This window comes from Nesoenas mayeri (genome assembly GCF_963082525.1).
Source record: "Nesoenas mayeri genome assembly, chromosome: 4".
Lineage (NCBI taxonomy): Eukaryota > Metazoa > Chordata > Aves > Columbiformes > Columbidae > Nesoenas > Nesoenas mayeri.
Window position 1 is genome coordinate 71,676,511 of NC_137540.1, and position 143,143 is coordinate 71,819,653.

A 143,143-nucleotide genomic window follows, 5' to 3' on the forward strand; every position below is an offset into this window, starting at 1 on the left:
GAAAGGAGTCTGGTCCATCCTCTTGACACCCATCCTGGAGATATTTATAAACATTGATGAGATCCCCTCTCAGCTTCTCTTCTCCAGGCTGAACAGCCCCTGCTTTCTCAGTCTCTCCTCATAAGAAAGATGCTTCGGAGTCCTCATCATCTTTGTAGCCCACCACATGACTCCAGTCTGTAAGTCAACACAAAACTCAAGAGGAAGTTTATTAACCGCGTTAACAGCCTAATGACAGGCTAAATGTTCTGTTTCCGGCACACCAGGCTTCTTAACGCAGCCCTGACTCTGTTTAAAGTCACTCTTCGGTATGTACTTGTGACATGTTTGAGGAGGCTGCGAGATGCGTTCCTCACTGCCCAACTGGCAGCGAGCCCCGCTCCCCCTCAGGTGCCACAGCGCTGAGCCCCCGCGGCCCCTTCCCGCCGCCGGGGGTTTCACCTCAGCGCTCACGCACACCCACCCCAGTGTCCCCCCCGCAAGAGGAGCCGTCCCGGCGCTCCGGTGCCTCCAGCGGGGCCGGGGCAGCCCGGGAGCCTCCAGGCCCGACCCGGGCGCCTCCACGTCGCCATGGCAACAGCGCTCCCTCTCAGGCCCCCGTCCCTTAGCTGCCTACCTTCCTGCCTGAGCCGCAACACATCAATATCCCCTCGCCCCTAGCTGATCTCCCTACCGCCGGCCCCATGGGCCACCTAACCGAAAAGCCCAAAGCCCAGCGCTACCCGGGACCGCCGCCGCCGCCAGCACCCCGGGACGGCAGGGAACCGGTAGAAATAACCCGCCCACCGGTAGGCGAGAGCTGTCCGCTGCGCTGCCTGACTAATAATCACTGCCCCTCCCTTCGCGGGCTGCGGTGAGGTCCTTGGCTAAGGTGTCCCCTACGCCGCCTGTCCCGAGCGCTTCTGAGGTCCCCGGCTGGCCGCGGCGCTGCCTGTGCACAACTGCCGTCAGCCTGAGGAGCCGGGGAAGTTGGGGGCGAGCGGCGCTCGGGCCGGGCCGGGCTGGGCCGCGCCGGCGGGACGGTGCTGGCGGAGCGCGGAGAGGGGGGCCCGGGCAGAGAGGGGGGCCCGGTGGCGGAGGAGGAGGTGGAGGACGAGGAGCGCGGCCCGGTGCCGGCCGCTATGGACCAGTGCGTGACGGTGGAGCGGGAGCTGGAGAAGGTGCTGCAGAAGTTCTCGGGCTACGGGCAGCTCTGCGAGCGCAGCCTGGAGGAGCTGATCCAGTACGCGGGGGGGCTGCGCCGGGAGATCCTCCAGACAGAGAGTACGTGGAGACCCCTCCGACCCCCCTACCCCTCCCCGGGGGGGCCGGCTCCTTCCTCCGGGGTTAAAAGGCCCAAAACCTTGGACCTTTGTGGGCTGGGGGTCCCCTCTGGGGAGACCTCCCCTTCCAGCCCTGCTGTGGTGGATCCGGGAGGGTCCCTCTGCTTGGGGGGCTTAGCTGGGGCTCTGCTTCCCTCACACCCTGCTTGGAGCTTTGTTTGTGTTTCTGACAGGGAAAAGTTAAAGGTGGGAAGAGATCTCGGGCCTCCCCTGCCCTCTGTGCATTGCTGAGGAGTGTGACCCGGTCCAGAAGGACTTTATGTTGAAGTTACAGCCTTTATGTTGAAGTTACAGCCTTTATGTTGAAGTTACAGCCTTTATGTTGAAGTTACAGCCTTTATGTTGGTCTCTTCTCCCAAGTAGTAAGTCATAGGACGAGAGCAGATAGTCTCAAGTTGCACCAGGGGAGGTTTAGATGGGATATTGGGAAACATTTCTTCATGGAAAGGGTTGTCAGGCATTGGAACAGGCTGCCCAGGGAAGTGGTGGAGTCACCATCCCTGAAGTGGTTTAAAAGGCATTTAGTTGAGGTTCTTAAAGTGAGGTTGGAGATGGCACTTAGTGCCATGATCTAGTAAACAGACTAGAGTTGGACCAAGGGTTGGACTCGATGATCTCTGAGGTCTTTTCCAACCCAGTCGATTCTGTGATTCTGTGTGATTCTGTGGTTTAGTGCCAGAGTCCAGTTATGGCTGAACTCGATGATCCTGAGGGTCTCTTCCAACTGAAATGATTCTATGATTCTGTGTTGAGCTACAGCCTTTATGTTTAGTGACAGTGGGGTTAGACACCCCCAGGAGAAACAAACAGCAGGGCTACCCTGTTTTCTTATTTTGCCCCTCTTATTTATTTTCCTCTTTTTTTCCTGCTTAAGCCACTGAGTTGTTTTCTTTTGCTGTGGGTGGGTTTGGAAGTGTTGAGGGTAAAGCCACCCTTCAGCAGCAGGTAAACACAGGCTCCTGAGTCCTGCCTATGTTTCACAGCACTATAAACACGAGACATTTAAACCTTGCGAAATCGCCGAGATGGAGGTGATGTGGTGTTTGTTGACAGGGTGGGAGGGGACGATGAGACAGCTGAAGGGATTTACCCAAGGCCACGCAGGGAGGGACGGCTCAGGGACTGAAATTGGGAACTTGCCGGCTCCTGAGGCCAAACTGGGGACCAAACTGTGCGTTTGTGGAAACTGCATTTGTTTGTTTCAGGGAAAAAATGTGTTTGCTGTAGTGTTGTACAAATACAGGTGCAAAGCTCACTTACAAGTGCATATAATTCCAGGAACGTAAACACGAGTATATTAGAGCTGCTGTGTGTACATGGCAATTTCCATAGAGAGCAAACACACAACTCTGAGGCATTTATTTGGGGTGAAATAACATTTGGCCGTTTTGACATTGTTTTGATCTGTGTTTCAATAAATGTATTTTGTGCTGTTGGAAACAATATGGGCTTGTGCATTCAAGCCAGTTGATAAAATGCGTGTCTTCACAAACAGAGATGTTGCCCTTGCCTGGAAAGCTGTGTGGCATCACCCTTATGCTTCTGTTGGTCTTCATAGGACTCTGTGGGGCTGTAAAGATTTGTCTGGGAGACAGATCTTGCAGGTCCAGAGCTTTTACTGTCTTTGTAATGAAATCAAAAGGTTCCACTGTGCAGTTCCTTCAGGGTCCTCATTGGATTTTCTATCCAGATTTGGATTTAGAGTTTTTGGGGCTGTCCTGTGAAGGCCATGGACATATTTTCATTACTTAGCAAGTAAGTGGTGATGCTGTGCCAGCAAAGTGCATCCCAAATTGAGCTTTCTTTTAGGAACTACTCCAGAATGAAGCCGATATGTTATTAGTGCATCTCAAACACGTGAGGACTGTGTTCAATTTTGGCATCCGAGGGTAAGCTGGCCTCATAGGTGGTGATATCCTTATTTTTTTCTTCAACATGTTACTTATAACTTTCTAGTAAGAGCAGGTGTTTGGAACTTTTCTATACTGTATCCTGAGTATCTTTGAAAGTTGATGGAAGTGGAAGCAGCCAGACTTGTTAATGTGGAGCTCTGTAACTCAGGGGTCTGAACTGAATAAACATGCTTGTGTATATAATGTAAAAGGATAAAGGAAAAGAAAACCCTCACTACTGAAGAAGAAATTAATGCTGTAGTAGAAGATTGGAGAGCAAAGATCTCGTGAAAAGCCCTTAAATAGGCAGTGGAGACAAAAAGGAAGTGGGTGGAGAAAAGTAAATTCTAGAAGCTGCTTCAACCCTTAAACTGGTTTTCTTTTCCCCATTTGTACACTCTCCTAAAATTTCTTGAGCCTAAGTACAGCCTAGCCTAAAAGCCTAAGTACAGACCAGCCCCGTGCTAAGGCTTGTGAATAGGAAGAAAAGTTTGGTTTTCTGTTCTCATCCCCTAATATATTTCACCTCCTGGAGCAGCCAAAGCAGGATTATGTATTCTTGGGTGGTATAAATATGTCTGGCTGAGTAAATGTGGCTTTGGACTCTACTCTGTGCCTTGCGTCTGTTCTCTAATGTATTTTTTTTCTTAATTTGGCTGTACTCACACAATACATAGAAAAGCTGTTGGTCTCTAGTGTTCTGTGAACGCTGAATAACTGGCACGACTGGCTGCAGGTTTTCTGCTGCTGATTATTAGAAGCAGCTCATCCTTTAATTAAAGGTGGAAGAGATGGTTGCAGGGAGATCCTTTCTCTGATGGCCTCTCCTGTGAAGGCATTTTCATCGCTTTGCTCTGCTTGGTTTCTGCTGCAGTAAGTGCTTGGGGCTAGTAATTCACTTATTTGCTTGGGGTAAAAACAATTACCCATGTAAGTTGTTTAGGTTTTAGCTTAATGGCTTTTCTTGCAAAAAATGGCTATGAAGAGAGTGCACTTTAACCTCTCTGTTTACTTTAGAAGGAGTATTTCAATTTGGTTGCTGCATAATCTTTGATCATTTTGGCAAAAGTCATGAGAGAGTTATTTAAGAACCTTCGTGTGCGTGTTTCGTTTTCTTGTTTGTTTTAATATGTGTCTATCACAAAAAGTAAATAGCAACCAGGAAATAATGGTTATTTTTGAAATAAATTTAGGTGGCAAACTTTATGTGACAGCTGAGCGAAATGTTAGTTTTTATTTTAGGATGCATAGAGTCGAATTAGCGAGTGTTCACTGAAGAGTCCTGTTACTCCTCACTCATTCACTTGGAAAACTATAGAACCCTGTTCACCCGGGAGGTCGATCATCAGCTTCATGGGACTGGAGGGAGAAGCAGTGGTGGCTGTTGCAAAAATGCTATTAAAGCTTCCTCAGCTGGGGCTTGCGGGGGTGAACAGGAGCTATTTGCTTTTCTGGAGATGAGTTTTAGTGTGGAACAACAGGTTGTTTTTGCTGCTGGTGGCAGCAGCAGGGCTGGGAGTTGGGATGCATGAAGTATCTAGAACAACCGGCTGGTAAACTATTACCTGCTCCCTGTGATTACAGCTCTTTTCTGGATTCCTTTTGCTCTCCTCAGAGGTGTAGGAATTACAGTTTGTTTCTGTTGCTCCTGTGTTTTGCTCTCCTGTGAAACACCCGAAACTGGGCTCTAAAGTGCTGCTGAAACCAAAAACGTGTTAAAATACAAAATGAGAAAGGAGCAAACTTTATGGAAGACATAGTTGCTTTGAAAATCTTCTAAAGACATATTTTAGGGATTTAATTCTTTCACATTAAGGTTTTGGATCTGGAATGTTAGGGAAGCCCTTTTGGGTTGCTCTGCTGCTTCAATGAGCCTTCCCGTGAACTTTGAGGAAGGAGAGACCTTCAGAGGTGAGCCTGGAAAACAGGTTGTCCTTATATTTCGAAATCAAAAGCTGGGAGAAAGGACTGCAGCACAAAAGAATTATTATTTTGTTTTAATTTTTATTTTTTTCCCCAGCTAAAGCTGCTGAGTGATGTTGAAATACAATGGGTGTAAACTATTAAGTGGGATGGTGTGGTCAGGGTCTTGTAAACCTTTCATATTTATTATTTTGTCCACAGAATGGATCATACAGCATTGAACTTGTTGGCTGGACATCAGTTTAAAAATGTCAGAGTTTCTAGAGAATAGATTTTATAACAAGAAAAAGTGGGTCTGATGTTCACAGTCCTTTAGGAGCTGTTTCTTGTCCATCAAGGAAAATTGGACACAGGTTGACTGAACCATTTCCACAAGTTGAAAAGCAAAAGTTTCACACAGCTCAAATGCAAACAGGGTGCAAATAAGTGGATATAGTGGGGAAAGAGTGAATTGGGTCCTCATTAATCCAAATTTTGCTTGCACTTTGTTGAAGTTAAACCTGATGTTCTGGGGTGTCTTTAGGGAACTGTCTAGAACAAAACTGATCCTGTAGTAGGTTCAGTAGCTTCCCCTTATATCCTGTGAGATTGATGGTTGGGGTGGTTCTTTGAGATGTGTTTATTAATCTGCTGTGACTGAGACATGGGAGAACTTGATATTCATTTTTTAAACTGTTGCATTATTTTTTTAAACTGTTCCAGTGCACCTGACTGGATTCGTAATTCCATGGATGAGCTGTGCCCTGTACGTTTTAGTTCATTGAAGCTGATCTTGCTTTGTAAATACTCTCTAGTTTGCGTTTCCTTCTTTTAATATGATTTCTTCTCTTTATGTATTGTGCACATTAAGAGATTTAATGTTATTGCTTGTACCAAAGTTAGTAATTTTCCTCTCCTTATGTCTAGATCAAGATGGAGACTTGTCGGGGACAATCTCACTCGTTATGACACAGTGTTGTAAAAGAATAAAAGACACAGTTCAAAAACTGGCCTCGGATCATAAAGACATTCACAGCAGTGTATCCCGAGTTGGAAAAGCCATTGATAAGGTATTTATACTGTGGTTTCATTTATATTTATGTTACGTATATTCTGTGGTGTGTACTCTTACAAAATTTGGATTTATTCTACAATTAATCTTCATTAAGTCTTCCTGTCAGCTACAGAAGCACAGGGTTGGGGTAGAGACAAGATGGTGGATTGTACAGTATTTGCTTTCAAAACTTGTGCACAGAATATTCCTTCTGGGGCAGCTCAAATATCTTAATTTCCAAGAGAACATGCCCTATAGATATTACTAGTCTTAGTAATAATGTGTGTTATATGAGCTTAACAAAATGTTTGTTCCAATATGTGTCTCAATCAGAAATATTGGTTTTAATACATATATATTGCATTTCTAGTTAATCATCAGTAACAAATACCACAAAAGTGGTGTTTTGTTTTAGGAGGCAGTATAAAACCAGATATTTTTTTGAGAAAGATGCTTTGTATGTATTTCAGATGTGTTGTCAGTTCTTAGGGCTTAATTTTATAACACTTGGTATTCTTAATGTGAGCAGATTCAGCTTCTCACAGTATCTGTGTCTATGCTGTACCAAATAGTAAGGTAGGGCAGCTTATCTTCAAAGCTTTGCATATGAGACATTCATATATGAATTCCAGGTTCAAGAATAACTGGGATCTGAAGGTGTTTTTGTACGTAGATATTAACAATGTTTTTGAAAGGATACTAAGACTCTTTTTTGCCGTACTTGGTGGTGTATGTGTACTTTCAGGTCATGCTTTTCTCCGTCTGTGTGTTCTTTCATATAAAGTAGTTCTGTATGTAAGGAGTCTGGGACTCGTTATTTTGGACATTCTTAAATGATAGTTTCATATCAGAACATGCTTATGTCGATAAGGTCTAAATGGTTGGTTTGAGATGCACTTTATTCTCTTACTAAGGAAGACACTGGTAAACGAGTCTCTTTATTTGGCTAAAGGCATTTGCAGCCTTCCAGATTATTAATTCTTCCTTTGGGAATCTCATTTAGACTTTCTTAGTAAGGATAATCTGTTAAAGCATAATTTAACAGTAGTGTGATGAAGAGACAAAGTACATAATGCTGCATTTTTGGGCAGGATATCTGTGCAACTGTTCAATTTTTTGCATCTATCTGTGCCTGCCCAGCATGGAGATCTCAAACTTCGTACTAAACGCTTTAATCCAAGCGTCACCGTTATCCAAAGCTTAAGGACGCATCTGTCTCTGATCCTCGCTGCTGTATCTAAACCAATTAACTAGAGTAAAATTCCATCCTTATTACTGGCTTGAAGCCTGAAATAAATCTATGTAATCTTGTCCTAAGTTTGAAACTTTCCTATTCTGCTGTAGTGAGTGGACTTTGGACAAATAAGCTTTCAGGTTTGGCTGGACCTTCTTCATTTAAATACCCTGAGGTAGAACAGCCCTAGGTAATGTATAAAGGGTGTAAATATTCAATGGCAATTGTTGAAAGAATTTATTAAAGCCAAAGAAAACAACACTTGCAAGCTTAATAAAGTTTAAACTTCAGTCTGATTTCCAAATAGCTGTTTCAGTTGTCATGTGCGTAGTTTTTCCAGTGTTTTTTCTGTCCTGCTGTTTTATCTCCTGTTTTTATTTGGAAAAGGATAGCTGTGTGTGCAGCCAAAGACTAGAAGCAGTGGGAACTGCGTGAGTCCCCAGTTCTGCTCGTCATGAAGGATGTATTTTTATAAAGTGCAGAGCATCAGTTGGGATTGTCTTCTTAAATATGAAGCTTGTTGGACTTTTTAAATGCAAGTAGTTTGCATTTCAGTAGTTTTCCCTGCCTGTAGTATTGTAAGGGAATTACTTTGTACCTTGAAGTCTTGGTCTGTTTGTCAGATGAATATATATAATGTTTAAATCCAGGTGGAATTTAATGCTTCCCTGGACAGTGACATCTGAAGGAAATCTGTATGTTCTTAATGTGTTTTCCTTGTGCTGCTGGAAAATGTTTGAAACCTGCCAGCAAAGTCCTATTGAAATGGCCCTTCCCACATTCCTTCCCCATAATATACTTAAGCTTAAACCAATAGAAGTAATTAAGTGTCGTTGATGTAGTGAATTGATTCTCAACACATTCTGGGCAAAATACTAGTGCTTCCTAAATAAAAATGTTTGTCCGAATTTAAAGCAGCAGAACCCTCGCCTTGATTCGTGAGACTTGTATTTTGTTTCTGTTGCATGTAAATCCTCGTTCCAGCATTTCTCCTCATTTATTTTATAGTCAGTTTAACATCTCCAGATGCTCAGGCACAGATAAATGGAACTTATTGCTTGATTCGAGACTGGGAAACGTGCTGGTGTTGGTACTGGTTGTGTGTGATGCATCCAAGTGACAGCTGTTACAGGTAGAATCACCAAACTTCCTACTAACAAACTTGGCCTTTAAAAGAACTTGCTGAATTATCTGCTCGTAGCAACTTTCAGGTTCAATTTCTTTTTTGCCAGTGTTGAGCCAGGGTTACATCTGTGTGTAAAGTTTAGTCTGGTTGGTTTTTAATTTACTGTAATCATGGCTTGTGAACTCAGATGAGACCCAGATTTGTGCGCCTGCAGAGTTTACTCTGAGAACAGAAGCTCCTGAGCATTTGAAAAATGAAGTTCAAATTTGGTGTCAAATAGGAACTATTTTAAAGTCTGAAATGCCAAAACTTTGTGTGTTGCTTTCTAGTTAGCAAAGTTTATGTGACAAAATGGACTTTTTTTTCATGTTAGTTCTACATGGATAATGTGCTCCTGAACGGTGAGGGCTTCACCTTTCTTCCATAGAGCATTTTCTCCTTTGAAAGGAAATGTTTGCATCCAGTTTTTTCTTTGTTGTACCACCATTTGCTCCGCTTCCAGAACTCGTCCTGTCACTGTTCAGCAGGTTGTTACCGGGTGGCTCACTCATCAGTCTCCCTGTAAATCAATCACTCTTCTGGAATGATTTGAATTCATCTCAAAGCGTGTTTTGGTGGGGCTAGTAAACGTTTTCGTTCTAGCAGCAATCTGGCTAAATGCCTTCATTCAGGAAAGTAAGTGGAGTAAATGGTAGCTTAATCTATTTTTTTCACTGAATTTTAGTCCTGTTTTTAAAGGACCAACACTTTGATCCAATCTTTGTTTTGGGAAAGCAAACTTGTACTTAATTTAGTGTTTGTTTCACGTTAAAACTTATTTACAGACAAACTGAAAGCCTTTCCTGAACATAACTGAGTTATGCTGTTGCGAAGAATGGGGCTGGATAAATTCAAAGTTGAACTTTACCTTGTGAACCAACAAACTGAACAGAGAAAGTAACCAAATATATTGTGATTGTATTTTGGGTCAGAATTCGGAATAAGGAAGGAATGCACAAAGTAATCTCAACTGAGAAACGAAATTGGCCTTAATCATCGTCCTTCTTCATGTTAAAATGATCCATCTTGTGTGTGTGTGTGCATAGAAGCCCTTCTCACATTTCAGCAGTTATCAGTGATGTACTTTGCATTGTATCATTGGTATATTTAGCACATAGTAGTCTGCATTTTAGCCCTAGGCTTAGTAATTAGGCTCTTAAAAAAACCAGACTTATTTCTCAGGAATATTAACTGACACTCTTCTAACCTTAAAATCTGAAAAGCAGAAAATGACCTTTATGGAGTTTGTAACTTAGGGGATTTATTTCAACTTTTGAAATCTTATTACAGCCCACGTGCTATCAGCTGTTAGCATTTAGAAAACAAAAGTGAGATGTGTAGTCACCAGCAGATGAGGCATGCGCCATGGTTATGAAATATGTAAACCAGAGGCAAACAGTAATTTGTTCTGACATGTGACAATCACTCACTGGAATACGTGCAGTCAGTCCTTGAGCTCCTCAGGACCCAGAGGAGGCAGAGCTGTAAAATCCCAGGTATAATACAGACCTCAAAAATGTTTTGTTTTGTTTGTTTGTCTTAAAAAATAGTTATTGAAATGAGAACCTGGTCAAGATTGGCTTGATTGGAGAATGGATCAGGGGGAGTCAAAAAATATGAGGTCGTCAAGTTGTATGATGTGATTTGAATCTTTCTGCACATCTCTGTTAATATGACGCATCGTTACCATCTTTTGTGGGATCTAAAAGAAATCTAATTTATGATGGGGTTTTGAATAGGTTCTGAAGGCTCATAGGTTTGTTGTTTCAGGACAAAATGTGGATTTTGCGAAGGAACTGAGGTAAGTGGCTCTGCTCTCAAGCAATGATGTTTAGGGCATTGATCCAGCTCTAATGGTTGGCAGCTGCCCAGAAGAATACAATTTCTTCTGACAGGGTTCTGTGTTCGATAGGACCTGAAATTGCTTGAAGAATATTTTTAGATCACTGATGATCCCCATACCAGAGTATGAGACTTATAACAAAAGCAAACTTGTGTGTTCTTTTTGCTGCCCCTGGTGTTTCTCTAATGCATCGTTGATGGATTTATGTGACCTGCTGGTGGTGTTTGGACACTGGTACCAGAATTGGTGATGGTGTTGAACCTTAAAGGCTTCAGAGAGTTGGCACAAATAAGAACAGTATTATTCAGTCTTCAAAATCTTTAAGTTTTTTTCAGGGTAGAGCTTAAAGATGAGCAGCATGACAAGGTGCTTACAGGTTAAGACAACCAAGTGAAAATGTTAAATGTGAGATTGCAATCAATGGCAATAACTTAAATACTCATCTTGCTCCACTATCTCCAAGAAATGGAAGACATAATTTGCTGGCCTGAGGTGGTTGTTGTCCTGAAGGTTTGCTGGGAGACCTGAAGGGAATGGTGGTTTTGAAATCACGCGTGCAGGGGTGAGAATCACAGAATCACAGACTGTCCTGAGTTGGACGGGACCCACAAGGATCATCGAGTCCAACTCCTGTCCTTGCATGTGACAACCCCACAGTTCACACCGTGTGTCTGAGGATGTTGTCCAGTCTCTTCTTGAACACTGTCAGGCTTGGGGCTGTGACACCTCCCTGGGGAGCCTGTTTAGTGTCCAGCATCTCTGGGTGAAGAACCTTTTCCTCATGTCCAACCTAAACCTCCCCTGGCACATCTTCCTGCCATTCCCTCAGGTTATATCATTGGTTTGAGGGACCTTTCTCATGATGACACTGAGCAGCATCAAAGGAGATGTGGAGGTGTCTGATGAAGGAAATTAATAATTGGTGAATAAAAGGAAGATGCAGTGTGAAGCTGAAGTGCTGTAAGGAGGAAGGAGAAGCTTTACAGATTTAAGCTGCTGTGCCCCCTTTAACTCCTCCCTTGCTGTTTAAAAGGTGGAATTGCTCACTGTTGGTGAGGTAGCTTCTGAAGGGTTGGTCCCCTCCCTGTGGCAGGTCACTGTACTTTACGTGATCACCACATGCCACTCTGGTCCTCTCTAGCCAGCCTGCAAAGACAGCAGTTTTAATCTTTGAGGCTGACATCGGAATTGTGATTAGATATGTGATACCTCCTAAGGAAAATGCGGTGAGGCGTAAGCGTGTGACAGAGACTTGTGCAATGGAAAAGTGACCCCGTGGTCTGAAAGTTTGATGTTGTTCTCCACTGCTTTTTAACTTAAGATTCTCCTTCCAACTCCATTTAATTTCTGAAACAGGTTAATAGTAGGCTTCCGAATGCTTTTGCAAATGCTTGTTTTCTGGTGTGTGTTTTGACAAAGCATATGACTCCTTGGGCTCTTACTGCAGGTCAGCGATGTCACATCCCTGGGATACATAGTGCCAATCTAACGTAAATCCCCGTTGCCTGCTTGGATTTGTTCTGAAGCTGGATATCCAGCTTTGTGTTGGCAGAGCTCACAGAATCACAGGCTGGTTGGGGTTGGAAGGGACCTCTGCAGATCATCCAGTCCAACCCACCTGCTAAAGCAGGTTCACCAGAGCAGATCACACAGGAATGTATCCAGGTGGGTTTGAATGTCTGCAGAGAAGGAGACTCCACAGCCTCTCTGGGCAGCCTGTTCCAGGGCTCTGGCACCTCAAAAGAAAGTTGTTTCTCCTTATATTCAGATGGAACCTCCTGTGCTTCAGTCTGTACCCGTTGCCCCTCATCCTGTCGTTGGGCACCACTGAAAGGAGTCTGGTCCATCTTCTTGACACTCACCCTGGAGATATTTATAAACATTGATGAGATCCCCTCTCAGCTTCTCTTCTCCAGGCTGAACATACTCAGCTCTCTCAGTCTCTCCTTATAAGAAAGGTGCTCCAGGCCCCTCAGCATCTTTGTAGCTCTCCGCTGGACTCCCTCCAATAATTACTTGTCCTTCTTAAACTGGGGAGCCCAGAACTGGACACAGTTCTCCAGATGCAGCCTCACCAGGGCAAAGCAGAAGGGGAGGAACAACCTCCCTCAACCTGCTGGTCACACTCTTGTTTATGCACCCCAGATACTGTTGGCCTTCTTGACCACAAGAACACATTGTTGGCTCATGGTCAGCCTGTTGTCAACCAGAACTCCCAAGTCGTTCTCTGCAGAGCTGCTTTCCAGCAGATCCCCCGCTAACCTGTACTGGTACCTGTGGTTGTTCCCCTCCAAGTGCAGGACCCTCCACTTGCCCTTGTTGAACTTCATCAGGTGGTTCTGTGCCTAGTCCAGCCTGTCCAGGTCTCGCTGGATGGCAGCACAGCCTCTGGTGTGTCAGCTCTTCCTCCCAGTTTGGTATCATTGGCAAACAACCGCAGGTTGTGGTGCCTGACAGGGCACTGATAATAATGTGATTGACAGACAGCTCACAGCAACTTCATGGTGTTTGCTCTGCCTGCTTTCGCAGAAATGTACGTTTGCACTAGGTAGGTGTTTCCATGTTGTTCAGGACTGTTGGTCATCACAGAGCTGAGGCTGAAGCGCTGCTGTTTTCACCAAAATTCTGATTTCTGAAAGTTGCTTCTCGGAAGAAAGTGGAGTTAGGAGGCAATTGGGTCAGGCAGCAAGCAATGCGCTGACTTCTAGACTGTTTCTTCTGCAAGAGGTTTGTTTTAGGCAATGGGTGAGGATTTGTATTCAAATTAGCCTGTCTGCCCCAATCATAAAACATGTTAGCAGTTAAAATCCTGGTTTATATCTTGGGTTACAATAAGTGTTGCTCTCCTGCTGCCAAGAGGCACGGTGCCAAGTGTTACTAAAGAGTCACCGTGGCAATATTTTTACTTATTCCTGGAATATGTCCGTAGGCCACTGGCCTAAAAATACACAGCACTAGGATCATCGGTGTTAGATGTGTAAAAGATCTTTCAGATCTTCAAAGCTCATCCTGTTGCTGGGATGTTGAGGTCTTCAGAGATTTGAATTTCAGTGTCGTTTGGGGGTGGGGAGAAGTGACATTTTCCTTTTTCAGCATTGTCTACCTCCCCAGCTATGTCAAAAATTCTTGAGTTAGAGCTTTTACTTCTAATTTGGTGTGCTGCAGTGACAGTGATGCATTGATAACGCTATTTTGATTCTAGTGTAGGCGATTTTGTTTTCTGTTCTCTATGCATTTTCAGTTTTCACATATGGAAAAAGCCTTTTCTGCAGATCCTTCAAAAATGCACCATGGTCTGAAAACTCCTTTATTAGTTAACTTAGATTTCTAATTTGCTAGCTAGACTTGTAATTTGTCGGTATAATTCCTTAGAGTGGACAATATTCAGCCTTGAAAAGAGCGAGCCGAAGGATTTCTTCTGTACACAAGAGATGATGAAGCAGCTGACGGGTTTATTTCACTTTGAACAGGAGGTAATTGAGGGCTGAGTGAGTAACAGGCAGAAAGCATCAGGGCGGAGACACAGGTATCCTGCAGAATAAAAGAGAAATGATGAGAGGCGTTTTTTTTTTTCCAGCCTATTAATGATTAATTTGTACTTTTCAGAATTTTGACTCTGACATCAGCAGCGTGGGGATAGATGGGTGCTGGCAGGCCGACAGCCAGCGGATCCTCAATGAGGTGATGGTGGAACACTTCTTCCGGCAGGGGATGTTGGATGTGGCCGAGGAGCTTTGTCAGGTAACCATCATCTGCGATGTCAAATGTTATCAACCCTGTAAAATAAAGCTTTGTGTTTGTTTGTCCTTATTTGAACGTTCCAGGTGAATATTTAAAGTGTTAGAAAAGCAGTGGTTTAATCGCATTGGTTTTTGTGCTTTAACTAAAAACTGCCCTTGTTTTGTTTTGTTTTGCAGGAATCTGGTCTATCAATAGACCAAAGTCAAAAAGAACCATTCGTGGAGTTAAATCGAATATTGGAAGCATTAAAAGTTAGAGTTTTGAGACCTGCGCTAGAGTGAGTCTGCTTCAGTGTTTTTTCTCCCCTTCCCCCCCCTTTTTTTGAATGCTTTTAACAAATCCTTACTTTTTCACTTAAAATATTATCTTTAGTGTATTTAGCTGTGTCCCTGTTTGTCCTTTGGGAGGTCTAGTTACTGAGCACACCCCTTTCTTCTTTTGTCACTCCCCTTTTGTGGCACTGAATAACTAAGAGTCTCTTTTTTAGATTGAGGATTAACTTGAACCATTTGTGATGCCAATTTAAGATTTTGGGAAGAAACATCACGTGGGGAAGCAGTTGTCTGCCATGACTGTACTTAGCCTTATAGTGAATAATTAACGCACCTTATTTTAATGGGTCTGATTACATAGAATATGGGGGCTTATTAAAGGCGTTGAGTGCCACCAAGTCTTGTTGGCATCACCCAGCCCTTGGGGTGAGCAGAACTTGACTCGAGATCGACGTTCTCACTTTCTCTCAAGTGACTTTCCCTTGCGAGACAAGGGACCCAGGGTGGGAAGAGGGAGGGAGAGGGTTGGTGGGTACTACTGAACACTGGTGACAGATGAGGTGCTGCTGGGAGCCTGGACTGATGGTGAGATCAGTCAGTGAGATTTCTTCTGAACAAAACGATTCCATTAATGCAGCTTGCAGAATCAGAGAATCATTTCAGTTGGAGGAGACCCGCAGAATCATCGAGTCCAACCATAACCTAACCTAACCCTAGCACTAAACCACGTCCCTAAGAACATTGTCTAAACGCCTTTTAAACCCCTCCAGGGATGGTGACTCCACCACTTCCCTGGGCAGCCTGATTCAATGCCTGACAACCCTTTCCGTGAAGAATTTTTTCCTAATATCCAATCTAAACTTGCCCTGGTGCAACTTGAGGCCATTTTCTCTTGTCCTGTTATTTGTTACTTGGGAGAAGAGACCAACAGTGGATAATGCTGAACACTCAGATGAAAAACAGGTCTGGGAGTATCTGAGGTCTATCAGTCAACTCTAGACCAGGATATTTTTATTGACCTTAGTAGACTTTACAACCATTAGACTTGTAATCTGGTGCTAAAAGTGACAGTGAGGAGGGCAAGGTGATCGAGTGTTTCATGGGTTGCTGTTTTCTTTAGGAAAGACATTGAAGTGCTGGAGCGGGTCCAGAGAAGAGCAACAAGACTGGGGAAGGGACTTGAGCACAAGACCTATGGGGAGAGGCTGAGGGAGCTGGGGTTGTTTAGTCTGGAGAAGAGGAGGCTCAGAGGTGACCTCATCACTCTCTATAACTACCTGAAGGGAAGTTATAGCCAGGTGGGATTGGTCTCTTCTCCCAGGCAGTCAGCAATAGGACAAGGGCGCATGGGCTTCAACTCTGCCAGGGGAAATTTAGGCTGGATATTAGAAAGCAATTCTGTGCAGAGAGAGTGGTCAGGCATTGGAATGGCTGCCCAGGGAGGTGCTGGACTCGCTCTCCCTGGAGGTTTTTAAAGTGAGGTTGGACATGGCACTTAGTGCCATGATCTAGTAAACAGACTAGAGTTGGACCAAGGGTTGGACTCGATGATCTCTGAGGTCTTTTCCAACCCAGTCGATTCTGTGATTCTGACTTACAGTGGTGGATACATAACTGTGCAATGCCATTTGAGAATAGCTGTTATTTTCAAAACAAGACAACCCCAAACAAACTCTCAACCTATGTGGGGTTTTTGTTTGTTTGTTTTTAAATTGACCAGAGCTTTGGTAAGCCCAAGTTGATCTCAGAAGTAAGAAAAACAAACACAAAACCCCCAAACAAATGAAAAACCGAAACCAACTTTGAAGTGACCTTTTAAAAATAGAAACAGCGAAACAGTGAATTAAAAATGTGTTTCATTCCAGAGCATAATTCATATACTTAAGATACCATTTTTGCATGATTGTTACGTACATTTTCATATGAACAAATGTTTTCTTTTCTCTTTAACGCAAACCAGCACAGATCTGTCAATTCAGAGCTTATTTGCATCCACACTAAGCGCCAGGATGCTCTGATACTCCATGCTGTTCATAAACTAAATCCTGGATTATGCCTCTAGGTCATGCAAAGTTTGACCTAAATAGTTGGTCTTTAAATACAGATACACAGGTGGAAAGCTCAGGTGGTTTATTGCTATCAAATTGGCTAATTGAAGGGAAACAACACTGATGTTACAGCTGAAACAGGTTTTACTGCCAGCTCCATCTTGTATTTCTTGTACTTCAAATAGTAACATGGTTGTTGTGAAGGTTACTCTCTGAGAAACAGTAACTTGCTGTTACATCCATTCAGTTAAAGTCACTAAATTCAGTTTGTTAGGCCATGTTCCTTGCTCGTTGCCACTTAATTGTGTCTTGTAGTTCCTGCAATGTGTTAATTCTTTTTTCAAATAAAGGGACAAACATTGTCGTTCTTAAAGAAGCTCTTATTCCCAGGAGAGCTGAATGGACAGACAATAGGGGGGATTGTCAGCACGGTTTGTATGCTGGTGTTCCTCCCCCACCATGTCTCATTTCTATTTATAATGTTTATTCTCTTTAAACGTCTTCTGTGCAAAAGCTTCTCTTTGCCTGCTGCTGGGCACAGAGGCTCCTTATTTATAGTGATGCTTATGTAAAAAACATGGTGGTTAGTGAGAATGATCACAATGTGACAACACTACACAGTTTAGGCGATAACTGGTGTCTTGAATGCCCGGTTATTCTGCAGAACTGTTGGTGCTAGTGAAGGCTTTTCCCATATTATTTCCCAGCAGATTTGAGTGTTCAAGAAGAGAGATAGAAACCGTTCCTGGAGGGACATTCTCTACATAAAAGGAGCTTGGAGATGTAAAAAAAAAAGCTACCAAATGGCTAAAACTGACATCAGGAAATAGAATTTTAGGGGTTCATAAGAGCAGCCCCAACCTGGCCTGTTGTAGGGTTGGGTTACCAACAGTGGTGTTGGAGCAGAAAGCAGGTGTTGCACAAGGAAAGTTAATGACAGTGTGATGAAGCAGGAAGGGCAGGACAGCAGGATTGACCTGTGCAAAGTTGTGGAAGGTTGGGATGAACAATAACCGGTCTCGCTGGCTCTGCCAGGGCTCTGCAGTTGGTGCTGGACTTAACTCAGTGCTGCAAAAACAGCGGGTGGCTCCTGGTCGCTGCCATCCAGAGGGAGTTGCCAGAGAATGGCTTCTCAAACAGCTTTTCAAAGCCCTGCTGTGGTAATAGAGAAAAGTTTGTATTTATATCTAATTTTTATTTTTTTTAAAAAAAGGCCCTAACTATAGGTAGGTTTGTTTGTTTGTTTTTTTTTTTTCAGTTTTTCTTACTAATACAAATTCCAACACTTAAAACTACTACAGTTCAGAATTTAATACAACTAGCCACAACATTTTTCTTTTCTTGTGGGGTGTGCAGCTTGACTTTGTAGATGCCCAGCCTGGCCCTGCTCCCTAAGCCGTGTAATCTCTGTGCCTCTGCAGTATCCCATTAATTTCCAGCGACTTTTCTCTCTATAATTTGGTGATAGGGGAGGGAAATCCATAGGTTCTTTGTGGGTGGATTCGGACCATTCTGAGCCCTGACTTGCAGGTTCGAAGCTTTTGAGTGTGATCTCCTGGGCATGAGATATTCTTTTCTGTCCATAAAGCAGCAAGGTGCACAGGTCCTGGTATTTGCTGGGACCTTTGGGGTATGGTTTCAACTTTAATTTAATCTCTGCAGGCTTTGTGAAGTTCATTGTAACTAAATCCCACGTAGGAGCTAGAGGAGAGCTCTGTGTACCTGTGGTTTGAATAATATCCCATAAACTTTAAAAAACTCAGATGGCTTTGAGTTTCGGAAGTGAAAACACTGCAAGTATCATTTTGAGGGCAGGTAGGAAGACTCGTGTGATTACTAATGATTTTTGGACGGTGGTAGAAACTACGTGGGTTGAATGTTTTAAACCTCACTCGTTTTTTGTCTTTCCATTAGAAATAGGAACAACGTGTCCTAGACACAACACCTCAGGCCTGGCTTCAGTGGCTGCTTTCTTCTGATACAAATCTGTGCTGCCACTCAACAAGCTAAAAATGGAAAGCCTGCCTAAAAGCTAATTTGGAACAACAGACTCGAGCTCAGCGAGATGAAGTGCCGTATCATGTGGCTGCGGATATTGGCAGGGAGAGGATGGAGGCTCTTTTGATGCCCCCCTTTTGATGCAATACAGATTAAGATCTCATTAATGGGACTGTGGACTAGCCTTATGGTTTATTGAGCCTAGTTTGTTGTCTTTGAGCTGCTTGTTGGTCTGTGGTTGTGAACTTCAGGCTCGTGTTTTCTTAGTTGGGAGTGAGCTTTGTTGCCACTGGTACTTTCACCACAACAAATTGAAAGTAGATACTTGCTCGTTAATGCTACATCTTAATGTAGAAGACTTAAGTTGCATTGAAAGCTTGACCAGTACTGCAAGAATGATTAATTTTCTTATTTTAGGATTGGTTGAAAAGAGCAGAAGCCTCACACCCCCTTTCTTTTTAAGGGACAGAAACTACCTCACTTCCTTGCTGAAAAGTGAAAAGCTCTTTTGCTTAACAGGGCCCCCACAGTGTAAATGGTGCAACTAATTAACACTAACGAGAAACAGATGTACATTGAAACTTAAAGTTCTTAAGAGAAAGATTGGATTGATTTAGGCCTGACTAAATTGAATTAGGGAAAAAACAAACCACACAAACCCAAGAAAGGGATGGGTAAAACCGAAGTAACAAAATAACATTGTACGAAATGCTTTGGAAAATCCAGTTCATTTTACTTGGTGTGTGTTTAAGAATTCTTCCGTGTTATTTGGGAGCCAAACATTAGTGTTGTCATGGTGAATGAGACCCAGAAAGTGAGACATGTTTTTATTGTCCAAGTTGAAAATAACACAGACAGCAAAGTTTAAGCTGATTTCCATACCCCCTGTTGTAAGGCCTTGATAATACTGTTTTCAAGGCCCCCACAGAGACACGTCCCCTCTCCAGGGCAACACACACACACATAAACATAGCGGCTTAGAGGAAATATTTAGTGAATTAGGAAGTTGGAAAATAAGTTCTTGAAAGGTTTGGTCAATCTTCTTCAACGTAAAGCTGAAGAGTATCTATAATTGGTAAGATTTAGTGTGGTATTAATCCAAATACAGTAGATTCTAGCTATTTCTATGTTATATTTTGCCTAATTCAGCCTTGAACTCCAGCCCGTGAGTGGTGAATTTTGCAGGTTGACCCATCCCGCAGCTCCAGAGGTGATGTCCTTCACGTGTTGTGTGCCCTGTGTCACTTGGGAAGTGTCTTGCCATTTTTTGTGCCCTCTATAGACTCGTACAAGTTCAGGGAACAGTCATATTCTCCTTGAAATGGGTGTTTGATAATTGTAATAATTTCGTATGGTGTGGGCTGACACTTTAATCACTCCTGTGCCGTGTCCCATTGTACCTCCTCGTTTCTTCCAGGTGGGCGGTATCCAACAGAGAAATGCTTATGGCACAGAATAGTTCGTTGGAATTTAAACTACACAGACTATATTTCATTAGTTTATTGATGGGTGGGACAGCAAATCAAAGAGAAGCACTTCAGTATGCGAAAAACTTCCAGCCGTTCGCCCTAAATCATCAAAAAGGTAAGTTTTCCATCACATTTAAAGGGATTTAAAGCACTTGGATGCGGCACCTTGTAGTAAAATAGAAATCAGGTTCAAAATGTATTTTACTCCATGATTTTAATTTTGTTAGAGGTTTCTTATTTTTGTATTTAATACGTATAACCTGAATGCTTACAGTCTGAATTAACTCCTCTTTATTTTTTTTGTAGAGAGGGCACAAAAATATGTTTTGTCTGCGCGTTTGTTTAAATTTAGGGGGTTTTGACTCTTCAAATAATATGTAGAGTAGACCTGCTGCCAGGATGAAGTGTTAAAAATGCACATACATGTTCTTGGAATAGTCGTCTGCTCTTTGCTGCTGCGTGGGGTAACACAAAGAGAAACAAAACTCTTGGGAAATGGGGAGTATCGTGTGAGTTAAGCGAACCATCTCAAGCTGAATCCAGTAAAGCTTAATTTTTAGGCTACTGTGTGTGTCAGAAAGCTTACAAAAAGGTAGATCGGTTTGAAGCTAATTAATAGGCAGTGTGATGTGCTTGTAGGAGGGCAGATGACCCCCAGTCTATCATCACAGAATCACAGAATGTCAGGGATTGGAAGGGACCTCAAAAGCTCATCCAGTCCAATCCCCCCATGGAGCAGGAACACCCAGATGAGGTTACACAGGAAGGTGTCCAGGCGGGTTGGAATGTCTGCAGAGAAGGAGACTCCACAACCCCCCTGGGCAGCCTGGTCCAGGCTCTGGCACCCTCACTGAGAAGAAGTTTCTTCTCAAATTTAAGTGGAACCTCTTGTGTTCCAGTTTGAACCCATTACCCCTTGTCCTATCATTGGTTGTCACCGAGAAGAGCCTGGCTCCATCCTCCTGACACTCACCCTTTATATATCTGTAAACATTAATGAGGTCACCCCTCAGTCTCCTCTTCTCCAAGCTAAACAGACCCAGCTCCCTGAGCCTTCCCTCATAAGGGAGATGCTCCACTCCCTTCAGCATGTTTGTAATCATCATAGCAGTTTGGAGCTCTTGTAGCTGTAAACATCTGTTCTGTGATGGCTGTAATTGTATTTTTTAGCTGTGAGGATACGTGTTATTAATCTGTATCTACCTGTTTTCCATGAAAAGCTAAAAGCCTAGCCGCTCCCTTTTATTTGCGGTGTAAAATAACTCTCCGTTCCCCGTCCCTCGCAGACATTCAGGTTTTGATGGGCAGCCTGGTGTACCTGCGACAGGGGATCGAGAACTCCCCGTATGTTCACCTGTTGGACGCGAACCAGTGGGCCGACATCTGCGACATCTTCACCAGAGACGCTTGCGCCCTCCTGGGCCTCTCGGTTGAGTCACCTCTCAGTGTCAGGTACGACGCTTTCCATTTGCTTTTAACACCAGCTACCTAGTGGGTTAGGTTTCTATTTTTTGCCAAGGATGCGTTTTGAGAGTAGTCTCATCCAGCTTGTATTAAATAGTGTAGTTGCAATTAGCAATGAGATTTGCAAAGATTAGAAGTCAGAGGTTCCTGTGTGCTGCGCTTTGCCCTGCAGCTTGGCAGCTCGAGGGGAAACATTCACGGATGGAATTTGGCTTCTGTAGTTGAGGCATCAGTGTGAAGGATGAGGATGGCGAGCGGCCAGTAACTCCCGCAGCAAATGTGTGAGAACTGTCCCTGCTGTTTGACTGCAGAAAACCCCCAAACTGTGGCCATGGCTCTGTCAGCATTTGATCATCTGGATTTTGAACCCCCTCATTACTTTACCTGTCTTCTCCTTAGAAAAATGCTCAAGAGTTACGTTGTGATTTCAGCTGCTAAAATTTCCAAATTGTTTGCTGGACCTCGTTTGCAAAGCAGAAAGAGGCACTTCCAAGCTCAGTAGCTGATGTGACAAAATGCAAATCTGTAGGAGGCTGCTGGAAATGTGAAGAAAAATCAATCTAATCTCCTTCTAGCTTCTCTGAAGATAAAACAGATTAGCCACTACTTAGCCTTTGGATGTCAGTTCCCCCAGTACACTCACCTGATGTTCTCATTTTCATTTCAGACAGTAAATAGAAAATAAATGATATGTGTCTTTCTGGGCTAGATGTGGTATTTAACAGAAGCTTCACTATATTTTGGTTGGTTGTTTTTTTGTTTTGTCTTTTTTTTACTGTTTGCACATTATTGTTGTTAGACTTTGGTGCTTAGTTTAGAACTCTTCAAATTGTCGACCCTTGTTTGCGCCCCTGTCACAACATACAACAGGAGCAACAAAGGGAGAACTTGCAGATTAATTGTCTGTCTACAATAAATGCTACAGGTTTCATTTGAGGGTTTTATAGATGCCTAAAATTTCTACCTCTGTTTTTTGGTTTTCGTCTTTTTCCCGTTTCAGTCAGATTAACAGCAATCAACGTTTTAATTGCTCATGTACTGACGCTGTAACGCTGTTTTCAGTGCAAATGGCCAAGAGATTTTTCAGTGAAGTGGAAAATCCCTGATATTGATGTTTGAACTGGTTGGACGCTTGTTTTGTGCCTCGTGTGAAATCGATGGCACTGAAACGTGTTTACTGTATAGGTGGTATCGATACTCTTGTCATAAACAAGACGGTTCTAAACCGACGTGACCTTTGAGTGCTGCGAATCCTTTAGAAATTAAACCAGCTTTAAGTTAAATCCCTGCTATAAAATATATTGCTTTCTAGAACACGAGTAGCAGCCGCTGCATTAAGGACTGATTGGTTTCTCCAGTACTTATTTAATCCTGCACAAGCCTCGTACTCCGAGTTACTGCGTGGAGTCAGTGGGAGAACTCTTGATGTACGAAGGAGAATGTGGTTCAGGGTCTGGAAGGACTATTGGACACCATTTGAATTTACTATTTACTTAAGTTCTTATCTCTCGGAGAGCCCTTTAACAGTATGTTTTAATACAGAACCATTGAAGTAGTAATTCTTTTATTTCTACAAATACTAAGATTACTGTCTAGGCTTCCCACAGGGTTAACACAAGTTATGCTTAGGGCTGAAAAAACCAAAAGCGAAGTGTAAGGATTAAAATGACCAGTCAGAGGTGAAGGATATGGCTGCGTATTTTCCTCCTTCCACCCCTCCTAAATAAAGTAGCCAGAATGTTCCTGCAGAAACATAAAAAGAAGTATCTGGAGTTGCAGAGCAGAGAGGAAGGTCATGACTTCTGTAGACAATAAAACTTGCACAAATAGTAAAATAATCAGCCAAAGTAATAAAGCAGACTGATACCACAGTCAAATCCTGTTTCTGTTGCTTTCCATCAAAACATCTGTTAATTTGTGGAAACTCGGTGTCGCACTTTTCTTTTGTAACACAGTGAAATATTCAAAGTAATGTGGTAAGCTCTGGTAAGGGGTGACTCCCAGAGCCAGCTGAGCTGCTGGGACACCGATCTAGGGTGGTTGTGTATAGCCATTCTCATTATGGGCTGTGGTTTCTTTCCTTCACTTGCTTTCCTGTGTTTGTTTTTTCTACATTTGTTTTCTTGATCTAAGGAGAAGGTGGAAAGACACGTTTCTTTATATGTTAATCACATATAATTAAAGGATACGTGTTGTGCGTACGTGCGGGTTATGCGGAAACTCTTAGGCTGCATCTCCTGTTGCGTAGTTGAGAGCAAGTACCTATATAAGCTGACATGATGTCTTCCTCCTCTACAGCTCAAAATCAAAGTAGGTGATATAGAAAATCAATTCATTATAAGACTTGGAGTGGGGATTGACTGTTGTTTTCAGTCCAGAATGTAGTAAGTAACACACAGGATACCTGATAACCTGCCCCAAAACTCTTGTTATATCTGAAGGGAGCTCAGAAGTGCAGACAATAATGAATGGAGTAGCACAACCCTCTTGTGTCCCAGTTAACCTTTAAAGTAGAAACATGAAAAATGCTCGTTTCTTAACAGGCACTGTATTTTAACACTTCCTTTTCCTCCAGTTTTTCAGCAGGTTGTGTAGCGTTACCGGCTCTAATTAATATCAAGGCAGTTATTGAACAAAGGCAGTGCACTGGTGTTTGGAACCAGAAGGACGAGCTACCGGTGAGTCGATGCTGAGCTATCCCAGGGCACATCTCCAATATTTAATGCTGCTTTCAGGTTGCTTTTCTGACACATGTTAAGAGATATTAAACACAGCCACCACCTCCAGCAGCTTCAGGGATTGGGGCTTCCCAAGGAATAGAGACCTGGGGTCTCCATCCCAGGCCAGTGATGGATGCAGCTGCTGTTTTCCCGTTTGTAGATTCAAGCCGTAGTGAGGCCGAGCAGGAATCGCAGCCACCACCCCCCTCACACAAAGGACACTGATCCGACCGGCTGCCGCAGACCAGGCGCTGCCTTCAGCAGCACCCACGTGCAGGACTTGCATAAAACATGAGTGTAGGCAGCCAAGATCTCTCCCTCCTCTTTGGCTGGTAAAGATGGAAATTTGCCGGTGAAAGCACACAGGCACTGCTCTAGATTCACAAGAAATGCTTGTTCAGGGACCCTCAAATATTGGCATGGCCCTTCTGACCCTGTTTATGCCCCTTTCTGTTCATTCCTCCCCAATCCCCTTCCCCTGCACGTTGCTCCTGCAGTTTGTCTAGTTCCACTGACCCCTCTCCTCCAGGACCCTCAGGTTTGTGTTCTTACCTGTTCCAAAGTCCAGTTTTGGTTGCAGTTTCTTGATCTGTCAATTCATATGACTGACAAAGTTGTTTCTTGTTGTCTCTGTTATGTTTGTCTGTCATGTTTGTATCCCTCTGTTTTCTTTGTTGCTTTACTTGTTATCCTCTTTTGTATTGAAATGGTCTTTGATTAAATGACCTTAACAATACAGGCACTCTCACCCTCTACTTAGCCTTACACTGAACATATGAGATCTTTCCATATAAATGGAAAGAAAATGGATCTTGCTGAGAAACATTAATTTCCTCTAACAGTGGTTGAGCTCTGTCCACGAGTTGCTTTGCGCTGACTCTTTACCAAGCAGTCAGGAGGTGAAAGAATTAGTCCCACATCTGGGGACATGGAACCTGAACTGGGACTCAGCGCTTTATGCTTCCAGCACAACTCATTTACACCGGTTGAAATGAAGTTCAGTTGTTACGAAACCCCAGTTTCCCTTTATAGCTCTTAGCGGGCCTGCGCAGCTCTCCAGTGGCCTGCTCCTGATTTGGAAAGAAAACCTATTTAGTGCAAGCTGGGCATGAACTGAGTGAGGCTCTTTGATTGTAGCTGGAAAAGATTCATTTATAGCGTTAAGTGTTTAACCTCCAAGTGCGACAGATTCATGCCCTGCCATCCAGACAGGAACGATTAGCTAGGGAGGATTTGGGAAAAGATCGCTGTCAGATGCAGATCAGTTAACAATATTTATGTGCCTCCTTGCAAATTCTGAACTTAAGGGTCTCTAGCGTGTACTGCTAAGGCAGTATGGGGATGGGAAGCCTTATTTTTGTTGTGCGAGATAGAGATTGAGAAGTGCGAAAAGGTTATATTGTCAGATTTTGTTGAAGGTGAAACCTGTCCGAACTGCGGGCTGGTCAGAACCAGGAGCTTCAGGTACCAAGGCTGTGATTTTTGCAGTTCTCAGTCAATTCCTGAAGTCACAGACTTGTTCTTTGTGAATGTCCCTTTCTGAAATCATTTGTTTCTGGGGGCAAGAATTGTCCTGTACCAGTGTCTTCTGTGTTGATACCGAAAAATAAGCGATTCCAACACACTTCGTTATTGCCATGACATGTAGGTGTTGAGAGCCTTTCAAGAAGCTGTAGAATGTTAACATAATCAATCCAAGGGGTTTTCTTTTTTCCCTTTAAATGAGTTCTGTCATCTAAACCACTTTGGAAATCCCTGGCTAGGAAATACAGAAAGTCTTGTTGGGTTTTCAGCTCATTTTTCCTGCCAGGGCATAGATTTGCACTAAAATATGCACTTGTCCCTTGGCAGAATACTCTGCTTTGTTGAGAATGGGGAGAAGCAACATAAATCATCATTTTAAGATCACAATCAAGTATTTTTGGCTGGGAAATTGTCAGGCATGCACACAATGGATTTTTCTCCCTTCACAACTGAGTTGTGAAATCTGTTAAGTGAGGGGCCACGACCTAAAGGGAAAATTAGCTGGAAATGTAGTTTCCCACAATAAATTGTTATATCAATTTCTTTCACAGATTGAAGTGGACCTCGGTAAAAAGTGCTGGTATCATTCAATATTTGCCTGTCCCATTCTTCGTCAGCAAACAACAGATAATAATCCACCTATGAAATTAGTCTGTGGTCATATTATATCAAGAGATGCTTTGAATAAAATGTTTAATGGCAGCAAGTAAGTACCATTCTTTCATTCTACACAATGTATAGATAAGGTCAAGTCTTAGGACTAGAATACTGTATTTTGGGAAAACGCAGTCTGTAATTACATAATTGGTGGAAGCTTGTTAATTTTAGAGAATGACTTAGAAGCCAGATAAGCATCATAAATCCTCTAATGTTGTAGAAAGTGGGATGACATGAAGGGACGCAACGAAGAGAGTAATTTTCCAAGTTGTAATTACTGTTGTGTTGTCTTAAATTCGAAACGGAGGCTTCTACACACACTGTTTTTCATGGGGAGCAAGGTTACTAATGCATGAAACATCCCTTAAGAAAGAAAATTAACCCTCAGGGGAAATATGGCTTAGGAATTGAGCAGGTAGTTGAATTATCGCTGTGGAAATACTAGTCCTTAGATATCAGCAGGGTGCCCATGGGCTTTTGGGAAGGAGGAAATTGGAGCGAGAGAACTGTACAGATTTCCTCGAGGAAAAACCAGTGGTGATTTGAATATGTGCAGCTTCTGTGGAGGCTGTCACCTTAGTTTAGAGCTGTAAGTTGTGTGAAATCCAGTGTGAAAATAAGCGAAGCTATAAATGAAAATGTTGAGTGATGTTTGCATTCTTTGCCCTGTTGGAAAACCCTGAAGATGCACCTTTGGGGGTGACTTGAACCATTTAAAGCCAGTAAACTTATGTTATTCCTGTCCCAAATCACTCATTCACAGAATCACAGAATCGACTGGGTTGGAAAAGACCTCAGAGATCATCAAGTCCAACCCTTGGTCCAACTCCAGTCCATTTACTAGATCATGGCACTAAGTGCCATGTCCAATCTCAGTTTAAAAACCTCCAGGGACGGCGAGTCCAGCACCTCCCTGGGCAGCCATTCCAATGCCTGACCACTCTCTCTGCACAGAATTGCTTTCTAATATCCAGCCTGAATTTCCCCTGGCAGAGTTGAAGCCCATGGCCCCTTGTCCTATTGCTGATGCCTGGGAGAAGAGACCAATCCCACCTGGCTAGAACTGCCCTTCAGGTAGTTCTAGAGAGTGCTGAGCTCACCTCTAAGCCTCCTCTTCTCCAGACTAAACAAGCCCAGCTCCCTCAGCCTCTCCCCATAGCTCTTGTGTTCAAGTCCCTTCACCAGTCTTGTTGCTCTTCTCTGGACCCGCTCCAGCGCTTCAATGTCTTTCCTGAACTGAGGGGCCCAGAACTGAACACAACACTCCAGGTGTGGCCTCCCCAATGCAGAGCACAGGGGAAGGATCACTGCCCTTGTCCTGCTGACCACGCTATTTTGGATACAGGACAGGATTCCATTGGCCTTCTTGGCCACCTGGGCACACTGATGGCTCATGTTGAGCTTCCTGTCAATTAGCACCCCCAGGTTCCTTTCTGCCTGACTGCTCTCCAGCCACTCTGTGCCCAGCCTGGAGCGCTGCAGGGGGTTGTTGTGACCAAAGTGCAGGACCCGCCACTTGGCCTTGTTGAACTTCATCCCATTGGAATCAGCCCATTTTTCCAGTCTATCCAGATCCCTCTGCAGAGCCCTCCTGCCTTCCAGCAGGTCGACACTCCCTCCCAACTTGGTGTCATCAGCAAATTTGCTGATGATGGTCTCAATCCCCTGATGATTGATCAGCCTTACTGACAGCACAGCTCTGACAACATTAATTCGGGGGAGGGAAGTGAAAAATAGATCAATGTTAGAAGAAATATTGTGAGCAGGTGGAATTGTGTCAGCGGAGACCTCAGCAGGGAGCCCGGGCTGACCTCTTTAATCACGGTCTGCAGCTTTTCTAAGTGGGTTGTAAAATCATGGCATTTTGGGAACCAGAGAGTAAAATGCACTGGATACTGAGGAAATTAAAGCAAAAGCTACCAGCCTCTTTAAAGTGACTAAAATGCAACACACTAATGCAGAAGTAGAAATAATAGTTTAATCATGGAGAGTAATTTCTTGGTATTTAATAATTCAGGGGTGTGTGGGTGAAAGATGAGAAAGAATCTAATTAGAAGCAGCAGCATGATAACGTCTCTCTCAGCTGAAGGTGACTTTTAATGGAGCCAAGTAAAGCATTACAGCTTCAGGAACATTTATTTCATGGTACAGGGGTAAAAAGAGGAAGGATTATCCCTGCAAACTCGATCCCTTTGTAATGGATGAAAAAGCTTAAAGCTCAGTTGTCATGTGTTGCCACAATACTAATAATTGTCTTTGTCCCCAGATTAAAATGCCCCTATTGTCCGATGGAACAGAGCCCCGGAGATGCCAAACAGATATTCTTCTGAAGAGAAGTTTCCTTATGCAGTTTGTAAGTGACACTCTGGATTTCAGGTGCATTTCAGGAGAATGAAAACCAACTCGTTCCATTTTATGCAGTAGACTGAGGACTCCTGTGTTTGCATAAGCTAATGCTACAGAAACTTTGCCAACATTTAGTATATACGTACCAAGTGGAAATGCTACAGAAATATTATTACCATAGGGCTTTACTGTACTCTTGGTCTCCATACCTGATCAAGTTACTACACCAGCAGTTGTCATTCAATGCAGGTTTTTGTACTTAATTATATGGTGACTTTTTACTTTTTAAAAGCAGAAATTGATCACCCCCATTTGTTTAATATTCTTCCTGCTATTATTCTCTCATTCTATTGATAACTGTCACCTTAGAGAATGTTTGTGGGGAAAAGGTTTTATTTCCTGTAATGTGTACATAATTAAAGGTAAATACTTCAAAAAAAAAAAAGTTTGATAAATTGAATAGTGGTTATAAAACTAATTTGTATTTTTTTTTCCTGAAAAAAGCGGTGATATATTCTGAGTTTTTCTTTTAAACATTTTTTCAACTTTTACATAGAATTCAAAGTAAATGTGCATATATATAAAGTCTATAAAGTATATAGCCCCAAGGGGCTACCTGTTAAAATCCATCACTAATTTATAAGGGTAGTGTGTGGCTAAATTACTACTGGAGCAGAGAGGGAATAGGAAATCCTCTTCCTTTGGTTTTACGATCGAGAAGTGTTTGTGTAAGAGAACATCCAATAAACTCTGAAGTGAAAATGCTTTTAGTCAATGACATTTGCTCTCTGGCCTTTGTAGTCACGTTCTTTGAACTTTGTATTCAGGATTAGGCTCTAAATGTCATGTCGCTGTATAGTTTAATAGTCATGATAGTGTGCTATTTATAAACAGTTATCAAAACCAAATAAATTGTAGAAGTATTCATTGTGAAATGGGGGATAAGCATGTTCTGATGCAACCTACTGATCACGACTGTGCTTAGCAGAACCGGGCCCTACATCATATATTAGGAGGTAGCAAGTTTTCTGTAGCTTGAGAACACTTTGCTTCTAGCCTTGTTTTTGTAGTAGACTATTACTGCCATTGCCACTTTTTCTGCTAAATCTGTCATATTGTTGACTAGCTAAATTTGTACTCATAAACGAGACGTAGATCATGGCAGTGAGATCTTTTCTAGTGTGCATATATTTGTATTTATTGCACTGTCCTATAGTAGGGCAAGCGGCCATAAGGCATGCCAAGCTACATGTAAAATTATATTTCTGTATTGTGTAGTTAAAGGAAAGCCCAAGCTTACCTGGTTGAATACTGACACACTGGTTGGATGCATTAGCACCACGCACTACAGAGAAGACCGTCCTTGAAATATCGACACTCTTTGAATTTGTTCGTCACCTAATTGGAGAGACTGAGTTGGACTCTGTTGGATCGGTGACACCGGCCATCCCTAAAGAGACAATACGAGGAGCGAGTCAAGGCACACAGATTTTAAACCTTTCAATGTGTTTGATACATGTGAAACATACAGGTGTGTGATTCTTTTTCTGCAAAACTCCAATTGTATTCACACTGAGTTCAAAACAGCCGCGTTACCAAGTGGTAAAATCAACAATAAACGGGTGAGGATGTTATTTTCCATGTAGGTTTCCTAGTCTTGCTGAAGTTGCTTTTCATCTCTTCTTTTGAGCAGAATTGCCTAATGCTTTGGGGTTATGACATGGCATATCAAGTATTTAAATTAAAAACAAAACCAAGCCTAACAAAATAACACTGATAATAACAAAACTCAAAAAAACCACCCTGATGTATAAGTGCTGCATCGCTTTCTCTGTTACACTGCTGGTATTTTGGCATTGATGTGAACACCGTGTTGATGATGCCTCTAATGCAATTGCTTAGGGTCCAAAAATGCTGAAGTTGTTAAGTGGCAAGAGGCTACAAATTCAACTTAGAGTGTTTTTAACACAGCGTGGTCCTGTTTTCCCTTTTAGATAGTGTATATTATAGATCCCTAGCTACTTCCAAAACTCAGCTGTTTTCACCATATAATTGCCATTATTTTTGCCTGGCTGTCTGCATTTTTTTACTTAAAAATAACCCCTTGCAATTGCGAAGCTCCGCCAACAGATGCTGCTCGCAGTTTGATGCTCAGTGCTGTGCGCTCGCAGCGTTTCTAAACTCGCCTGTGTTTCGCTCCTTCCAGCTCCCCGGTTTGTGAGTTGTCTCCTACTACTGCCCAATACTCTTCTGGTAACCAGAAAAGGCGCTTGGCACAGTGAATAATACACTGGGGGTTTCATATTTAAAATATAGTTAGCACCTGATACACATACTTTTTTCTCCTAACAGGGTTTGGGAGTAAGAAAGTAAGAAAGAAAGTATTGTAAGTAAGAAAGTATTGGATTTTAAAGCTACAGTGGTATCTGAAGTCTGTGTCTACGCACTTTTGGGCCAGGTTGTGAAGCCTTTAATTAGTCCCTTTGTGCCTTTTAAGGAGAGTTCTGCATAAATAAGGTTAAAGAGACTCAGCGTGTTTATATCTGTATCAGGATCACTGTGTCACTTCATCCCACGCTGGGTTTTGCAGCTGGTGCTTCCCCCCTTTGCAAAATGTGTCGGAAGAGCAGCTCGACAGCAACAAGTGCACCAGCTGGTGAAGGAGCCTCACGCTAAGAGGTTTTTGACCATGCTTATGTAAAAGGTTTAGCTTATAGGTGCTCCGAAAAGAATGCCTGGTTGTCATATGATTTCCATAGCTGTGGCTCGTTAATAGTGTTGTTTCTGTGTCTATTAATAGACATATAATGTTAAATCCATCAATAGAGTTTGAGTTTTAGTAAATGTCTAAAATAGGAAATCGGTTGTGATATGTTCTTGCGAGGTTTCTAGTTGTGGTAACAAATATAGTCACACCTTAATAACAGATGGCGGGAAATACAAATAGTCCGTAGCCGTTTTGATCTCAAAAGGTGTTGATTGTTTTGTAGTATTAATACTATGACTGTCATTAACACAAAGCTCGTGTCCTCACCCTCCATTAGTACTCAGGATGATCGGCTGCTCTGTGAAGTATTTTTGAATTAGGTCAAGTCTTTTCCTGCAGTGACTTGAGCACGTTGTGAGGAGATGTGGCTGAACAACCAATCTTCCCTCTGAAAATCAGTGTCTCCCTACTGAACTACTGGGTTGATTTCTGTAAATCAGGTTAATTAACGTGTGTGTCACAAGCCTGAGTTAGAGCTTCTGATCCCTGATAATTTACACCTGTCTCCATCCTGTTGCTTTCATTCTTCTTAACATTTTACAGGACGGCTGCTGCTAGAATTTAAGGTTGAAGTTATTCGTGAGCACTCAGACCAGCTCGCCAGGTTTAACACACTAAGTTTGGGTTAGACTTTGCTTTCAAGGTTTGTTTGCCGACTGCAAGATGCCATTTTCCTTTCTGTGCTTATCGCTGCAAAGGTTGATTTGTCTTCAAAGGGGGAAAAATTCACCCTCCTTAATTCCTTCTACCTCTTGCACTTCTGTGAACAGGAACATGCAGTGTAGGGAAAGGCACTTTGAAAACAAGGGAAAAAAAAAGAGTGGCTGCAATGATCTGTAGTGAGTAAAGCTGTGATGTGGTGTTATGTTACTATTCTGAATTAAATTCAAACCTTCGTATATATAAAGGAAGAGTGATTTACATTCTAGTGGGTTATCTTGACAGAGTCAGTGGCCTGGACTGGAGTCAGCAAAGTGTTCCTGAATTCGGCCTTTGACATGGGGATCCCTCTTCTGCATCTCCTCTGCCTCCTGTTTATTTTCAGACATAGTGACACTGCTGTTGGCTTCTTCATTCTTACTAAGCCTGGCTTTTCCTTTGGATAAAGAAACAAAGAGAGGGCGAAGATGCAAATAGCATCTCAGTTCAAGTCTTAAGCATCATCCATGAGACATTTGCATCGGCATGGGGGGAGCTAAATAGACAAACCTAGTTATTGTCTGACAGTTTTGTTCTCTTCAGAACCAAGAGTAAATTCCATTATTTTCCAGGATTTCTAAGTTACACAAGAGGTTTCCAAGAATGTGGAGCACAAGGAGATGTGATAGGTCACCCCAACAACAATCATATGTATTCAATTAATTCAGCACAGCTCAGGATGAGAATCCAGTGACGGAGGGGTCATGCTGACCCTGCATGTCAGATAAATTTGATTTCGGATGAATCAGAAGGAAAAAACCTCATTACAGGGAGGTCATGTTTCACTATTTACTGTTCTCCCAGAGATTTCTGTAATTCTTTCTTCACCTTATTCTGCTTTTCTGTTTTGGATGCTGCAGAAACAGCAGCAAGGGTTTGTTTTCTGTGGGGCAGCTTCCAAACGCTTGCCTAACATGCAGCTCAGCGTTAGTCTGAGGAGGCTGGACTAAGCTTAAGTGCCTTTGCTGTGACAGGTCATCCATCAAACAGGCTTGGACAGACAGACTGAATTTAACTGGACAGTATCTGGCTTTTCTGGGGTCATGTTGGTCATTGTATTTATCTGGAGCTTATTTAACTCATCAAAATCCTTTATCAGAAAATCATAGAATCATTTCAGTTGCAAGAGATCATCAAGTCCAACCATAACCTGACTCTAGCACTAAAGTATTTCAAAGCAAAGCACTGTGTGAGGGAGAAGCGGGTATCTAACAAATGCAACAAATTCTGGATGGTTTGTGTTGTCTCTCTCAGCTTCATAGGGCTTTCCATGACCACCTTGTGCCCTTTTTTCTCTATTAAAGTTTGGCTTAAGCTGTAAATCAGCTCTTTCTACTGTTAACTCCCAGCTTTGTCTTTAGCCCGTCAGCTCCAAGCTTCTCCACTATTAATTTTGACCAACTCCTATTAGATAACCCTCAACCTCTGAACAAATCTATTCTTTCTGCTTCTCTTTGAAAATCATCCCATATCTCAGACTCTTGTTCACTTAATATTAACCCGTAGCAGCTCCAGCCTTTGCCTTGGCACCCAGCGCTTGGTTTGCTGGGGGCAGCTCTGTACTTTTCAGCTTGATGCTGTGTTAGTCCTTCAGCTGGGCTGGAATTGCTTTCAGCTCCTTCCCATCTCACTGCTGCGCTGATATTTGCATCTGGTTATCAAGATTTTGCTGCAAAAGCTGCGGTTTGGTTTTTGCCTTCTAGCAGTATCTTATCAGTGAGGGTGCAAAGGTTTTGCAGGAAGTCTTTAAGGCTTTGCAATAGGTTGGTGCAAAAGTAATTGTGGTTTTGGACTGTGAGTTTGAAATCATTTTACCTAGGCTCAAACACATCTTTATTAATCAAAATAGGAACCATTGCAATCAATGTATTTTTGCCTACAAGAAACAAGTTTGTTTATTCCTGTAGCGTAAAAATCCGTTCTTTGGGACTCAATGAACTCTTGGAAAACATTTTCTGCATCCTGCAGGTTGTGGAAGTGCAAAACATTGTTGAGATGCTTGAGGAAGAGTGGTAGTCCATTGGCAAGAGGTCTAGCTGCAACTAAGTCAACAGAGGACTCTGGGACAAGCTAATAATAATAATAAAAATATAACTGATGCTCGTAGGAGAGAGAGAAAAGGATGAGCTTTTCACCTGCATGGTTAGACCTACCCATAGGCTGAGATCAGACTGGTTTAGGTAACCATAACTTATTAAGACAAGGCTAAAGCTGAAGTCTGCCTAGAGATGGGTTGGTGAGCAGATTTGCTTCGGCGGCTGTGAAATGCAGCTGCAGGTTGGTGCTGGGGGCGATGGGGCAGAGTCTGGTGGGACCCTCGTGTCTCCCCAGCTGAGCACCTGGGGCTTGGACTGCACCGCTCTTCATAGGTTGGACGTGTCTTGGTGTGTTGTAGTGTCTGTGAATTCATAGATATTTCAGTGTTAATGCTTTGCTGTTAAATTTTTCCTTATAGTGTGTGTAGATACATGTAGTTGTCAGCATTTGCAGGGTATTGTTCAGGTACGATTCTCTAATTTTGTTTTTATTAACCTAAGTTTAGAAGAACTTTGTTTTTCTCTGAATCTCTCTCTTTCCCAGCTCGTTTGCAGAGGAGGAGACAGCAAAGAGTTTCTTTCATTCTTTATTTTTTCCCAGGTTTTTATCAGCCCCTTGGCACGGATACCTGAGCACGTCAGCGTCTTTATCTCATCCAGCTTCACAGCACCCCAGGACGGGGGAGTGTTACAGCGCCCGTGTTGCAAGTCCCTGAGAAATACTTTTAGAGAGAGCGTTTTAGGCTGTGCTAAACTGTAAAACTGAATTTTGGCATCTTAAAGCTCCGACTGGTACATAAATCACTGCCTTTTCCCTTACCCAGGACTTTCTCAAACCTTCATTTATTATCTTCCCAAAGGATTTTAGCTATTCTGAAGAAAGAAATAAATGTCACCCAGTCCAACTAGAAACTTTTATTAATGTTTTTTTTTTCTCAGTTCTTGATTTGCAAGTGCAGCAAGGAAACATTTACATCAAATACAGAACTCATCGTAGTCAATCAACATGTCCCAGGTTGCTCAAAGTGCTGCTTAACCAAAGCAAGTGACAAATTCCTCGCTCAGGCACAACTGCAGCAATGGGTGGAGGTGGGTGAGCAGCACAATAGGGACAGAAAGAGGAAATAGTGAACTGTAGCCCCCAAGACAGTGAAAAACTAAAACATCAGGCCCTTTACTTTCTATTAACCTTCCCAGTGCAGCCTTGTGTTAGATGAAGCTCCTGGGAGATACGTGGCACCTCAGAGAGGGTGTGTTACGTGACGGTGTTCATCTCAAAGTAGTTTTGCAGCAAATTGCGATTTTTGCTGCATTTTAGAAAGAATTATTGCACACTCTTGGTCAGAGGGCTGGCTAATATCCTTCTTTCTCATCAGCTCATCACCGACACGTCACCATCGGGTCTGACCAGAAACGCAGAGCTCCGTCACTGGGAACAGAGATGGCATTTGGCCTTGGGAATTAATCTGAAACTCTCAGGTTTTAGAAGGAGTTGTGATTTAACATGCAGTTTGTTGTCTATGTGTCTCTCCTCCATCTTGTCTTTTCAAATTTGTCAGGGCAGAGGGTGTGAGAAACAGTCGTGTTATAGATAACGGAGGTGATGGGCTTACGCGGTGACAGCTCCCAGGAGATGATCCAGAAGCCATAGATGCTCATACGTGTCTCCTGGGAACGCTGGGTTTCACATGGGGCTTCCCGTTCACAGGTCTGGAGGCAAGAAAAGGTTTTTATAGAATTAAAGAGTAGTTTGGGTTGTGAGGGACCTTCAAAGCTCATCCAGTGCCCCCCCTGCCAAGAGCAGGGACATCTTCACCAGATCAGGTTGCTCAGAGCCCCGTCCAGCCTGGCCTGGGATGTCTCCAGGGATGGTTCATCCACCACCTCTCTGGGCAACCTGGGCCAGGCTCTCACCACCATCATTATAGAAAATTTCTTCTTCATGTCTGGCCTGAATCTCCCCTCTTTTAGTTTAAAACCATCACCCTTTGTCCTATCACAACAGGCCCTGCTGAAAAGTCTGTCCCCATCTTTCTTATTGTCCCCTTTTAAGCACTGAAAGGCTGCACTAAGATCTCCCTGGAGCTTCTCTTCTCCAGCTGAACACCCCAACTCTCTCAACCTGTCCTCCCAGCAGAGGTGAAGGATCTGCTGGCCTTCAGCTACTGACAGCCAGTAGCAGGACTTTAAGACACACTGCTAATGATTTGTTACAGTAATTAAAAAAAAAGGGGGAGGGGGGCTTTTAAAAATTTGCCTCTGCCTCCTGCACACTCCTGTCCTCTCATCAAGTCCTCTGTGTTCAGAAATGAATGAAGATCTCAGGGCTTTTTTGGAGTTGTGGATGCTGTTAGCCATTCATAAGGACTTTTTCTTGTTGCAGACCAGTTTCCTGCAGAGGAGTTTAAAAAGAGGCTTTCTAGACACCCGGCGTGTTCCCAAAGTGACAGATATTACTGGTCTCCAGCAACTGATAGTTTTATGCTGATTTAATGAGCTGGAGATTTGGCACCTGTTTTCACTGAAGATTAATTTGCAGTGGAAAAATGAATCCTTTAGCTGCCAGCTAGGATCCCAGGGCAGACCCTGACATGCTCTTTAATTGAGAGAATTGTGCTATTAATGTCCAAAGAGCTTCATTTCAGGGAGTGGGAACTGCTCAGAGCAGCAGGAGTTTCCTCTCTATATAGAAGTTTAAATATGCTACGGTTGCTTAAACCAGGACTCTGTCATGTTAATGCTGCTGAAGGAAAACTGTCCATAATAAGATGATTTCCTGAGGTGCTGAAGGTCTCTGTGGTGCATTTATTTTGGGGTTTTTTGTTTCTTTTTTTTAAATCCCTTAGGGACACATCATCTTTGCACAGGGCTGGCAGCAGGGATTGAGATAAGCGAAGAATGCAAGCATCCTCCTGAACAAGGCTGCAAGGAGAGCTCTTCGTTATCATTTAGCCCTTGGAAAGCCAGACGAGGGTCAGGAGACCATTTGGTGTAATAAATATCCATCATAAAAGATGACAGGCTGTTCCCTTTTTCAGACAGGTAAATGAACCTGCAGGTCTGTGAGTGCAGCTGTATTCTCATATGTCTGTAGGCAGGTTACACCCCCAGGCCAGAAGCCATTGCCACTCAGTCCCTTAAACACCGTCATTATTCAGGCAATGATTTCTGACACATTTTTCCTTTAAAAAAATAATTATAGGCATCTGTTTAATGTAGGGGGAGGTTCTTTCTGCATCATCGCATTAATTTGAGCAACTAAAAAAAACTATTAACTTTTTAACTATGAAACCCACAGATGTATAACAAGCAACACAATCTCATTTTAAAGATGCTTGATTTGCAAAGAATAAAGCTCCGGAGATGTGACAATGCTGTTCCAGACTTTCTTGCAGCCCAGGTTTTCCCAGTCCTGGCCCAGCAGGAGCGGGTTTTGGTGCTAAAGCTCTTTCTCGAGATGATGCGTGGGTTGAGGAGGCATTAAAAAAATAAGGGATACCTATCTGCCGTACAAAATAGGTGATTTCTGAAGCTGTATATATATGCATTGTTGTTTCTCAGCAAAATCATCTAAGGCTGTGTCAGCTCCTCTGCCACAATTACTTAGTGCCTGTTGGGGAAATAGAGGCATCAAGCCGTGGTGGTGATGGTCCAAATCTGCACAGAGGGGGATTCGGGATGCAATAACTTGCATGGGCACAACCTGGCGGTCCAGCAATGAAATTGAATTAACATTTTGGGGAGGGGAAAGGCTCAGGTTGGAGCAGTGCATTGGGAGCGCTCAAATGTGATGTTAACTACGGGCATTGGCGATGCACAGGGGTTTTAGGCTGCCACAAACACCTCCTGTGTTTCTGTTTAGTACCTACTACAGCGTCAGCGCTCAGTGACTTTAACTACTTAAACAAAGCAAAGCCAGAGAAGAGAATCTTATCTCTCTTTCTCGCCCTCAATTCATTACACGATCCCCTCCGCTGTATATCGGATAAAGAATTTTTAGGTTGTTTTTTGGCACCTGCTTCACCCCTTGAAGGCGAGATGCTGCCCGCTTTGAGAGAACAACGTCAACACCTGTAACTTACTGACCTTTTACATCTGCATCTTCGGCTCCTGGTTCCTAAAAGAAGCAAGAAAACGTCTCAGTTCCAAGGTAGCAAGTCACGGCTCAGTACAAAAGCGCTGCAGCAAAGCAGGGCCGCATTACATGTATTACATGTCTGTAATACTAACCAAGATAAACCAGGCTGATTTTAGAGGAAAGCCAAGAAGCGAGCGGTGCCGCAGCTCCCGTTCTCCATTATTTTCATAAATTGAATTTTAGCGTGAGTAACAGTAGTTACTTCATAGTAGTTACCCCGACAGTGATTTACTTTTGTCTCCAGTGACTCTGGCATGTTGCATACGCAGCAATTAATGCTACAACAGTAGAGCGGCGATGATGCCACACAGCGTGCAACCAAGTTGAATGATAGATACTCTTCCCCATTTCAGCACCTATGTCATTACTTCGGGATGTATTTGGCAAAATAAAATACGCAGCCATTAATTTTAGCATGAGGTTAAAAAAAAGCCCTGTCCTTGAGGGCTCGGGCTGCTTGCTGCAGAAATTAATTGCAGCTCATAGCTTTTCATTGGTAATTCACAACAGCATTAAAAAGGCAGAAATAAATCACCAATGGTGTTTGTAGGTTAATGATGTTGCAGGTCCCTGAGGAATCCAATGCATGTGGGGGAATCCTGTTGAATTCAGAGGGAATTTGGACCAACTTTGGGCTCTGCAGCATCATTGGCTATTACCCTCGAGAATAATGATTTTTTGGCTGTGGCCCATCAGTGTTTTTTCATATATTCCTATCGCTGCAGACCGTGGTTAGAAGGATTTGTCAGGGCTGAAAGATGCTGAAAATTTGTGCTTTTTTTAAAGTGGGTCAGCTGTTAAATTCATGTCACATCAGCTCCAGGCTGTGCGATCAGTGCGGGTTTAGTTGGGTTAATTCAGCAGCAAAACATTTCGGCGTTCCCGGCAAACGAGCTGAGCTGGTTTAATGACATCGGTGTAACTTCTGGGGTATCAGGGAACACCCCGAAGGGAAGTTAAACTGATTTCAGTGAGCATTAAATTGATTTAAATACATTTGCACTCACTGCTTGCTCAGGGTAATTTGAAGACATTTCAAACATGAAATTTCACCAAAGGACTTGTGCTTACCCAGAGGTTTTGCATTACTGCTTTAACCGTAGCAGCCGCTGAACCTGTGTAATTAAGTTGCTCATTTGGTTACAGCTTGAGCTGCTAATGGGAGTCTCAGCATTTGTATTTGCAAACCCTGTGCTGGAACACGTTTACCTTATTTTGTCAAAGTGTTTCAGGTTCTGGTAGTTCTTCTCTCTGATAATACTGATTTTAGAATGGTAGAGCCAATACAGTTCAATAGAGTAAGTTTTCTACATTTATAATCTGTTTTTCTTCCTTAAATTCCTTTTCCAACCTAAATGATTCTATGATTCTACGATTCAAAGCTGATAATTATTTCTCAGCCTAAACCTACTGATGGGGAAAATGCAGACATTGATTTAACAGTGTCCTTATCTCACATAGACTGTGTCCTGCTTATCTGCTGCTGATGTAAAAGAAGATGTAGGACAGGGCAGTGGTTTCAGGCCAGAGGAACATCTGGGAAGGGTTACGAGTGAGTCTTACGTTGACACAGCACGACGGTGACTGCCAGGGCGAGGAGGAGCAGGACGCAGGCGCCTGCCAAGGGAACCCAGATGAAGATGTCACAGAAGAAATCCGGCTCTTTCTTCTTGCTGGTGTCTGCGGGGTTACAGAAGAGGAAAGGTCCACCAGGTGTGGTGTTATGACCAGTTCTGGTGGAGCCAAGGGACCTGCCTGGCGTCCAATGGGGCTGGTGGTGAAGCAGAAGGTTCCCTTGAGGGAGAACATGTAGCCAAAAGTTTTTCACATCGCTAGTGTGTCCAGGCATGAGACGTGCTCATGCTTTTTATGTCATACTTAGCCTTTCCTTTGTGGGATGAAATGCTGGAGTTACAGAATCACAGGATCGACTGGGTTGGAAAAGACCTCAGAGATCATCAAGTCCAACCCTTGGTCCAACTCCAGTCCAATCTCAGTTTAAAAACCTCCAGGGACGGTGAGTCCAGCACCTCCCTGGGCAGCCATTCCAATGCCTGACCACTCTCTCTGCAAAGAATTTATTTTAATCTCTAGCCTAAATTTCCCCTGGCAGAGTTGAAGCCCGTGGCCCCTTGTCCTATTGCTGATGCCTGGGAGAAGAGACCAGTCCCACCTGGCTAGAACTGCCCTTCAGGTAGTTATAGAGAGTGATGAGAGTTATACAGAGAGTTACAGAGAGTTCAACCCTTTCAGCTGCACGTACCCAGTTACCCAGCTCTGATAGAGCTTTAGGGATTTTCCCTCTCCCCTCACCCCAAAATGCCTCCCCCAGTCCCCCCCCGCAGCCAGGCTACCTGGATCCGGGGTCTCCGGGCTGGGTTCCTCTTCGGTGGTGCTACTCTGAGTGGTGGGTGCTGGTGTGGTGGTGACTGTAAGTTGGGAAATAGAATTTAAAAATATAATAAAATAAATATAATAAAACAGCTTTCTACCACCTCTTTCGTCTCCCATGGCTGCACAAGGCTCAGCTCCAGAGGAATTTCATAAAACCCATTTCGGATGGTGAATCCCCCAAGGAGGGTCTCCCAAGACCCAACGAGAAGCTCCAGGCTCCTTATTTCTTGCTTTCTGCCACCACCCTCAGCAAGCGCGAGTGCCCTGAGGCTGGTAGGACTTTAGGGACATGTGTGGGGTGAGGAAAGAAGGGGTGGTGGTGGACTTTGCTTTAGTCTCATCCCTTCAAGAACTACAAATGGGATGGAGAAGTGAGAATGGGGAGGTGATGCTCGGTCTGCCTGTTCGTCTTTACCTTTGGGCAGGGGTGATAGATACCATGAGAAGAAGCAGCAGGGAGGACAGGGACATTGATCACAAGAAGCCTAGGGCAAGCGAGCAGGAAAAGGGGAGTTTGAAGGAGAGGTGACATTAAAAAAGGCACGGGCAAGGGGTGGTGGGCATTTTGGCCGAGCTAAGCGAGGTTGGGTGGAGGTGTAGCTGACCTGGGAGGAAGGCAGGCTGGCGGGGGCTGAAGTACAGCTCTTGGTTGCTGTTCATCAGGCAGAAATAGTACCCCTCGTCCTGCCGTGTGAACGACTTCACAGCCAGCCGGTAGAAACTGCTGTCCCTGGTCGCTTCAAAGCGTGTGGAGGTCTTCTGGTTCCCCTCGAACGTGGTCCGGGCCAGTGCCGAAATGAAGACGATGAAATGAAGAGTCCTCTCTCTGTCCATACGGACCCAGAACACACCACTGTCCCCCTTGTCTGTCTGACACTGCAGCTCCAGCCGCTGTCCCACCTGGGGGTGCATGATGCTGCTGTCACGAAACTTGACCATCATCTTGTACCCCTGGACCTGCATCCCGGGGCAGCCTGTGGGAGAGGAATCCTTGTGGGAACTGCCTCTCTGGGCAAACCTTGTTCCCTGACCACGGGGCACAAGGTGGAATGCAAAAGGATGACCGTGCTGTCCGAATGACTTGAAGCTTTGTTGGAGTCCTTAATGGGATCACGCGTGCTCACCCATCAGCCACCTGGGCTTTAAAGGTGGGTGCTACCCTTCAGAAAAACCTTTCACCTGCCTTCTCAGGGACGTTCCCCCTTCCCAGCTTATCTGAAGTGACCCTCTAAAAACACTGACTGCTTCTTTCCCCTTCCTCCTCCCCTCCAGAACCACTTTTTGACCCAGTTTCCTTCCCAATGCACATGATGCTGCAGTCACCCCTACACTGGCAGAGATGATGCCACCTTTCCCTCCACAATTACTGAGCAATACTCAAAGTCGACCTCTTTCATTTGCTTTTTATTTTTCCTTTAACCATTTATCCCAATTTCTTGGATCCAGTGGAAGGTTTTACTTGCCCCTCCCAAGGTCATTCCCAACCCCATGTCCATACTCACAGAGCCTCAGGGCGAGCAGAAGCAGCAGTGCAGGAGACCTGTCCATCTTCTCCTATGGGTGACCGTCCTTGGGGACGGTGCGGTGGAGCAGAGATGATCTTTCTTGACTTGGGAGGCTGTGTTGCTCTTTGGAGAGGATGTGATGTCATCAGGACCCTCTTGAGATGGTGTTCGGCATCTGCGGCAAAATGAAGGGGAAAATAATATTTCTGAAGAAACTAAGTTCTAATCCAGAATTTGGGCTCATTTATCATTTTGGTTAACGGCGCCTCAAGGATTTTGCCTCATTGACTTCCCTGGAGATCCAGAGGGATGATGCTCATGCCTGAGGCAGGATCAGCCACCACAGCCTGGTATCTCCAGCCGTCCAGGGCTTCACAGCAGCTCCATCTCTGCAGAATCATAGAACCATTTTGGTTGGAAGACACCCTCAAGATCATGGACGAGGCCCATGCTCTGGTTGCAGGCTCCAGGTTGTGCTTCTTGGCAGGGATCCTGCTGCCCCCACTTGCGTGCACTCAAGGAGCCTCATACAGATGGCAGAGCCTGCTGTGTTTTATTACCCAGCAAGCAAGACAGGGTGTTTCATGGCATCTATCCACATGTATTTGTTATCTCTGAGCACACGCACTGCTGACAGGCAGCTGAGTTCTTCAGGTGTTCTATTGTTCTCCTCCTGATTCTTCCTTGCAATTGCTCTGCAAAAGCTGCTTTGTGCAAGACAGGTGGTCTCTGATCTAAAACCCACTGAGAAAGCCCCGTACCCAAGGGGCACGGCGGGTTTTTTGTTTGTTGTTTTGTTTAACACCTTGTGGTTTTCTTCTCTCACCACAGAGGCTTCCGCCCTGCCAAGAAAACCCTCGTGTGCTTCAACAGAAAGGGCTCTTGCCGCTGCCTCCAGGTGACCACTCGCACATGGGTACGGGTGATGCTTCCTGAGCTTTGCACACACCGCAGCAACAGTTTCACCAGCCTGCGAGGCAGGGAGGCTGCTGTACTATTTACTTCTTCACTTGGCACTTGCTGGCTTTCCTGATAATTAATTTTCTGCTTTGTTGTTTGTTTTTCTATTACTCCTTTGCAAAGAAAGGACATGTCAGGAACCAGGTGCTGCTGACCCTGGTGCCGTTGTGATTGTGACGGCGACTTAGAGATGGGCTATGGGAAATGGTTTAGGAACGGCATTTATTTAATTGGGCATCAAAGCATGTTGGTGAGGGAGGGAAAGCTGCTGAGATGTATGAAATTTGTACTTTCATGATGCTATGACACTTGTGATGTCTACTTGAAACAGAGCAGATTTTGGCAAAATAAAGAGAAAATAGGTTTCGTTAATTAAACATTACGAGAATCTGGATCTCAAAATCCCATCAAGCAAATGAGAACTTGAGGTTGTTCCAACGTTCTCCGGTCGTCTCCAGATGAGACACCAAGTGATGCTGCTCGCGTAGGCTCCTTCTGGTTTCAGTGGGCAGTTTATTCTCCTTATCCTGCATGGAATTAATCCTCTCTTTTTAATGGGATAAGCTGCTCTGGGGAGGCACCTGTCTTCACAGGCTGATGGAGGAATGTAGGCAAGGAACTGAAGCCATGGGCCTGCGTTGCAGATGACTACAGTTGAGTGTCATGTTTTCTGAGATGCTGATGAGATCTGGTTCTTGCCATCCATCCGATTGTTGTGTGAGTGAGCCCCCACTTCCATCACTATCACAACTCAGTGTCAGAAAATGAAATTTCAAAAGCATTTTCTAAAGCACAACCCCCCTGAGACCAAAGTAGGAAAATTCCTGATTCCCGTTGTTCATCATGGTTTGAATGGAAATGAATGTTCTGGCAAATGAGGATGGGGGCACCAAAGTTTGTCAAGACTGGGTTCTCACTCTGACATAGAGCGTGGTTGCTTATCTACAGCACGTGGTGCGTGTCCTTGGGGATGTGGTGGTGGAGGTGCTGGGAGAGCCTGTACAATTAAAGGACCATCCAGGAAGGGCCACTGACTTTCTTAGTAGGAATATCTGACTTCTCTCTTGTCTCTGAATAACAGTAAATCTTATTATGAATCAGTCCTGGGTGCCAATCTGGAGCCCAGATGTTCCTCTCCTGGATGTAGAGGTGTCCTTGCTCTTGGTTCTCATGACTTGCAGATTGAGCTGGTTTCCATGCGAGGCCACCATTTCCTGTGTCACGTTCAGACCCTGTATCACCATTCAGAGGTCTCCTATTCCTCTTCATACTTTTATTTGCTGAAGTGCTTCGTGACTCACCACTACATGGAAGAGACCACCAGCCCTTGTCTCTTCTGAGGTTGTTTCCTTGTGCCAGGCATGGGCAACATTGGGAAGTCACAGGAAATGGCTTCAGGGGGAACTACTGCTTTCTGTGGTCTGCAATAAACTGCTAATGAATATATCCTTTTAAGGCAAGGCAAGAGCTGGAGGAGGTACTGAGTTTCGGATATGATTGATCTCTCAGTCATTTTGTGGAATGAATGATCTCATTAACTTTTGCATGGTGGTAAGAAACTCTTCAGCTTCTTAGTATCAGTAATATCAGACATCACATGGATGTCTTGCAGTATTGCATGACTGGCAGCAGAAGCACATCAGAGGACACTGTAGTTACCCTGTGATGGTTGATAGACACAAAATGAGCTGCAAAATGGCCATGGTCTGTTTGGTCCACTGTTTTTGTTGCCCATGGTCTATTGGGTCCATTGTTTTTGTTGCCCATGATGTCTCCTCACAGGACTTCAGGGCTTCCCATTTCCCATTAGGATCCGAGGGAATGGCAGGAAGATGTGCCATGGGACGTTTGGGTTGGACGTGAGGAAAAGGTTCTTCACTCAGAGGTGCTGGACACTGGAACAGGCTCCCCAGGGAGGTGTCACAGCCCCAAGCCTGACAGTGTTCAAGAAGAGACTGGACAACACCCTCAGACACATGGTGTGAACTGTGGGGCTGTCACATGCAGGGACAGGAGTTGGACTGGATGATCCTTGTGGGTCCCTTCCAACTCAGGACGTTCTATGGTTCTGTGGTTGCCAAGCAATGGTGCAAGGTTGCTGATGATGAGCAGACGCTGCAGGTGATCAGTCAGTGGTAACTCATGGACAGACACCGGACTGTGTTCGCTTCAGCATTGCTGATTCTTCCTGTTGTTAACCTTTGAGGGATCTCTTTCATGAGGACGAATGGAAAGTTTTAATGAAGATTTCAAAATTTAGTCACAAATCACAAACTTTTGTTTCAAACAGAGGAAAAAAAATATAAACGGTGAGACCATAGCATACAACTTTTCCGTTGTGAAATGAAACTGTGGTTTGCGAACAACTTGCTGCCCCCCTTTTCTTTGCAAAGCTGCAGCACCAAAGGGGTTTAGAGAATGTCAAGTGCAACTGTCACACACCAGATACTCACACATTATCTGTTATCTTTCCATTGTAGCTTCATGTTTCCAATTCACTGACCACTCTCTTCTGGGTACTCTTAGTGTAAACATCACATGCCTTAAAATACAGTGTGCAAACCACAAACACTGCTGTGCTCTCATCTCTCCATGATGTGGACATTTAACCTGATCACGGGGTCAAAATACCTCCATAATTTCCATGCTTGTTGATACCTCAGTGGAGAGTCTGATAACAGAAAATCTGGATATGTTGAGTGTTTTCTTTCCACAGACTTCCCACACCTTTTCTCTGGATGCTGCAGAGCTGCTTTGTGCAGACATTTGGTAAATCAGCAATCCGTGATGGCTTCTTTTGGGGACCAGCGACAGCTGGAGTTGGCACTAGACAAGTTGGGGTTGTTTTTTTGCAAGTCCAGCCTCCTAAATATTATACCACAGAGATTCAGTCCAGCACTAGAGGAAACTTCGTATTTTATAGCACTGAATGTGAGTTTCATTAAGAAAAAGAAAATAATCTGTATAGCTCCAGCATATAATTTATTGTCTGGAGAGCAGTTCCAGTCATCTTTAATTGGTCAACTGGGCTCATTATCTCACTTCCAACTCCCACCATCAAACTCCTGTTGGGTTTGAGGCACTGCTTGGCAGTTGTCCTCCGAGCTCAGCCCCCTTCTAGGGTGTCATACACTGGGACCTGACTTCTGTCTCCATCAGTGCAGAGCCTTGTCATGTCTGGTCTCCTTCCTTGGTGCACATTGACCTTCACCTACAGGTGAACCTGTTTTGGCAGGTGAGCTGCACTGGAGGATCTCCAGAGGTCACTTCCAACCCAAACCATTCTGTGATTTTGTGGTTCTTCCCTGAAGACCTTGTGCAGGAGACCCTGGTGGAGACACCTAAGGGGGGTTTCTGGGCCCACCCGTGCAGTGCAGGAGGACTTTCCCAGAACAGGGTATTGCTGTGTCTCTATTTTACAGTTCAGGGCACCTTGGATACCTCTTGGAAGAGGGATAATGACCAGGAAAGATATTTGGCCGTGGCCAACGAGCGCAGTTTGTGTCCCAGCTTTGGGAAGGTGAGGATGGACCCAGGTTGGGGGACAAGGGGAATTTGTGTGGTGGCAGCTGCCCTCTCCTGGCATCTCCTTGGGTGCAGCAGCTCAGCCTCTGTGCAGCAGGATGTGACCCATGTTTCTATACTATATCAAAATTACCCTGGCTACGGTAGCGATGGATGAGTCAGATTAAAATGAAATGACCTGAGGAAAGTCATTTAGTTCAGTAATGGCCATTCCACCTCTGCTCTGACTTGTTTCCTCTTGCATCGAGATTACTTGAGACATATATATCTAACAGCATCGTCATTTGCAGCTTGTTGCTCGGGGCAGGAATGTACAATTCCAGCCCACAGGAATATTTTGTCTTAATTTTTTTGAAGAGAATGATAGGAAATATCTCAGCTGGAAATTTGCATTGGGTGTTGATGTTAACCACATAATACATAATATTTTGAAGCCTTGTAGCTGGGTGTAAGCACAGCCAAGCATTTCTCCCTGTGAAATCAGCCAGTGATTTTACCTTGCACTTGTGCTGGACATTGATTGTACCTTGAGCTTTGATGAGAAACATCAGCAGTTCTGCCTGTGACCCTGTCTGAGCGCCGGCTGCAGGGCCATCAGCATCTCCTCCCATGGTGGTAAATGAAGAGACACCAGATACCACAGAATCATAGAAATACAGAATGGTTTGGGTTGGAAGGGACCTTCAAAGCTCATCCAGTGCCATGAGCAGGGACATCTTCACCCAGATCAGGTTGCTCAGGGCCCCGTCCAGCCTGGCCTGGGATGTCTCCAGGGATGGTTCATCCACCCCCTCTCTGGCCAACCTGGGGCGGTGTTTCACCACCCTCATCATAAAAAATTTCTTCCTCACGTCTGGCCTGAATCTCCCCTCATTTAGTTTGAAACCATCACCCCTTGTCCCATCACAACAGGCCCTTCTAAAAAGTCTGTCCCCATCTTTTCTTACAGGCCCCTTTTAAGCACTGAAAGACTGCAATAAGTTCTCCCCGGAGCCTTCTCTTCTCCAGGCTGAACAACCCAGCTCTCAGCCTGTCCTCATGTTCCATCCCTCTGATCATACGGTGGGACTCAGCTGTGGTTTCTGCCATGGGTTGTGGTGCAACGTGGAAGAGCAGCATGGACACAGCTCCTCTGGGGATGCCTCACCTGTCTCCGGAGGCAGCTGCCCAACACCTGGATGTTGTGCTGCATCTCACGCCGCCTGCACGACCTGCAGCCCCAGCTCTCTGTGCTGGGAGGGAGCAACAGGAAACATGGTGGGCGAGATCACAGGCATCGCTCTGGGGACAGAGACGTCTGCTAAGCCACAGCCCTCCTCCCTGCCCAGCCTCGCAGAGAGGGAACTTGGTTGCACCCCGTATTTTGTTGCCCAGCCTCTTGGCTGGATGTTTTAGCCACAAGCAGAGAAGAGGAGCAGAAATAAATGACATGGCCGGGTAAGGTTTGCTCCATCATGCTCGCAGGGTGTGGGATGGGACATGGGCTGACCGCAACAGGCAGAGTGCTGGTGGGTGTGGAGGCATCTCTTGCTCCCCATACTCTTCATGGGGAAATTAGGTGTTCTCCAGTATAGAATCATAGAATATGCTGAGTTGGAAGGGACCCACAAGGATCATTGAGTCCAACTCCTGTCGCTGCATATGACAACCCAAAAATCCACACCAAGAACAGCTCAGGCGCTTGAAAATCTCGGTGTTGCAAGACTTCTCCCATCGTTTCTGCAGCTGGGTGTTCTGCTGCGTGATGCAGAGACTCTGAGCACTTTGGGCAAGACAAAATTTAGTCCTTAATCATTGCCTGACCCCAAAAAAGCCAAGGAGACCATCTCACAGGCACATGTGTCAGCCTTGCTGCGTTAGGGCTCCCAACCCCTCCAAGGAGCTTTTTGGAGAGGATGGAGAGGCCTTTGCCATTTGAGCAGGTTTTCTTTTCATTTTGACCAGCGGCTCCTTTCCGTGAGTGACTCCTGTTAGAGTTTTGGGGTTTTTTATGTTAAATGAGCTAAACAGGTTGGTGGTGTGAGATCCTCCTCGCAACAGCACATAGATATGTTGTACCTGGCAGAGATAAACTTCTTTGCTGATGTCATCCTTGGAATTTTTATGGAGTGTTTCACATCTGGTTTTAATTTATTAACTAGATCAGAGAGTACAAATAGTGATAACGATATTCCCCTAATTAAAAGTGCGACGCAGCCCCCCCCTTCACACGCTTGGATACCTCAAAGGCTCACTGAAAAATCTAACTTTAGCAGATAAAACACACGGCCATGGGAGGAATATTAAACCTCCTGCTCTTTTGCAAATATGTAAAGCCTGGGGAGAGCTTTATTTCATGTGTGAGAACCACTGATGTATTAAAGGAATCTTTCCCATAACAAGGCAGTAGAGAAGCAAAATACATCCCTTATACTGACATATTTTTAACTTGGTCTGACACGTGTTCCTGTTAACCAGGTGTTGCAATAACAAATATTTGTATATAATTCCACAGAAGCTGCAGATCTCACCCTGAGTGCGTGCAATATAGATATACTGATACACGCAAATATTTGTTATTTCAGCAAATAATATTTAATTAATGGCCAGGAATAATACTAAATAAAAATTATAATAATATTAAATACACCTTTTCTGCTTTATATAAACCAGGAATGTAATATATTACTGTTTCTGGTTTATCGAATGAAATGTGATGAAGTCCAGGAACATACAGGCAAGATGTACTGAGAACACCTGAAGGCATCTTTTTGTTCCCCAAAGATTTTTTCTATAGATATCTGTCAATCCATATAACTGTCAATATGCATATAATAACACACATGTAGCTATATATATTACATATAACATAATACATTAAAATAGTATCCATAATTTGGCTATATGTAATATATTTAAATGCGGTACGTAGTAGGTAAGTTATAACTATATTGAATATATTATAAAATAATGCATCTAACTGTATATATGTAAGTTCTAGTATAACTAGATATAATAATGCATAGTTATAAAATTGTCGATATAAATAACTGCTATGTGATGCAATATTTCTATATTTTTCTATATTGAAGGCTTCTGAAAGCCGGGGAAGAGACTTGCTCGTGTCCCCGATCGGGGGTTGTGTGTAGGTGTAGGGCTGTGTCTGTGCACCAACGGCATTCAGGAGCCGCAACTAAAAACTGGGATTTCTTTGCAGTTTCTGGGACGTATCTGGTTTTATATGGTGGCAGAGAAAGACATGCAGAAATGTTGATTTCACAAGTCTGCTCTGGATGCCTGGAAGTCCTGCTGTGAATCTATTCTTCCTGCCAGAAGGAGATATTTAATAAGCAGCTACTGTGCACCAAGCCGTTCTGGCCAAGGATAAATTGGAAGGAATTTAAACACCACCCCTGGATACCTGTCTCTCCCTTTGCACACATTTCAGGTTTAATAATTTAATAGATACGTTACTAGTCCTTTCCCCATTAGTGTGCTTGACTCATCTGTGTTTATGACTCTGAAAAATGATTTATTATTTATGTATTTAGGAGCTTTAAAATGAGATATAACTTCCCATCTCGTGTCACTAGTCTGTTTTCAACTGCACACGATTTATATTTACTTGTTTGTATTACAAAATCACAGGTCGCCCACAGAAACAATGACTGGGCAAGTTAAAAGAATAAGGAAAAACTGGGCACTGCCAATATTAGATCAGCAACCGAGATGTTCTGGAAGGACTTTTAAAAGTCCGTCTACAGAAGTTTTACAAAAGCATTAAGACTATTTACTGCAATGCCTGAAATACGTGTATTTCTGCTCTGCTCTCTGTTCCTTGAATATTTTAATGCTTTCAAGACATGCATGCACTGTTTATTGAAAAAGCAACTGCAGTCTTTTTTATAATACAGAAGATATTCTATATGGAATACAGAATATAAATAGAGAACACAAAATAATAGAAAAGAATATGAAATAATAAAATAATAATAATAATAATGGATTATTGCAACATGTTATTTCTGACCTCTTTTACAGCTTCTTGCCTGATGATTCATGGGATGGGCACAACACAGATAACACTTTGTACTTAAAGCCACAGATCTGCAAAAACCCCCTTGTCCTATTCAAAGGCCTTTTGTATCTGTTCAATTTTTAGTAGTGTCTCCTTTTGTTGTTTAAGATGACATCATTTATCAACCGCTGATTGAGTGCTTGGGGTTATATAAAACAATCCCATTATTTTCCCTTCTGGATATGGATGTTCCTTGCTGCGGGGAGGAAGGTGACAGTGGGAGGAGGTTGGTCCATACTTGGAAGGAAATGAGGAATAAATTAGGGACTCTCATTTGCCAAGAGATCGTGGCAGGGGTGACACCGCGACAGGTGACACCGTGATGGGTGACACCACTATGGGTGACACCATTACCTGTATCTTTCCCTTCGTTGATCTGGGTCCCTATGACTTTACCAGAGATGCACAGAAACACTTTCCCATCAGGTTTCATGATGGAAACCTCCCTTTTCCCCCACATGCCCCAACACGACGTCCCTGACTCTTGGATGGTATCGTCGGCGTCTCAGCACAGTGACGAGATAGGAAAGAAAAAAATACATAATCAATAGCAAATGTCAGGGAACCTGGTTAATTTTCTCAGACATAAAAGTATCTTTTTACTTGTGCTTCTGTTTCTTTCTTATATATGCTTTGGGGAAAAATCTGTGAAACAGGTGATTTTTTTCCACTATCTCTTGCAGTTGTGAAACCTGCTGCTAAAATCTCTTTGAGTTTCACTGTCTTAAAACATCCTATTGATGATTACAGGAATTACTACATTTTTTTTGTTGTTTCCATTGCTAAACTGCCTAAACCTGTGCTTCAAAAGACCATGTAGCATCTTTGGCTTGCTGTCCTCTGCTGTTTTCATTGCAGGCAGATAGATGATGCGGAGGTGTGGGTTTGTTTGTTTGTCTGTTTGTGTTCTTTGTAATTTACAAAGACACAAGGAAGCCAAATTGGGGAATTCAGGATCTGAGCAGATTCTTTACTGCCTGCTACAATTATTCACAGGTGTGCACAGAGCCAAGGGGTAAATCCCCATCCTTCAAACAGGTTTTACTGGAGCAGGGTTAATTAGCGGCTGAAGTCTATCAAGGCGAGATGGTGTCATCCCAGGGGGGTTTCAGCGAGGGTCACACACATTGCAGGGATGGTGTGAGGGTGGGATGGAGGGAGGAGGAACGGACCAGGCAGGGTTATCCCCGGGGCTGCTCACCCTCCTGTGGGAGAGGAGATTGGGCTGTCACAGCCTTTCACTGCCCAGACCCGTCCCCGGCTGCTCGGCAGTGGGAGGTCACCTCCTGTGCTGGGCGAGAGGTGGGACAGGGGAGGCAGGGATGGATGTTCAGGTCAGGATGCCTCAAGTGTGGGAAACCCAGCCTGGGAAAGCTTGGCTCAGCGTTGTCCACAGCAGCTTTATGGCTGCATCATTTAGGGGAAATATCCATCTCAAGGAGTAGGCATGGCCAGATATGAGACCAAGTCCTTCAGAAATATCTTATATTGCAGTGGAGAGCAGCAGCTCCCTGTGGCTGGGAGGGGAAGGAGAGGAAGGGCAGAGGGATGCTGCTGTGCCGCTGGGATGCTTCACACCCACACGGGTTCCTCTCATGCCCGCTTTGTCCCAGCCCTGGGGACTCTGGAGCCACATCAGCCCTTGGCTTGTGGGCAGCTGTGAGGACACAGGCAATGTGCAGGACAGGAGATGCCTGCTGCTTCCCCAGCAGTAAAAATAGCCACTGGACTTCCCACCCACACTGGGGACAGGAGGCGTCTGGAGCAGCTTCCCCTTGTACTCGCTGCTGCTGATCCGGCCTTGCTCTGGTGCCTGTATTTTGGCAGAAATGAGGGGCTGGGGATGCACCTGAGAGTGAGCACCCACTGCCTGTTCTCAGCCCCACATCAGCCTTGCAGTCCTGGACAGGGGCTGAGCCTTGTTAACCCCTGTTCAAGGTCCTGCACCTGGGCTGGAGCGACCACCAGTATCAATACAGGTGGGGGAGGGAGGGATGGAAAGGAGCTCTGTGAAGAAGGACTTGGGGGTACTGGGGCATGAAAGACGGGACATGAGCTGGCAATGTGTGCTTGCAGACCAGAAGGTAAATCGTATCTTGGGCTGCATCAAAAGCAGCGTGGGCAGCAGGTGGAGGGAGGTGATTCTGCCCCTCTGCTCCACTCTGGTGAGACCCCACCTGGAGTCCTGTGTCCAGATCTGGGTCCTCAGCACAGGACACACATGGACCTGTTGGAGAGAGGCCAGAGGAGCCACAGAAATGATCCGAGGCTGGAACAGCTCTGCTGGGAGGATGAACTGAGAGACTTGGGGTGTTCAGCTGGAGAAGAGAAGGCTCTGGGGAGACCTTATTGTGGCATTTCGGTGCTTAAAAGGGGCAGATGGGAAAAATGAGAAGAGACTTTTTAGCAGGGCCTGTTGTGATAGGACAAGGGGTGATGGTTTTAAACTAAAAGAGAGGAGATTCAGGCCAGACATGAGGAAGAGATTTTTGACATGGAGGGTGGTGAAACCCTGGCCCAGGTTTCCCAGAGAGGTGGTGGATGAACCATCCCTGGAGACATCCCAGGCCAGGCTGGATGGGGCTCTGAGCAACCTGATCTGGTGAAGATGTCCCTGCTCATGGCAGGGGGGGCACTGGATGAGCTTTGAAGGTCCCTTCCAACCCAAACTTTTCTATGATTCTATGAACGTCCCCGGGGAGACCTACCCTGCTCCTGGCATTGCTTGGGGCTCAGCACACACAGACATTGCTCAGGGCAATTCTCTACAGCTCTGCTGAGCTGCTGGGCTCAGGGCCAGGTCCCGGCCGCCTCTGTTTGCTCTTAGCAGTGTTGTTGGCCTTCAGGCTGCTCCAGGTGTTTGGCCTTGGGTGTATGGCTTTGTCTGGCTTTCCTCTCCCACTCCTGGATGTTTTCAGTATCCTGTGGGAGAAGATGCTCTCCCAGACCTGCTCCCCCCGAGCTGTTTTTCTGCTGTAACTCTTGCTTGGGCAGAAGCCGTGGCTCCTCGCTCACCACTCAGCCATGTTGTGCACCAAGTGCAGACGCGAGACACCAGCCTACAGAGCCAAACATCTGAGCAATATATTCACTATTTCTAATGAATGTGCCTGTACAGGGCAAGCTACACAGTGACCCACCCCTGCTGTCTGCTGGTTGCTTGCAGAGTGTTTGTTAGCAAAGTCTTACCAGCCAGTGTTAGCAGAAGCAAAGGAAAAGCACCTTTGTGATGTCCCATGGGTGGAGAGGAGAGCCAAGAAGCTCTCAGAGCATGTTTCCAGCCCATTTGAGCCCCCTCAGTACACCAGCCCCAGTGCAGAGCCAGCTGTGGTGTTCACTCTGCTCAGCACCCTCTGAAAAATGCTCCATGTGCTGCAGGATCCAGCCCAGTCCAATTATCAGCTTTTGTGTCAAGAAAAAAGGTTAAAGTCATGGTCCATCACAGGAAAGAAATGTCTGTCTGCCCCCTGTAACATCCTTCCCGGGTCACATCCAGGCCGGGCTCAGCACTGTGCAGGGGAGGGTCCGTGGCTTCTCCCTGCACGCCCAAGGCAGGGGGAGCTGGTGGGATTTACTGCCTGTGGATGCGAAGCCACAATCTCCGTCGCAAACCTGGGGAAAGATGGTGTCCATGAGCCTCAGGACCGTCTCTTAGCTCCCCATCCCGTTGTCAGGCTGTCCCAGGGCCTGACGCCCCTCATCGTCCCCTGGGGCTGGTGGGATGCTTACGGTAGAAGCGGTACGCGGTGGGGACCAGGCTCAGCAGGAGGACCAGGACACTGGTGGCCAGGGGAGCCCAGACCAGGGGGCTGCAGGCACCTGGAGAGCAGGAGGGAACATGGTGTGGAGCTTCACCCAGTTCAGCACCCAGCATCATCCTGTCCTGACAGCTTTTAGGGATGAAGTGTGGGGTGAGAGGAGAGAAAAGCATGGCAGGTCCTCAGGAGGGGTGGAGGATGTGACCACCCTGGGGTATCCCAGGGTGGACGTTCTATTGCACCCCAAAGGCATTGCAGAGAACTTAGTTATGAGTCACAATGAGGAAGAAATATTTTACACTGACAGTGGTGAAACACTGGCCCAGGTTGCCCGGAGAGGGGGTGAATGCCCCATCCCTGGAGACATCCCAGGCCAGGCTGGACGGGGCTCTGAGCAACCTGAGCTGGTGAAGATGTCCCTGCTCATGGCAGGGGTGGCACTGGATGAGCTTTGAAGGTCCCTTACAACCCAAACTGTTCTATGGTTCTGTGATTCTATGGTTCTACGAAATACATCCTGGCCCCTAAATCCCTGCATATCCCAGCAGACTGCCCCTGAAGGCTGAGATCACCTCCAGCCAGAGCAGTGGGTCTAGATGTGCCCAGATGCCTGTCCCAGCAGGGTCATGCTCTGCTTGCCCCCACCCCAGGACAAACTCTGGCTGAACCTTGGAGACCCCAGGAGCTCAGCAAACCCCTTTTGCAACCCAGCTCGGTGCCGTACCTTTCTTGCTGACAGCTTTGCTTTTGGTTACGCTTCGCACAGGCTTTGTGGAGAGTGGTGCCTTAGTGGTCTTCGGAGGAAGAGGCAAAGCATCAACTGGTGGAGAAGAGCGTGGTCAATATGGCACTGAGTTCAGTGGAGATTTCAAACAGCAGGCAAGAAGGGCTGGAAATTTTGGCTTTTAAAATCAGCCTCATCCAGGGACCCCCCCCAAAGAACTGGGTCGCCTAAAGTGTCTGGGAGCTGGACCTGAACCTCTTGGTGGCCACAGAAGTTACCAAGAGCTTGTAAAAGCTTTAATAAAACAATGTACCAGACAAACAAAGGCAGAAGGTTAAGAAGGGAGAAAGGAAGCTTCCTTGAGCTACATTTACTGCCAGGTACCATCTCATCAACGTTGCATGAATTCAGGGGTAGCAGAAGATTTCTGTAGCACCGGGAGGTTTTAAGAGCTCTCTGGATCTTTTCCATACTCAGATTGCTCTAACCTTTGCTCAAAATTGGATTTTTTTTTTTCCTTATAAAATGAGGGCAGGATTTATTATTCTGTGAATTACAATGGAGTGCATTTAGTTTTACACTGGTCAGGAAAATATCACAGTAATGTAATTGAATAGCTGTATCTCTGCTTAGACTCCACTTATTCACAATTTTGGGTGATTCAAAACTGCTTTTGTCTGCTTTTATCCAGGACTAAAATTCCCATGGAAACTACCGTTCTTTTGCTTGGAAATATGAGGTATCAGGTGTTTGGGATTTATCTGGACAACTTCTACCTTACATTATAATAGACTTAAAGAAAAGGAACTTAAAGACAATCTGTGCTATCGTGTGTACTGAAGGAAAAAAGAAAATATCAAGCAAAGCCTGAGTCCTCCCAGAGCACCTGCTGATGTTTAGTTCTAAATTGGAGTGTCCTTGATCATTCTGCTTTTCAGCCCTGTTTTTCATGCTTTGCTTTGCACAAAGATATGTGCCCAGTTGATAAAACCCAGTTGCCCTTTATCTCCAAGCAGTTTTTCTTCGAGCCGGCAAGAATCCAAAAGCAATTTCTCATCCAGCTCAAGGTGCAGGGCATATTTGGGACAAAAAAAAGCAAACAACAGAAAGATCGGGACAATGGGGATGATTTAAAGTCAGCAGCCATAGCTGCATGTTGGTTAAATAAGTTATTTTTCTCTCTAAAAGCCTGCAATCTAATGGCTGAAACCTACTTTAAACACATTAGCTTTTCTACACCACCTCCTGCTCAGTAGTCCAAGGGAAAAAGGGCAAAAAAGAGCTGCTGTATGACCCAGGGTCTGTAAAGCATCATCCCCCCAGTGACACCCACAGCTCTGATTTCTGGCTGGAGCTCCCCAGTGATGGTGGATTGTGAGATTTGAGGAATAAATTGCAATTCAACCCTTTATGTGAAGGACAGGCTTGAAACCTGCGGCCAGAGCCACCCCAGCGATGCGAGGGGTGATGCCCTCCAGCCTGGAAGCTGCTGCTCTGGTGACTTGGAGGAAAGGGAGGGAAGAACTGGGGTGCAGAGGACCCAGGAGCTGAGCAGAACATCCAGCCTCTCATCCAAAGTACCACGGGGGATGAGGAGAACATAGGGCAGGCTCCCTAACATAGGCTGTCCTTCCCCTCTACTCTGCCCTGGTGAGGCCACATCTGGAGTTCTGCATCCAGTTCTGGGCTTCCCAGTTTAAGAAGGACAAAGAATTACTGAAGGGAGTACCGCGGAGAGCTATAAAGATGATGAGGAGTCTGGAGCATCTTTCTTATGAGGAGAGACTGAGAGAGCTGAGTCTGTTCAGCCTGGAGAAGAGAACCTGAGAGAGGATCTCATCAATGGTTATAAGTATCTCAAGGGTGTCAAGAGGATGGACCAGACTCCTTTCAGTGGTGCCCAACAATAGGATGAGGGGCAATGGGCACAGACTGAAACACAGGAGTTTCCATCTGAATATGAGGAGAAACATCTTTACTTTGAGGTGCCAAAGCCCTGGAACAGGCTGCCCAGAGAAGTTGTGGAGTCTCCTTCCCTGGAGACATTCAAACCCGCCTGGACACATTCCTGTGTGATCTGCTCTGGTGAACCTGCTTTAGCAGGTGGGTTGGACTGGATCTCCAGAGGTCCCTTCAACCCCAACCAGTCTGGGATTCTGTGATATAGAGCCTGAACACCTCCCCATGGAAAACCTAAAACACTAGGACCAACACAGTGCTCAGGGCATGATCACAGTAAAGCAACTGCTGGTAGCAAAAGGACTGTCACAAGCAGCTGACCTAAAATATAGCTTTTTTTTCCTGGATTTTCTGACTTATCTGGTCTCATAGGCCCCTTCACAAAAACCCCAAGACCCCAATATTACATCTCAAAATTGAGAAGGGTCCGCCAACACACATGACCCCTTACCTAGGGGACCTCATCACACATTTTGGAGCCCTGGTGGTGATGCTTACCCACACCGAGATGTGTCCCACTGCCCAGGAGGAGTTGAAAGGACTGGGAGATGGAGCAGTAGTAGGTGCCATTGTCCGAGGCATGGAGCTGGCTGATGCGCAGGCTGTACGAGCTGTGGGAACTCGCCCCTTGGACACTAAATTTGTCTTGGCTGATGTTTGTGCCATATGTGGCTTTGCCCAACGGGTTGGAAAACACCAAGAACTCAAATTTTTGCCTCTCCTGGCTCCAGCGGTACCAGTACACCCCCGTGTGCTCCTTCTTCAGCTCACAGCGGATTTCTGTTTTATTGTTAGTTTGGGCCAAAATATGCTCAGGAGTCTGGGATAAAAGTAGATTTGTGCAGAAACCTAAGAGAAAAGACAGTAATACACAGTTACTGTTTTATTTTCATTACTTTTCTTCCATGCTATGTACAGATTTTCTTTGTGGGCTTAATTACATCAAGTAGTCACAGACCTGGGGATCACACGAGCGAGAAACAGGAGCATCATTATCAGGATGGTCCCACATTCCCTAAGAGGCTTTTTTGGGGTTTCTCAACTAATTTTTTGCTCAAGCCCTGTTATGGAGGTGGAGTTTGCCCTATAAGCACATCTAGAGAGGAGGCTCAGGGTCAGGGAGAGAGATGGAGGGATGATTTTGAGGGTGTTCTTGGGGGTCTATGTGCAGGGAAGAGCATCTCCACTTGTGCTTATGGATGTCCCTCTCCTGCTCTCCTTTTCTCTCATTGTTTTGGAGAGGCTTCACCTCTATTGTAATAGATTTTTTTTGAGCCTCTTATTTGCCAGATTTTTGTTCTAACAGAAGCAACACCAGTAAAATTCAGATCACATCTCAGATGCAGAAAAAGACCAAAAACCATTCAAAACATCTCAAAATGAGCCACTTTGATATTAGTTTTCAGACTATTATTTTTATATGAATTTTGAGACCTGGGGAATGAGAGGGAGTGAGGGGTAGCGGTGGGGTTGAAAGCTTCTGTCTGACATCGCATCGCCGTGTTTGGGCTTTGCAGCTTTTGTGGAAATTATCTGAGTTGTGTTCGGCCTGGGCAGATGTGAACAATGTCTGTGTGCGAGTGAGGATGTGTCCTTGTGGAAAGGACAACAGGTAACGTGTGATCCCTTCTGTTCCGCAAACACTCCTACAAAGTGGCAGATACTCCAAGACCAAGTGAAAAACAGCCCTTTGAAGATAAGGATGCTCTTGCTTCCCCCATCTGCTTCCCAGACATTTTTACAGCCATGCAAACAGCTCAACAAAATACATTTTTGGAGGCTGTTTTTTTGCCTTAAAATGTCCGTATTCCTTCAAAATCCCAAAGCTGCTGATGGTAGTTGTTGCAAACAGCATTGTGGAGCCCTGCAAACCCGGTGGTGTGGGAATGGGTTTGCATGACCATGAGAACACCTGAAGCCATCCCCGTGGCCCCTGGCCCCCATGTCCCTGATGGGGACAGAGGACTGACACAGATCCAGAACCCTCCTCTGTCCCACAGCAATGACCCCATCGCTGCCCGGACCCTGCAGTGACGAGCAGCCTTCAACCTAATGTTGCAACGCTGAAATCCAGGTGTTGCACAGCAGCTGCAGCATTTCACCACTTCTTCTGGCTCTATGATAATGTAAATGTCTCCTTATTACCAAAATAACATCATTTTCAGGGTTTGGAGTGCAATCCTCCCAAAATTTGCTCTGGCAAACACCTGTATGTTTTTTTTAGGGGAGGAAATGTGTGCGGTTGTGGGACACGGTGGCCTCAGGGTCCTCTTGGCTGTCCTGAGATCTGGCTCTGCTAGCTTTGGAAAGTTAACCCCCCATGGAAACCTTTTGCTCAAGGTATTGGAGGTGAATCAGAAGGGATGAGAGGAGATCTTGGGAAATGCTCAGCTCTGCTCTGAGCCAGAGCTTGAGCTGCAGTTGGGGTGGAGCTGGAGCAGAAAAGCTCAACCTCCACTTCACCTTCATCTCCCCCAAAATTCCCTGTTCCCTTTTCTCCCCCCTGCACAGGGGGAGATGGGGAATCAGAATGTGATGGCTTTGTTTCCACGTACTTGGCCAGACCAGCTTGCAGCAGCTCAAAACCAGTCTCTGTTCCCTTTGCATTTGTAGGGCAAACTCTTATTTATTGGGGTTTTTCTCAGCAGGGACCCTAACACATAAATCTATAGGATATTATTACCTGTATATAGGCATCGATAAACTGTATCAGGCTGTTTGCTGCCAGATCGACTGTGTTACGGCATGGCTGGATCACCACCATGGGCTGCAAACAGAACTCCCTGCAGTCCTGACATCTAGTGAGGATGCTGGGCGGCTGCGGACCCAGGCTGGGCAACATCTGGGGGTCGAAACTTGAGCTGTCACCCTAATATATACATCAACAAGTATTTCATACTCCAAACATTTTCTACATAAGAACCAATGGCACAATTTGTTCTGTAAACGTAATTTTGCCACTTTGCCGTAACATCGACTGCATATATTCGGTTCAGAACTCCTGCAGCCTGCCTGCAATAGGCAGAAGGTAACACAGTTTTATAACACACTGATTCCAGCTGGGGCCCTTGGGAAACTTTCAGTCCTTGGGTAGGTTTAGAAGAAAATTTGATGGATGTTTATCATCTTTGTGTTACACAGGCAGCAGAGATAGGTGCTACTTTAACTTCTCCGCCAGCAGCTTCCCCCAGTCCATCTGCAGTAAGAGGATGCAGCAAAAACAAACTCTGAGGGATCTCTGCCATGGTATATATATATTATATATATATATATATATTTATGTATATAAGCACATCATTATATATTGCATTATAAAGGGAAGAGAAGAATAGAAGAATAGACTATTTCAGTTGGAAGTGGTTTAAAACGATAAACTGGTCCAACTGCCTGACCGCTTCAGGGCTGGCCAAAAGCTAAATCAAGTTATTACTGGCGTTGTCCAAAATGATGTGGTGACATAGCCTGTAGATCTATCCTGTGCCTGTATATTTAAAGTTTCCATCACACAGACACCATGCAACGCATCCCACATGCTGGAGCAGGCTGGAGGAAAGGCTCCAACCTGATTTTGGCTGCCCTCAACCCTTAAGAGACGTGCCCCTCTTACCTGGGATCTGGAAGCAAATGCAGAGATGGAGCCAAAACTGGGCCATGGAATCAACAATGGAGGGGTTTTGGTCCAGATCTCCCTTTCCACATGTGGTGGTGGGGTCAGCTTCACCCCAGGAGGTTCTTCTCTGTCTCCATGCAGATGTCTCACCAACAGCTGCCGAAGAACATCTGCCGCCGCAGCTTCTTCTGCGCCGAGCCCTCAAACCAGGTGTGCACCAGGGCAGCAGCCCCACACCGGATCCCCCAAAATCCCCTTTAGGAGCTAAACCCCCAAAACACATTGATCTTTAATAATGATTTCTTCATATCTCATCACCTCGCTTTTCTTCCTTCTTTTAATCTAGCTCAGTGTAATTAAAAAAAAACAGAAACGTAGGAGCTTGGCATGAAAAATAAAAGCAGGAAAGGATGAGTTTTGGCTGTTTTCTCCTCTGTTGAAGTCAAAATATGTTCAAAATGAGGAGAAGGTGCAATTTGAGTTGTGGGATTAGGTTCTTTGGCAGAATCATTAGCAGGAGTTGTTTTTCTCCAGGCCTGGAAAATGCTGAACTCCGAACGAGCTCACCATAAAGAAGAGGCATGAGGCATCACAGAACACTTTGAAGCCAAGAGCAAGAAACCTCAAACAAATTTAGTGGCTGAAAAACCACAAAAATAAGGAAATTCTGCTGGTGCTCCCCACCTCGGTGCTTTGGTAGCTGCAGCACTGCACAGCTCATACCCAGAAATATCAAAATGATAGATAAAATACCAGAGTGGCTTTGAAACGCCTTTGAGAAGGAGAGATTCGAAACACTTGGGGTTTAGGATTTGAAGAGTGAGATATGTGATGTGAAATTACAGGGGTGAACTGGTGTCAGAAGCTTCAATATTTCCATGTTTGGGAAAAAAAGAAGTAAGTTATTTATTAATTTTTTAAATTCACTGCCCCCTTGGCTGCCAAGAGGGGTTTGTGTTTCTTTTATGCCCTATTTCTGCAGATGCTTGCGGTCTTTACAAAGCCTCAGCGTCTCCCCAGGGCTGGCCCCCTAGTGAGGGGGAAAATCCCTGGGGGGGTCTCATGTGTGGGCACCGCAAAACCTCCCCCGGGGTCTGAGTTGGTGGAGGAACAGGAAAATCAATTTTGCATCTTGTGCTGTGCAACTTTTGGGTCCATTTTGTACCAGATTTTTCCATGCTGCTCTGACACATCTCCCCCCCATTTCTGTTGACAATAATTTCCTGCTCGGAGCGGGTTGCTAACCACCAAACTTTGCCACCAAGGGCTTGGCAGCTGAAATTCAGGGTGGGCTGAATCGCTCCTTAACTCTTTCCTGGCAGAAAAATTAATCATTTTGGTGCTTTCAAACACATTTTGGTACTTTGAAGGGTTTGTTTTCAGAGCTGATCCCCCAGCGTGGGGTGCAGCAACCCCTGCTTCTCCCCTCCCTACATCCTGCTTGCCTTTCCCCTCACTCCCAAATTGGGACCTCTCCAGAATGGCTGTAGGTACCTCTCTTTTTTTTTGGCGGGGGGGGAAGAGGGAGGTTGCTTAATATGAGAAATTCCACTGCAAATGAATTTTCCCTTTCTATAGCAGTGAAGTCAGTGAGCTGAGCCCGATGTCCCTGGCTGTTGCAATGGCTGCATCCCCCTTTCCTCACTGCTGCTGTCACCTGGAGCATCTTCTGGCCTCCTGGCCAAGACCAAAGTGCTCCCAGAGGTGGCTTTTGTCACCATTACAATTTTGGACGTAAGGCTTGTTACACAGGGCTGCTGCAAGGCTGGTGGCACTGGGTTGTCTAAGCAGATACACTGGGTTGTCTAAGCACATATTTTGTCTTGGGAGGGTTCCCCAAGCCATTATAGCAGCTTCAGATATGTTTCCCTGCAGAGCTTTTACCTATAGGCCATCTCCTATGGAAAAAACACCCAAGTATTTGCAATATTAAAGCATAATGTATGTGCTGGAACAGGGATTCGCCTTCAATTTTTGTCGAAGCTGCTGTTTATACACAGTTGAGCTATTTACCAGCAGCCAAGCTGTTCTCAGGACTGGGTGGGATGCCTTTGTCTGGCAGCTCAGCGCCAACAAAAATAAAAGCGCCGTGGGAAGGTGCAGGAGAGCAGCTGCTGTTTATACCATCCCCACATTGTTTGGACCTCCTGTCCTGGAAAGAAAGTAGGGAAGGAAAAAAGGCTGTAAATTGAACTCATCGGCTAACACAAACAAGATTTGTTGGTGACCTTGATGGAGTATGGCCTCTCCTAATCATGAGTGTTTGGCTCTGAATTTGGGGCTATTTGTGTTATTCAGCTGCACAATTTCTAAGGAGAATTTATTCTTTTTTTCTGAAATGAAAGGCAGCCATCCCCAAACTGCTAGGGAAGTTTCTTTTCCCTAGGGCTTTAACAGCAAAATGAGAACAAAATAAGACATTGTATGGCCCTTCCCATTAAGGGTCTACTTTGGATTTCTCTGAAAATACTTCAATAAAAACTTCCTCTCCAGGCTGTATATCATGCACCTGTATTTTTGGTGGTGCTCACTGACACCACCGAGCATATTTTCTGTTATTTTTGAGCCCTTCTGGAATATACAGTGTGTACTGGGTTAACCGTTCATCTCCATCTAACTGGCTGGTCTTAGCTGGGATATAAGTCCCTGGTACAGCCTAAAGAGAATTTCTGCTGAGGTTGGTCCCATGGGTTGCCATGGTGCATTTCGAACACCTCGTAGAGCTCAGTTCAATGCCTCTGTCCACTTTAACCCACTGTCTGTGCATATACCTTTTCCTTTAATGCACTGTTCGTGATTTCTACCAGCCAACATTTTGCCCCACTTCAGTGCTTGCCCTGGGGGTCTCCTCCTCAACTCATCTCAGGGCAGAACAGTCCTTCTGCTTTTCCCCAGCTCACATCCTTCACACCTCACCATGTCGATACTAATTCCCTGTCCTTCACCAGCTTTCTTACATTTTCGGCTCTTTATTTTCTCTCTATGATGGGTTTCTTGCAGCAAAGAGGGGGGTTTGGAGCAAAGCATTGGGGTAGAATAATGGGGTCTACAGACAAGAAGCAGGAACTGGCTGGGGTTTCATCTCTGTTAAAGCTCCATTTCGCTACAGTGATATTTGAAGCTGGGGTGTAAGTGCTGGGCTGGAGGAACAGTTCTCATAACAATCCGAAAAAAATCCATTCCCTCTGCGCTTTTGGGGCTACAAGGGCTGATTTTTGGGATTGGGGAAGGCTACTCGGCCTCAAGCCTGGTCCAACGTGACCAGTACCCCAGTACTTGGAAATAAGGGCTCACTGGGGATAACAGGCTGCTGGATGGAAACACCCCAGGGCTCAAGCAGCCACAGGTGAACATTTATTTGATTTTTAAATTTTTAAAAACATTATTTGATTGCAGGGAAGGATGTAGCTTCTGGAGTATTTTTTTAGGGGGGAAAAGCAACAAAGAAAATGATAACATTTTCATGGAGTAAAATGAGTACTACCTTTTTCTTAGTATAATAGCAGAGAGGAAAAAAAATCAAGTGAGTCAAGTTTTCTTTTCTAAACAGCTCCGAGCTAAGATGTGGTTTGTAGGGTGATGTTGGGAGGGTGTCGGTCTGCCTTTGCAGGTGCAGATTTACAGCTGTACTTCAGCTGATGCAACACCATGGCTGAGGCACCTGACGCATTGTGGGGTGTGCCCAAGGTAAAATGGAAATGGAAAAGTGCAGCTTTTTGAATTCCAGAGGACAAAATGAATCTAAGCCACAAACTGTGAATTTTCCTGCCATCTCACCCCCCCCGACAGGGAGCAGATCTGCACTTAGAGGTTGGGGTTTGGGGGGACCGTGTGCGTTACAGGTGTCAGATGTGAAGCTCATGTGTGATCTCCCCCCAAAACCCAGGTGCTAACGGGGGTGTGCAGCAACTGAGGAGGCCATAGAGGGAATTGGAGGGGATGGATGCTGTGGGGAAAGGCTCCAGCTCTCCCTCTTCAGGGCATTTAGTGCAAGCAGAAGTTGGCATGAGTGAGTGATGACTGATCCTACCTCCCCCCCCCAAATAGATAAGGGGCAGAGCAGCTGCTCCCGTGTGATTTCAGCTTCCCTAATCAGAAGAGGATAAGGAAAGACAACAAAAGTGTCCTTGGGAAGGCAGGAGGAGGGCTGCAGCACCTGCAGGATGAGATGCCACCAAGAAAGTAAACAGAGGTGTTATCAGCCCCAAACAACGACCTGCCACCACTATAAAAAGCCACCGGATTGAGACCTCGCGACCACCTTGTCCTTAAAGGTGCCAGATCCACCGTAGCTCTGCGGCGATCGTCTCCAGGCCCCCAGGACTGCTAGGACATCCAGCCAAGGATTGGTGAGATCTTATTACCGGGATTCCTACTACTCCTCTGCTTTGCTTCACCCGTTCCCGCATCCCTTCCCCATCCCCTTCCCGGGAGCCGTCGGGTCGCACCAGCCGCCCGCTCGGCCGCGGCCACCTCATCCCCATCTTCCCCTTCCCTCCCTGCCAGGTTCGGCATCCCCTCGTTGGGGCTTTTTGGAAGGGTAGGTTGCAGCCTTCCTCTGCGGGTGGGTCGGCGGTGCGGGTGTTATGGTAGCTTTGCCCTGAGACTGAGCCGTCTTGAATCTCGTTCCCCTCAACCATGATGTCTGACATTGTTAGTAACTGGAAGCTGGAGCAGTTTGTGCTCCAGAAGTGTCTCCCCCCAATTTGGTCTCCAGGGTCCTTCCAGGGTCCAGACGCATACCAGCAGCTCTGCCAGCAGTGGGAGAGCTGGTCAGAGGAGTCCAAAAAACCTAAACCCACAAACAAGTGCAAGAAGCGGGCGGCTTTGCAGGGTTTATTGATGGTGGGCAGGGAGTTGTCTAAATTGCTGAAGGAGGCTCTTGAGAGTGTGAAGACCTTGGAGGAGGCCAAGGGTGAGCTCAGAAGGCAGGTGGACAACCTGCAGGCAGAGGTGCAGGGTTTGCGCGGGGACTCTTTGCGGAACGCGGTGGAGATCAACCGGCTGGAGAACAAGCTGGGCTATGAGAAGCTGAAAACGGAGGAGCTGGAGAAGGAGGTCGGGAAGTGGATTGGGGAGACCCATGATGCGCAGAGCGCGGTGCGGGCGGTTCTGCAGGATGTCCAGCGGGACCGGGGCACCGGTCCCGATCACAAGGTGTGCCACGCCAAGATCCAGGAGCTGCAGGCAGAGCTGGGGGTGTCAAGGGGCATTGTGGCTGCCATCCAAGGCAAGAGGACCCGGTTTGGGAACAGTGAAGGGGAGGACTCCCTGGACTCACATCCACCCCATTATGACTATGAGGATGACGTCTGGGGTGCCAACGGCCCCACCAGGCCATCCCCGTACGCTCCTCTGCGGGAGGAGGTGTGCCAGCTGCAAGGAGGGGACACGGAGGCTTCCAAAACTAAAAAGAGCCCTCCCGAGGAGCCAGCCCACCACAGCCCGCTCCAGGCCATAGACACCAACAGGGCCGTGCTCTGGTTTACCCCTGAGCAGCTCAAGACAGTGGGGAAGATGCTGGGGCCACTGACGAAGGACACAGCGGTCAACTGGCTGTCCAGAGCCCAGCGGCTGCCCAGGTGCCAGAGTGTCAACGCGGTGAGTGACCTGATAGATGTGGTGAGAAAGTGCATGAAACCGGACGATTTCGCGGCGCTCCCGGGGGATGTGCAGATGGGCAACGTGCAGAACATTGGGGATGTCCAGTCAGCCGTGCTGAAGGTGTTCTTCCCAGAGGTTAACCCCTTGGTGCTCTTCCACCAGGAGAGGCAAAGCCCAGAGGAGCGGCCAGACGCCTACGTTAACCGTAAGAAGATGCTCTACCAGATGGCCGGGCTGCCCGGCTCAAAGGATGCCCCCCTTGATTTTGACAGGCCTGAATTCAAGGAACCACTAGTGATGGGGCTGACCCCCCCACTGCGGGTGATTGCTGGTGGGGACGCGGCCAGGAAGCCACTGTCAGAGCTGGAGCAGATCCTGACCCAGAATTTTGAGTTGCAAAAGCAGGCGTTCCCGGGGTACATGATGGGGGGGAAGAAAGGGAAACTCTTGGCTGCCTCCTTCCAAAATGCAGGCATGAGAAAAATGCAAGGAGACAACCGCAAAGATCCTGACAGCAAGGGTAGTGTGGGGAAGGAGAACCAGCCAGGGCTGAGGTTTCAAAAGTCCAACCCTTGGCGGGCTGAGCTGAGGAAGCGCTTGATTAAATACGAGAAGCAGGAGGATATTGATGGCTTGCCGGATGCTGAGCTCTTCCAAAAACTGGCCCTGCATGAGGCCAAAAAGCACAGCAGCTCCAACCCGATTGACCCGGGGTCTAAAGTTCAGCAATAGGGCTGCCAGGCACCCGCATCGCCCCTTTTTGTGGCACCGATTAAGACCGATTTGTGGGGGCGCCTGATAGTTGATATAACTATTGGAGGAGGGGTGCTTGGACAAGTGATGTTAATTGATACTGGTGCCTCTTATTCAATTCTGAATATGGTCCCTGGTGAAGCTGGGATCTTCCAAACTTGTGAAATTATTGAATTGACAGGGCCAAATGGTCAAAAATCATCAGTGCCATTCACAGGGCCCATACCCTTTGTAATTGGGACTGCCAAAGGGTCTGAAAAATTTGGGAAAATGGAAATGAAGGGAAAGCCAGGGATTTTAGCCATCTCCACGCTGACAAAGATGGGGGTGGTGGTGGACCTGGCAAACCAAGCACTGTTACACTGTCCCCAAAGTGACGTGGCTGTCATCCCGGCAAGCCACAGGGTGATGTCCCTGAAAGCCCCTGAGCTTCTGGTCCATCCTGAGTGGGAGCCCCGGGTGAAACGGGTCACGGAGCGGTTCCCCCAGGTCTGGGCAAGGAGCAAGCTGGACTGCGGGCAGATTGATGCCATTGTGGCCATCAAAGGGCCAGATCCCCCTCCTCAGCCACAGCCCCAGTACCCGGCTGAGGCTGAGGATGGCTTGTGGGACACAGTCAAAACCTTGTTGGAGCAGGGGGTGCTGGTGGAGCAGCAGAGCACCAGCAATGCCCCAGTATGGCCCCTGAGGAAAGCTGATGGAAAAACTTGGAGGCTGATGGTTGACTTCAGCGCCCTGAACCAAGTCACCCCGCTGAGGATCTCCGCAGTGGCCAAGTACCCAGACATCATGGCAGCCATCTCCCGGGGATCCGAGTGGTTTTCGGTGCTCAGCCTGACCAGCCCATGCTTCGCCATCCCCTTGCATCCTGAGTCCTGGTACAAGTTTACCTTCACCCTTCGAGGGCAACAATTTGCCTTCACCAGAGTCCCCTTGGGCTTCCATAACACCCCAGCCATCTGCCACGCACACGTGGCAAGGATGTGGGAGAAGCTCGGCCACCGGGACAGCGTGCTGTCCTGCGCTGGTGAGATCCTCATCCACACTCAGACAAGGGAGGAGAACCTGGAGGTGCTTGCAGAAGTGCTGGAGGCCATCCAGAAGACAGGCTTCAAGGTCAGCCCCACAAAGGCCCAGCTTTGCTGGAAGGAGGTCTCTTACCTAGGGGTGACCCTGGGGGAGGAAGGCCGCTCGCTGGAGAAGCAGAGGGTCAAGCTAATACAGAAGGTGTCGGCGCCAGCTGATGCCACCACCCTGAGGTCCTTCCTGGCTCTCCTGAGGTTCTCCCGGGAGTTCATCGAGGGCTACGCGGAGAAAGCTGCCCCCCTTTGCCACCTCCTGAAGAAGGACAGCCCTTGGGAATGGGGGCCAGAGCAGGACGAGGCGGTGAAGACTTTAAAGGAAAGTGTGGCACAAGCCCCCATGCTGGCACATCCCCAGGGTGATAGACCCTACGTCCTGCAGCTGGCTAGTTCAGGGAGGGGGCTGCGGGCCACCTTGGGCCAGCAGCATGGTGGCCAACTCCTCCCCATTGCCCATGCCTCGCGTCTCCTGACGCCGGCTGAGCAGCAGTTCAGTGACTATGAGAGGGAGGTTTTAGCCTTGACCTGGGCCCTGCAGCACTGGGAGTACCTGGTGGGGTCAGCCCCGGTGCTGCTGAGGACCTCCTGCTCCCCGGTGAGGTATCTCTTGTCGGGGACGGGGGATGAGGGTCCACTGCGCTGCCCCAGGATGGCCAACTGGGCTTTGGCGTTGGCCAACAAGGAGGTCCCCAAGAAGGCGGGGGAGCCTTCACCTGGCATCTACAGGGTGGTACCCAGTGGAGAGAGGGGTGGGGAGGAGCTGGGGGGTCCCCTGGCCGAGCCCAAGCTGTGGCGGCCGCCCCTGTTTGAGAGCAGCCTCAGCCTGGCACAGGCCAAGGAGAAAGGCTATGTTGTGTGGTTCGTAGACGGGTCCAACTACCACAAGGAAGGGGTGCCCTACACAGGCTACGCCGCCATCAATCGGGCCACCGGGGAGGTGGTGAAGGGGAGGTGCCTGCCTCACTCCATCCAGGCTGCCGAGCTGGTGGCCGTGACGGTCGCCCTGGAAAACACGCCGGCAGACCAGCCCCTGGCCATCTTTTCGGACTCGGGTTGGGTGGTGCGGGTGGTGCTGGAGTGGCTGCCACTCTGGAGAGAGAGGGACATGCAATCCGCTGATGGCAAACCCGTCGCTTACGCCAAAAAGCTACTGTACCTGGCCAGGCTGGCAGAGCAGAGGGTGCGCCCGGCACAGATCATTAAGGTCAAGGCGCACAAGAAGGGAACGGAGGAGGCCAAGTGGAACAAGGAGGCGGATGCCAAGGCCAAGCAAGGTGCAAAAGAAGGGCCAATGTGGAAGGTCAGCAAGCCCTCAGAGAGTGGCCCCATGTCGGTGGCTCCCAGCAGACACTGGGAGAACGTGGACCTGGTGGGCTTGCAGGCACAAGACCCCAGCATCCGGGAGTTAGTACAGGGCCGGGAGTATAAAGGGTGCAAGGTGTGGGAGGATGTCTCGGGGTTGGTCCTGGCACGGCGGGAGGGGGCGGATTTCCCTGTCTGGGTGGTGCCTGAACTTGTCCGGACAGAGCTGGTAGCCCTGGCTCATGAGCAGGGGCATTTAGGGACAGACAAGACCATGGTGAAGCTGCAGGGCACTGGGTGGTGGCCTGAAATGAGAGAGGACGTGGAGAGGTACGTCAGCAACTGCCTGACATGTGCGGCCAACAATCCTGATGCCAAAACGGCCAAAACCCTCCTAGGCCACCAGAGGATTTCTGGGCCGTGGAGCAAGTTGCAGATGGAGTTTATTGGTCCCTTGCCTCAAACAGCCCAAGGGAACAGGTATTGCCTGGTGATCAGCGATAACTTCACCAAGTGGGTGGAAGCATTTCCAGCACGAAACAACATGGCCAGCACAACTGCAAAGATCCTGGTAGAGCACATCTTCTCCCGGTGGGGCATCCCAAAGGAGATCTACTCGGACCACGGCCAACACTTCATCGGAGAAGTCACAAAAGGGGTGTGTCAAGCCCTGGGTGTCAAGCAAAAGCTTCACATCATGGGGCATTTCCAGAAGGCCGGCTCAGCGGAGGGGCCCAACCAACCACTGAAGATGGCACTGAGGAAGCTCATGAACCAGCAAAGGAAAGATTGGGATCAAAAGCTCCCACTGGTCCTGCTGGCATTACGGGGGGCCATGGCATCTCAAGTGCCTTCTCCCCAAAAGCTGCCTCCTGCCAGAGACCCCAACCTGCTGGGACACTGGTGGCAAAGAGGGGAGCCACCAGACGAGCTGCAGCCTCGCGTGCTGATGGATAGGTGGGTCCAGGACATACTGAGGACGGTGTTGGCTACGTACCACCAGCTCACCTCAGTGCAGGAGACCAACATCCCTAAGATTGATAAGCAGCTGGGAGCACTGCTGCGCCCTGTGGAGTGGAACACGGGCGACCTGGTAATGTATCGGGGGGTCACAGAGAAGAACCAGGTGCTGGGACCCCAATGGATGGGGCCTGTTAGGGTTGTGAACAAGGCCAGCCCCTCCATGTACCAGGTAGAAGTCAGAAACAGGGCGAAAAGGCAGGAAAAATGGCTCCATTCTTCACAATTAAAAGCATGGAAGGGAAATTAACGGGGCTGGAGAGCCCGTCTTGCTTATGTTTTGCAGATGAAGGAAAATGGAAGGCGATTGTGACCGGCGGGAAGGGCGAACTTCGTGGCATCACCAGCCCTGTTTGTGCTGCGGGGAAAATGCTTTCAAATTTCTGGTTGCAGGATTTGCTTTGCTCTCTGGTATGTGCATAGCGCTGAGCACTCAACACGCCCAACCAACCCATCAGCATCTCAGACAGAAAGTCAGTCGTTCCCACTTAGAAAGACACCCCAAAACATGGGCCACAGCCCAGCACAGGGTTAGGAGGCACACAAAAATGGGGACTGATTGGCCCTGGTCTCAAGCTCACATAAAATACACGGGAAGCATGGGTTTAAATTCTAACAAAGGCTTAAATTTGTCAACGGTGGTTATGCATGGGACAGAGGTGTACTTGGAAAATGAGTGGAGCTGGGATAGCACAGACAGACTGCCACAGCTGCTGGGGAAGGTGGGACAAGAAATAAAGGTAGCATGCAGGGTAATTAATGGATCCACTCACCAGCGGGTAACTCAAATTTCTGTAACCGAAGTAAAAACGAAAAAGAATCAGAAAAAAACCTGTGCCGTAGAAAAATTGGACTGTTGGTGCAATTTTACTCTGGTCCAGCCAGTCTTTGTGGTTTGCCTCTGGACACAAAGCAACGTGGGGCTGTCCTTTAAATTCAAGATTAGCACTCTGACGAGCACTTTTGCTGCCGTTAAGATCTCCAAGTGCCATTTTTTGGCCTGGCATGCAGCTCAGTACCCTGAAATTGGCAACAGGGTAAAACTGGAAATTAAATACTCCCAAGAAAGTATAACCGACCCAATGCAAATTGATGGCACCAGCGTGACTATCGCTGCCCCTGACAGCCGCACGTGGGTTGTGCCAGTAAACTGTCTCCGTGAGAGCAAAACTCTTAACAGATCTGAATTAGGTGTGGAGGCTTCATGGTACAATCAGGATTACGGACGCTGCCCACACCTGGTCATAAATCTCCAAGTATGGTGTCAGGGAAGCCTGAATGTAGAAATGTCCCCTGAGCTTGGTGGAAAGTGGTGGATACTAGGTCCTGAAGGATTTAAAAAGGAGTTTTCCCTCATTGCTGTCTTGCGCCCCTTAGTTTCCAAAATAGGCCCTTATGTAGTCAAGCAAAATCACATCCAAGAGCTGTTGACTGGGCCTGTCCGATCATTGAAGAAAGTGGTGTTGTCCCTGTCCACTGTTAATATTTCATCTGTCAGACCACACTGTACCCCCTTTTTGTCCACGCTCCACACTGGCTGGCTGGCGTGGCTCCACAGCCGCTCCATCCAGGGGACCCGGGCTAGAAGAGACCTGCTGGCCACGGCGTTGGGAGGAGGAGGCGCCGGGCTGGGAGTCCTCAACAGCATGAGCACCGAGGTCTTGGCCAACAAGCTGGAGGCTGTCACCTCGGGCATGCATGGCATCCTCAACCCCCTGAATTCATCCCTGGCCAGCCTGGGGATGGGGCAGTGGCTCGTGTCAAAGGTGTTGCCCACCTGGGAACAAATAAGTGAGAAAGACCACCAGATGCTGTTGCGAGCACTGGGCATTGAACAAAATAACGTCTCCCTTGCTCTTAGCTGCATCCAGGCCCAGATGTGGGTGCAGAGTGTCGTTGCAGGTATCCTGAGAGACGGCGACAACGGCGTCCTCCCCACCGAGATCCGCAAGATTGTGTGGGACGCGGCCACGGAGAAGGAGCGGCAGCTCCAGGCCTGGTGGAGGCTTGTCAACTTCACCCATGACCAGGCCCTCAACGCAGTTGTCGCCCACGTCCTGACCGTGGCGGAGGCTAGCATCGAAAAGGTCTACCCCATCGTGGCCCTGGGGGTAAACACCAACGGGTCCGTGGTCTACCCCCTGGACCACCGCATGTGGGCGAGGGTGTCTCACGGGAAATGGCAATCGGTAGATTTGGAAGCCTGCATTTTGGAAAGGGGGCTGGGGTTTATCTGCGAAGACGATGCCCTTAAGGCGAGTGATGTTTGCTTTGACACCAAAGAAGGGGTGTGTCATTTTGAGATCGATCCCCAGAGCAGCAATGAAACCGTGTTGGTGTACGTAGGGAAAGGGTGCGTGTGTTTCAGAACGACGTGTAAATACGTGCAGATTAACGAAGTTTATAACCAGACAGTGTTTAATGACTCCAATATGTGTGCTTGCAATGTAGCTATTATTAGAGGCTGTGATTTCGTGTATAAACCACCCATGTTTACTAGCCAGTTGCTAATCAGAAACTATACCTTGTATCGTAGTATAACCCCAACCCCTATTGGGATGGATTTAGCGCTTGTAAAAGAAATGTTAGAGCATGAGCATTTACAGCAGCTGTTAGAAAATGCTAAAGCAGAAGCTAAAAAGATCCTAATAACTGTACATCATGATGGCAATGTGATAAAACAAGTAATGGAACGAATTAAGAGGGTGGGAGAACACCACTGGTGGGAAATTTTCCTTGGCTGGTCCCCCACGGCCACTGGCATCTTCAACACGCTCCTGCACCCCATTGTGTTTTTACTGCTACTGCAAATCTGCGTGTGCTTTGCCATGGTGGCGATTTGTTATCGGATGAGGCAGGTGAACCGGGACATTGAAAACCAGGTGAAAAGAGTGGGGTTGGCCAAGCTCCTCCTACCATAGTCAAGGGCAAGACTGGGTTGGCCTCTGTGTTTGCCACCAAGAAGAACTCCTGGCTCCGCTGCTGGCTGCAACCCAGCAGGCGTTGAGCGGTGGGGACACACGTCATACCAGACCTTGACGTGAGGGATGGCCTCCTCTGTTACAAGAGGGCCATCCAGGAGGGGAGGGCAGGCCAAGCAGCCTGTGGTTGGCATGAATCACAGAATGATTGAGGTTGGAAGGGACCTCTTGAGATGTTCCAGTCCAACCCCGCCTGCTCAAGCAGTGTCACCTCGAGCAGATTCCCCAGGACTGTGTTTGCCTGGGTTTTGACTATCTCCACAGATGGAGACTCCACAACCTCTCTGGGCAAACCTGTTCCAGTGTTTCATCACCATCACTGTCAAAAAGCAAGAATTAGCATCAGTAACTTGTCTTTGAACCTCTCATCCCCAAATACCATGTGAAGAAGCTTCTCTTGTGTGATTTAAGACTCATTAAGCAGAGAAGGGGACAAGGGAAGCCAAGGACAGCATCTTTGGAAGAAAAGAGAAGGGAATGTTATGCCTGAGTGTGGAAAAGCATCCACCTGATGATGGCAGAGGTGTTACCAGCCTCAAAGACTTGGAAAGATGATAAAAGATGAGCAGAACAAAAGACCCTGTAATCACCTTGGACTTAAAGGAGCTGAATCCACATGGACCTTTGCAGCAAGTTTCTCCGGGCTCCCCAGACTCCCAAGACGTCTGGCCGGGGGATTGGTGAGATCTTGTTTTCAGAGCCTGGATATCTCCGCTTTGCTTTGCCTAGTTGTGCATCTACTCAATAAAATTTATTTGTTAGTGGATAGACTGTCTGTTTAATCACCATCTGCTCAGCTACTCACCCCTCAGGTTTGTAACTTTAGCTCCACTGGTAAAGAGAAATTCTGGTAAAAAGAAAAGATGCGGGTTTTTTCCCCTTTTCTGGGCCAAAATCCTTCACTTGCTTTTTGTCTGCAGAATATTTGCTGAAACAAAGATTTCTGCCTTACATTGAAGAGTGGAGTTGGTGCATAAACCTCCTCCCCTCTTTCATCCTGTTTCTTTCCTCCTGCATCATCCCCCCGCCCCTGAATCCAGAAGGAGCCTTAAAATATACATAAGGGGTCCCAAACAATTTAAAAACATTGGCAATTTCAAAAAAAATGAAGCAACCACCTCATTTCCAGCTCACGTACCGCATCTCAGAGGTTCTGCTTGCTCTGAGAATGGGGAGGTTTTACACACAAAAAAAGCCCTTTGCAATCCAGGCTGAAATAAAAAGATTAAAGAACCGGCCTTTAACCCAATGGGAACTGCTGGGCCAGCGCAAGAAATGAGTTAAAAAACTCACTTTTCACAATCACCGTACTGGTAAGTACAAAGAAATGGCGTATTACCACAGTATACTTTCTTTTTTAAAGAAAAGCAAAACTGCAATATATGGATTTGATAAAGACACTTCTCCTTTAGAAGCACACATTATAAATTACCTCATGAAAATGTGAATAAATAAATCATTGTCTAAAACCACAAAAATCCTTTTTCCCCCTCCAAGAACCACAAAACCAGCCCCTTTGCCCCTGGGTGGGAGGTTGAACTCTTCCCCCAGCCCCCTGATCCCCAATACACTCTGATGCTCCCTGTGTTTTACCCATAACAAAGCCTCACAGAAAACACAAGGTTTTTTTGGTTAAAGCACTTTTCTCACCTGCTAGCACCTTACATGCTTCATGAAAATTAATTTCCCTGTGAATAATCACATTTTTATACAAAGCCTTTACCTCTCAAGCCTGTTTTGGGAGCCTATGGGGGGAAAAAGGAACCACAGAAAATTCACATTTTCCACTCTTCAGTCCCAGACTTGCACGGGACACTGGGTGTTAGCCCCGGGATGATGGTACAGCCATAGGGAAAGAGATTCCTACATCCACATGCAGGTTTTAGCTGTTGGATGCGGCAGCAGCATCCTCTGCAGCTGTAACCAGCTGCTGCCCTCTGCGGAGCCAGCACACCTGTGCACGTACCTTCAAAAAGTTTACAAAACAATGAATTTTCCCCCACTTTTAGTGTCATTTGTTTACCACCACAAACCAAGGAGGGCTGTTTTCACAGTGACAGCAGTATTACTGCGGTTGCGACGGGTTATGAGTGCAGCCTGGGGGCAAGACCTTGAGCCAGAGTTTTTGTTTGCTATTCCAGAGGTTTCAGTAGATGCCATAAAAGATTCTACCCAAACGTACTTGCTTTTTCCAAGCCAACTGAGCAACACAGTTATATTGTATTTTTGTTCCTGTCCCACACGCTCTGCAATGGAGGGGAGAACAGGGCCTGTGCAAACCCCCAACCCATATGCAAAGCACCAGCTTTCCTTGATTCCAGCTACAATCATAGAATCATTTTGGTTGGAAGAGACCCTTAAGATCGAGTCCAACCACAACCCAACTCTGGTACTAACCCATGTCCCTAAGAACCTCATCTCTGCATCTGTTCAACCCCTCCAGGGATGGTGACTCCACCACTGCCCTGGGCAGCCTGTTCCAATGCCTCACAACCCTTTCTGTGATGAATTTTTCCCTAATATCCAATCCAAACCTCCCCTGACACAACTTGAGGCCATTTCCTCTCATCCTATCACTTGTTACTTGGGAGAAGAGACCAACACCCTCCATGCTCCAACCTCCTTTCAGGCAGTTGTAGACAGTGATAAGGTCTCTTCTCAGCCTCTTGTTCTCCAGGCTGAACAGCCCCAGTTCCCTCAGCCTCTCTCCATCACACTTGTGCTCCAGACCCCTCACCAGCTTCATAATGAATAAAAAAAAGCTTGGAATTCTTTTTTGAGGTTCTGCCTCTGAAGACCTGAAAACTGACAAGTTCACTTCTTACCTCCTCGGGCAGGGTTAAGCTGGCAGATTTCTGTTTGCCCTCCAGAGCTCTCTGTCAGAGCTGTGCCCCCAAACCCTCCACCAGTACTTTGACCAGCATCATTTTCGTGTATGAGCTTTGTCTCTCAGACTCAAGGCTTGGCCATGGCTCTCCTTTTTCTACTCCGTCCCACCTCTAACCTATCGCCCTCCTCACCAGGTGCTCTCCACCTTCCATCACACCAGCTTTTTTACTTCTCGAGTGTGACTGTCACTCAAGATCTTCCTTCAGGGCTCCCTCTTTTGAGCAGGACCTCACAAAGCTCTTTTCCTTCACCCAGTGCCTACAAGGTGCCTGCGCATTCACAGAGAATGTTTTCAGCTGCTTTAGATCCTCTCAGTGCCAACATCCTTCAAACCTCATGCATTTTGTAAGCCACTGCTTATCAAAGGAGTCCTATAAAAACAAAAGTAGCAGCAGGTGGATTGATACCCTGGAGGGTTCAGTCTCTGAGCAGTGCCGGGCTGTCCGCTGCAGGGCTCTGATTGTGACCATAAGACACCTTTATGGTCGAGACAAACATTTTACTCTGATCAGCTCCGCTTAGCAGCTGGGCAAGGTGCCCCCCAGTTCCTTTTGCTCCCAAGCATTTTACTCCACCGCAGAACACACCAGGTGATTCACAGAGCAGCTGGATACTGGCCCCAACTATTTACAATCTGTAAAATTTACTGTAGACACAACCCAGCGTAGCAGAGCAGTAAGAAGGGAAGAGTGAGAAAGCCCCAGGGACAGAGCAGTGCAACTAGATCATGATATACCACACTGTGCTATATTCTTGCTGATCCTGATTTTTTAATGTATGGGCAGGATGGAAAAACGAGTGAAAGGAGGCAGAACAAAGAAGAGCGTCAATGCTCTGAGGAGCAATGAGGAGAGCTGAAAAGCTGGGTAACTCATCTGGGATGTGGGACAGATTCTGGCTTGTGTTGATTTTTTTTTCTGCACTGTAGAGTCCCAGAGAAATTTTGTGATGTGCCAGCGCCCAGCATGATGTGAGACACTTGATTTATTCCTCTCAGCAGCCTCGGAAAGTGATCAGATACACATCAGCCTGGCTGAGAATGGGTCATGAATAACTCAGTGGGAGTTAGTTTACTCTCAGGAGCAGTGAAATGGCTGACATTATATTCCCAGAGGGAAATGGAGGGAATGTTTATGGGTTCACTAATTTTCCTGAAAAATACAACACAATAGAAATAACTTCCATTTTTGAGGTCTATCATTAGGCACGACTATTGAGTTTGGCGTAGCTAAGGCAAGACAATGTAATTAAGAATCAGGTCTTCTACAGCAATCAAAATGATATTGGTTACTTCAGCTGCTCCCAGTTTCACCAGGAGACAAGAGTCACAGGTACCTGGAAAGAGCACAGAAAGACACGAGCTGGACACAGATTTGCAGGCCTGGCCTTCCCACCTCACCTGCCCAGGTGGGTTCTGTCCCCTGCACATCTATGTATGCTGCACTGGTCCATGCGTGGTCATCAGGAGTGCGGGTACACCAGTGGAGCCACCTATATCATATGTACATCCCCCTTCCCAGCCCCAAAACAGATGAAGGCTTGTCCAGAAATAAAGGATCTTGTTGATACCAGCACAGAAAGAAAAGAAAATGAATAAAAACTTCCTATTGTTGGCAATATGCAACCAGTACTTTAATATAAGCCTTTGTTTAGCTTTTTCATGCAATTCCAGCAAATTATTGTAGCATCGTCCTTCCAAACACAGGGACAGGAGGGAGATATGGACCTTGATTCTGTGATTTACCGACCCCTGAGGGGGTCAACAAACAGTAAGTGTCACAAGATAGTTCAATGACTGCAGCATTTCCACAGCCACTCTTGAACTGGTGAAACATCAGGAGTTTCAAACATGGAGGTCTAACACAAAACACCCAGATCTCTTTCGAGACAGTTTGTTGGACCGTCTTTGATTTTTAGTGCTATTGAGCAGCAGGTAGTCAGCTGTCCTCAAACCTAAACCACCTTCTAAGGCACCTACAAGAGGATATAGGTGTTTATTTATTATAATTTTTCAAGACTGCTTAGATGACAGTGACCTAGACTTCTATTTGCTGATCTCTGAATTCTCTTGTATTTATCCAATGCCACATGAGCATATTCTGTAGCATAAACACAACAAATCCACCTTTCTGGGGGGCTCCTGTTGCATTATCCTTGCTCTCTGACTGCAAATGTTGCAGCAATGCTACAAAGATGCCTGGTTACCCATGTTTGCATCAGAGAACTCCAGAAAACATTAGTGCTTAAAAAACCAACCAAATAAACAAACAAAAACAACCAAAGACTTAATTGCCTCAACGGCACATCCACCGATGAACACAAAAGTACTGCCACTACAGTCGTGGTGTGTCTGTCATAGAATAGTTTGGGTTGAAGGGACCTTCAAAGCTCATCCAGTGCCACCCCTGCCATGAGCAGGGACATCTTCACCAGATCAGGTTGCTCAGAGCCCCGTCCAGCCTGGCCTGGCCTCACTTCCTTCATGCTTGTTCATAAACCTGACAGATGATCTCAACCCAGTTAGTCGCCGGGGCCAACACGGAGCAGTAAAACCATAACGAAAGATGCTGTAGCTATGAGATGAGCGTTGGAGAGTGGATAAGGCTGCACAATGGAGGTCGAGCTGAACAACAGCTTGTGGGTTTTGCTTCAACCTCCTTTTCTTCGATTTCTTCTTGCTGTTTTGAGCATGGAGACAAAAGACAAGCCGTACACTGACATAGGGACCCCATGCCTGGTGAGCCCCCCCGTTTGCAGCTGCAGGTAGGGTGCAGGAGGGTGCAGGCTCTGCTCACCCCAGGCGACACAACACCTTCACCGCAGCGCCGCGGCCGGCACGCCGGCGCTCCTGAGCGAGCACGGCTGGTGTGTGCGGTCTGATGTTTTCATTCGCTGAGCTAGAAAAACAGAAGAATAAAGAGAGCTGCAAACAAAACAGAAGGCATGTAGTGAAGCAGCTGGCATCACCTTCTCAGTCAGATTTGAGAGCTTTTCTTAAAACAAAGCCTCTTCAATACAACCCTCTCATTTTGAGGGCAATTCTAAGGAAATGAGTACATCTGCTTGCTTAGGCTGTGAGTACAGATACCCTCCCAGAGTAACACGAAGCAGGGAAGAGCTCCTCACCCTGAGAGCTCTGAGAAAATATAGCAGATCTGTAAGCGCTGAAACAGACACAAGTGCCAGCAACACTGACTGCTGACCATTAACAGAAGGTTCCAAACCCCAGACTTGATAAAAACCCGATGGGATGTTTTATGTCTGAGGTTGCTTTGCAGGATGCAAAGTGTTTGATTTTACATTGGCTTCCCAGGCATCCTCTTCCATCCTGAGCACGACAGTGTGGAATCATAGAATCATTCTGGTTTGAAGAGACCCTCAGGATCATTGAGTCCAACTATAACCTAACCTAACTCTGGCACTAAACCATGTCCCTAAGAATCTCATCTCTGTAGCACTAAACCATGTCCCTAAGAATCTCATCTAAATGCCTTTTAAACCCCTCCAGAAATGGTGACTCCACCACTGCCCTGGGCAGCCTGTTCCAATGTCTGACAACCCTTTCCATGAAGAATTTTTCCCAATATCCAATCTAAACCTCCCCTGACACAACTTGAGGCCATTTCCTCTCATCTTGTCACTTGTTACTTGGGAGAAGAGACCAACACCCTCCATGCTCCAACCTCCTTTCAGGTAGTTGCAGACAGCAATAAGGTCTCCCTCCAGCCTCCTGTTCTCCAGGCTGAACAGCCCCAGTTCCCTCAGCCGCTCCCCATCACACTTGTGCTCCAGACCCCTCACCAGCTTCATTGCCCTTCTCTGAACTCTCTCAAGTATCTCAATGTCTTTCCTATAGTGAGCACGGAAGGAGCTCACTGGTGAAGGAACTGCTGATGCATAATCAAATTTGAACACTATAGGTGCAGAAGGTGCCTTCCCAAGGGCCCCCGAGGCAGCCCCATGGGCAGCACCAGCATGAGGTATTTGGCCCATAACCTCCAGTGCATGCACAGATATTGCTGCTGAAGGCCAGACCAGGTTCTGAGAGCAACCCACACGAGCTGCCCACTTCCCGCATGGTCGCTTGATCTTGACTTGCATGAAACTACTGCACCGAAACTTCTACTGACCTCTGAGAAGCAAGTGAAAGATCCAAATGGTGCAAGCTGCTGAGAAGTCTCACATTTCAGTGGTCACACACTACCTAGCCCGAGTTGACTCATTTGACCAGACAACAATGCAACTGATCTGGTGTTTCAGCAACCTTAAGTACCATTTGAATTTAAAGTTGAGTCCCCGTGGACCTCTGAGTTCAGGTTTCTGAGACTTCTGACCAGTGAATCGTTACTGGCACCCAAATGTTCCTGCTCAACGTTTAGTTGTACCTAGTTCAGCTTGTCTGCTTCAGGGTGCTCTGAGTTACCTGGTAGCTCAGATGCAAACTACTCAGATTTATAACTTTACCTGCAGCAGGAAAAATCTAAATGCAAGATAGCAATCAACCCCAAAACACAAATCTTTAAAAAATAAAGCAGACTACATTATTTTCAGGGCTTTTCAACTTCTTATACCCACAAAACTAAGTCAAAAATCAGGCAGAATTCAAGGCTTGAGAGCCCTGGTCTCTACTCCATCCCACCCAACAACCCACAGCAGAAAGTTTCGGTTGGACTGATTTACTGAGAGCAGCAGCTCAGCACAGGTGCCTCTACAGACAGACCAGCCTGGTACAAACCAACAGTGAGATGGTTTTCACATCCCACATCAAGGCTCAAAATACAAACAAAAAAAACCCCCAACAACCTTTCTTGCAACCTGAAGGCAATAAGAGAGATACTAAATGGTGTCTTACAAAATTTCTTTTTAAATAATCACTTTTCAGAATTTGAAAGTATTTCCTCAGTCCAGCAGCTTTCAGTAAGACATCGTACAGGCTCCAAATCATCTCAACAGGGTGGGTAGACAACACAATTCCCCTCTTTCTCCTGCCCTGTCAAGACAGAGGCATTTCCAGCCACTGTGGCTTCCTGAAAGTCTCACCTGAGAGTAACACAAGAGCCTGAACCCCATCATCTGAGCTTCTCAATTAATGTAGGACATCAGTGCTCAGGCCACAGTAACGTAAATCCACATTGTGAATGAAGGGCTGGTGACATTGCCTTTAAAATGGAAATACAAATTTGTTGTTGATTTTTCAGGGTATTGTTTGGATCGCAAGTCTAGCTTGATTCTAACCTCCCTTCTGTACATCAAGTGAATGAGGCAGAACATAGTGTCATGTTAGCAATTAAATCTGTGTTTCCTAAATTAAAAATCAGGATTACAATGAGAAAAATCTGCTAGACAACATATAACTGACAATCAATTGCATGTTTAATAGACCCATTTTCCACTCAGAACTGGGTGACAATAAAGCCAAACAAAACCCAAACCAAGACCAACAGCAAATAAAATCTGGAATCAAAAGTCTTTCACATTCTCCTTTTACATTTGTTAGAGAACTGGTTACAGACAAGGTCAGGAATACAGTATTTATGTGCTTGCTTAGAAGAATAATAGAAACTTTAATGGTATTAATATTAGAAAGAACCCATACATTTTGGTGAAATTCCAACAGTATTCTGTAAGCTAACAACCCGTATTTGTGGTATATTCCAGCAGAGTTTACAGACTTCCAAACTCGCATCACTGCAATGGCTGCTCTATGTGTGAGATGATTAAAATTGATGACTGATACTGCCCAGAAATTTCAGAAGACAGAGTTTGTTCTGCTTCCAGACTGGAACAAAAAAACTTTGCTTAAAAAGTCATAGTATAGTTCAAAGCAGCAAAGTGAGTCTACAAACAGAATCAACTTCTTAAAGCTAATCAAAACCTTTATCATTTTCCTGAGACAGATTCATCCCAAAGTAGCTCTTCTAGCACCTGGCTGTGGCTTCTTTTTATCCTTTCTGTAATTTTTGCTCTCTTTCTCGGCAGGGTTTTCTTTAAGTCATATGTCTTTGTATGGTCTTGATTTCTTCTCATTTACCAAGTCTATCTCAAGTTTAATTCTCATATTCTTTTCTGAAATCTCCACCTTCACTATTTTCCTTTCTTTTCAGCTTTGTGTTTTCCTTCTTAGATTTCAGCTCTTCACTGATGTGTTTTTCCTCCTCACAAGGTTTTATGTGTAATTGCTGATCCTTTACGTAAGAGCCGGTAGAAGTTTTGGGAAGCGTTTGTAGCAGTCTTTAGATTCTACAATCAATAGGCTGAAGCTCTTATCTCTAATGGTGGCCACCTCAGATACTTGCTCTTCTTTACAGTACCCCTTGTTGTAGCAACAATTAAGTATCTTTTCTAGTGTATGCTCACCAACTGATGGCCAGCTTGTTGATTTATTTTCCTCAGTATTTGTAGGCAGCTGGGTTTCTGAGAAAAGGCTGGAATTCCGACCTTGTTCACACTTGAAGTGTGAAGATATAACCTCACCACAGTCACCACTTCGTTTAGTGTTCTCATCTCAAACCTCTTCCTTCACTGCTTCTCCTAGACAACTGCTTGGCTCTAGACATCTAGTGTTCCTAAATTCAATGTAATCTGTAAAGTCATCTTGAGAGAAGTCATATGTTCGGTTTGATTTATTTGTCAAGTTGACAAGCTTTCTTTCTCTGCATAAATTGGACAGAAAATCTTAGTTATTAATACTGAACAATTTGCTTAGTACCTGTTGAGTTTTTTTTTTAAAAGTCATATTTCCAGAGTTAGAAAAAGAACATACTCCAAGTGTGTTGTTCTGTGTAACAACATGGACCCTGCTACACATGATCATACCTGTAAAGCTGAAGTTACAAGCCACAGATTCTTCTCTTCATGAAGCTGAAAACACAGATTAACTTCATGAAGACCAATTGAGTTACTTGTGACCCAGGATGCTGCCAGAATAAGATGATTTTTAAATGACCACATGCATTTTTAATACTACTTTTTAAAAAGAAAATTTAAGATTCTCTCTTATTAACTAATCTCCAATTAGTTGCAGATAAGAAGAAATTACTTCACATACTGTCAAGTAATAGAGTTACTAATTCCTTCATGAGAGTCATTCTATTGATCACTTACAGTACAATTATTTCAGGCAAACTGTGTGACTCCACAGCAGAAACAACCAACCTGGATTGCTAAGAAACCCAAACAAGATAAATGTGCTCCCAAGTCACAGCTGCCTATTAGTTTAAATTCTACTTTCCCTTTCCTCAAGCTGGAAGAAGAAGTGGTTAGATGACATATATACCCCGTGGGAAGCGCAGCTCCAAAGACTCATCCCTTAAATGTATCTTGTTCTGCCTTGACTCACCAGCTCTCCACATTTTGTTAAACTATAGATAGGCTTTCAAAGTTCCTTACACTCTTGTTTTTGGGGACTCCAATTTCGTTGACTAAACAAGCATTTAAAATCACACTAATTCAACATCAGTCTCTTGTGGTTATGTTATTATTGTGCCTCCACTTAAAATATGTCCTATCAAAATGCCTAAAAGTGTAAGCAATTTTGATATTTAGCCTACTTGCACAACAATCTCTAAAATACATCTTATATCACCACAATATCCATGCCGCAATTAACACAGTCTACAAGCCCTCTTCTGGATAAAAGGGAAAGTACAAGACCTATCATCTATCCTGTAAGTGATGCCAAAAGTAAGATGCATGTTAATGAATCCTAAAAGCAACAATATTGATGGAAACATGTCACTTTTCAGTATTCAGGTCTTCTTTGCCCTGTCGATAGGAATCTGTAAATCAGATCACTTCCTTCTAGACTGAACACTGAGAATGCTGTACCAAAATAGGTGCTGCTGTCCCCAGACAGCAAAATAAGTTGGAAAACTCTCCAGGTTTCAGGACCTTTCCTGTGGGTTGTCATTGAAGATGCAACTGTGAGAACTCTGAATTTCAGTCACAAGTGTGATGCTTAAATGGACAGTGCTCCTTAAAACCAATAAACCAAACAACAACAACAAAAAACCCAAAACAAAACAGAAAAACCCATGAAGTAGTCAAAGTCACTTAACAGCAGACAACAGGTCTAATGAGAAAGTTTAAAAGTACAAATTACAGAGGAATAGTAACAAAAGTCTTATTGACTTACTTAATCTGGTGTTTATCTCCTTGCACGTGGAACTGGTACTATTCCAAAGAAGTACCATGTCACATATTGAGCACAGGTAGTGACCAACCCCAAGCGCTGAAAGAAAAGAATCTGTAGGTTAGAGAAGCTGCAAGTGAAATGCAAAACTCAAAGCACATCATGATCCCATCCCATGCAAGAGTCGTAACATAATGATATAAACGGTGTTTATAGACAGATATAAAGTCTGCATTGCAATTTTACGCTAGAATAATATTTACAAAGGGAGCTGGTAAGTTGTACAGTTGCAGTGTAACCATGATTTAAACATTAACAAAGAGCATTTCTGATGACTGAAGTGATCCAAGATAATTCCAGTAAGCTGCTGTCAGGTGCTGATGAGAATGAACTGTATTGAAAAATTAAACACTATCGTAATTAAACACTATCGTAAATACCTGACCAAAAGCAAGCCGCTGCAGATACCAATCCAGTCAGTTCAGACTTAAAGTAAGATCAGTTTAAACAGTACCTGCTCAAATGTTCATGTAGGTTCAAGCTTGTGAAGGTGCTGAGGGAATTCCCAATACAGTACATTATGAACTTGGTACATGGAGGTAAATATAAGGTAAGGTCAGATGAGGAAAAACCTCATGTTTTCTAGGTTGTCATTTTCTCCTCTCCTACAGGCCGTGTCATTCATAGACCTACGTATTCCAAAATATTTTCCTTCAGTTTCAGCCAGTTAAAGGGAATTTGAAAGCAAGGTTCCATGACTTCAGAGTTGCACAGCGTAGTATCTTTGTTTATTCACCTAAGGAGTTCCCATAAGACAGCTCTACAAAAGTAGAAAGGCACAGAGACACAGCAAGTGTAGGAAGATACTTCTCTATATTTGTTTCAGAGAGTGACAGGAAAACATGTGCAAAACAAAGTATTTAGTTCTTACCAGAGACAGGCTGCATGCTTTGTGCTGGAGCGTGGGCTTGGTCTCCTGATAATTGCTTCAGCGTTTTAGCGTGATGCTTTCCCAAGTAGCGAGACAACACAGCAACTTGGGAATTGAAAAAAGGATTGCAGAAATTGCAGTGTCTGTTTTTGGACACGACTCTGCTCCCACCCATCTGAAACCAGACACAAAAGCCTGGTGAGGTTGTGGGCAAGGAGAACATTGTTCCCTGTGGTCTCAAGGCTCGGTGCCAAAAGGCATCTAGAAACCCATAAAGGCAATTGGCCTTTATCTTTGTTTCTAAAGATTGCTCTCTTAGCCAAAGCAAAGTGTAACAGAACACAAAAAACCAGAATCAAATACTGTGTATTGTGTCCTTAACTCTAAGTAATGGTAGTAAGGTGTGTGATGATCAGTTCTCAAATGACTGGAGTCCATCCAGTCCCCAACATTTGCCATGGAAATCAGGACCGTCATCTTTGCACAATTTCCACACAAGCTGTAGGAAAAATACTTTAATCGAGCCAGTATTGCCCCAGGAATGTGGATTCAGTGGACGCCCGAAACAAGGAACAGCCAAACTGCATTGAGAAGCCAACATGCAACCAGCTGGAAACCCATCAGCAGCTTGGTGGGACTGACCAAACCTGAGGAACAGCAGACACTGAGATCTTTCCCAGACCGTGGGCACAGCTGACCAACCCCACCGTGCCTCCCAAAGCGGGACTCCTGAATCATTTAACATACAGAGCTTAGTAAAGCTGGCTCTGAAGAGGCTTTCGGCTGAGACTGCAACAACGACTGGGTGTCAAAATGCTGCTGCCTGGCATGGTTTGCCATTATTGCCCAATACAAGAATTCATTTTCTAATAAATACTTCATTTTCATGAGGTACAATAGCCAGAGGCCTCGTCCTTTCGGGCTTTTGTATTCTGTAGTATAAGTCATTCTGAAATGTTCAATATTCTGCAGGGATCGATTCACGTAGCTCAGCCCTTTCAAGCAGAGGAGTGAAAGATGGACACAGTAACTTAAGTTGATCCACACAACAAAATCCAGTTACTCAGGTCTGGGCATTAGATGAAAGCCCATCTTGCATGAATGCATGAATTGCAAATGTCTGTAGCAGACAAAAACACGTAGAGAAGAAAATTACACCAGTTTGCTCAAATGTATTGAACTGTAAAAACAGCTACCTAGAGAAAGATAAATGGAACGATATCCTCCACCGAAAAAAAGAAAGAAGAAGAAGAAAATTGCAACACAACTAGACATGAATCTGTGAAATGCTGCTATCATGGGCAGTATTCAGTCTGGTTCCATTTGCATAACTTCTCACTGGAAAATATACCTTTGTTTCAAAGGCAGACTTCTTTGTATTAGTTAAGGACAGTTTTCTACACATATTTCCCTTGACTTGTCAGTGAACGGCACAATCTTCTTGGCAGACAAAACCCAACCAAGTGCATGCTACAAAAATAATAAAATCCTAAAAACATTATAGCATGAAAAATTAAAACCAGTATAACTTGAAATTAACCGTGGGATTTTGTTCACCTTTTCCTTGGTTGGATTACAGGGGGAAGTCTGGTTGTCCAAGCAACTTCTATTGTGCCTCTTGGAGCCATCCCAAACCCTGTTGTGCCCTTGTCCTCAATGGCATTATGCAGTAACTGATAAACTACACTAAAACATATTCTAGGGACAGTTTTAAATATTGATTTTCATTGTTACAAGAGCTGTTTTCATTCTGCAATGTTGTAAAAAGGCTGACAGGACTTAAGATTCTTTCTTCTCTATAAATTTATCACATCTCAGTTCCCTTTTCATAGCATTGTCTTTTTATTTCTCATTGAGTCTTTCAACTTTTCACCTCCTACCACTGCTGTCCCTCTGTTTTGGCTCAATCTTTTCCTCAAGATCAGGTGATGCTACCACAGCCGAGTCAGCAGTGATGAATGCAGAACTGCAATAACCTCAGTGAAGTCTCCTACCTCAGTCTGACACTTGTAGTGTTAAGCACAAGAATTTGTTTCCCCCAAGAGAGAAATATCTACAAAAATAAGGACACAGAGTTCACAAATTCACCTTGAATTCTGTAACCTTAAACAGTTTCTCTCCATGGTCACAAGATGGCTATTAACACATATCACATGAAACAGGCAGGCCTCCCAAACAACAACTCGGCTGGGGAATGCAAACCGTAAGCACGGTAATGTAACTCGCCTTAATACAGCATTTGGCATTCACATGCTGTCTAATTAGCAATATAACAGGAGTTTAGCTTCAGCTTAGTCTGTATACAGCCAAGTACAGCATAACCTTGCCTGCTTTCCTTAGACCAACCAAGGACAGAACATCCTGATCCACAAAAAGGATGCAGGAGCTGCTACCCAAGTCAGTCAGAAGCACAGCTACCCAACACTGCTGAAAACGTTGTTGTAAAAACCCTGATCTGATAATTACAGCCTAAAATCACATGAAAACCTGTACATATAAACACAGCCTTTCCCTTTATCGTATCATTAGTGGATTTTTAGGCAACTATATATGCCTTGGATAATGTATTTTACATGGTTTTCTGGTGAACTGCATGGAGACAAATTCAGGAATTTCAGTCTCTCACTGAAATCCCAACCAGGTAATGATTTGTAAATGGTCTCTGGTCCAGTCTGGGCAACCTCAGGCTCCTTTCCAATGGCAACCACAGACACCAGCCGCCCTCTTTATTAATGACACGTCTCTGCTCACGTTCAGAGAACATCACAAACAAGTTTGCCCTTTCTCCTTTTATAATAACTGTTCCTCCAGACCATTTGTGATGCACAAAAATGTCAGAGCACAGGGGGACCTTTGCTACTGCTGCCTGTGTGCAACCAGTGCTATAAATACTGCGTTGAACTCCAGGTCTTCAGCTTTAAGATTCACAAGACATCTTTCCAAGCAAGTAAAAAAAAAATATATATATCTATATAAAAAAAATAGCTTCCCTTACAGTTTACAACCATGCCATCAGATTCAGACAATCAATCAAAAGCCTTTCAGAACTGCCACAACGACCTTGTCATTTTTCTGCCTCCTACTGGTATAATGAATTTGGAGCAACCGTTCAGATTGGCCTTTTGTCATTAAGAAACGTTTCATCGCAAAACAGACCAACTACTGTTTGTCACAAAGGGGCTGCTCCTTAATAAAAAGATTTAGATTAAAATGTTTTAGAAATATGAGATTAAGATGAAGCCAACCAGTAATTTTCAGTGAAGCTTTTCCTTTATTGTTTAGGCTGTTCCTAAGAAACTGTTTACACTTGTCAGCAGTGAGATCTTGTGTCTTGTGAAGTCCACTGACATCCTCAGAAAAGACACACCATAGCTTTGCTTCTCTCTGCTCATTTAGTCTCTGTCCTCTTTGCAAGATACAGACAAAGGGAGCCACTCACTGGTGCTAAATTCAGAATTATTTGGGTATTAAATACCTCTTCTTGTGCATGTCTCTAAAGGGATGCACCAGCTCTGGTCACATTTCAGCTGAATGCCAAGACTCCACTGTCCCTCTACTAATTCCCCAGCCTCCCAAATCACTGTTTTAGTAGTGTGGATCTATAAACATACATAATTATTGATAGTTCCGGGTGCCTGTGTTAAAATTGTATTGCAGGACTGCAGTAAAAACAGGTCACTCAAGAACTAAGGACGAGATAAAGAAAGTTAACGTCAAATATGCAGATACCCATGGAAAGGAGGACTCAACTGTTAATGTCATTTAGTTGCGTCCAAAAGTGGCTTAAAGAAAAACAAAATCAAACCTGGTCAGTGCAAGGGTCTGACTGCGAGACCCTGGGTCTACACTCTGCCACCAGCTTGTTGAACTTTGTCAACACCCTTAAACCCACATTCTCAAATGCAGGTATGTTCATGTTTAAGCATTTAAGCTTGAAAACTCTGGTTTTCATTTCTGCGCATCTTTGATTCTTGCTGCAGTGCCGTGGGAGAAATCAGTTACCAACCGCAAAGACACGAGTTAAAACTGATTCTTATGCATGTAACTGTGCTGAGCTACCCACATGGATGGGCCCATTCAATATTATCCTAAACAACAGAACTGGCATAAACAATCACTTGAAATCACTGCTTTTAGTTAGGGTGTGAACCATCTTAGTTTAATTCCTTGGTGTTCTTAGAAAACACGTGCTTTTGTAAGTGACTCCAGATGCCAACACCTCGGTATTTAAATATGAAGTAAGTAAAAAGTATCAGAAAAGGACACAATTCCTCCTTCCCACCTAAGCTGTATTTTACAAGTTACCTTTTTTGAAAAGCGCTCAGCCGCTGCCAATAAAACACATCTCCGGTGTAACTCCTCTGCAGAAGGGAGGAAGCCACAGGGCAAACAATCATGTATTTTACCCTTCTTTGAAGAAATTACATCAGCATATTTGCTTCATTACTGTTCCTTTTAAGTTTGTTCCATTTAAGTCACACTTGGACTTCCCCTTCACAATTTTATTTTTTATAGTGTCACTTCTGAAGCTTGAGATTGAGATGTAAGCTAATGATATGATTCAAATCTAATGTCTTAGGGAGTTGGTCTCACTCTAAAAAGTCCTCTAAGTCAAGCCGCAGATTACTAAAGATTTATTAATTACCAAAAAAGACTAAAACTTTACAAAGACTGGTGTACAAAAGTTTTCTAAACATCCACTTTCACAAAAATGACTTCTCCTTTATATCTCCAATGTGGCTTATTAAAACGTCTGCATAAATAGAAAAATCTGTTATTAAAGCAGAAGTAGATCATGACAATAAATGTATGCTTAAAACATAGCGTATTTTTTAATCAGTATAATTTTCTGACTGGCATCTTCTGAGAGTGTTTAGAAGACATAGATGCTAAATGGTTCATATGAAATTAAAAACAGTTCAACATAACAGTGAACAGTGACAGCACTGGTGAAAACAGAGAACAAGTACCACCTGAATATCTCAATGATATTCAAAAGACGTACATTGTTGCTCATTCATTTAGCATTTATAAAAATACTTCTCCAAAGAGTGTTTTATACAATTTTTCTTAATGTAGAGAATAAACTCAGTGTAAATCAATAGACAAGGAGGAACAATCAAGAGGACACAAGGAACACATTCTTAAAACAAGATCAACTTGATTGTTCTGATATTCAAACACTGAAATACAGGTATTGAGAAGGCAATGGCAGCTGCAGGCTCTCTTAACAAGAAAAACGAAGCAATCTAAATAAATTTAGAAAAAAAAAGGTGGATTTTAGAAATTTGGAACCAAAAAACTTGCCTGATAATAATAAATTAGACTCTTACTGTTTGAATTGAAAGATAATGATTTGTTTCCTGTTTCTTGATTCTCAGTTATGACCTTAGAAGCACACCTGGCATTTTTATTATTTTTAAATCTTCTTCAATAGCACAGCAATTCAATAACGCAAGTGAAACACTCATGTAAGAAGCCATAGGGATATTTTAACATTATAGCACTTGCATATTCCACTACTTGAGAGAGGTTCAAGGATGTCTTTTCAACTTTAAACCTTTGCTATCTGTTTTCTTACTTTTGCTAGGTTAATTGTAGCGGAATCTTTGTGGCATGCCATGTAGGAAAAGTCTTCCCTCAGGGCTGTATAAATGTGGCAGGAAAAATACTAACATTAATTAAAATATCAAAAAGCAGGTAATTTAAAAAAAGCCCGTTCAGCCCAGGATTTTCTACCGCTTTATTAAAAAGAAAATGCTCCTAGCTTTGGTCTATTATTAATTTTTCTTTCCCAGTTCTTGAGGGTAGAGAAGACAGAAAGTAGAATAATGTAACAAAGAAAAAGTCTGGGCTTGGTAAATCCCTTAAGGCAAAGTCATAAAGTTTCCAGTTCAAGGTACTAAACCCAAAAAATGACACAGCCAAATTCTGCCCTCAGATGCCAACAGCAAACACAGTGTTTTAATGAGAAATAGATGGATGCACATGAATCAAGTGCCACAACTGCACGTCCTCGAGAGCAAATATTGACCCACGTATATTCTTGTTTTACGAGCCCTTTCACACGGCTGCCCCCCAGGAACATCTGGACCGCTACAAACAGTGGGTTTAACACATTTTACCCGGCTACTACCTGTCAGCTTGACAATAACTGAGTGTGCATGCTGGAGCCTGTCCTAGGTGCAAAGTAAAACAGGTTAATTGACATCACGCGTGCTATGTTAATTTGCTTTATTCTGCAAGAAAGGCAGGAGCCTGCACGCAGCCAGTAATCTCAGCTGTAACTTCACATGATGTGCAAACTCTACTGCTTTTAATTAGGAAATTATATTCCTGCTCTATAACAGGATGAAAGATGAACAAAAGCTTGAATGCTCGGAGTATCAGCTGAAACTGCAGGTGAACAGCAGCACTGGAATCCAGTTGTTTTTGGCTGCAGTACAGCCGATGGGCACGGTCACTACACAGTGAGAGCCAGAAAGAAATTAACTCACATATCCAACTTAGAAAGGGCAACGTTAACAAACTTTAAAACCCTTATCAAATACACCAAACTGCGGTATCACAGCACTGTGCTCCTACATGAAGGAGGCTGAAGCAGATTTCAATTTCTCCAGTAAGACGTTTCTCTGAGGAAACAATGCTGCTGTAGCACCAAATTTTAATTTTCCCAGTGAGTTTAGTCACTGAGTATTCTTATGAATGATTTTTTGGTTTTGTCTTGTCTTCTAAGCTCCAGAAATTGTTTTTTAAAAAAAAAAAAAAGAAATAAAGAAGTGCCAAACTGGACTCCTGTTTAGAAATGAATGCTGTTAATGCCACCTCTGCATAAACTAGTTTCATCACTCAAACTATAACATTTTTTCCCTGCGGAACAGTATAACTAGTTAACTTACAAGCATTTATATGCGTCTTTGAATGCTACGTGTTATCACAGATGTGACTAAGACACACAGCTAAGCCTGTAGACATGCTCAAGGCCTAGGGAATGTATAGCTACCCTCCCAAAACAGGAGTTAAACCTTGTTCAAACCTTCTCAAATGCACAAACTAAACCAAAACAGTGTGAAAAGCCTTGATGGCCAGAAGGGTCTGTGATCTACCCTGACACAAGCAGCTTGGAATTGATGTGAAACACAGTGCTCCACTTTTTGCCCAGGGTGAGCAGTAAACAAGATGCTTTGTCTGCTCTTGTAGTGCTCTGAACACAGGAAATATTGTAAAGCATTAAGATCGAAGTACAATACATCAATCACTACTATTAAAATGAGGGTGTCCACTTCCTTCTCCTCACATCCCATCACACCCACAAGAGCTGGACCAGCCTGGAATGGGCTGTTCTGCTATTTTGAAAGTGTTCCAAATAATTTTTACTGCAATAAATTTCTCAAGACTTCAGAAAAATAGTATTTGAATTTTTTTTTTTTTTAAATTTCTGTGAGCATAGTTTGATCCAGCTGTGCTTTACTTCTTGAAACGCACCATCAAAATGTGAATAGGATGCAACAGAAGGCTGATGAAGTCTATACTGAGTGGTTGGTTCCTTCTGAGGAAGAATTTAATGCATTAGGCTTCTTAAACACTGCAGGATAAGCTGTTAGTTTCCTTGAAGGCATTAAATTATTTCCTTAGGATAACAGACTGTTTTCCTTAGGATAACAGAACCTTTCCACTCCATTGTGGTTTAACTCTCCTGGGTCTTTAAGGACACATAAGAACTACACTTCCCAAGCCCCACTTTGTAAACTCTCCGAGCTGGGTTAAGACAAATTACTGACCCTTTTGCCCAGCTCTCTTCTGACATATAAATGCTCCCATAAGATTGTATGATAGTGGTTTGTGCAATGTTATTTCTCAGTGCTATTTAAGACAGGCTCATGTAACGTTGGGTGAGAAACATATAATCAATGAATTGGTACCCAACTCTTTATTTCCCCCTCCAGTAAGTGAAGAAGATACATGGAAAATGAGGGATGGGGAAAAGTAGTCATTTATAAAACGAGAGCTTTATACCAAGTCACAAACAGGGATGTATGGTTTTCACTACAGACTAAACTACACTCCTACAGGTACCAAGGGTTTTTATCCTATTGCCACTGAATCAAAAGAAACATCTTAGGCTAAAACAAAAAACCCAAGAGAGCGCGTGTTGCTACAGAAAGTTTCAAGTTACTGCTTATTTTGTATTTAATAAAATAATACCTTCCCTCAGCAGGCTACCAAACAATAAATTTCCCATAATATCCAGTTCCATAGCTCTGATTGGCACAGGTATGAATTGAGAGAATAACCAGCAATTATTGCTGTGCCTTGGTCACAACAAAACCAGCTGTGCACTAAAATTAAAGGTGTGAGTTACCTGTAAACACAGAGAACTTAAAAACCACAACCTTCAAACCCTTAAAATCCCTTGAAATTCCCAGGAGGTCAAAATACTTTAAAAGGCTTCATTGCTAATGCAAGAAAACACATTTTGGAGTTCAGAAACATGACAATTCATTTCAAAAAATATGTGTGAAAACCAAATTTAAACCTAAAGATAGTAAGACTGCATTCCTGACTTTCTCCAAGTATTTTCCTTTGAAGAGCATAGATATTTTCTTCCTCCAGAAAGCTGACTGCTTAGAATAGCTGTCAGCTTTTCAAACAGCAATTAATTCCACTAGAGTTATTTCTGTTCATGAGCACTACTAAATTTAACTGACAATGGGGAAATCTGCTGCTAATGGATGTTTCACATATTTAACAAAAGCTCATGTTTTTGCGTTGCTAAGCATGTAGCCTTGTCTTTTTTAACTTAATTTTCATTATACAGCTGAAGAGTTAATGCTTATAAAACTACTGACAGAATCCTTTCGACACACAAGTGTTTTGTACCCCTTATGAGTGACTTGCTGTTCCTAGAAGCTCAACACCTTAATTTTTGGGTGCTATTTGCCAGATTTCAGCAGAAAAACATCTCTCAGGACAGGTTACCTGGGAAGAAGAAGACACACAAAGTTCCCATCACTTCCCAGCCACAACCTTACAATTCAGTTCCAGGGCTCAGTGTCACAGGTGTGGTGTATAAAAGTAACATGTTTATCATTTTGCATCCCAGAAGCATGAGATCAGCTTATGAAGCTAGGAAAAAACATCTTTGCACTGAAAAATTAAATGTAAGGCTACCTTTTACAAGCAACAAATCAATATCTGGACCTATTGCAAATACTTGACCTGCCTCTTCCACACACACACACACAACAGGGGCAAGACTCCCGCTGCATTTCGCTAATCAATTTCTGCCTTAGGCATTGAACACCTATTACTTTTCCACACGGACATCATGAGAATGTACTTTATTTCACAGAGAGAGCTGCAGCACCACATTTCTACCCAGCCCCTGTCCTCACTTTTCCCCCTCACCTTCGCAGCAAAAGGTTGTGGGGCCGCGTTCCCCCACCATGGCCACCACCCCGAAAGGCCCTGTCAGGGCACCACAGTGGGAATTTCAGGGCCAGGACGCCCTTAAGATGCTCCAGCTGCCACCTGCTCCCCTAACGAGCTCAGAGCTGCTGCTGTTCGTCCCTCTTGGATCCGCTTTACCCACCCCGGGGGGTCCGCCATAACCCCCAGCCCACCCTCACTGCCCCCTCAGGGCTCACAGCCCTCCCGGCTGACTGGGAGCTGCTTGTAACTGCCTAGTAACTACTGGTAACTACTAGTAACTGCCTCATAGCTGCCCAATAACTACTACTAAGTGCCTAATTACTAATAAGAGCCCACTAGTAGCTGCCTAGTAACTATTAGTAGCAGCTGAGTGTCTGCTTGGTAACTTCCTTATAACTGCATAGTATCTGCCTAGAAACTTAATAGTAACTGCAACGCTTCTCCCCTCATCTTGGGTGACTCCTCTCTGCCCCAGACACCCCAAAACACCCTCAAAATCACCCATATTGCTGCCAATCCACCATCCAGCCAGCCCTCCCTCCCTCTTAAGTGCCGAATTCCCCCCAGTCCCTGCTAGAACTGTCCCAGGAGAACAGTCAGTCTAATTTCTCCCAAACTTTCCCCACTGTTGCCCCAAAAAGGGGTTTCATTGGGCTGCAAGGCCCACCCTCACCCCACAGGTGGTGGCATTTAACATTTAAAGCTGAATTATAATGACAGGTGAACCTGTCTGATGAGCATCCACCTAGGACAGTTGTCACCAACCCCCCCTTTTTTTTTGTCTCTAATTTATGACTTGTTGAGTACTGCTCGCTACAGTCCAAAGCTGCAGCAGTTAAATTGCATAAAACTGTGCTTTGGATAATTTTTCAGAGGGCAATAGAGGGTGCTGTTTGTGCTCCTGTTGGGATGGTGCTGCTCACCCCTCCAGCCCAATATCCAGACAGATCAGAGGTGCAGAATAACCTCAGCCCAAAATCTACGTGCCCCTCCAGCTTGCTTTGAAATTCATCGTGTTTCCAAGGGGTTAATAGTAGGGTCACTGCTCCAAGTAGGTATTTAAAAGGCAGGAATCCCCATTACCAGCCTCTTTTGGCATTCTCCAACTTTTATTTTATTTTTATTTCACAGTTTTACCACCATATTTTTGCACACAGATGGGTCTGAAACTGTGGCCCAGTGGTACCAAGGGTGTGATGTGCAGCCAGATGGTTTATCTCCTCCTGTATGATCCATCTGCACACCCACCACCATGGCATTCACCAGGATGGAAAGGGAGAAATGAGACTTTTGTTATGCTTTGTCTCAGCCAGATTTATTATTATTATTATTATTATTATTATTATTATTATTATTTATTGGAAGAGGTGAGAGGTACATTGTACTGGGTACACCACGAATGCCTGTGAAGAGACCTGCTCTGATGTAACTCTTTCATAGAAAGACTTTGATTTGCGGGTTTTATTTGGCTACTTTGAAAAGATATAATTATATTCTCTGTTGTAGTTCTATTCTTTTTATAGTTCTATTCTATTCTGTATTTTTTGTTATCTGGGAATCAAAACCAGTATTTAGTGTGGTTAATGTCTGTCTTCAATGTAGTCACACTCTGAATTGAGATTTTTCAAGGAAAAAAATCAGCACCTATTTTTGATATGCTAAAGTACCGCTGTATATATGTATATATGTATCTAAAAGGCACTTACACCCTGGGTGAATTAAACATGGGTAGCAGGTGAGACCAAAGCATCCTGACATCAGGTATCACACCTATAGAGCATTACAATTAAAAATGTAATTACTTGTAGGGGCTAATTGCCTATAGTGACTTTTCCATGCTGTGCAGTGTAGATGCTGGAGGTTTGTGCTTATGGCTCTGAGCCTTCTCAGCACAAGTGCTGGTTGTTTGGGGAACATTGCTCATAATCACATGAAGTCCCGCATCACCCGGAATTGATAGAGTTGTGGATTGACATCATTTAACGCTTGGCACACTCAGGCAAACTGTAACATGGGATATTTGTGATACTGTATTTCATTCACAAGCAAGGAAAATTCCCAGGAGCTTTCAGCAGAAGATGCTGAGCAGCTCCGTGACAGTCTTGAAGAGCACAACGATATTTTCCACTGCCTTGACAAAATAAAGCATTTCTTTTACAGCCTAGGGATGTGCAGGAATGAACCTCTTTATTTCTCTGCTCCTCACTTTCCCTGTTAAATCAGACAGGTTTTTCTGTGCAGCACAGAGATGTGGGAAGGGGTTTGCAAACACTGTTATCTTTGAGTTGCTTCGAGATCTGAGAGGAAATAGAATCAGGTTTCCTGGGGGTGGAAGGGTCAGATTAGCAAGAACCAGTCCTGTGAAGTGCTATAAAATGATAAAAAGGTGCTGAACGCTAATCTGGGCTGGGTTCAATTTCTGCAGTGAGGTTCGCTCTTGTACCTGGAGGCTTTCCCTTCTGTCCTCTCAAACTTGTACGGGCTGCTGGGGGCAGGGAGCAAAGCAAGGCTTTGGCTTCCCAGGGGTTTGATGTCACTGGTGCACCCTCCTTTTCCACTCAAGTGGCTCAGATTCACCTGTTTCTTCCATGGCTGAGCATCAGAGCCCTTAAATGCACATCCAAAATTGTGTGAGTATTGAAGGTGTCCTCATTTCTGCAGCCCCTGCTGAACCAGCGCAGCCCTTCTTTATTGGGAGGTGCCAGAGCCCTGGAACAGGCTGCCCAGAGAGGTTGTGGAGTCTCCTTCTCTGCAGACATTCAAACCCGTCTGGACACATTCCTGTGTGATGTGCTCTGGTGAACCTGCTTTAGCAGGTGGGTTGGACTGGATGATCTCCAGAGGTCCCTTCCAACCCCAACCAGTCTGGGATTCTGTGATTCCAGATCCTGTCACGCTTTTCCCCCTGCCACCAGCATTTGGGAAGTGACTCCCCTTTTCCAGGCTCTGGTGGTGACGGAGGATGCTGAGAATGTCAGGGTGTGTGTGTTTTGCTCTTATCCCTGCCTCGAAACACACCATCCATCTTCTGGACGGTAAAAATAAAGCAGCATTGTTTAATTTCTGGAAAAAGCCAGATGACAGTGGAAGGGGTTGGAAATATGCAGACCAGCCCACCCTGTCCCACTGTCTCAGCTGTTGCTTCCTGAGAGACAGAAGCATGTGGTTGCTAAAAATACCCTGCAAAGAGAATACATTCTCTCTCCAATGGGAGACTATAAATTAATCTGAGTCGTAACATATACAACTGCTTGTGGTTGGGAGAAACAATTCCAAACGTGGTTTTCGGAGGGGGTTTTCCTAATGAAGCAGTGGTCCCAGCCCTGTGCCTCCTCTGCGTAATTTGGTGATATTACATGGAGGATCTTCCCCTCTCCTGCTCCCACCCCCTCGCTCTCCTATAGGAAACGGTGTGGCCGGGGGGTGGGGGTGGACCGATCCTTTTATAAGCCTGGTCTTGCAGCGAGTTGAAGTTGACAGGAGTGACGGGACATTTGGCTGGCTCTGAGATACCCACCTCCCGAACCTTGGAGTCCCTTGGGATGACCAGAGGGGGAATGGAGTCAGTCGAAGTGTTCACAACTGAAGGCAAAGGCAGGGGCTTGAAAGCGCAGAAGGAATTCTTGCCCGGGGATGTCATCTTTGCGGAGCCAGCCTATGCAGCCGTGGTTTTTGATAGGTAAGAGGAAAGTGCTTGTAAAACACAGGCTGAAAGTCGTCTCGATGCAAAATTTCATCTGGCTGGGCGGGTGAAAGTTTGAAAGCGTCTGGACAGCATCACAGGAGGGTGCAAGGGGAAGTCTTCTGTAAAGACGCATTCACAGCTTACAGGGAATGTCCTTCCCTGGGCTCAGATCAGCTTTTTTACTTTTAATACAGTGCAATCTGTTTCCAGGATATGATCTTGCAAGGTGCTCGGTGCCCTCAGCTTTTACAAATGTGGTGAAAGTTGCGTGTATTCAGTGCCTCACAAAACCAGACCCACGTTACACTCCAGTGAGCTGCCAGGACTTAGTGTAATTCAGGTACGGCAATCTCAGATGGATTTTTCTGGAGCCTCCTGTGTATAATGTGTGATAGAAGTGAGTTTTGTTGTGCTCTGCTCATGTGTTACCAGCTCCCAGCTGCACACACAGATTCACTGTCCGCTGCCTTCAAACCTGAAGCCGGTGAGGATCTGCAAATGATCTTGTTTCTGTTAAAGTGATTTTATATTTATAGCTGACTGATTTAACCGGAGACAAGGTTTTGCTTTCACTCTTGCATGAGACTGGTTTTAAAGTTTTGTTCACACTGATGTAGCCAGAAACTGAATTTTTCTGCTGCTTGTTTCAAAGACAAACATCAGTCAATCAACCTGCACTGCCGGTGTGTCTGGTACATGCCCACTTCTATCCTTCAAATCAGTGCAAGATTCACTTAAACACCCTGAAAGCTAAAAGACACAAAGAATCCATTTCCATGTTAATCTCTTACGGGATAAATCTAGAATAAAGCCTCAGACATGAATGGAATTTGTTCAGCCTTGTAAGAGAGCTTAGTCTAAACTTTTAAACCAAGGAGCTAGACGTCAGCTGAAGGTTTCATTCTGGGCTTAGGAAGTTTGTAAGCGTTCTTCAAGGGCATCATGGTGAGTCCTGAAACTGAATTATTTGCCCCAAACTACCAGTGACTTCAGTGAATGTTCTGCACACAAAATAGGGCGGTGAGTGATTCTGCCTCACTGAGCTTTCCCTGATTGATTCAGCTCTGCGAATGAAGTCTGGGATGCAAGCAGAGCTCATGTTGTTGCTTTAATCTGGATCATCTTGTAGCTGAAGCTAATTCGTGATACTGTGTGACCTTGCAATAGCAGAGAATTGGAGATTAAATGGAGAGAGCAGGAAATAAGGGGGTTTTGTGTTTTTCATTCACTTTTTCCTTGCCTTTGTACTATCAGTGGGTAAACATGTTCATGAGTCTCTACAATAGCAGCAATGACATTTTCTAGTTGTATTCTAATACATCATTGCAAGAGCTCATATTAAAAATGTTACTTTTTATTTTAAAGTGTTAAGTTCCAGAATTCTTAACGCCGAGCCCAATTACAGTAGTTAATGATGAAACCATCTCCTTGACATGCCCTTTTAGCTTTGGTGCTTTAGTTTCACTTCTGTCACTAGCTGGAATCTGGCCGTGATGCAATGTTTGCTTCAGAAGTGCTTATGGACAATATTTTCTTCCATATGTTTTATTAAAAACACTAACTGTCCTTTAAACCATTGAAAACATTTTACCTTTTGATTACTGGTTGAGAATTTGTTTTCTTCTATGTGAAATGTTGCGAGCATCAGGCCCAGAGTAGAGCTGCCCGTGGCGAAGAACTACAACCTCACTGCATTTTCAAATGTCACGGTGTAATGTGAGATAAGGGGAGAAACTGTCACCACATCGGGCTCTCAGGCTGCAGACTTGTGTCTTAGGCTTAGGTTTCCAACAGCAAACCTCGGACGGGGAGAGATGTGCTTCCCTCCCTCCCCAGGCTGGGTTTGTTTGGCAGGTCCAGGCACTGAGCAGCACAGTAGTAAAGTAAACACATCCCTGCTCTCGACCGCAGAGGATGGGGATGGCTTCAGTCATTTTCCCTCTGCCTCTTTATGCTGCTGTGCAGTAACAGCCTCTTACCCGAGGCGCATTTAATCCAAAAGCATTTTATATAAGTGGTGAAATGTATTCCCAAAATCTCTGAAGCAGGTGGTGTCAACTAAATGCTCATTGACAGGTGATATCCTGGGCCTGAGATATATTTGGAACATACATTTTTTTGTGTGAAAACTGCTCTGATGCTTTTCACACACACACAGAGCTTTGGTTTTGAAGGTACCTTCTAATGTTGCAGGGTACTTAATTGCATAAACACTCATTGAACTGATTGCTATCAAAGAAGGGTAGCCTGGATCATTGTAGGACTTACAAGAATAAATCCACACTGAGCCATGGTGGCTGGTTTTGCACTGAAGGTTCTGCTGTTGCCTCTGCATGAATGAAGAGTCCAGTGAATCAAGAATCACAGAATAGTTTGGGTTGGAAGGGAGCTTCAGAGCTCATCCAGTGCCACCCCTGCCATGAGCAGGGACATCTTCACTCCGATCAGGTTGCTCAGAGCCCCGTCCAGCCTGGCCTGGGATGTCTCCAGGGATGGTTCATCCACCACCTCTCTGGCCAACCTGGGCCAGTGTTTCACCACCCTCAGTTTAAAAAATTTCTTCCCCATGTCTAACCTGAATCTCCCTTATTTTAGTTTAAAACCATCACCCCTTGTCCTATCACAACAGGCCCTGCTAAAAAGTCTGTCTGTATCTTTCTTATCAGTCACTTCTAAGTATAGAAAGGCCACAATAAGTTCTCCCCGGAGCTTCTCTTCTCTAGACTGAACACCTCGGTGTGAAGAGTCATGTGTTTTTCCCTGCCCACCAACAGACCTGTTTTGGTCCTAAAACCAGTGTTGACTCTACACCGTTAAAAAATGCCTCACCCTGCATTGGGAAACCCTAATTCCAGAGTCCCTCATCCTAATTCCATTCAACATCTTTGTCTCTTCCTGAAAACAGTGTGTATGTGTACTGTGGAAAGGCAATTCAAATATGAGTGATTGGTGGGCTTAATTTCTCAGCTCAGGTCCTGGTGACCAGATTTTCCACAGAGCTCAGCTTCCTTTGTGCACAAAGGGCACCACAGAAGCACCAGCATGCAGAGCTGGTCTGTACTTCGCAGCCCTTTGAAGAGCTCAGTCCTTTTGGAAACTTGGTTCCAGTGCGGGTGCTGAGCCCCTGAAATCTTGCCCATGATTTTGCTGTGGAAATCAAGTGATGGAATCAGGTGGCAATCGTGCTATAGTGGCCACATTGCGATGTGCTACGTGGCTGCATGTGATGTGGCGACACAGCAGGCAAAGGGAAGGTCTCTTCGTCAGATTAGTAGGAGCAGATCATCAGAGATACAACTGTTTTCTTGGGTTGGCTGTACTGCAGGATGGGAAGTGGGTTGTGTTTGTGCCCGGTCACAAAGATGCCAAAAAATGGGAGTTGTTACTTTTTCAGAAACAGGAGCCCCATAAAAACTGAACATCATTTGACCTTGTGAAGAACATAATTATGAAATGAAAAATTTGCATTACTTGCTGTAGGTGTTTAACTTCAGGTGTGTAAGCGAGAAACCCCTCCACAGGGCTGTTGCATAGCAGAAACTCTGAGGAACCATCAGAAGAACAAACCTTTTTGCCCCAACTGTACAGGGATCCAAGGAGCCTGGACAAGTAATCTCGGCATCCAGTGACAGGTGCTCACAGCAGAAAGTGGGGATACACCATGCTTTGGCCTAAAATGATGCCAAGGCCCTTTTCTGTGTATTGATGTGGGGAACTGCTGTAGTAATTTGGACCTGAGGCTGCCGCCCAGCTGCACTGTATGAATGTCTGTATGAATGTCTGTATGAATGTCTGTCTTTCAGCGGGAGGTTGAGTTTGAGGAGGTGTTGAGAGTTTTATTTTGCCAGGAAAAGGAGAAATATTTTCTTTGACAAAATGCTATAATCAGCCATCATACGCTCAACAAGTAAGACCCATTGATTTAACTGAACAAGATGATGTGATGGCTTGTCCAGCAACATGCTTTGGGACTCAGTCTGTGAATTAAGACACTCAAAACGAAGGTCTGCTATAAGTGTCTGTGTAGTGCTAAGGGCAGGACTCGGTGCTGTTGGCATTCAGTGTCATTTGAGATGCCCCAGGGTGTCTCAGACATCCTCTTAGGGCTGACAGGTACAAAACAGGATTTATGAGAATCAGGCCTCCTCTCAGGCCAGATGGGTGTCCCTGCAGAGCCTAAAATAACACTAAACCCCTGTGTCCAAGCGAGTCAAACCACCCCTAAGTGCCCATCATAATGAATGGAGGACTATAGTGTGCACCAAACACACACCTACTTTTGAGCTGAACATCTTTCCAGACTCCACTAAGTGTTTTGATGGGAACTTGGACACTGAGGGTACAGATGAGCCCATCTAGGTGTCTAAATTTGCAGACTGCATCCCACCCTGGAAGATCCTGAAGGTCACAGGGGCCCTGAAGGTCACTGAAGGTTCCCAGAGTCATTAAGGCTGGTGAGGGCTTGTATTCTTCAACCCAATGATGGTCACCTGAGCAGCGGTTTCTTACCTAGTGCCACAGACACTGAGTCCAGAAGTTCATAAAACTCAAAGTAAAGCTAAAGAAAGTTCCTATAGACATCAGCAAGCTCATAGTTTCTTAGATTTCAAGGCCAGGGTATGACTCACCAGGCTAACCCTGCTCACTGCAGGGGGGTTGGACAGGGTGACCTTTAAAGGTCCTTTCCATCCCAAACCATTCCATGATTCTATGATTCTAGAACCTTCTGCTTAACACACGGCCACTTGGTGTTGACTCCTGCATCAAGCCTGTTATCTCTACCTGAACTAGAGCAGGTTGTTTGGAGAGACAGTGAATATTGATTGAAAGAGGGTGCAGAACTCAATGTGATCTCTGGGATTTGTTGTTTGGATAAAGTGCAGACACACTGTCTGATCTGCATTTGAATCAGCCTCACTCTTACCAGCTGAAATAGCTCTCGGAAAACACCAGTGTTAGGCTTGCTTTGCCCTAAAATAGATACAGAATGCTGGAAATATCTCTTTTCAAGGGATTCTTTGACTTTGTTGGTGTGATTTTTGGATTAGCAAAGCCCCTGTGCATTCCTCGCTAACATTACCTCTCAGTGAAACTTCCCCTAGTGCTCTGCTTATGTGCTGGGGTTTAATCTTTCCCTCCTTCTTCTTCACTTTCTCTTTGAAGATCCCAGGTCTCCTTTCCTCTCTGCCACCTTCAGGCATTCCTGTCGCCTGGGCTCCATGTACAGTATGTGACCTTCTCCTCTGCCGTGTCACTTGGCTCTGGAGCCCGTAGGAGTTTACATTTCCTACAGGCATGGGGATGCCTGATATAAATCTCTGCCAACCTTTGTCAAGAGAAGGTTTGCTCTTTAACCAGCGGGGTTTGAGAACCAGTAGTCAAGGCAAACAGCATCATGTGGTAGAAAGCCATGATCACTTGAAGATCTGCTTGATGAGTGATCTGCAAATTGCTTAAAAACCTGAGATCATGCAATTTTTTGCTCTCCTTTCTGATGTATGAAGCAGGCCTAAAACATCTTCCAAGGGAAACGTGAGGAGCTCAATGATTGTAGCTGGGATGACTTATGGATACAAGAAATGTAAAATTTTCCATACCAGTATGACTCTGAAAAAATGAAGGAAGCAAATTCTTTTATACCAATAAAAACTGAGAGCTAACGTGATCATATTCACATTGTTTAAATTGTTCTGGGGTTTGATTTTTTATTATTGTTTCATTTGCCCAAAAGCTTAAATAAAACCTGTGAGAGAACCAAACTTTTTTAAAGGAAACTACATCCCCACCTCTTTAAAAAGAGGCTGAGAAAGCCTGTAATTAAAGACTAAAATTAAAATAGTCTAAAATTATTCCAAAATAAATCTGCTACTCAAATCAGACAAACTGGGATGTGCCATCCCTGACATTTAGAGATAAACGTACTAAGTTCCAACCCCCTTTTTTAAAGGACCAAAACGATTCTCATGCTGATAATTCACCATTACAGGTATCCTCAGTAGAAGCCAGATATTCACTCCTTTTCCTTTCCTTGCTGAAAGGGGAGGTGCATTTCCTTAGGCTGTTGTGTTTAATAAAGTGTTTCAGCCTCTCCTTTGAAAGCCAAGTTGACTTTGCTTTCATCTTAGGCTATTCTTATGTTGTCCTCTGTAGGACATTGAGGACAGAGATGCCTAGTCAGCCAATAATAAATATGGAGCAGGTGGACTTAGGTGTAAGTTAGGTCATCTGTGTGTGTCATCTGTCATGTACAGAATGGAATAAATTCACGTTAAATAGTTTGGCAGCTTCTCACCATGTCCATTAGCTATTCAATGAAATCCTCCTTTTATTCCTTTTCACTACAGCCATCTCACCTCGTTTTTCTAAGTCAGCAGAAGACCCTGCTTGAGTGGGCTCTGTTATTAAAATGGTTTTGTCTCTGGGACTTTGACTCTCATGCATACTTGGATATTTTATATTGGCTCTTGAATTTCAAAGCATATCTCCAGAATCCATGCATGATTGAAAAAGCCTCCATCTAATGAATGAAGAAGGAACTTTGAACATAAATTCATCTTTTAATCTTTCATCCTCTCCTATGAGGACAGGCTGAGATAGTTGAGTTGTTCAGCTGGAGAAGAGAAAGCTCCAAGGAGACCTTATTGTGGCCTTTCAGTACTTAAAAGGGGCCAATAAGAAAGATAGGGACAGACTTTTTAGCAGAGCCTGTTGTCATAGGACAAGGGGTGATGGTTTTAAACTAAAAGAGGGGAGATTCAGGCTGGACATAGGGAAGAAATTTTTTACACTGAGGGTGGTGGAACACTGGCCCAGGTTGCCCAGAGAGGTGGTGGATGAACCATCCCTGGAGACATCCCAGGCCAGGCTGGACGGGGCTCTGAGCAACCTGAGCTGGTGAAGATGTCCCTGCTCATGGCAGGGGTGGCACTGGATGAGCTTTGAAGGTCCCTTTCAACCCAAACTATTATATGATTCTACGATTCCAGATCAGTGAATGAGACGCTGTGAGTGCTGGATGGGAGATGACTGGCAGATGTTTGGGTTGTGCATGTCTCAGAGATGAGGTTAATACATTTCCTGTGACGGTGCTCAGGCCTCTGTCCTGGCGGGTCCAACAGATCTTAATCCATCTGAATCCAATCCAAGCAGTCACAAGAGCTATTTGTTTCTTCTGCTTTCACCAAGAGCCGTGCTTGCGGGAGCCATGGTTTAGCTGACAGTGCTGTTACCTCTTGCATTTGCTGACTGGGACATTGAATCATTGCTTTTGTGACTGTAGCTACATCCAGAATTAGTTGTAGTTGCGTGTCTCATCCACGTAACATCAGAGCTCGTGAGCCCCGCAGAGTTCAGCTGGGCTGACACTTGGGTGAGAGGCCAAGGAAACCTGAGGCTCCACAGAAAGTCATTTAGTGAGTCAGTCAGTGGCATCTGCCCTCCAAGTCAATCCTAAATCCCTGACCTGGCAAGGTTTTGAAAGGCTGGACACATCACTGTGCTAATGACGATCCTGCTTTTGGGCAGGGTAAAAAAAAGAAGTTCTCACTATGTGTGGAAGATGTCAATGAATGAGTGGCCGGAGATCACCCCAGAGGCCATGGTGTACATGGGCGCAGCAGAAAGCTGTTGTGTTAAACCAAGGGAAACTGAGTTGTGAGTGTCTAAGGGTTCAAACCTTCAGAGCTCCTGTGGAGGTACCACAAATCTCTCCAGAAACCTTCAGTGCCGCCTGGCCATCCATCATCCTGACCACATGGCATGGGCTGCTCTCTTTACAGGGGGAGAAAACTCCATCTGGGCTACCTGGAGCCATTTTGAGTTGTGACAGACACTTTCTAGGCCAGACAGAGCTTAGTGATTTCCACAAGCTGAGAGACTTGGTGACCTCAGGCTGCTCCCCCCATCCTTGGGACACTTTAACCATTGCAGAGGGGATGACGGGGACACTGGACCACTGCAAGCCTTTGCTGTCCTTGGTGTTGTCTGCCTCTAGAACAGATGGTATCAGAGCCTGTCAGAAGATCCAGCCCTGGGACCAAGGGAGAGACCCACTTTGCCATCCCATTTGGGGCGTCCGGCTCTGAGCACCTCCAGGACTGCAGGAGTTTGCATGGCCAAGCAGTGCTTGAACAATGTTTGGTGAAGATTTAGGCAACAGATCTCAAATACCTGTGGTCTCTTGATTTTTGTACCGTGCCAGGAGTTGAGCCCAAGCCTCTGGAGTCCTGGTAATGCACATTATCAATAACCCCAGTCTTCTTTTGTGAGAGATGAGGTATTTCTTATACCTGCCAGTCAGATTACCCTGTGAGTAGTTGTGTCTGCAGTATCAATACCACATGAACTGTTCCTTCACCTCCTCAGGAAGCCCCATATAACTTTTGGGGGTTTTTTTGTGCATTTCTGCCTCTCCTCAGAAACAAGGGCTTTCCAGGGCTGTTGGTGAGTTCTGCCAGCTGGGGTTCCTTTGGGAGCTCTGGGCACCCTATACAATAAACAGCAAAATGCAGACCTCACACCAGTATTTTTCCATTCTCAGAGAGCTGAGGGGAGAAAAGCCCCTGTTTGAGGACTTGGGTTTTGAGCACTTGGGTTTTCCTCTGACCTGTCATTCCTCTTTACAGGGAAACTTGTTTAACTGCCTCTTCTCTTTCTGACCACCCTCAAAACGCGCAGGCGGCAAGAGGGACCCCTTCCCCTGCCTGAGATATCTCCCCGTGCTTCCCAGCACAACGTATCCACGCAAGTTTTATCGTCTCTCAGCAATCCTTTGCCTTACAAGGAGTGTCATCTCTCTGCCCCTCTGACCTGACAGCTGACAGAGCACAGTCTCACATTTCTCACCAGCTCCCAGCTCTTTCATTTGACTTAATGGAGTTGGCTGTGTCCCCTTTCCCAGACACGTGCCCTCCACTCCCCGTTCCAGATGCTGATCTGGCGTTGTGCTCCCTCCCCTGCACAGGCACTGCCCACTCTCACCTTCCAAACCTCATTTTCACACGTGGTTTTGTCTGCTGTGGGTCTGTCCCTGCTCTAAATCAATGGCCTTCTGCTTTACATCAGTGGAGCTCTTTACCCTGCAAGAGCCGAAGCACAGGCTGGGTTGTGTCAGCAGCTCATGCAGCACTGCCAGAGGAATGAAAGTGCATTTTGAGTGTACTGTGACAGATATAAATATGCATATGTATTTATATATATATATATATGTAGTGGAGAGGCAGGACAGTTTTGTGGCTGGGGACTCTGGAACTGTGGGTCTGATTCCCACCTGTGGCACAGCATCTTCATGTGATCATCAATATTTTTTTATTTCCTTGAGCCTCAGTTTCCCCACTATGGGCTGTGTGTGATGATAATGTTTCCTTGGTGGTGAAGCCTCTGTGGTCAGTGAGCTTTTGCAATGAGGAGAACCTCCCTCCTCAGACCAGCAATGTCTAAGTGGTGGGAATTCAAATTCTCCTGTACTGTCAAGCCTGGCTGGAGGCAGAGATAAAGTGAGAGGTTGCATGGAGAAGTAGACAGCTGGGGGTACCAAATCAGGCAGTGAAAAGCCTTCTCTAGCAGCAAGGAGAGACTCCCAAAGTTGTTTGGGCAGGAGACCAAAGTGTCTCCCCCTCCTTCCCAATGGATTAAGTCCTGGGAGCAAACAGCTGGACATGTGAAAGGGGTTTCTTCTTGGTCTGGGGCCCTGGAAACTCTGGGAGGAAGGCCATGAGGTTAGACTTCTTCATCAGTGTCCTCTGATGTGTTCCTCCCCTAGCCTTGGTTATACTTACATGCATACAATCATAGGATGCTTCTTGGAAATCCTGTTTTGAACCCCCAAACAAGAAACCTGTTCCTTTTGAAAAGTATTTCCCAGTTATCCCCTGACTGTCTAACTCACAATTAACCTCTCAGCCAGTTAAACTGAAGAGCCAGGAGCCGGAATAGCTGGTTAGCAGCACTCACTGCTGCTGGCACCAGAGGCTTTTGAATTCGGAGGAGAAATCTGCACTGCTGGCCTGTCTGCAGGAAGGTTTTAAGTGTCCTGAAGAGCACAGCGCTAAAGCTGATGCTGGACTAAACAGGGAGGACTTCATGCCCTGATAGCAGGGAACATCAGGCACTGTTCTCATTATCTTTAATGATTAACGACACCCCCATGGGTGGCATATTCTGGGCCACTGACCAGCAGTGCATCATTGATGTTCTCCGCTCAGCAACACACCAGCCTTGTGCAAATGAAAGATCCCCTAATTTTATTAATAAAATCTTATGATGGTCATAAATGCAAGTACTGCTCCCTGAGCTTGGCATTACTGCCAGCTCACCCCATGTCCTACCCCCATCAGTGCCCTCGAGGGCTCTTGAGAGTTCATCTTTCCTCTGTCTTCAGCTGCCTGATGTTCCTTCAAAGTCCATTCATGCCTTGGCATTCATACTTGGGGATCTGCTGGACAGCTGGGAGCCTGCCCTGGTCCCTCAGATCTTCACTAATCCATGACAAGTATCTGTCTGGAGTTACTGGGACCAGAAGAGCCCCAAGCCCACCTGGTCCAGGGCTCTGTGCTGCTGTGTCCTGATGATGGACAGCCAGGAGACTTGTACCACGACCAAAGGAAGGAGAAGACATAAACCACTCTGTGATGAGAAGATCTACCTTGAAGGTGGCAGGTTTTTTTGTTTCCCCATGTGACTTCCAACAGAATGCCGCAAATGCCAAGTGCAATTCGTCCAGTACAGCCACACCTTTGGCCTAGTGACAAAAAGAAGTGACAAAGCTGCTTTGTAATCCATGGAAACAGATTTTGGTTTCAAGCAGCACAAACACAGGGTTTCCCTATGCCAGCACTTTGATCTATCAGTTTTCTTCCTTGTGCTACAGCTCTGGCCTGCTCTCTAGCAGAGCATTTCTGATGTACATTTTTATCCCCACACTGTGCCTAAGGAAAGCTTAGGACAGCAGTTAGGATGGCTCAGAGCTGTGCTCCATCTCACCCAATGTTTTCCTAAGTCTCAGGCATGGTGGCGGCCACTGCTCCATTTTGTGAGCTGGTCCATGTGAGGCTCAAGACAGCCTTGGTGCTCAGAGGGGTTCACTTCAGCCAAATTCAGAGGCTTTGTGGGCAGGTGGAGCTCTCAGGCTGGCTCTTTGCCTTTGTGTTCTTCTTCATGCTTGCCTGAGCCACAGGCTCATTTGGCATCTGCTTTCTGCTCAGCAAAAGGGTGGCTGGTGCATCAGCACGGGCGAGACAGAAAATAAAAACAGACTGAAGGTCCTATTAATTGTGGCAGTGCTGAGGAGGAGCAGATGGGCTGCAGACAACAGGGCTGGGAGCCGGGGAATGCTTTACTGCTGTCCTGCTTTAGAGAAAATATTTGCCTCTTTGGTGTAGCCAAACAGAAAAACAACAGCAGCGGGCAAGCACCGGAGGATTAAGTTGGGTGGGAGGATTCTCCATCCTCCCAAAAACTCTCAGAGGGTCCATCCTCAGTGGGTGTGGGGAGCCCAGGGATGCAAAGGTGGCAAGACCCTCACTGGGTGGAACTGGCCCTTCACTGAGTTGCGAGCCAATGTGTCCTTCTGTCCTTCCAGCCTGACGCATGTCATCTGTCACACCTGCTTCAAACGGCAGGAGAGGCTCCACCGCTGCGGCCAGTGCAAGTTTGCCTACTACTGTGACCGGACCTGCCAGCGAGCGGCTTGGCTGAACCACAAAAATGAGTGTTCTGCTATCAAAAGGCATGGCAAGGCACCCACTGAAAACATCAGGTGAGAGCTGGCCCCAGGTCCTGGCTCCCTGGCTCATTGTCAAGCCTGGGGATGGTGGGAGAGGACAGGACATCCCTCCAGAGTGTGGCAAGCAACTGCTGGGTGGCCTGATATGGATGGGGTGGCGGTGGGAGGTGGTTTGGGAAAAGCCAGGAGCATCCCTGAGCTGATGGGATGCGGACCTGGAGAAGCACCTGGTATGTGAGGAGGTTGTGATCCTCCTATTTTTTTGGTGCTGGGCCCCAGAAACTCTCCTGCAGTTGAATGTGGTGAGGAAAACCTGCCTGAGGTTGTTTAGGTGTGGAAAAGTGGGGAGTAGGTGGAAAAATGGAACAGGAGATGGACTCTTCCCCAATTTGTCTACAGGGTAGATTGATTTGGATTCACATCCTAATTTCATCATAAGAAAATGAATGAAATCCCCAAGGCAATGAGAGCTGCCATGGAGGGCTGGGGATCTGGAGGGTCTGTAGCACTTCTCCAGATGAGAACATAGATTCCAGAGCAAATCCCTGTGTCTCCCGTTCCTTCAAAAGCCCCTGGATGGTGACCAGCCATCAGCCACGCAATGTTGAGCCTGTCTCAGTCTGTCTGTACACAATTTTCCACCCATGATATGAATTTTGATGGCCTTTTTGGTCTTTATACTTGCACTGGGTGGTGGTTCTACCTCTGGTGCTCTCTCCTGGCCAGGCTGGCTGCCCGCATCATGTGGAAGATCGAGAGGGAAGGCAGCGGGCTGTCAGAAGGCTGCCTGGTCTCCATCGATGACCTGCAGAACCACGTGGACAGCTTCGATGAGGAGGAGAAGAAGGAGCTCCGTGCCGACGTGGAGAGCTTCCTCGAGTTTTGGCCGCCCCACAGCCAGCAGTTCGGCATGCAGTACATCTCCCACATATTTGGGGTGGTACGTCAGAGGGGTGGGAGAGCAAATTGTAGAGTCATAGAACAGTCTGGGTTGGAAAAGACCTTTAAGGGTCGTCCAGTCCAACTCCCCTGCCATGAGCAGGGACATCTTCACCAGCTCAGGTTGCTCAGAGCCCTGTCCAGCCTGGCCTGGGATGTCTCCAGGGATGGGGCACCCACCACCTCTGTGGGCAACCTGGGCCAGTGTTTTACCACCCTCACTGTAAACAATTTCTTCCTCATGTCCAGCCTCTTCCAGTTTAAAACCATCACCCCTTGTCCTTTTGCAACAGGTTCTGCTAAAAAGTCTGTCCTCATGTTTATTATTGTCCCCTTTTAAGTACGAAGAGGCCATAATAAGGTCTCCCTGGAGCCTTCTCTTCTCCAGGCTGAACAAACCCAACTCTCTGGGGCTGCTTTTAATTCCAGCTTCCTAGAGAAAGTCTCCAGCTGGCCTGAGTTGCGGGCAGCTCAGTTCAGCCCTCTCTTGCCCTTAAGAGGCTGGAGCAATTTGGAGAGCTAAGACTGGCATTTGCTGCAGGCTGTTTGAATTCTGCTGCATTCCACATCTGCATCCCTTCTGCACTGACACTGGGAAGCTGAGGCACAGCAAGGACAAGGTCTGAAACTTTTGATCGGTCAAACCTTGCAGGGAAGTGGCCCACTCAGCCCTGGGTGCTGCATGGTCATCACAAGTCCCACTGAGCATCTCTCTGCACCTGGAAGACTTGAGAAAATACATTTACATGTATTTTTACTAAATATACAGCGTGTTTCAGAAAGATGGGCCCAATTTGAAATCACTATATCTCTGCAACCATGAACTGCCCATGAATGAAACTCCTACAGTCCATACAGCAGGTGGAAGGAACACAGAGCATTTATAAAAAGGTTGCTACAACTTGATAACTCATTAAACTGTAAATTTTTGTGTAATTGTAACACGTGTGGGCCATCTTTTTGAAACACCATCTACTTAGGTTATAATTGAATATTGGAGATCTGGTTTAATATATATATTAATCCTTTGGTACCCACACCATAAAGAAGATCCAGTTCACTGGGCACAGGGAGACCCAGGTACTGGTGACTGACATAACTTGCCTGTGAAGAAGTAATGAAGTACAAATAAAGTACAGAATCAGTTAAGAAAGGAAATGAAACTGTTAACAGAGTGAAATAATTAGCAACTGAATTAATTATTTTCTTTGGTACATCCCATCGTATTTTCTCTTTGTAAATACTTCCTTTGGTCATGTTTGTGACTAAAAATTATTCCACTCATACGTGATGATAATAATGTGCCATATAGAAAAGTATAATTATTGGTATATATGTCATGCAAAACTAGCAATTCTGAAAACTGTTTGGGACTCGTTAGCAAACAGTAGTAATTGTGTTTTATAAGCTCTGTGAGCCACCCAGGAAATGTGTCCAGGTTGAATGCAGCTCACAAGGTTAATTTCTACCTGCCACCTGTTTTAATAAGTGTGAACTTTGCTTTCTGCCAACGGTCTGCTTGAGTTGCCTCAAATTAATTTTCCTGTGACCTTTTTCTGAATTATTTGCAGGAAGCAAATATTAATATAAGGAAACCAACGCATGGTCAAACCAAATTTATCTTAGACATCCCAAATGAATATTAACAGCAATATTCTGCAGCATTTACTCAGCCCAGCTCTGAGTTGGTCTATCTGCTTGAGTCCTGCATTGCTTCTCTTCTGATATTTTATCCCACCTAAAGATGTGGTTTCTGCAAATACTTTCTGCATTAACCTTGTAGGCACCCCTCCTTTCTCCCTAAAGCTTGGAGATGGGGTGCTCAAGCTACACCTCTTCTACAGGATCGGTGAGAATTGAAAAATCACGAATGAGGCTGGGTTCAGTTATTCTCTTTTAACATTTCATCCCACCTGTGTTTTGGGACTAGATCAGCTGCAACGGCTTTACCCTCAGTGACCAAAGAGGACTGCAGGCTGTTGGTGTGGGCATCTTCCCCAACCTCTGCCAGGCCAACCATGACTGCTGGCCCAACTGCACCGTCATCTTCAACAACGGCAAGTGAGTGGGTCTCCTTCCTCGGGCACAGTGGGGACATGTCCTATTGGGTAACTCAGCAGCCTCTGCTCACCTCGGTGTCAGGTCCCTGCCCCAGAAAATCTGTTCATTCTTGTTTCCTTCTCTAGCTCAGAAAAACCAAACTAAACCAAACTAAACCAAACTAAATCAAACCAAATCAAACCAAACCAAGCAGGGTTTTCTTTCTAAAGAGGATCTGTTTTCTCTCTCATTGTTGTTATTTTTAAACTTATCATCTGATGCACTAAAGAATACACTGGCTTTGATCCCAAAGCCAGTGAACCAGCAAAGATTTTTTCCCTCGTTTCTGCAAGTTTTGAAACCAGGCTCAAAATAGGAAGATAAAGTACTAAGTAGCTGCCTAGATCACCCCCTATATGAAAGTTTTATATGTAAATAATCAAGGAAAAATTACAGTTAATAAGTTATTAAAGATTATACCAAACCCACAATCGAAGAGCTTCTCATAATCAAAGTTTGTGACCAGCTGTGTATCACTCTCTGCTGATGTGTTTATAACCATTCCTAACACAACCCTCATCTTTGTGAGAGTGCACCATCTCTGTTAATCACTGATTAACTCTTTAGCAATGGGATCCTAGTGACAGTTGTGACTGTTACTGCAAACCGAGTCACGTGTGAGTGCAGGGTGCCCTAAGCTGCTGGCCATTCCCCAGTCCCACCCAAAACCTGTAAGAAAGCTTCTGTGGGATGTGTGAGATGTGAAGATGAAGTGAGAGATACCAGGATGTTCCAGCACAGCTCCCGGGAGGGATGCTCTGCACTTCCCAGCCTCTGGGCCACAGCAGATACAAACCGCTGCTGATCCAGCAAGTTGCATCATGTAAAAGACATTAACTGTGGGAAACTGCTTTCGAGAAACTGCACAGCCACATTATTTCATCCAAATTTTCCTCTAGGTCTTAAGATTTTACAAATTCACTATATTTATGTGCTATAAGTTAACCCCTCCCACCCCAGCCTCCCCTTCTTTAACTAACACGTTGCTTGTGCACTCCAGTTCTTGCTGCTGGTTTTTCTCGATAAAGTTATACCAGAGTTTCTCAATAAACTGGTAAAGGAGCAAAGAGAAACCAAAACTGCATGAGGATGAACCTTGTCCCGCGCTTGTTGGGAAATAGGTTCTGATCCAAAGTCAGGTTGGAGTCTGTGCTCTGATATCCAGTTGCCCCGGATCAGATCCATAGTGGGATGATGGAGAGAGGCTCCAGCCAGCCTGGGAAGTGGAGGAGGTCTCTAGCAGTTATAGCAACCTTGAAGTCTGAGTTTCTGGGAGGTAAGTAGAGGAATGGCGTTTTGTTTGCCAGGTAGCTTGCTGAAGCTCCCACATGTACCCTGGTAAACTTGACCAGCTGGTAACTGGACAGGTAAATTATGAAGTCTTTGTGTGGAAAGATGATGATAAGCCCCTGTTGTATGAGCTGAACTCTCTATTAGAGTTCAAGGCATAATATTGGACTTGAGGACTCATTAAACTCCTCATGCAGAGCACAGTCCCTGTTGTTGATAAGCCAGTTTGATTTCCACTTCAATCTGTGTTTCGAAGAGCACAACTACTGGTGTCAGTGGAGGCATTTCTGTGCAACAGAACTATCCCCTTCGTCCCTGCCAAATGTCAGAAGTGTGTTTTGCACACCCCCTGGCTGAGACCATTCCTAAAATCACAGTGCCAGGATGGTTCTCTGACAAATCCTCCACATCCCAGTGATGGGAAATTTGGTTATAGCAGCTTCAGGGAAAAAGTGAAGCTCTCATGCAGTGAATCACGAGCTAGGCACAGGGAACCCCTTTGTCCCAATGCCCTATGTGTGTACCCTTTTTCTGTTGTTGTTGTACTTGTACCTGTGCAAACTGCAGATGTTTGTTTTGTCTTTCAGTCATGAGGCTGTAAGATCAATGTTCCACACACAGATGAGGTGGGTCAGTCTTGAAAGCATCATCCTCCCCCTTTCCCTGTACCCCTCATGCCCCTGTTTAATGGAGAAGCTGCGACCAGCCTGAGGCTCTTCCTCTGTTTGCAGGAAATTTCACTTCCCGCATTTTCTGAATTGTAAAACCCCACTAAACCCAAACCTCACTTAACTCTGCATTTTGTAGTAAATTAAAATTATAGCGATAATACTGCAAATTTCCTCTTTGTCTTCCCACTCTCTGCCTTGCCTTCCTCCCTGTCAGTATTTCCCCTCTCCACTTCTCATTTCTCCTCCCCTGCCTATGGCAAGAGCATGAAAGTCAGAACAAGGTCTCGCTAATCTTGTACAGCCCAAAATAAAACCTTGCGTATTAGGAATGAGAAATGATTGCATTACTGACATACTAAATAGTCCACGTTTCTTCTGCAGCAAACGGTGCTCGTTGAATGTGTTGACTACAATAGTGATACCATGAGATGGAGGCTTCATCCTTTTTCATCATAATACTTGATTAATGTTTTACCTTTTAATGATGCCACTGTTACCTGATCTAGACTAAAGAAATCATGAAAATATATGAAAAAAAAAGTTCTCTGCTTAGCTCACTGCACTTGGTATATTGTAGTCAGTCCTGTTAAAGGGACACTGTTGTCTTGAAACTTTAATTTCAGGCAAACTTGTAATTTCATCAAATAAGATGTGAAATAATTAAAGTGCTCTTTTTCACCATTGACAATGCATTATAGATAGGACCATAAAAACAGGCGAATGAGTGTAATTTCTGATTAGAGTTGCTATTTTGGAGCAATTTGAGTTTGGAGTTATCAGGTTATCAGTGCCTGTGTGTGCGTCTTTCAAAGTCCTTGGTGCTCGGGGCAGACGCTGGGAAAAAGCATGGGGAGAGCTCAGTGTGCTGCTCTGGGCTGACAGTGTCTCTTTAACCGTAGCTTTTAAAATATGCCATGTGTTTCCAGTCTTATCTGGAATGCTGTCAATCCCCTCGACACAAGGGATGGCTGCTTAAAATACACCAACAGTGCCTGGGCTATCAGGGGCATCATAAAAGTCAGAGGCTTTGATTTTGCTTCTCTGGTTGCATGACTCCCTATAACGAGGATCCTGTTAAGTGTGAACAGGAATGTTTATACATGTAAACCTTTCTGATGGGAATTGCTCTTTTTTTCATGCACTTTCTCCTGGAATAGCAGGTTGCACCTTTCTCTGTCTGGCATTATCCTGTTGTTGCGATATAACTAATAGCTGCCCTTTGTGATGATGGCATGTTTAGTGAAAAATTTGGTATTAAATATGCTGTTGATATCATCTGACACCCAGAGAAGGTCAAGACCAGCCTCAGAGAGTAGTTTTCACAGCAGCTTTTGTACAGCTGAAAGGCTCAGATGTACTGAAAGGTTTTAACGGGAATCACAAAGGAATTACAATCCCTTTGCAGAAATATGATCACGCAGAAAAAGTCTTGCCCTCAACAGAAGACTTATTTTTGATGCACCTGGTGAGATCTTTGGGTCCTATGCCACCACCTGGCCTTTGGTGAGACCTTCACTGGGTCCCATCTAAAGCCTCTTGTGTTCAGGTGGGAGCCAGCAGGTCCTCCCAGGTCCATCTTGTAGTAGGAACAGTTTTGAGTGTCCGTGTTATTCAAGACCTTTTGCGAAGAAAGACATGAGAGCAAGGCAGGTGCCAAGACCTGGCTTTCCAAAAGCCTGACATTAAGGACTTGCTGTAGATTTTGGTTTAGTAACATAGACTGTCGATTTCCTTGGATTTAATATTAGCAATATCAGGTCAAATGGGCTATATATAAAAAATATACTATTTTTAAAAAAATGGTTTCTAAGCCTTTATGTAGAGATGCACGAACAGGGTGAGGGAATCTCTAACCAAGGACCCAGAGTGAATGTGCCGTAACTTTTCCAAGTGAAAATGATACCGAAAGCAGACCAGCTTGGTTTCTGGGAGTCTAGCCAGGGATGTGTGGGTATCATGCAAAGCAGTACTTAAAATAAGACCCAAAGTCCAAACTCAGCATTTTACAAGGTTCGTTGTGTATTTCTGATCTCAGGGTTTTCTTCTGGTGAGATCTACTGCAACATAATAAAACTTTATGCCTAGGTTCAGCCTCTACCCAGATCAAATAATGGGGCTGTAATCTGTTTATAGGTCAGACCCTTACGTGTCCCTGCCAGGGACTTGCAGAGGGGCAGGAGAAACTGGTGTGACTGTAGTTTTGCTCTGTGTTCAGTTAACCAGACTGCTGCCCATCTCTGCATTTGCCTTTCTGAAGAGTAAGGGCTCAGCCCTGCAAGGCAGGGGCAGGTCGCAGGATTTGTCCCCGCTGGCTCTGTGGTTGCATCTTCGCTTCTGTTGCTTCTCCAAGATCATATATTGTCTCCTTTGCACCCAGGATTGAGCTGCGGGCACTGACCAAGATCTCTCCAGGGGACGAGCTGACTGTTTCCTACGTGGATTTCCTCAACGTGAGCGAGGAGCGGCGGAAGCAGCTGAAGAAGCAATATTATTTCGACTGCACCTGCGAGCATTGCAAGAAGCAGATCAAGGATGACCTGATGTTGGCGGTGAAGGAGGGGGAAGGCAAGGTATGGTTTGTCCTGCTGTGTCCAAACCCAGAGGCAGCTGCATCTCCTCCACCAAAGGCATCTTTGTGTTTCTGTGACTGTGGTTCCTTCGCCAGGGGACACTCTCAATAGCAAGAGAGTCAGATCTTGGCAGAAGCCTAACCAGCGACAATGTGAAAAATGAGAACAAAACTGAACCTTGATCGACCACACCAATTTGAGCCCACCACACAAGGCCAGTTTAAACCCTATCATGTAACATATGTGCAAGTTTTTTTAACTGAAAAGAATTCAAAGTTTCGAACAGCAGAACAGAAAATGCGCTGCAGGTAGTTCATGGTGACGGGACTCAGCAGGGTCTGCTGAAGCTGTGTGGTTTGTAAAGTGTGTACCGTGTGTCATCACATGGGCTCTGGGCAGGAGGGAAGCCTGAAATTTCAGTCCCTCCTTACAAAGGCCTGTCACAGGGAGTTTCATAGAATAGTTTGGGTTGGAAGGGATCTTCAAAGCTCATCCAGTGCCACCCCTGCCATGAGCAGGGGCATCTTCACCTAGATCAGGTTGCTCAGAGCCCCGTCCAGCCTGGCCTGGGATGTCTCCAGGGATGGTTCATCCACCACCTCTCTGGGCAACATGGGCCAGGCTCTCACCACCCTCAGGGACAAAAATTTCTTCCCCATGTCTAACCTGAATCTCCCCTCTTTTAGCTTAAAACCATCACCTCTTGTCCTATAGCAACAAGCCCTGCTGAAAAGTCTGTCCCTATCTTGTACCATTGCTTGACATTTCTCTGTGTGTTGCTGCTGTGGGCAGACTGACTGTGGAGATTTAACATGTTGCACCTTTCATTTTTAAGTAATTTGTGTTTTCCTTGGAGGTCTCACAAGTCATCGGGTGGGGGGATGTAAGTCTATGTCCTGCTGTTGGCAGTGGGATGTGTTGCTTGGCCAGTGGCTCCAGTTTATGAGCACGCTGGTAGGTCTAAGAGTTTGTTTTTGGTTCCTCTGCCCAAGGATATAATTGCTCATTTTTTTTTCTCTCTGTGGCACTGTTAGCTTAGGAGGTTTCTACTCCTGCAAGCTTTACAAAGTGTACAAGGGAAGACAAGACAAGGCACGGCAAGAACATTTTAATGTATTATCAGGTCATTGAGTTGCACAGTTACCAGAAAACCAAGCTTAGTCCCATGACTCTTTTTTCATATAGGTGGCAGTCAGGAAAGGCTGGATATTGCAGAGCAAAAGTCTGTCCTTGGGAAATGTTTGGAGAAATAGGATCAAACGGGTATCAGGGAGCTCCCATGGGAAGTAGGACACTGGGCTAGATGAAACTCTTTGCTTGTAGGGCTCCCCACTAGTGCAAAAGACCCTGCCAGACAATCCCATTACTAAATTGCCAAAACTTCATCTTAAAGCTAAACCTTGAAGTCCCTACTTCTAATGTTAACTATCCCAAAGTTCAGTCCTCTGATGCAGAATAATTTTCATCTGACTTTCTGTACAAGTATTTTTGCATACCTCTTCCAGTGGATGGCATAGAAATATCTCAGCTCTCATTCAGCACCTGCTATCAAGCCTTGACCAAGCAGTGAAATGCACTTTCCATGAGCATTAGAGGTGCCCTACAGCATGCAGTGTGAAGATGTGCACTTTTGGGTAAACGTCCTCCACAATCTGAAGTACTTGTCTAGAAAAAGCCTGTACCTATGCAAGGTGCATGATTTCAGATATTGAAAATACACTCCCTCCACAGACAATAAGTATCCAGACTGACCTCACCCGCAGAGCACGTTTTCTGGACACCGGCTGTATCGCGTTTTTGGAATTCAGGCAGCGCTCGCAGCTGCGTGGAAAAAGTGCTATGAATATATGCAAGACTGACAGCTTACATCCTCAACAGCCGCTCCGACCTCCTGTCCTCCACCCCTTCCAAATAGTAGCAAAGTTCCTATTGTTTATAATGGCAACAGGCTTAGGGAGTCTAGTAAATGCAAGAGAGGGTTTTTATTAGACAAAGCTGCTGCAGAAATGCTGGTCAAAGTACCTATTCTAGGAGTCTTTACTCAGCCAACATAGCGATGTGATTTGCCCTGACATTAACATTGCCTTTGCACACTAGGACACCCTGCATGCTGGTCCAACAGCTGCCAAAATCTGATTAGCTCTGATAGCTTTGGCCTAATAATATAGAATAATGAATCATAACACATATATATGTATCCATAAATAGATGAGGGATGTATTACTCTGAAAAGCTACTGGTTTTGCTTCCATACTAAACTTTCAAGAGCTGTTCACAACTAGCTGAATTTCACAGATTTCTCAGAAATCTGATTGACCAGCTGTGAGAAAAAACCAGCATCACAGGTCCACAGACCTGATTCCAAATCTTTGTTTCCTTCATTGCAACGTTGGGTCTTTGCTTTTGATCGGCACCCAGAGGTCCCTGTGCTCCGGCTCCACCGTGTGTCTCCAGACCAGGCTCTTCTGCAGGCTCCTGGAGTCACACGACTGGGAGCCAATTGCAGATTTCCCATTGACCTAAAGGAAGGCTGCGATGCTAGAATAGTTTGAAAACGCAAATTTGAAAGGCTCAGAAAAATGGAAGATAAATGATGGTGCTGGATATAATAATACTATATTTCAGCATTAAATGGAGGGAGAGGAGGCAGCTAATTAGGAGCTGGTTAATGTTTTGCCAGGCATGACTAGATGTGCATCATGCTTTCAAACACATGGTGAAAGCCAAACTTCTTTCAGGGGTGTGGGAAAACTCATCTCACTCTCTGGATGTGGCTGAAATCTGAGGTCAACCATCTTGTGGTGTTTGGACCTAATGACAGCATTTCTCAGAGTGGGTGACACTTAATGATCTTTGCTGTCCTTTTTCACAGAGCTGTCATTCAGAACCCTCATTTTACAGAAATCATAGAATAGTTTGGGTTGGAAGGGACCTTCAAAGCTCATCCACTGCCACCCCTGCCATGAGCAGGGACATCTTCACCAGATCAGGTTGCTCAGAGCCCCATCCAGCCTGGCCTGGGATGTCTCCAGGGGTGGTTCATCCACCACCTCTCTGGACAACCTGGGCCAGGGTTTCACCACCCCCAGTGTAAATAATTCTTCCTCGTGTCTAACCTGACAGAGGCTAGACATTTCCTTCAGGCAACTGCACTGGGAGCACCTGATACACACTGATCAGTGGCTTTCACAGCCAATGTGGTGTGTCTCTTGAGACCTTTTGGTGTCTCTTGAGACCTTTTGGTGTCTCTTGAGACCTCCCAGTTGCAGGGCCAATTCTGTTGCTTTTCCAGAGGAGAGAAGTGGAGGGAAGAGTCGAGGAACCTGGTTAATTATGGATGCCAGATGTACAGGGTCACTACTCCGATGAGCAACACCCTTACGAAGTCAGCAGCACCTCTCAACTTGGTAGCGGGACCATCTCAGCCCAGTCTCAGGCAGGTCTGAGGGCACACTGGGATATACAGCCAGTGGTAGGAAGGTTGCAGGTAATGTGAGAGGCATCTCATTGAGCTGATTTGGGTTTCCAAATTGCAGAACAAGCATCTCTTCAACCAAGTTATTTTGGCATGTATCAGGCAGTGCATTTTCCTCACTGGTTTTCCTAATGTTGTCCCCAGCCTTCTGCAGAGACGGTGAAGGAGGTCATCCAGTTCTCCAAGGACACGCTGGAGAAGATCAGCAAGGCCCGCATGGAAGGACTTTACCATGAAGTGAGTCCTGTTGCTTTCGCTCTCTTGCTGTATACGGATGGCCAGGGAAAGCTTGTCCCGTCCCTTTCCGCATTAGTTATTTAAGGATGATAAAAACCCCCATTGCTGTGACCTGATTATCCCCACATGCTTCCAGCCTTGTTAGCAGCTCAAAATGCAAAAGCTGACACTGGTTTCTGTCCTCTGTAAAGCACAACTGTGTCTAAGACAATGTCGCAGACTGTTTTCTTTTGTAGTGAGGATACAAGGAGATCGCAGTGACTTCCAGCACCTCCGATTGACACCAGAGTTGAACCAAGGGTCTTCTGGGCAAAACCCATGAGTTACTGGGAAGTGTAATGAGTCAGCTCTGCCAGGTGGCCTCAGAAAAAGGAGGACAGCGGGTTTGGGAGAGGGACAAGACAGTCAGGACGGTTGCCACATTGATCCGTGGGTTGTGTTTGCCTGTGTTGGTCTCCTCTTCACCTCCTGGCTTCTGCATGATGTTCATTTGCTGACTGCTGAGGTTGGGTGTGTGGTGTGGGAGACCTGTATCCCACCTGGAGCGCAGATCAAAGTGGTGAGAGAGCTCAAGTCAATTCTCCCTTTCCTCCTATTTTGCTGACTCAGGAAATATTTAGTTGTTCTCTTTAGAGTGTAACAGCTCCAGGAAAACACTCCAGGTTGAGCAACAGCCTCTGGGTTTGAGCTTACTTGTGAAAAGGTTGAAGTCCTCCAGAGCAGAGATCTGGATGTTGTGTCAGGGGTCAGACAGAGCAGTAAAGCATGGGACAGTACAGTTGCATGTCTCCAGCCCCATGTGGTCATTAAGAGCATTTATTGCATCAAGTGCTTGTAGCAGGTTGAGTGGATGGTGTTGAGGTATAAGAGTCCTGTAGGCACTTGGTCTCTGACAAAACCAACCTCCTGGGGTCTTTCTTCTCCTGAACAGTAGACATCTGTTTTTCCCCATCAGTTTTATGAATGCAACCCTGGGATAAAAAGCTCTGAGCACCAAACATTTGACTATGCTCATGTTTCCTGACACATCAAAGCATATTCCATCGCCTCCAACCTTCATGGAGGCTGACTTGGCCTCTGGGACTGGTATGGACTATGCAACCCACAGGGCTTTGGTGTGACAGCTGTGGGGCCAAAGTTGCTCTGACTTTCCATTCTTCTCCCTCTTTCCCCCGGGCACAGGTTGTGAAGCTGTGCCGTGAGTGTCTGAAGAAACAGGAGCCTGTGCTGGGGGACACCAACATCTACCTCCTGAGGATCCTCAGCATTGCCTCCGAGGTGCTCTCCTACCTCCAGATGTTTGAGGAAGCAGCTGACTATGCCAAGAGGATGGTGGACGGTTACCTGTATGTCTGTGCTCTGTTTTGGGCAGTTCTCTCTGGTTATGCAATGTTAGGCAGTGTGTTATAGGAATAATTTTCTTAGTCTGCTCCCACCAGGGCATTCAGATTGAGACCTGATTATATCACCAGACCGTTCCTAAATGCACAAGAGCTCCTAAACACCTTGATGTACTGAACTGTAACCAGCAAATGGCTTGGGTACCTCTTTCATTGACCTCTTTGTTTTGTCTCAGAAGCATCTCAGGGCTGCCCTGGTAGCAAGACAGAGCCTGGGTGTAGGACAGAAAGGCTGTCACTGCAGGAGATGGTTCTCCTGCACCCCGTGAGAAGGGGGATCTGCAGAGAAAAGAGAAGCTGTTGTCAAATGGCTGTCACTCAAGATAACCCTTCACTCATGAATAATACACAGATTTTTGTCTTGGCTAATTAGTATGCACAAATTCTGTGGTAAAGGCTTGGTGAGAATAAAGAAATTCAGGCTTAGTTCACATAGATCCAGGGCGAACCTCACAGTAAAAATTATGTACTTTATTATTACTGAGGTTTTACTACAGGACTGATGTTTATTAATTAGAAAAAAAAAAAAAAAAAGTAATGGAAACCATTTTGCCCATGGGTTACCCAACAGAAGAGAAATGCCAATTTTGTCATTTCATTCACCCTCCTAGTGAGACCATCTCATTCCCATCGCCTGCCTTTTTGGTCAGTTCTATCCCAAAAGGCCTGGGATATTTTTTTCTTTGTCAAAGGGGTGACAGAGTCTGGAGTGAACCCTCCTGGCTTGCAGGCCTGACAAGTCACTTCGTGTCCCAGCCCTGGCACTTAACTCATTCAATGACACAGAAGAAATTGCTTCCCCTCCCCATTTCTCAGGTTCTCAGTCCAGAGTAGGGACGGCAGTAATTTCCTTGAAGATCTGCCAATTCAATATACCAAATACGCCCTTGAAGGCAGGTTTTCAGGTAAATCAGCTTCTAATTTTGCCTGAGCTTCTGAAGTTGGATGTAGAGGCCAAGATTCATCCTGCCCACCTGGGGTACTGACTGTAGGGGAGAGATCTGATAGTCCCTGGAGGCAGAGACACATCTCTGGAGGGTGAGATAAACATTTCTGGAGTTTCTGGAACCACCCATTTCTCTCCCCACTTTGAATGAGAAGCTAGTGTTGTTACATTATCAATTTAAGCACTTTATTAAGTGTCTGAAGTCAAGCTGGTCCCATCTGGGCTGTTGGGTCAGATCGGGGTTGTGTTTGTTTCAAAATAATGTGGAATGACAGAGCTTGGCTTTGTCCTACCCAGGTGTCCAGCGTTCCACATTCACAGGTTGTTCATCCTCTTTCACAACAACTCGTGTCCTCAGATAACCTGTGTCCTTGTGTCACTCTTGCCCCTTTCTCAGCAGGGCTGCATGTTTGTGTGGCACTGAATGCAACAGGCTCTTCACTTGAGTAAACAATCTGCTCTTTGGCAAACATATCACATCACTGGCAAACATTTGGGAGCCCAAATCTTTCCTGAACTAAAATTATTCAATGTTGTTTGTTTGTTTGTTTATCCAGGAAAATATACCATCCCAACAATGCACAGCTGGGGATGGCCGTGATGCGGGCAGGAGTGACCCACTGGCACGCTGGTCTCATCGAAGCTGGGCATGGCTTGATCTGTAAAGCCTATGCCATTCTCCTGATAACCCATGGACCTTCGCACCCAATTACCAAAGACCTGGAGGTAGGTGTCATCTCCCGTGTTGTTTCTGCTGTCTGTCTGGGCAAAATTACATCCAACCTGTAGAAACAACTCATATGTAAGAGCTGAGAGATATATCAAGTACTCACTGCTTCTTAGTAGTGCTGTGGTTTTCTCTAGATTATGTTACAGTCTGATGAAAAACATATGTCCCTTCCTATGGGGAATTTTAATCCCTGAAAAATAGCTTTTATCCTGCACCAGGACATACATTACAAATGGCCACTAAGCTCCCTAGGATGGAGCCTCTCATTTTTCCAACAGCCTGATTTTGCTTCACTCAGGTGGAGATGACGTTACAATTTGACTATATCAAATTGTGTGTGGTGGATATTCCCAGTTTACCAACCCCTTTCCTTTATTGGTATCAGTTTTTCTTTATTCACCACTTCCCAGTCCCTCTGAGCTGCGATGTGTTTTCTTCTCAAATGGCTGACAGGTGTATTTCCCACCTCACAGTCCAGAGCTGCAGATCCCAGGGAAACACATCTGCTCAGCTATGATGAGCTATTTACAATGGCATCTATGGATCTATAATTTCTTTAGCCTTTAACTCACCTGATGTGACCTGTTGGCTTTATAGCATTCTCCTTTATTAGCCAAAAATATCACATGGTACCAAATGAAATCCTTTATTGATGTCTAGTCCCTGGTATAGCAGAGCTATAACCTTTACTAGTGCAAATTTATATAATCAGAAAAATGAGTATCTAGCACCTAAAGCAAACCTGTCTGTTGACCGTTTGCCTATATATAGAACAGTCCGAGACTCCAGCACCTCCGTTTGTGTATTTTGCTTCCCACTTCAGGAGGAAAATAGCAGATATATGGCACATGCTTATCTTTGTTCTCCTAAACTGAGGGTTGAATAAACTCACAGACAGGCATAGAAAGTTTTCCTAGAATCCCTCCTGAGCCTCTGCCATAATGCAGCACTAGGAATGACTCTGTTCACGGTGAATCCTGGGATGCAGGGGATGCAGCTGTGACATGGCCCAAGAGGTGCTGAGCATCCTGCTCCTCTCCTGCCTTCTCCCATGTGAGTTGAGCCCCACCCCGGTGATGGATCACACCACAGGTCAGGTCCAGCACAGGAATGGGAAGCAGAGTCATTCAGCGTCACCTCTGTGTCCTGCATTAATTTTGGGAGCATGAGGCACCCCAACAGCCTGTGGAAGAGCTGAGTGCAGGAAAGGCCAATGTCTTCTTCACCTTCATCGTACACAAGCAACCAAGTTTGAGGAAGTATTTTGGTATTTGTGTCCAGTTGGCTTTGGACTAGATGATCTTTCGAGGTCCCTTCCAATCCCTAACATTCTGTGATTCTGTGGTCATGCTGGTGGGACACCTAGGTTAAGTTGAATCAGTCATCACACGGCCTAGGACAACCTTGAAGGACGGTCCCCATTTTTAGGCAGTGCTTTTATTCCCTTGTTTTGAGATGCCCTGTGTCACAAGTTTTGTAACCTGTTGTGTCCCTCAGGTCATGCGTGTCCAGACAGAGATGGAGCTGCGCATGTTCCAGCAGAACGAGTTCATGTATTACAAGATGAGGGAAGCCGCCCTCAAAAACCAAAAGATTCAAGTCATGCCTGAACCCAACAATGAGACCTCACCAGGCCTCTTCCACAAGAAGGAATGAACCCTGAGCTTGACACAAATTTGTGCCTGTGGGATAACATCACCTGTGGCACCTGAAGATGTGGGGAATGGCATATAGGAGTGTGATATATCCATAATGATTATTTCCAGTGGCACCAGTCTGAGAGAGCATGGACCTACTGGAGGAGAGTCCTGAAGAATGTTCTGAGGACTCAAAACAGAAGAGATCTTGGCAGAAACAATGTCCTTTTTTCTACCACTAGTATTAAAAATCAAAGCAAAACCCTGTTATAAAATTATTTACATTCTGATTGGGAGCCTGTTTCTCTCTATATGAGTCCTGATGCTGAAGTCCTTCCCCATCACTTCCTTGTGATTTTTCCCAGCGGTGTCCATGGGTGGTTGACCAAGGGATGGTAGAAGTGGGAAGCATAATCTACACTTGTGCACATCGAGAGCAAACTGAATAAGACTCGCAGACAGTGTTTTGTGTAAAGTGGTGTTTTTCTGACGAAAAACTGCTGAAAAACAATTCTGCAGCTGACAGGGGTGCAACATCAAACTGTGGGCACTTTGCAAGTGGGATTCCTACATCAGGATAAAATAATTAGGGCAAATTAGTCTCCCTAATTAAAAATTAGAGAACATCTGCAGTGATGGCAGCAGATGGATATGAGACAAGTTCGTGCTAGGAGCAGGTTCCCCTGGTGGGATGCGCTGGCTGTGCACACAGTTCTAACTGCACAAGGCGTTTCCAGGGAGGGGATCCAGCTTTGCTCATCTTCAGGGTGAGCTGGGGACTCTGATGCCTTTCAGCACCTGCCTTTCAGCTTAGAAAGGTGCTTAATCCATTTTGCACTGAGCGAAAAAAAGAATAGGCTGCAGTTCAGCTGTCAGTGGGCGGCCAACAGAGCAAAGGAAAAGTCTAAAGGCAATAGTTGGATTTCTAGATAAAAAAGATCTTAGCTGTCTGCCCATCTGCCTCAAAATCTAATGGACTTTCTCCAGGCCTTCAGTGGCAGCAGATGAAAAGGGATGATCTGTTCAAGAGTGCCCTACTTGTTCTTCAGCAGAATAGCAAGAAAACAAACCCAGGGATTTTCCTCTTTCACATTTTTCAGTGTTTTTGCTGATGTTTCGCCAGATCTAAGATGACTTCACTGGAGACCAACATCTGCTCTTTAGGCGCTGTTGAGCTAAGCCATTCAATTTGCCCATGGGTTGCCCAACTGATGCCCAGTATGATGATACACGTGGACTCAGTTCTCAGCCAGAGGATCAGTGTCAACCTGTAGCATGAAAATCTTCCCTGAGGAGAGGGGAGTAATGGGAGACATGCACGTGAGGACAAATTGGTCCTTTAGTGGCACATTTTGGGGTTGCAGGAGGAATTGAGGAAGTGCTTGTGGTGTTTTCCTAACATCCTGATGAGTTTTGAGTGGTTGTAAGAACATCATCCCAGTTAGATATGTCACACCAGCCACATATCCACTTGCCAGTGACGATTCCCAACGACCATCCAAGCACAGGGCTTGGAAAAGGCATTAAAGAAGGAAGAGTTACCTCTCCTGTGTGTGTCAGAAAACCACATCTCCACCCAGCCTGCAGCACCAAGTGGGAGTGTGGGAGATGACTTTGGTGGTCATTCTGTGCCTACACTGTGAACAAACAGCATTTATCTCCTGCCACGAGAGAAAAACTCTATTTCACCCTGGAGGGCAAATTCAACTCCAGTTCAACTCAAGTCATCAGGTGTGGTTTGGAGTGAAACACACACTGGACACCATCAGGCTGTCCGGGACCCTCCTGCTGGTGGGAAGGGATGGGGAGGAGGTGGGGATGGGGTGGCCCACCCTGTGGGGCTGGATCCTGCTGCAGAGGTGGGAGGACAGGTATGGCGGTTGTGACATTCGAACTGTCCCCAGGCTAGTTGCTTCCCCAAAGCAGCTTCCTCGGCGGGATCACTGCCATCTCCTTGATCCCACCTGAACCTCCCCATGCTTCAGCCCTGCCAGTTACCTTGTGGTGACTTGCATATGTTTGTAAGGAAAGGGCCTGTTGCCCAATTTCTATGTGAGCTTGTGTGGGTTTTGGAGACTCACACCTCTTTATAGCAACAGCAAAGATGCCGATGATAATAATGAAAAGGCCTTTAATACTTTAATTAACACATTTAACACAGTAAAATGATGGGCATGCTCAGGGTCTCTAGATTCTCTTGCTGATTCTCTTGCAGGTGATGTCTCCTAAGGTCATGGTCTGAAAAACAAATGGAAAACGTTAGGTTTTCACGGCGCTTGGCTCCAAACTCTACTTGGAAAGGATCTGGTCTTGCAAAACGTAACAGGACTGATCCCCAGTCTATCTCCTATAAAGTGATTTATTAAAGCTCTAGATTTCATCATGAATGCCTCAAATCAGATAAGGATAATCTGACATTGCTCAGCTGGGATTAGTCTGCTGCACCTCTCTGTGAAAGTGCCAGGCCCAACCACAAACATGTATATCTGGTTGGGTGAGAACATGCCTTCATTGCATGAAACTTTGATCAGAAATGCCTACTGGGGTTTCAAAGAATGCTTTTTGGGTCAGACTATAAGGAAGAACTGCCTTTGGTGCCTGCCCACTGACCAGCTTTGGCTGCAGGGGCCAAGTGCAAGTACATGCGTGTCTCCAGTATCTCTCTGAGGTACCCAGCATCTCAGCAGGCTTTGTAGGGCCAGAACCCTGTAGGTAGCTGTAGACAACGTTATTCCAGCCATTGCTCCCCTCTTTGACACTTACATTGACGATGGTGTCGCCGTTGAGTTCGGTGACAGATCGCACCCCTTTCGCGGTTCCAATCAGTTTGTTGTCACCTTCCATCTGAACAAGAGCCTGGTAGAGAGGGGATGAGACAGAGACATTCATGTTATCACTGCAGACCACATCACCTCCTGCGTTTTGTCCTTCGCCTTCTGTACTCAGCTGCAACTGTCCCCTCTGCAAGCTGTTTGGAGCACACTGCTTCCTCAGAGGTTTCCCGGGAGGAGTTGGAAAGAGGGTTGTGCTGGTGGTGACTACAGCACAGCAAGGGTGTGGATGTTCACTTGGGGCTCTACAGTGGTGCGGTTTTGATGCCATACCTACCTGTCTCCCCTCCAACCAAAGAATCCCTCATGGCTCCTTGCAGTGTTAGATGCCAGAGCAGGGATCCTCAGCATCACACCAACATGAGTTTTGGGGGAGAAGATGGACAGCTTTTCACCCTGACAGTTCTTGTGCCTCCGTGCAGCCCAGCTGCTCCTTGGGGCAACTCCTCATGCAGCACCAAGACCAAGACGACCCGCATGCCTCCAAGGAGGGGACTGCTGAGCATGCCAGATTGTCTCCTCTCCACCACCCACCCAGTGCACATTGCAGCAGCAGCCTCTCTTGGTTTGGGCTGATGGGGAGGTAGGCAATGGCGTGGGGCTGGGAGGAGTCGCTGTCAAGGTGGGAGATGATTAAGGGAGATTTCAGAAATACAGTCATGGCTGGAAAGCTCTCAGGGGCACAGGCACACCTGCTGAGTCTCTGAACCTCTAAGGACCTGCACATCTAAAAAGGGAACAGACAGCACTGACACCCTCAGGGCAGCTATCACTGATCATTGAAATGGCTCAAATAAATAACTCAGCAAAAAATGTTTCTGTTCATCTGTCTGCCCAGCTGTAAGACACATTTGTCTGCCCTTGAGTTGCTGATTTATAGAGGGTGAAGCTTTTCTAATAGCTGTTTTCCCCTAGTTTTTTGCACAAGGGATATTGGTGATGCTGGAAACCATGATACAGTCAGTACAGCTACCAGAGCCTGACTCACGGGGGCATTTCTTTGGTGATCATAGCTCCTCCTTTCAAAAGTCCCTATAATATCATCTTCTCTTGAAGGTGAGAGGCAATATTTGCCAGTAGTGCTGTCTTGACATTTTATGAACCATTGGAAACTAATATCCAGGAACGGGAGCTGACCCAGTTTCAAGGGTGATAAATCCTCACCTTGCCGAATCATCTCACCTGGTGTAAACTGAAGCAGTGGAAAAGGCTAGCAGAGAAGCAAACAACTTCTGGGACTTAAAAATAATTTATTGTTTTATAATTCATTAGCTGACCTTCCTGCACCACCTTTAAGTCAACAAAATGAAAGTGGGGGTATGCTTCGTGTTGCAACACCACAGAAATTCAACCCTTTTCCAACCCACATCTCTCAGACTTTTTGCTGTCAGAAGGATTTACCAAAGCATCTCTATTCCCCTTTTCCAAACTGGCCATTAAAATAGCTTTAGGAATGCACGGCTTTGTTGGCAGAAGTGCTGGCTGGGGAGCTTGCATGGTGTTTTGTAAAAGTGAAGAGGGGAGGTGCGAACTTCAGAGACTTGGGCTCTGAGTTTCTCAGGAAGGTGGCTCTGAAACGCAGTGTCATTTTCTGAAATGTGCCCCTAGGAGCCTTGCTGAGGACCCGCAGGGAGCAGGGCAGTGAGTGTCACATCTGCGGGCTTGGTTACAGCGATTAACCCCTTCCCGTTATATTCAATTATGTGTGCAAACTGGGAGAGACAGAACTGGGCTGGGGGATTATCCAGGTCTTTGTCCTGTGTCAGCTTTAACACCCGTGGTCTGGTAATTCCCTTTGGCTCAAGTGCAGAGGGAATGTCTGGAAAGGAAACTTAATGTCCCTGAGCCCCTGTAGCCCTGGCAGAAGAGGAGCTGGTCACTCACCCTGGCCTTCTCTCCTGTCATCAACTCCATATCGTACTCCTGCCCGACGGTGAACTCGTTGTGAATTACTTTGGAGCCAGTGGTCACGGTAACCTTGAAATGTTGCCCATCCTGCACTATTTCCGTGATGCTCTTGAGGTCTTTTCCCTTCTGGATCTGTTCATCGGGAAGCCCTGTCCAGGAACAAGAGATATTAGGTGTATCTTGGAGCCATCAGCGAGCAGATTCCTGCTGCCAAATGAATGTGGCGGGACTTGGGGACCCACAACTGTGAGGATTTCTATTCCAGTGTGGAAAACCTTGCGGTGATGATGGTTTCCTAAGGACCACAAGGCCCTGAGTCTACTGGGGAGGAAGAATAACAAATGCTGTCAGCCTGAGTTTTGTGGGGGAACGAAACATCTCTCTTGTCTCACCCACCTGGCTGGGAGCAGAACAGCTACCTCCCTGGGTAATTATCACATGGAAAGAAAAAATCCTGTTTTACTTTCTTTGCTGGGAGACAAGCAGAGAAAATGGAATAAATTGAGGCAGAATGACAGAATCAAGTGAGTTTTTTAAATGAGAATCAGGGTCCCTAAGAACCAGTTCATTAGACTCTTCTCCCAAAGCCTGAAGCTGCTCTGACAGGTAAAGCACATCTGGCACATAACTGTGCAGAAGGGGTGCAAAGCCTCCTGAATCCCTGCAGGAACATGATCCATGTCATGGACACTGTTGGAAATTCAGCTAGCCACATTCACCATTAAGCATTTAAACAACCTCCACTATTTTTCTGACGAATGGTGGAATCTGGGGCTTTGCAGCATTGCTGAGCAGCAGCACTGTGGGCTGAGCGATGTCCTGCTCACCCTCAAATTTCACAGCCCGATGGAGCAGATCTGCAGCTGTCCTAAGCCACCAAGGTCCCACTGGCTTGTCATGTGTCTGCTACACTTTGCTGTGCTGGCCCGTGGCTGCAGAGACTGCTGGGACCATTTTTCTGCAAGCCACAAAATGTCACCCAGCATCTCCTGACCTCCAGCCACCAGCCAGAGAGATGCTTTCTCTTCTGAGATCACAACTCCATGCTCATGCATTAAAAAAAAACCAAACCAAACCCCAAACCAACAATTGCAAGATGACAGATAGAAACAGGAATTCTGAGAGAAGCTTTTGATCTACATCATCAACACATTTGGACTCCCAAATGCCAGTGGGATCTGCAGAGGCAAAGCAGCACATCCAGGCACTTACCAAGGGCTTTCATAAAAGGCTCAAAATTTTCCTGGGACTGGAGTTGGTATTTTCCAGTGAAGCTCATGATGGAAAGGCTCTCTGTGCTCCCAACACAAGAGAAGGTGCCTTGATGGTGAGCAGAGCTTGGTTTTATAAGGTCCTTTTGCCCTAAAGGCTGGTCAGAGGTAAGATGATGTAATTTTATGGCTGTGTTCAAACATTAACATAAAACTGGGCAATGGTCAGTGACAAATTGCTTTGCATTTTACGGACAACGCGGGGGCAGGGAAAATCCCATAAACCCATTTTATGGAGGTAGCAACGTGGCATCCATAAAGAAGTTATTAAAAAATAGTACAAAGAGATTATTATCAGAGGAACAAGCCAAATCATCTAATCAGTCTGGAAGTGCTCATCTGGAAGAGGAGAAAGTGCTGGAAGATTGTGGTCTCCTCTGGAGATGACAGTGGGGATGTTTCTCCTGGTTGATGTGTGCACGCTGGGTCGTGAGCATGAGCATGAAGAATAGTGGCTGCACACTAGCTGGACTTGCTTGTGACTCCAGGTACCTCTTGGTCCTCTGTAACAGTGGGTTTTGGTGTAGCAGTAGAGCCCAAATCATCACCGTCACCTGGGATTGAACTGGCCCATGCTGAAGGCTGTGGTTTACTTCAGACTTTATCACTATGGCCTTGCCTCCAGAAAAGGATTTTGTGTGGAGAGATGGACCAGTGATGCTAGTGATCAACCCAGGCTACAGCCAGGAGCCACCACTGAAAACCCCCTTTCCTTTCCATTCCCCAGGGGAACCACAGTCACTCATCCACCGAAGGAGCATCCCAGCCCTTGGAGCTGCATTTCTCCCAAATGCTACATCAGCAGCCTCCAAGCCGACTCAAATTTCTCACTCCAAGGCAGGACTCAGGTCCAGGCTCCTCTCCCATTGTGGTCCCCTTGGCCGAGTGGCCTGCGTTGGTGCTCGGCATCTGAGCATCCATCCTCTGCCCGAATGAATTCCACCTCCTTCCCAAAGTCACCAGCTCAGGGATTTTCCCCCTTTTCTCTCACATGACTTCTCCTCTTTGCAATTCTTCCATTCTACCTTCTCATAGCATCATAATCTGTCTCTTTCCAACTTGGAGATGCTGCCAGAGCCCTTTACAGCCACTTGCGTCCACTCTCTGCTCTGCCATGGAGCACAGTGATGCTGCCTGGGCCAGATTCAGCCTCAATTTCTGGTTAATTAGTACAGGCAGAGTCTGCCTGATGAGGCAGGAGAGGGAAAACCTCTGCAGATGAAGTTGGCTGGGGCGGCACTCATGGGGGAGATCAGATCATCCCTCTGGGCAGGTTCAGGGAGCACTCATGGTGGGGTGGATCCAGCAATTTCTCCAAACAGCTTCTCAGCTTTTTTCCCTTTTATCCTGGGCTTCCCAACACGAATGATGTCACCTTAGGAACTGCATTTCATTTTTTCCCCTGCTCTGGGTGTGACCTTGGGGTCACGCAGGGCTGTGCTGCCACACGTCTCTTTTCAGTGTCTTCTTCATGGGGACAGTGGTGACTGACCCCTCCAGCCATGTCCTGGCAGCAGATGGAGCTGGTAGCTCCCTGAGTCCTGCCAGGTAATGTCCTCTGGCCATGGGCCACCTGGGACCACATGTGTGTCTCCCATGCAGCCATGCCCTGGATCTCTGGCTGCTCCTGCAGGCAATTCACGTCCCCTCATATTGCATAAGGAGGAAAGACTTGTAAAAACACCTGAATATTGTTTTATCATCCGACTCTTTTTGGAGCCCAGCGATCCTGATGCCTTGTGGAGTGGTCACCACAGGAAAGGTCCTGCTCTGCATGGCCCATTTTCCCCACTGTCATCAACCGGACCTTCCTGAAATTGCAGTTTTCATTGATTTTTAAAGTGAGATGCACCCTCAGACTGGCCACGTTTTACCATGTTAGATTGGATATTAGGAAAAATTTCTTCCTGGAAAGGGTTGTGAGGCATTGGAACAGGCTGCCCAGGAAGTGGATGAGTCACCATCCCTGGAGGTGGATGGACTTGATGATCTTGAGGATCTTTTCCAAGCAAAATGATTCTATGATTATATGACTCTATATCCTGCTGCTGGTGCAGATGCCCACTCCCACCCATTTCCACATGAGGGGTACCGATAGGGGGTGGTCACTATGTCAGTGGGGACAGACCTTTCTCAGGTAACCCCAGCCCCAGTTACTGAATTAAATTTATCCAGGGTAATTATTATCTAGCCATGCCTGCTGGGCAAACAGCAGGTGAGATAAACTTAATCTCAATAGCAAAGTTCAGAATCCTTGTACATCTCCCCATCAGAATACAGGGCCTTTTAAAACATGACATCACTTTAACTTTCCAGGGCCAAAAAAATACACCTGACTGCATGAACAAAAGACTGAGTCAGCTGACCATTTGAGTAAAACTAAATCCATACCATAAAAACTGGACCTGGTTTGTAGAAAGAGAAAAGGCATAGGTCATTTTCAAAAATCATCAAGGAGGCTATAGCTTGTGGGAAGACAGCAGGTACTTCCATGTTTAAGTTGCTTTGAAAATAAAGTGTAGGATCTTAGAAGCTTGTCAGAAAAAAGGACACAAGTGTCCCATTTCTGCTTTTTGCACCTGAGTCAAAGATATGGATATGCAAAACTTCTCAGCTCCCTACTAGCCATGGAAGTATCTTGTGTCCCAAGGTGATGAATCAGTGAAAAAACAGTTGGAAGTGACCTCTGAAGGTCTCTGTTTCAACCTCCTGCTCAAAGCAAGAACATCACCAACAGCAGAGCAGCTCAGCCATGGCCTTACTCAAATCTCAAAAGCCACCTCTCTGGCTCTCTGGGTACCATCCTGGGGCTGCACCACCCACCTCTCAAAGAAGAGGTGTCCAAACCTCCCAAAGGGCAATCTGTGGCTGGTGCCTTCGGTTATAACAACTGCTATAACCAAAAATAATCCCCTTGCCTGGGGTGCCCCGTCCTGGCTCCCATTAACTAAACACTTTCACTCAGTGTCTGCCAGGACACTGGAAATCCTCCTCCTAAGTGCACTGCTTCTTGACAAGTTGGATGTTGTGATGGGGAACAGGATTTTGAGTCTCGGGGCTCCTGCAGTGAAAATCACAGAATCATAGAAACATTTTGGTTGGAAGAGACCCTCAAGATCATTGATTATTAACCTAATACTGTCACTAAACTGTGCCCCTAAGAATCTCATCTATACATCTTTTCAACACCTCCAGGGATGATGACTCCACCACTTCCCTGGACAGACTGTTCCAATGTCCGACAACCTTTTTTGTGAATGATTTTTTCCTAATATCCAATCTAAGCCTCTCCTGGCACAACTCGAGGCCATTTCCTCTCATCCTATCACTTACCACTTGGGAGAAGAGACCAACACCCTCCATGCTCCAACCTCCTTTCAGGTAGCTGTAGACAGCAATAAGGTCTCTCCTCAGCCTCCTTTTCTCCAGGCTGAACAGCCCCAGTTCCCTGAGCCACTCTTCATCACACTTGTGCTCCAGACCACTCACCAGCTTCGTTGTCCTTCTCTGAACTCCCTCCAGCACCTCCATGTCTTTATTGTCATGAGAGGCCCAAAACTGAACACAGGATTCAAGGTTTGGTCTCACCAGTGCTGTGTACAGGGAGACGATCACTGCCCTAGTCCTGCTGGCCACACTATTCCTGATACAAGCCAGGATGCTGTTGGCCTTTTTGGCCACCTGGGCACACTGCTGGCTCATGTTCAGCCTGCTTTGCTTCCTCCAGTTTGAACCAAAACTTCGATTTAAGCTCTGAGCTCTGCAAAGGACTTTACAGCTGGAGCTCTGTGTGGAGAGAGGCACTTTGCTGTAGCCCGGGATGGGGTACCTGGCAGCCCTGTGGAGGTCTGGGAATGTCTTCATGTGCCTCTGCCTCTTCTCTTACTCTTTTTATCTATCCCACCAGTGACTCCTCAGGCTTTGTGAGGCCTTTGGTTTCACCTCAGTGCTTTGGGAAGCTGGAACTGTACTCTACAGCAGGAAAGGCTACAAGCCAGGTCTCTTGCTGATTCAGTCATGGATTTCTCCAATGCAGGTGCAGTGTGAGACCCCAAAAGCCCTAGTCACTTTTTGAAAACCTTGATCACAAGCTTGCCAATCACAAATCCCCATATGGCTTTCCCTCTGCCTCAACTCATATTATTACTTGGATCATCCCTTTTTCTCCCGTGCTTGTACCCGGGAACCTGGTTCACTGCCCAGTTTTCACATCTTTGTTCTGATTATTTTTAACCTTGAGGAACAAAGGTTTCTTCCGCAGGCCACATGGCTGCATTGCTTCAAAAGGTTGGATGGGATGGGAAAAGATACTGCTGCTTCCATTAACTTTCTCTCCCTCTTAGTTTCCACCAACTTTTCATCGTGCTGCGTTGCCAAGACAGCACTGGGATTAAATAAAGCACCTTTCCCAGCTTCTTCTCTTTTCAAAATGTCTGTGGCAGTCCGCTGGGGGTTGGCTGCCTCCAAGCTGTAACTTCCAAGCTGTAGACATGCAAGCGCCGGTTCATATTGGTTTAGATTAGATATGCCATTATCAGAGCCTCGATAAGACTTCCAAAAGCGGCAGCTTGTACAGAACACTGCCACTTGATAAATCTTTCCATTAAGGCTGAAATTCAGCGAAGGGCAGCCCTCAACCCATGTCATCTTATCACAAAGGTCCCAAAGGGAGTAAAGGCTCAGTATTGCTTATCCAGTGTCAAGACAGTTATTTCCTTGTAGGAAGAGACCTGTTGCTATCTTGGTTTGCTTGCCAATGATCACCTGAGGAATAGAGCTTGCAGAAGAGCTGGCCTTTGGCTTTGGGGTCTTGCCTTACAGCAGGACCAAAGCTGCTAGCTGTGACACTCATACTGCCCTCTCTTACCTCAAACATCTTCAGCGCTGTGCTGTGACCTCTCTCTGGGCACATGGACCCCTGCTCATGCCCTCAGAGGGCAGGTATTCCCCTTGCGGCTTGGCCTGTGGTGGGATGAGGCTGTCCTTCAACCCACCACCCACGTTATGGACTGAAAACAGTGCCCATTAGTTATGGAGCTAGTTTGTGCCAGGGCAGAGAAAGAAGTTGGGAAAGAAATGGAACCATTAGCAGTTAATGTTCTTGAGTGAGGAAGATCTGGAAGAGCCAAAAGAGAACCAACAAATGGTTAACCAGTGCAGATGTGTTTCATCTCACCCCACCACACATCTGCAGTGCAGATGTCTGCACCTGATCCAGGGGCATGAAGAGCCCCTGAGTCGGGATAAGCAAAGCTTCATCTGACCACAGGGAGATGTGCATGTTGGGATGCAAGGAGCAGCATCCTCCAAGTGTCTACAGGTTGTCAGATGATCTTCAGTTCTGAAGGGACACATGGCTGTCACTCTGGGCCTGTGCTCACCTCTCCAGCTGGCCTGAGCTCTCCTCAGTCGTGATTTATCAAGCACAGCGGCTCACTTAGTGACTGCTCACAGTGGGTTGCAGCTAATTAGTCAAGAAGAACTTGTCAGGCCTACACAGGAAAGAGGAGAAGCCTGTGCATCTGCATGCCCTGCTATTTGCACATGAGTCCTGATGTGCATCTCACCACACATGTGCACGATATAAACGTCTTGTGTCCTGAAATGGCTTCTTATCATCTTATCATGGTAATATCGTTGTCAAAGCAATTGACTTGGTGTCCTACACCCATGACATCTAGCAGAGCCTCACACTCTGGGATCACCCTGGTAGCTTGACAGCTCCAGAGTTAATGTGCAGATGCGCTGTGCCAAAGACCACTGTTCCTGTCTCTCTCTGAGCCAAATATGTAACCACAGTTTGCATTTAATTTAAGGAAAGTCCAAACAAAATCCCCAGAGACCTTCCCTAGCAGATGGTGCTCCTTGACTGGGGAAAACAATGACACAGGAGCGATGTACCGACCAGAGGCTGAGTGCTGAGGTAAAATGCTGCTGCGAGGAGGGCAGAGAGATTTCAGGAGGTCTGAGAGCACCCGAGTTTTCACCAGGTTCACAGCCAGGGAGCTGCTCCATGGGAAACGACCATGGTGCCAGCAAGGCCAGAGCTGTGGACAAAGTCCAGGGTTGCCACTGAACATGTCCTGCTTCGTGATGCTGCCATATTTGCTACAAATCATCTCCCTGAGCACAGGTATTCCTGTTTTGCACATAATGCAGCACAGAGACTGAGTGGCTTTCCAAAGTCACCTGGAGAAGCTGATAAAGCAAACGTGCTGTAACTGCTCAGCCACCACAGCATCTTCCTTGTCGAGTCCCTAGTGGGTGGTCATAGACCCCATATTCTTTGGGACTGCAGATTTTGAGATAAAATTTGTCCCTGTGGCTTAATGTAAACTTTGACATACTAGCACCAGATTGCACAAGCTTTTCCACATTACAGCATCTTCAGCGTCCCACCATGGGAGCCAGCGTTGCACAATCCCATCCTCGTGATCTCTTTCTCCTCTGCCTTTATGAGTAGGTCTTGCACTTTGGTCTACAAGACCCAAACTACAACACAGGTGTCCATGACCTTGTGAAACACCTCACAGTAAGGAAAGAGCATTGCACCCGCCTATGGGGAAAGGGGCAGAGTGCTGGCAGCTTCTTGCCCTGCAAAATCACCAGAGGTGGAGGTGGAAAAGTGTGTGTGTGTGCACATTTGTAGGTGAGAAGGGGTGTTGTCCCATGTGGAAGTCCTACTTCATGTCAGCTGAGATACTGACGACCTATATCAGACTTAGAAAGAGGATAAAAGAGCCACATTTGCTGTAACAAAGGGACAGCTTCATTTCTGCCTAACAGCTCCTTGACAAGAGACTTGAACAAATTATTCTGGGTGTGCATTTGCCTATGCAGCTGCAGACTCTCTCTGCAAACTTCCCTGATGGCCTTCCTGCTCTGGGTCCCCAAACCTCACCAAGTAATGGATCTACCTCTGAGAAAGGCAGAACTGAAATAACAGTTTGATTTCTGGCCAAAAATTCACAGTTTTTACCTGGAAACTCCCATTTTCTCTGTGAAAGCTCATGCTTCTGCACATGAGAAGGGAAGGGGACACACAACTTCTTCATTCACTCCCAGCGACAGCCTTGGATATTTTTTCTCAGACAACATAACAGGCTTTCCACTGGGACTACTCTGTACAGAGTAGTAAATGACATTGAAAAACCCCAAACATCCTTGTCACCCACTTACTGGACCTGCCTGGAGTTACTTGGGTCACTCATCGATCTGAAAGCTTTTGTTTGTGTATGGTTTGCAGACACTGGCCAGGTCATGGACAGGGACAGGACTGGGAGATACGGGGAGATTTTCATGCTGGTCAGGCTTATGTGATGCTTTTCTATTAAATTTGGAGCATTCTGGTCCTGGTTGCGAGTTGGGGTCTTTCCACGTGCCCCATTCTGAATCTTTCGAGGGGATCCAGAAACCCTCCAGGGAGGAGGGACCAGGCTGGAAGAATGCTGATGAAACCTCAGGATGGACCTCAGGGAGAAGATGGGGTGAACGTGAACAACCTCTTTTCTCCCTCAACAAGCCCTTGCATTGGCTCAGGCCACCCACCTTGGTAGCCTGCCATCCTACTGCAGGACACTGCCCCTGCCTCCTCTTCCTCAGCTCCAGAATGGGGCTCTTTGGAGAGGTGTTTCCTGGCTGTTGCTTGAAATCCCAGTGGGGTGGCTGAGTGCACATGGCCCAAAACACGGAGGAACCTGTGAGAGGGTGGGAAAGGCTGTGTGAAAGCAGGACAAGGCTGCCCCGAGGCTGGGGTTGTGCATCTGTTCCATGGATGTGAGGCATTGCTGCCATCTAGTGACATAGGATCATAGAATTATAGTTTGGGTTGAAAAGGATCTTCAGAGCTCATCCAGTGCCACCCCTGCCATGAGCAGGGACATCTTCACCCAGATCAGGTTGCTCAGAGCCCCGTCCAGCCTGTCCTGGGATGTCTCCATGGATGGTTCATCCACCACCTCTCTGGGCAACCTGGGTCACTGTTTCACCACCCTCAGCATCAAAAATTTCTTCTTCATGTCTAACCTGAATCTCCCCTCCCTTAGTTTAAAATGATCACCTCTTGTCCTATCGCAACAGGCCCTGCTAAAAGGTCTGTCTCTGTCTTTTTTATTGGCCCCTTTTAAGTATGGAAAGGCCACAATAAGGTCTCCTCAGAGCTTCTCATCTCCAGGCTGAACAACCCCAGCTCTGGTGGCTCTAGCAGAGCCCCTGGTCCCCAGTGCTCCTGGACCTGGGGATGCTCTGCTGGGGTTATCAAAAGGGGGCCCAAACTCAACACCTTGCTTGTTCTTGAAACATACAGAGGGGCCCATTGGTGGAGAGGACAGAAAGCTGCTCAGCAAACACAAAGCTGAGGGTGTTGCAGTGATTTCCTTCAGGTGCTGCAGCACTCTAGGGCGAGATCTGAAATTTTGGGGGAACTTGTGAAGGAAAAAAACCTGGTTTCTCACTGCTGTATGTGCTCTTCTGCTTCCTTGGTCCTCAGCACACTTTGGGATGCTTTTGGTAGGTGGAGAGGCTGAGGAAATTGTGTCTGGAGGGATGAAAGCTGTTGCAGAGGGAAAAAAACCAACAAAGTTGTAGAAGTCTGACAGCTGCCTTATCTGGGGTTTGCAAATACAGCTGATTCCTGACAGGTGAGTCCAAAGGGCATGAACTGCTCAGAACAGGCAAAGTCCAAAGTGGAAATGCAAATCCTGGCAGGAATACGGAGGCAAGACTGGGTTAATGAAAACCTGTTATGTTTTCCAACTCTTGATCTGTTGCTGCAGTGGGTAAGCCCTGGTGGGCTGGTGTGCAGCAGCATGGGCATGCTGTTCCCCTCCTTTCTTTTAAAATTCAAAATAACACCAAAAAATAGTGCTCTAAACATCAGTGCATGGAAATGGCAAGGCTGGGTATGGGAAAATAAATGGCACTGTGTTCCTGATGCATGTCCCTAGTGTTTCCCCTGTGCTCTGCACTCACCTGTGGCTGCCACAGGAGCCATCCCTGCCACCACAGCATTAACCTATGATCTCATTAGTGAGGGCTATCACTGCCGAGAGGCCCAGGACATGGATAAACCTGTGGCAACACCCTTGTTGATATTTCTGTCTGTGAACACAGAGCAGCAAATGTCCTAGTATAACCCGTTTTCTTGCAGAGTTCTTGCATGCACCCCAGAGGGATGTGATGCTGAAGGGCTCATTGATCTCACTGTAAGCACTTGAACAATAAAAGATCTTTTTTAGATGAATCACTGCAGTTATCTCACACAGCTCATGCACACATTGAAAGTATTAGATGTACAGTGAGTAAATGCCCAGAGGCATCAAGTCCCATGGTGCTGGGAGTAGGTAAGGTCCCATTGGGATGTGCCAGGTGTCCCTTGTGGAGATGCTCAGATGCACATTGGTGATGGCTTTTATTACCAGTGTAATAATTTAATATCAGCTTGTGCAGCTTTTCCCAGGGATTTGATCCTTTCCTCATTCTGGCCTAAATTTGGGCCAAAGTGTATACCTCTGCATGGGCAGAGATTGCTGCAAGGATGGGAAATCCTGAATTTAGCTCGACATGTTGTCATGGGAGAGGTTAGAGTAGAGGAGATGAAGCATATATCCCACAGCTTTCAGTATTTTATTTATTTCTATTACTTCACTATTTCTTCAGAAATGCTTCTTGAATTTTTTTATGTCAACTACCACCAGATCGCAATGGGGAAGAAACCCTTTCAGAGCTGGTAGATGAGGAAGGGACTAATAACTAACCCAGCTGGGTATTAAAGGGTCATTTACCTTCCAAAAAATACACAGGGCATTAAAACCACATGGGACTGAGAACATCATCTCTTTACACCACTTTGTCAAGGTGGGATTTGCCCTGTATGTTGGGGATCATGATTCTATGATTCTAAGCTGAGGCGAGCGGACGATGTCCCCGAAACGGAGCTAAAGCTCCGTTTCGGGGACATCGTCCGCTCGCCTCAGCTCGCCAGGTGACCCTGGAGGGTTTTGGTGACTCTAGGGATGGCCCTGCAAAAGCTTCACCATTGATTTAACCATCAGCAGTTCCTGAAGAACAAGGTCCATCCCTGCTCGCTGTTTTTCCAACGCCTTGTGAAAGGACTTGGATGCCACTTTGGGATGGGGACGAACCCCCATTCTGGGGTCAGCACCCCTATGTGCCATGAGGAGCTGGTGGCTGCAGGTACAAGGAGGAACCTGGGGCTACAGTGGGTTTGGGTGGCTCATAGTTCATCTTTGGAACATGATGAGCAGAGATCTCCTTACAGTGGGAAGATGCAGGCTGGTTGGGTGATATAATTGATATAATTGTAGATAATTAGATCCGTAGAAGTTCCTAGAGGTGGTCAGAAAATAGAGACTATTAACACTGCTCTGGCCTACTGGATAAACTCAGATATATTATTAAAAAGCTGCTGTTTGCTTCTTGCTCTGCTACTGCTGCCCTGTTCAACCTTGAGCAACACCATCAGGGGCAACTCTTGCACCAGAGCCTGAAATTTAGCTTCTGTCTCCTGCTAAGGAGCTTGTAGTAACAAGCTGGAGCTTGTTACTGGAGCTCGTAGTAACAAGCTGGATGTTGGGTGTAGAAGAGGTTTTTCATGTTGGTGCTGAGGGCACGGTCTGGACCACTCTCCGTGGAGATTCTTCTCATGGCTCCGGTTACTCTCCAGAGTAAAAGAAGCAACACATGGTGGGTTGGACTCTGATGCCTTGGCAGGTGATGTGTCCCCTACTGCAGATGTGGGCTTGCTTGCTCATGGCTGGCTGTTATCAGCCATCCTTTGTACCTCTGCCCCTTGCCCTCCTGGG

At 45.7% G+C, this 143,143-nt stretch overlaps 5 protein-coding genes and 1 pseudogene across 9 annotated transcripts; 2 read left to right on the forward strand and 4 right to left on the reverse strand.

Moving 5' to 3' along the window:
• The first annotated feature begins 925 nt into the window (after window positions 1–925).
• RMND5A (required for meiotic nuclear division 5 homolog A) lies at window positions 926–30,290 on the forward strand. 3 transcript variants are annotated; one of them, XM_080344111.1, is made up of 10 exons: window positions 926–1,263; window positions 6,044–6,186; window positions 14,019–14,153; window positions 14,330–14,430; window positions 19,889–20,055; window positions 21,227–21,392; window positions 23,980–24,082; window positions 26,200–26,354; window positions 28,572–28,681; window positions 29,930–30,290. In XM_080344111.1, the coding sequence occupies exons 1-9, from the start codon at window positions 1,122–1,124 to the stop codon at window positions 28,633–28,635; spliced, it is 1,176 nt and encodes a 391-aa protein (XP_080200237.1). In that variant the 5' UTR covers window positions 926–1,121; the 3' UTR covers window positions 28,636–28,681; window positions 29,930–30,290. The 3 variants fall into 3 exon arrangements, with proteins under 3 accessions (XP_080200237.1, XP_080200236.1, XP_080200235.1); XM_080344110.1 differs by having other exon boundaries at window positions 28,572–28,658; XM_080344109.1 differs by having other exon boundaries at window positions 28,572–30,290.
• A 5,518-nt stretch (window positions 30,291–35,808) lies between these two features.
• Window positions 35,809–41,648, reverse strand: CD8A (CD8 subunit alpha; the record flags this gene model as incomplete). The annotated part of the gene is made up of 4 exons (XM_080343872.1): window positions 35,809–35,863; window positions 38,240–38,270; window positions 39,855–40,085; window positions 41,291–41,648. 4 exons carry the CDS (start codon window positions 41,646–41,648, stop codon window positions 35,809–35,811), a joined length of 675 nt encoding a protein of 224 aa, XP_080199998.1.
• A 12,594-nt stretch (window positions 41,649–54,242) lies between these two features.
• CD8B (CD8 subunit beta) lies at window positions 54,243–60,826 on the reverse strand (the record flags this gene model as incomplete). Its single annotated transcript, XM_080344342.1, has 5 exons — window positions 54,243–54,344; window positions 54,462–54,551; window positions 55,215–55,310; window positions 57,672–58,022; window positions 60,781–60,826. The coding sequence occupies 5 exons, from the start codon at window positions 60,824–60,826 to the stop codon at window positions 54,304–54,306; spliced, it is 624 nt and encodes a 207-aa protein (XP_080200468.1). The 3' UTR covers window positions 54,243–54,303.
• An 18,402-nt stretch (window positions 60,827–79,228) lies between these two features.
• Window positions 79,229–84,011, reverse strand: LOC308040062 (annotated as a pseudogene). Its single transcript has 3 exons — window positions 84,000–84,011; window positions 82,340–82,883; window positions 79,229–79,311 (listed from the first exon to the last, which is right to left on the reverse strand). The product of its transcript is annotated as an uncharacterized misc_RNA (transcript).
• Window positions 84,012–98,450: 14,439 nt separating this feature from the next.
• On the forward strand, window positions 98,451–126,329 carry SMYD1 (SET and MYND domain containing 1; the record flags this gene model as incomplete). Of its 2 annotated transcripts, XM_080343160.1 has the most annotated exons (10): window positions 98,451–98,587; window positions 110,172–110,348; window positions 111,042–111,255; window positions 113,185–113,315; window positions 115,232–115,270; window positions 117,693–117,885; window positions 121,505–121,597; window positions 122,780–122,943; window positions 124,501–124,669; window positions 126,171–126,329. In XM_080343160.1, the coding sequence occupies 10 exons, from the start codon at window positions 98,451–98,453 to the stop codon at window positions 126,327–126,329; spliced, it is 1,476 nt and encodes a 491-aa protein (XP_080199286.1). The 2 variants fall into 2 exon arrangements, with proteins under 2 accessions (XP_080199286.1, XP_080199287.1); XM_080343161.1 differs by lacking the exon at window positions 115,232–115,270.
• Window positions 126,330–128,497: 2,168 nt separating this feature from the next.
• FABP1 (fatty acid binding protein 1) lies at window positions 128,498–132,328 on the reverse strand (the record flags this gene model as incomplete). The annotated part of the gene is made up of 4 exons (XM_080343616.1): window positions 128,498–128,548; window positions 129,074–129,166; window positions 131,026–131,198; window positions 132,262–132,328. The coding sequence occupies 4 exons, from the start codon at window positions 132,326–132,328 to the stop codon at window positions 128,498–128,500; spliced, it is 384 nt and encodes a 127-aa protein (XP_080199742.1).
• Window positions 132,329–143,143: the final 10,815 nt, after the last annotated feature.

Excerpts from the sequence above, each read along its gene's own strand:
- RMND5A (XM_080344109.1), top strand. The coding sequence starts at position 1,122 with ATGGACCAGTGCGTGACGGTGGAGCGGGAGCTGGAGAAGGTGCTGCAG. Across the intron at positions 20,056-21,226 it reads CGCCCTAAATCATCAAAAAG|ACATTCAGGTTTTGATGGGC; the intron begins GTAAGTTTTCCA and ends CGTCCCTCGCAG. Across the intron at positions 26,355-28,571 it reads AAAATGTTTAATGGCAGCAA|ATTAAAATGCCCCTATTGTC; the intron begins GTAAGTACCATT and ends CTTTGTCCCCAG.